Below are 144,179 nucleotides of genomic sequence, written 5' to 3'. Positions count from 1 at the left end.
ACTGCCTACTATGGGGCAGCCGGGTAGTCATGCCCCAGAAGGGCAGGGAGGCATTCATCAGGAAACTCCACAGCGAGCACCCAGGCATTGTGCTGATGAAGACCATTGCCTGGTCACACATTTGGTGGCCTGGAATTGATTCAGACCTGGAACACTGTGTTCGCAGGTGCACGACCTGTGCCCAGCTGGGTAATGCCCCCAGGGAGGCTCCACTCAGCCCATGGCCCTGGCCCACCAAGCCATGGTCACACATTCATGATGACTACGCGGGCCCGTTCATGGGGAAGATGTTCCTCATTGTAGTAGATGCGGTACTCAAAATGGATCGAGTGCATCATCCTGAATTCATGCACGTCATCCACCACCGTGGAAAGCCTACGTGCGATCTTTGCAACCCATGGCTTGCCGGACATCCTGGTTAATGACAATGGCCCATGTTTCACGAGCTATGAATTACGGGAGTTTATGTCGGGCAATGGCATCAACCACGTCAGGACTGCGCGTTCAAGCCGGCCTCCAATGGCCAGGCGGAACGGGCAGTCCAAATCATTAAGCAAGGTATGCTCAGGATTCAAGGACTCTCCCTACAATGCCGCCTATCGCGCCTCCTGCTGGCCTATAGATCCTTCCCACACTCGCTCACGGGGGCCCCACCCGCAGAGCTACTCATGAAACGGACACTTAAAACTCGGTTGTCCCTCATCCACCCAGTCCTGACGGACATAGTTGAGGGCAAGCGCAAGTCACAAAACGAGTACCATGGCCGTAATTCAAGGGGGAGATGGAAAGAAATAAATGATCCTGTATTCGTCCTCAATCATGCCATGGCTTGAGGGTACTGTAATTGGCAAAGAGGGGAATAGGGTCATCGTGGTAAAACTCAACAATGGCCAGATATGCCGTAAGCATCTGGACCAAATAAAAAAAAGGTTCAGCATGGACACGGAGGAACCTGAAGAAGACCATCAGATGGAGCTCACACTACCGCCGGTGAATGAGCAACAAGAGCAATCAGAAGAATGCACAGTCCCTGAGGTCAGCCCGGACAGGCCGGAATCACCACAGGTGACAGACACTCACATCAGTGTCCAACAATCAGAGCCCCAACTGCGGCGCTCCACGAGGGAGTGTAGACCACCTGAAAGACTAAACCTATGATCCCAGTTAGACTTTGGAGGGGGGGAAGGTGATGTAATGTTTGTAACTACAATGTAACACCACTGTATTACTGTACACACTCAACTTAGATGCACACCTTGACCACAAGGGGGAACTTGTGGGCGACACTCCTTACCTGATCACACAGGTATATAAAGGGAGTCCCACGCAGGGTCATCACTCCTGGAGTCCTGAAATTAAGGTCACAGAGTGGCCTTGTCCCTGGAATGTGCCTCATGTGGTTTCATGCTGTAGAATAAGGACTTTACATCATGCTTGACAAATCTAGAGTTTTTTGAGGATTTAACTAGTAGAGTGAATAAGGTAGAACCAGTGGATGTGGTGTATTTGGACTTTCAAAAGGCTTTTGACAAGGTCCCACACAAGAGATTAATGTGCAATATTAAGGCACATGTTATTGGGGGTAATGTATTGACGTGGATCGAGAACTGGTTCGATAAAGGAAACAAAGAGTGGGAATAAACGGCTCCTTTTCAGAATGGCAGGAAGTGACTAGTGGGGTACCGCAAGGTTCAGTGCTGGGACTCCAGCTCTTTACAATATACATGAATGATTTAGACGAAGGAATTGAAGGTAATATCTCCAAGTTTGCAGATGACACTAAGCTGGGTGGCAGTGTGAGCTGCGAGGAGGATGTTAAGAGGCTACAGGGTGATTTGGACAGGTTCGGTGAGTGGGCAAATGCATGGCAAATGCAGTATAATGTGGATAAATGTGAGGTGATCCACTTTGGTGGCAAAAACAGGAAGGCAGAATATTATCTGAATGGTGACAGATTAAGAAAAGGGGAGGTGCAAAGAGACCTGGGTGTCATGGTGCATCAGTCATTGAAGGTAGGCATGCAGGTAAAGCAGGCAGTAAAGAAAGCAAATGGCATGCTGGCCTTCATAGCGAGGGGATTTGAGTATAGGAGCAGGGAGGTTTTACTGCAGTTGTACAGGGCCTTGGTGAGACCACACCTGGAATATTGTGTTCAGTTTTGGTCTCCTAATCTGAGGAAGGACGTTCTTGCTATTGAGGGAGTGCAGCGAAGGTTCACCAGACTGATTCCCGGGATGGCAGGACTGACATATGAGGAAAGACTGGATCGGCTAGGCTTATATTCACTGGAATTTAGAAGAATGAGAGGGGATCTCGTAGAAACATATAAAATTCTGACGGGATTGGATAGGTTAGATGCTGGTAGAATGTTCCTGATGTTGGGGAAGTCCAGAACCAGGGGTCACAGTCTAAAGATAAGGGGTAAGCCATCTAGGACCGAGATGAGGAGAAACTTTTTCACCCAGAGAATTGTGAACCTATGGAATTCTCTGCCACACAAAGTTGTTGAGTCCAGTTCATTGGACATATTCAAAAAGGAGTTAGATGTGGTCCTTACGGCTAAAGGGATCAAGGGGTATGGAGATAAGGCAGGGGTGGGGTACTGAGGTTGCATGATCAGCCATGATCATATTGAATGGCGGTACAGGCTTGAAAGGCCAAATGGCCTACTCCTTCACCTATTTTCTATGTTTCTATGTTTCTTCTTGGGGCTGAGCTGCCTCTCTGGCCAAATCATCATACTCCTCGCTGGATTCAAAGTCATCTACTGACTCCTCTGCTAGACGGTGAGTCGTATTTCTTTTACACACACTGGAGGTGACCCTTCATGTTACAGGCTTTGCATACGTACTCAGCAATCCGACACTGGTGAGCCCTATGGTTTCCTCCGCAATGCCAGCATGGTGCTACTCGATTAGCACCTCTCGGCGGACTCTGAGTTCTGGAACCCTGAGGTCTGTGCTCTCTGCCACATTCTACAGTCTTACTTGTGAAAGGCACCATTCTGTGTACAGTACTTTGAGTCCACAGGGTGAATAATTTGCTTGGTGCTGCAGGTCGAGGTCATGAATGCCTGACTGATGCTGATGATCTTCTGCAGGCTGACTGTGGTGTCGGCAGATAATAGCTTGTGAAGGAGGCCCTCGAGGCCAATTCCCATAACGAAGATATCCCGCAATGCTTCGTTGAGGTGCGTGCCGAAATCATACGGTGCTGCAAGTCTCCTGAGGTCGGCAGCATATTTTGCAATCTCCTGACCCTCGGGTCTGCGGTGAGTGCAGGATCTGTGCCTGGACGTGAGGATGCTCTGTTTTGGTTTTAGTTGGTCGCGAATTAGTTCAGTCAGCTCATCGTGTGTCTTATCCTTGGCCTTCGTGGGTGCTAACAAGGTCCCTGACGAGACGGTGGACCTCGGGCCCACAACTGGTCAGCAATATAGCCTTGTGCTTCTCTGCCATGAAATATTGCTCGAGCCTTTCCGTGAAGGCATCCCAATCATTACCCTCTGCAAAGTCTTTTATTGTGCCAAAGGTAGCCATAATCGCATGAAAGTCTGTATTCTCATCGCCAGTTGTCATGTCAGTAATGTACTCATGAATGACTCCACGAGGAAATGTGTTGTGCTCAAACTGTAGTGACCGTGGTCCTTTATTCGTAACTCTAGAGTGAGTCACAAGCATGGTGGGCAGCTTTTTATACTGGGCCCTGCATACCTATGCAGGTGACCCTCAGGTCTGCCACTGCAGTGTCCTCTGGTGGACAACCTCTGCCACAGGGGCAGAAAACCCCGGACTCCACGAGTTGCACCCTCTAGTGGTGCTAGCTTAGTATATACACAGCGTAAACCTTATTGATAGTACATCAGGTAACAAATCTCCATCTTATGCAACTATACGGTGACTACACAGAGAGTATATCTAAAGTCTGCATATATAACACCCACCACCATGACTCTTTGTTCCTCCTCCTGCACCTCCTCCTGTGGAGGTTCCTCAGTAGAGCTGAGGTCGGTGTCCTCGACCATGACATCCGTCGAGCTGGGGGCTTCTGCTAGTGCATTGGATGACTCGCAATCCACATCTGCAAAATAGAAAACAACAGACGACTGGTTAGCAGCAGGGAAGGGGGCAGGGTGACATCAGTAGGCTCACATAGTTCAGGACCATCACTACTGCATTACATGACGATGACTGATAGTACATTGCATTAATTGAACCCTAGCCCGCAGATTAGTACTTCGCATAAACCGAAGCCTAGCCCACAGACAGTACATCACATAAACCGAAGCCTAGCCCATAGACAGTCCATCACATAAACCAAAGCCTAGCCCACAGACATTACATCACATAAACCGAAGCCTAGCCCACAGACAGTACATCACATAAACCGAAGCCTAGCCCACAGACATTACATCACATAAACCGAAGCCTAGCCCATAGACAGTACATCGCATAGACCGAAGCCTAGCCCAAAGACAGTACATCACATAAACCGAAGCCTAGCCCATAGACAGTACATTGCATAAACCGAAGCCTAGCCCATAGACAGTACATCATATAAACCGAAGCCTGGCCCACAGTCAGTACATTGCATAAACCGAAGCCTATTCCACAGTCAGTACATTGCATAAACCGAAGCCTAGCCCACAGTCAGTACATCATATAAACCGAAGCCTATTCCACAGTCAGTACACTGCACAAACCGAAGCCTAGCCCACAGACAGTACATCATATAAACCGAAGCATAACACACAGACAGTACATCAAATAAACCGAAGCCTAGCCCACAGACAGTACATAGCATCACCCAGACCGTGGATTTTGCAAGACTTACCCTCATTCTCCAATGTGGGGTCAGCACCCCCAAGGGTAATCGATCTCTGCGAGGCACCTATCAGACCTGCCACGTGTCTTTGAAGGTGGGTGAGTGGGACCAGTGTTGCCGGACCGCCACCTGTTTTCCGTTGCTCTCGGCGTTTGTGGGACAACTTTCCCTGCAAAGATGACAATACAAGTTTTTAACAGAGAGTCCTTCTGCTCTTGTGGCACACACAGATAGTCATCAAAGCACTTATACCATACTGTGTGCATTTAATACAGTGATCTATTTAATGGCCCTGGTAGTTACACGTGGTTCATGAGGAAAACATCGAAGTGCAGAAACATCTTTTAAGATGTCAAAAGCAGTCTTTCTAATGTGTGACGATCATTCATGGCAAATAAGGTGCAACACTAAGTCTACCCATACCAACATGTGTCACATTTACAATTTAAGTAGTGCATAAATAAAACTATTACTCTGATGACCCCGCAATGGTCATTCCACCTCTCCCTGCACTGGACATGGTCCCTCTCGATAGAGTCCACTGAGGAAACCTGCTCAGTCACACTTTTCCTCACACGTTTCCACAGATGGGTAGAGTTTTCCACCAATCTTCCACGAGATCTCCCAGCATCTGCTTTCTACAGCAGTGATCAGGGCCTCATTTGCATCTTGAGTGAATTTCCCGGCCCTCTTCCCAGCTGAATTATCCTGCATTTTTAATTTTTGAACTGTGATGAACTGTGTGATAAACTCTGCTGATGTTTAAATCCCCTTTCAAAGTGGCTGATTTAGCCCTGGGTGTACTGCGCATGCACGGTCACACCCTGCACATGATGTAGAAGGGGCCAGAAGGATCGGGAGAAAAGAACGGGTAAAAAATTGAGTTTCGGCGCACAAAAGTTTTTTAAAAGGCACACTTTTACCGCTATAACGATCGACAAAAAGCGTTTGGCCAATTTTGCACGTTTATTTTTTGACACCATTTCGGCGCTTAAAAAAGACGTTAGACGCGATTAGCGCCAAAAAAATCCGATAGCAGTATTTGGCCATTTTCTAGCCCAACGGGTGGTAGAAGTTTGGAACCCTCTTTTGCAAATGGCAATTGATGCTAGATCAATTGTTAATTTTAAATCGGAGATTGATAGCTTTTTATTACCAAAGATGTTAAGGGATATGGGCCAAAGTGCGTACATGGAGTTAGGTCACAGATCAGTCATGATCTCATTGAATGGTGGAACAGGCTCAAGGGGCTGAATGGCCCCCTCCTGCTCCTATGTTCCTATGTTCCCACCTCTGCAGGCACCAACCATGCATTCCACACCCCCTGCGCCACCCCCTCCTTCACATCCTGGCCCTGCACAGCCCAACCCTGCACACACTCTGCAAACTGCGACCCCTGCATGACCTGTTCCCTGCACACCATGGCCCCCTGCATGCACCCCTGAACATCCCGCCCTGCATGCCTGCCTCTGCACACAAAGCTCCTTGCACACATACCCACCCTCTGCATGCCCTGCCCCAGCACACACCCCAGCACGCCCTGCCCCCAGCACACACCCCCAGCACGCCCTGCCCCCAGCACACACCCCCAGCACGCCCTGCCCCCAGCACACACCCCCAGCACGCCCTGCCCCCAGCACACACCCCCAGCACGCCCTGCCCCCAGCACACACCCCCAGCACGCCCTGCCCCCAGCACACACCCCCAGCACGCCCTGCCCCCAGCGCACAACCCCAGCACGCCCTGCCCCCAGCACACACCCCCAGGACGCCCTGCCCCCAGCACACACCCCAGCACACCCTGCCCCCAGCACACACCCCCAGCACGCCCTGCCCCCAGCGCACACCCCCAGCACGCCCTGCCCCCAGCACACACCCCCAGCACGCCCTGCCCCCAGCACACACCCCAGCACACCCTGCCCCCAGCACACACCCCCAACCTTGCACGCCCCGCCCCCAGCACACACCCCAACCTCGCAGGCCCCGCCCCGCACTGCACATCCCCCAACCTCGCTCGCCCCGCTCCCAACACACACCCCCAGCATGCCCCACTCCCAGCACACCCCCAGCATGCCACCCTCCTGCACACACACCCCCACCATCTGCATGCTCTGCCCTGCTGCACATCCGCCCCCTCCCCTGCACGCCCGCATCTGCACACAATGCTCCCTGCACACATACCCTGCATGCCCCACCACATCCACACTCCCAGCACATCCCATCCCCTGCACACATACCCCCGCCCCCTACACACCCCCAGCACACCCCATCCCTGCCCACCCCTCCTGCACCCCTGGCCCCTTGAACACCTCCCTGGACACCCCCACTGCATGCCTCCCACCCCCTGTGCACCTCCTGAACACAGTCCCTGCGCGCCACACCCCCTGCGCACCTCACCCCCTGTGCACCCCCTGCACACACCCCTTCACAGCCCTCTGCAAAGTCCGCCCCTGCACGCCCTACCCCCTTTTGGCACGAGACTTGATTGTGTCATTACACTGCCAGTTACACTACTGCACGCTATTTGAAGAAACATTAATCAAAGCCGGGTAACGTTATTTATTACTTTATTGAAAGATCTGCAGCAAGGATCTGAGACCTAGTCGGACCTCTGGCCTCTCCCCTTCTCTGAGTTAGCTTTGAAAATCAATACTGAAATAAAATGACTTATGGTAAATTAAATTGGAGAAGTTGTGACCTAAAGCTGAGGACCGGTGGGAAATCAGGGTCTGAGGGTGTGAGTGCACTCTCACCTTCCACCTCATGTATCTGGGAAGACATTCCCACTTTGTCTCTGTCTCTCTCTCTCTCTCACACACACACATTTTCTTTCTCTCTTTCCTGGGACGATGGGTTGTGCAATCAGAGTTGAAGCTCTAACCTTTGACCGAGCGGGCCCAGGTTCCAAGCCAGGCCAGTTAGATTGAGAAGAATTAGGTAAGCATATCACATCTCCCATTGCATCGTCCGCTTTTGGGGGAACCGGACCAGTGTCCAGTTTAAATAGAAACATATAACGATTAGTGTGCAAAATTAAAGCATGTGGTATTGGGGGTAATGTACTGACGTGGATAGAGAACTGGTTGGCAGACAGGAAGTGTCATGTATGTAACCTCTATGTAACACCACTGCAATACTGTATATACTTAAGCAATGCACACCTTGACCACAGGGTGTGAACTTGTGGGAGACACTCCTTACCTGGTCATCCAGGTATATAAAGGGAGGTCCCACGCAGGGTCATCACTTCTTGATCCTGTGAATAAAGGTTCAGGTTATAGAGTGACCTTGTCCATAGAATGTGCCTCGTGTGGGTTTTGTGTCATTGAGTAAGGACTTTACATTGGCGACGAGAAACGGGAATCAATGACCCACGAGAATGGCCACCGGTAGCACAGAGGAATGGTACTGTGTTGGTGAGGACTGGGACGATTTCATTGAGAGGCTCCAGCAAAGCTTTGTCATGAAAGAATGGCTGGGCGATGCAGTGGCCGACAAGCGAAGGGCACATCTGCTGACCAGCTGCGGACCTAAGACTTACGTGCTCATGAAGGACCTACTAGCACCCGAAAAGCCGGCAGACAAAACCTTTGAAGAGCTTAGCAAACTAATCGGTGAGCACCTTAAACCGGCGAGCAGTTTACACATGGCCCGACACAGATTCTATACCCACTGACGTCGTGAAGGACAGAGCATACTGGACTTCATTGCGGACCTCCGGCGTTTGGCCAGCCTCTGTAAGTTCACAGACGCCTACAGAGGGGAGATGTTAAGGGATTTCTTTATTGAGGGCATCGGTCATGCGGGGATTTTCCGAAAGTTAATTGAAACCAAGGACTTGAGATTGGAAGCAGCGGCGTTGATGGCTCAGACTTTCATGGCAGTGGAGGAGGAAACCAAAATAATATACGCGCGTAATTCTGCCTCCAAAGCGGCGGGGGATCAGAGTGTCAATATCATAAATGCGACTCAGAGCCCCGCAGGAGGCATGGGTAGTTTGGCAGCGATAGACCCCAGAGCAGGTTTTCAACAGAGACAATGGCAGGCTGAACGGACAGTTATGCCATCACAGTGGACAATGCGGTCCGGGATGGGCCATTGACACTCACCAGACTGATTCCCGGGATGGCAGGATGGACATATGAGGAGAGACTGGATCAACTGGGCTTGTATCCACTGGAGTTTAGAAAAATGAGAGGGGATCTCAGAAACATATAAAATTCTGACAGGTTTGGACAGGTTAGAGGCAGGAAGAATATTCCCGTTGCTGGGGAGTTCCAGAACCAGGGGTCACAGTCTAAGAATAAGGGTTGAGCCATTTAGGACCGAGATAAGGAGAAACTTCTTCACTCAGAGAGTGGTTAACCTGTGGAATTCTCTACCGCAGAAAGTTGTTGAGGCCAGTTCATTCGATATATTCAAAAGTTAGATATGGCCCTTACGGCCAAAGGGATCATGGGGTTTAGAGTGAAAGCAGGAAAGGGGTACTGAAATTGAATGATCAGCCATGATCTTATCGAATGGCGGTGCAGGCTCCAAGGGCCGAATGGCCTGCTCCTGCACCTAATTTCTATGTTTCTATGATTGTCTACCCAACCTATCTAAGTGCTGCTCAATGGATACTCCAAGACTTAAATGCACTTCAAATTCACTTAAATAAATAGAGATAACTGGATTCTAATTGGCAGCGGTAACTTTGTGCGAGTGGCTACCCTTGCACCAACTAGTGGCAATGAAGGAGTAAAAGAAAGAAAAAAGAACTTGCATTCACGTAGCACCTTTCACAGCCTCAGGTTGTTACAAAACACTTTACAGCCAATGAAGCACTTTTGTGGTGTAGTCACAGTGGTAATGTATGAACCATTTAAACCATGGAGCATTCCTTCACCCATTTGAAGGGTTTTGATGGAGTAAATAAGGAGAAACAGTTTCCACTGGCAGGAGGGTCGGTGACCAGAGGACACAGATTTAAGGTAACTGGCAGAAGGGCCAGTGGGGAGATGAGGAGAATTATTTTACGCAATGAGTTGTTGTGATCTGGAATGCACTGCCTGAAAGGGCGGTGGAAGCAGATTCAATCGTAACTTTCCAAAGGGAATTGAATATATACTTGAAAAGGCAAGAGGATTTTCAGAAGGCATTCGATAAGGTGCCACACAAGAGGTTATTAAACAAAATTAGGGCTCATGGGATTGGTGATAATATACTAGCATGGATTGAGGATTGGTTCGCGGATAGACAACAGAGAGTAGGAATAAACGGGTCATTTTTGTGTTAACAGGTTGTAACGAGTGGGGAGTCTCAAGGATCGGTGCTTGGGCCCCAGCTATTCACAATCTATATCAATGATTTGGATGAGGGGACCAAATGTAATATATCCAAGTTTGCTGATGATACAAAGCTAGGTGGGAATGTAAGTTGGGAGGAGGATGCAAAGAGACTTCAAGAGGATATAGACAGGGCTAAGTGAGTGGGCAAGAACATGGCAAATGGAAGATATTGGACCTAAAATTCCACATGCTCCAAAAACCGGCTTTTCCGATCGAACGCATCCCTGGGAGAAGGACATCCACGCGGACGAGATTTGGGTTATTTGCTCATCTCTTGCCCAGTGAATGTCCTACAAACTCTTATGCCTGCTATAAGCAGACGCATAGCCTACTTTTACCAGCGTAAGCGTTTTAAAACACATAAAAATAAAATTTAAATACACATTTTATAGTAATAACCCTGCCACCAAGGCAAGTTTATTTTAAACCCTATCAAAACACATTAAAAAAAATCCCAAAAATGTTTTTTTTTTCTAAAACATTTAATTAACTTTAATTTCAATTAATTTTAAAAATGTGTGGTGTTTTTTAAATTTATTATGTTGTGTTTGGGTGTTTTAGGGGGTTATTCTCATTGATAGTAATGGGAACTTGTAAAATTGGAGTTCCCACTACTATCAATGAGAATACTGTACCATGATTGGTTCTCCAGGCCCACGTGACTCCAGCTTCTCCGTCCATATCGAGAAGACGTGGACGTGCTCCGATGCGCGTGGAAAGAAGGCCTCCGACCGGAATCCAAGGTGCCTCCGGGAGCACCAGGTACATTCATAGAGAAATTTCAGGTCGGAAGTCTCCGTCTGGAATTTCAGGGCTAATGTGGTGAAATGTGAAGTTATCCACTTTGATAGGAAAAATAGAAAAGCCGAGTATTTTTTAAATGATGAGAGATTGGGAAATGTTGGTGTTCAGAGGGGCCTGGGTGTCCTTCTACATGAATCACTGAAAGTTAACATGCAGCTACAGAAAAGAATTAAGAAAGCAAATGGTATGTTGGCCTTTATTACAAGAGGATTTGAGTATAAGAGTAAAGACATCTTATTGCAATTATATAGGGCCCTGGTGAGACCACACCTGGAGTATAGTGCACAGTTTTGGTCTCCTTACCTAAGGAAGGATATACTTGCCATAGAGGGAGTGCAACGAAGGTTCACCAGACGGATTCCTGGAATGGGGCAATTATCCAATGAGTAGAGATTGAGCAGCCCAGGCCTATATTCTCTAGAGTTTAGAAGAATGAGAGGTGATCTCATTTAAACATTTAAATTCTTACAGGGCTTGACAGGGTAGATGCAGGGAGGATGTTTCCTCTGGCTGGGGAGTTCAGAACCAGGGGGCACAGTCTCAGAATAAGGGGTCGGCCATTTAGGACTGAGATGAGGAGAAACGTCTTCACTCAGAGGGTGGTGAATCTTTGGAATTCTCTACCCCAGAGGGCTGTGGATGCTCAGTCATTGAGTATATTAAAGACAGAGATCACTAGATTTTTGAATATTAAGATAATCAAGGGGTAAGGAGATACTGCAGGAAAGTGGAGTTGAGGTAGAAGATCAGCCATGATCTTATTAAATGACGGAGCAGGCTTGAGGGGCCGAATGGCCGACTCCTGCTCCTAATTCTTATGTTCTTGTGTACAGGGCTATGGGGAAAGAGCAAGTGAGTGGGACTATTTGGATAGCTCTTTCAAAGAGCCGGCACAGGCACGATGACCTTTTTAATATTTCATCTGGTTATTTTAAAGTACTCTCTTTTTCTACACATGTATTTTATTCTATTTTAGAATATTAAAACGGTGTACATAAGGGAGCGTTTTGAAAGCTGAAAAGCTCTTCTGTACTCCAAGGGTTAACTGCTTTCTTGTTCAGTGCTGGTCATAGTTCCATTGGAATATTCCCACTTCCTTCTTCCATATTTTGAGGGAATTCCGCAGTCCTGGAGTGGGGAAAAAACCCGTGTCCACTCCCTTGCTTTGGGCTATAAAATTAGAGTTGAATTTGAGGGGCTGTCCGAGATTAATGGGAGTTTTGTACAGAGGGCTCTCCCTGAGCTGAGGGATTTCGAGGATTGTTTGTGTGTACATCCTTATTTCTGAACCAATGCTACGGTTTGCTGCTTACCTCTCATTACATAATATTTGATCTTCTTTGAACATCTTCTCTTCGAACTGACCGGTTGCATTTTAAGAGTTGCCATTCCTCAAAGATCAAATGCCGTAGAGCAGAGGTGAAAGGTCACATTGACACATATACAGTTTACTTTGGAGAAATAAAATGCATTCAGTAGCTCTTGTGTGGATTGGCATCTAATTGTTTCTGCAGTCAAAGCTGGATTTGAGGCCTTTGTTTGAGGTGACTAAGGGCAGCTCATAGACCCATTCTGTTGTTTTTACACTCATAAAGGTGAAAGATGCAGGACACTTTGATGAAGCTGTTAAAAAATATGGGAGCCTTGGCTTTGTAAATAGAGGCATACGCCCCGAAATTAACTCGGGGGCACAGTGGGGTGGGTGCTCCAAAATCCCATGGGAAATCCAGAAGTAAGTTAAGTGCGTCTGTCAGTGGCATTTTATCACAGCCAACTCATTCTCATTTTACTTCCGGGTTTGGTGTCGATTGCGTGGCAGCAGCTGTGATGAGGACGTACATGAAGCAATCTCAACTCCAGTATTCAAAGGCCCAAGCCAAAGATGGAATGTGGAGCAGATTGGAGTTGGAAGCAAGAGAAGTCAAGGTGAGGCAATGGATGCAGGCCGCTCAAAGGCTGCGCCCCGCTACAATGTCCGCCTCCTCTGATGTACTGCTGGGGGGCTGTGAAGAGCCGCAGAGTTGCTCTTCCCCAGCAATAGAAGAAAGAAACCAGCTGCTGCCATAAAGAAGGAATGGCGGGAGGTGGCCCCTAAGGTCAGAGGTGAGTGAAATATCATCATCTTCAGAATGATAAGTTCCAACATGCTTACCTTGCCAGTACTAATTCATATACTCTTTCTGCACCAGGGCCTTCACATGTGCAGCAGCAGTTGGTGGATCTCATGGACGACGACTCCTCAGAGGAGGTCACTCCTTCTGAGGGTGCACCATCGCAGAACTCGTGCTTACCATGCACCAGCTCAAGATAGTTGCTATTCGGTGGGACCAGTTAGAGAGATAGTTGGGAGTTCACATGGTGACTTACATTTATCAAGTGAGCAAGAGCAGATGGTGGTGATAGGGACAGCAGCGGAGAGTCCTTTCGGAGGGTGCAGCCGTCTCTGAGCTCGACTCAGCTGGACGCAGCTGCTGTACCCCGGGGGCCATCGATGTAAAGGAGAATCATTGAGAAGTAGCAGAGAATTTGTGACGCACTTACTGGCCTTCCAAGCTCACTGAGCACGAGAAATTATGGGAGGCTGCCTCAATCATAAGTCGGATGATGTCACAGGGCGTTGCGAGGATGTCCTCTTGCACGGATCGAGTGGCCAACTCCATGGTACATCAAACGCTGCAATCAATTGAGTCCATGCACACCTTGACCACGGCCATGCACACTCTGGATGCCAACATGTCTGCCACCTTAAATAGGTTGACAGATACCTTAGCCTTGGCCTTACAGCACTGCACTGATCTGCACCAAAGTGCTCTCCAGCAGAGAAGTGCGGCTGGCCCATGGGAGGGATGATGGTGAAAGGCGACATGGAAATGGGGACACCACCCAAAGTGCTTCCCCTTCTCCACTGTTGCCCCCCTCAGTCAGAGCCCCCCCCCCCCAGGCTGCCTCGTGTCCCGATGGCCGAGTCTGCCCCTGCACAGGGGCAGGTGGAGCAGTCCTCAGCCCCAGGGGCTTCAAAACCCAGGGGTCGTCGGCCAAGAGAATCTCAGCAGTCAGAGCAGGGACCTGAGCTCCTGCCTCTACCTCTGCTGAAGCCACAGGGGTAGCACCACGTAGGAGCAGTTGGAAAAGGCAGGTTAAGGGTTTGTAGTTGCACATGGGTGTATGAGACAATGTGGTGTTGTTAAGTTTCTGTTCTTTAGTTCAATCACATAAATGTTATTCTTTTGCACCACTTTCCCGACTTGCCCATTCTTGGTGGCTAGTCACCGTTTAACTTGCTTGATGAAGAATGAGAAGGCATGAATTGACGGGGACCAACGGGGGATGTGTGACCAATTGGTTGTTTGCAGGACTGCTTTGTGTCAGTGTCATTGCAGGGGGGAGGGGGAAGAGCGGCCATTGCATGTGCTTCTGGCATCGATCCACTGGTGTAACCTCAGTGAACCTTTAGTAATAAGGCCATCCCTGGGATCCCGGGCAGCAATGTGAACAACTGGTGGGGCACTTCCTCCTCCTCCTCTTCCTCCTTGGAACCATCCGAAGAGGCTCTGAGCTCTGTGTTTTGTTCCATCCTGCAAACCTCGCTGCTGTGCAATGTTGTGCAGAGCACAGCAAACTACAGCATTTCCGGAGACCATGGCTGGTGGGGACTGAAGGGCACCTCCAGATCTGTCTGGGCACCTGAAGCGCATCTTCAGCATGCCGATGGCTTGTTCGATCACACCTCTGGCGGTCACTGGTCATATGACATTTATTGTAGCGCTGTCTGACTTCATTGCTTGTGTTTTGACGACTGTCATCGACCAAGTTTGCAGTGGGTATCTCTTGTGTCTTAGCAGCCACCCTTTAATTCTGCTTCCAGGTCCAAAGACAGCAGGGAGCTCGGACTGCCGCAGGACGAAAGAATCATGGCAGCTCCCGGGGAAAGTTGCACAAACCAGCTGCACATTGATGGAGTGGAAGCTCTTGCGGTTCACAAGTACTCCTGGTGATGGGGGAGTACGTGTATTGCCACGTGTGTGCAGTCGATGCAGCACTACACCTGTGGGAAGCCAGCCAGAGCCGCAAACCCGAACTGACTGGCAACATTGTTCGCATCATTGCTGGCCCTGGCAAACAAGCCGTCAGTCACCTGCCTTCTGCATTTGTGTGCCGCCGACTGGGAAGTCCTGGAGATGTCTCAGCAGAGATCTGGAAGGATCCAGAGGCACAAAGTTGAGGGTGGTGGCGACTTTGAGTGTTACTGGTAACGCAAACCGCCAGGTCCAGCAGAGAGTAGGTCTTCTTCTCGAAGGATAAAACACTGCTGTTCCAACATGTCAGGGAACTCAGCCTCTGCATGTACATCCTGTGTCACTGGTCGTACCTCCTGCGAGCTGCAGCCTTCTGCTGACCCCACCGCTGCTGTCCAGCTGCAGATCTCTCAGTAGCCGGCTGATGGTTCTGGTCGTATTGCTCCGAGTCCAAGGTCCAACCTACGGCAGCCAAAGCCAAGCTGATTCAGAAAACCTCCAAAGTGTAGAAAGTAAACTCCCAACAAAAGTACTATGCACAAACCCATATGTTAATAGACCACCACCTTTCTCAATGGGATTATCCGCACCCAGCCTAACACGCTCAAGCTAAACGCAGAAGTCGGCGGGTTGGAGCGGGCTTCCTGTTGTGCGTGCACTTTTGCAGCACTTAACCCCCACCCATCCACCCACCCACACCCAAACCCACGCACTCCTCCAGGTTAAAATCCCCCCCATAGAGTACAAATGCAAAGAAGTTATGCTAAACCTTTATAAATCATTGGTTAGCCCTCAGTTGCCCTGAACTGTCCAATTCTGGGCACCAAACTGAAGGAATGATGTCAAGGCCTTGGAGAGGGTATAAAGGAAATTTACCAGAATAATACCAGGATATTCAGATATATGGTAGAGACTATAGCAGCTGAGATTGCTCTACTTAGAGCAAAAGAAGAATAAAGGGGAATTTAATGGAGGTGTTCAAAATTAAGAGGTGTTTTGATAGAATGGAAACTGTTTTCACTGACAGGACACAGATTTCAGATCATCGGCAAAAGAACCAGAGGGATGATGAGGAGAAATATTTTACGCAGTGAGTTGTTTTGATCTGGAATGCATTGCCTGAAAGGGCGTTGGAAGCTGATTCAAGTGTAACTTTCAAAAGGAAATACTTGAAGGGGAAACATTTTCAGAGCTGTGGGGAAAGAGTGGGAGGATGGGACTAATCGAATGGCTCTTACAAAGAGCCAGCAAACAGGTATGATGGGCCAAATAGACTCCTTTGCAGAAGAAGTGCTGAGTTACCAGGACATTGAAGGCAGGGACTACTCAAGCCGAGTCTGAGAGTATGCTGGGGAAAAAGTGGAAGAGTACCAGTCAAGGTACAGAGCCTAGCCTGCCAACATATACTGAAAGCTAAGGTCACTCACTTGATAAGCCAATCAATGGAGGCATGGCCAGGAACTGATGAAGATTCAGAAGTCAGCACCAAGCAAATCAAGGGCCGGTCTGTCAATTTTCCAACTGCTGTGACATATTACCTTAAAGTGTGTGATATTAAATAGTTGCTTAACCATAAGTTATCTTAGGAATTGATGACATCTTGTACAGTTGCACATATTTCCATCCAATTGTGTAATATTTAATAGTAGTTCATTCTGTGCACTGCATTGTACACATTGTGTAACAGTTGTCCTGTCACCATAAGTCAGTGTGTGTACACATTTTTTTTCTTTATTCATTCAAGGGATGTGGGCATTGCTGGCAAGGCCAGCATTTATTGCGCATCCATAATTGAGAAGGTGGCGGTGAGCTGCCTTCTTGAACTGCTGCAGTCCATGAGGTGAAGGTGCTCCCTCAGTGCTGTTAGGAAGGGAGTTCCAAGATTTTGACCCAGCGACAATGAAGGAACGACGATATATTTCCAAGTCAGGATGGTGTGTGACTTGGAGCGGAGTTTGGAGGTGGCGGTGTTCCCATGCACCTGTTGCCCTTGTCCTTCTCGGTGGTAGAGGTCACGGGTTTGGGAGGTGCTGTCAATGAAGCCTTGGCAAGTTTCTGCAGTGAATCTTGTAGATGTAAAAAAAACTACAGACACGGTGTGCCGATGGTGGAAGGAGTGAATGTTTAAGATGGTGGATGGAAGCCCATCAAGTGGGCTGCTTTGTCCTGGATGATGTTGAGTTTCTTGAGTGTTGTTGGAGCTACACTCATCCAGGCGAGAAGAAAGAAAGAAAGAAAGAAAGGAAGAGAGAAGAAAGAAAGAAAGAAAGAAAGAAAGAAAGAAAGAAAGAAAGGGAAAGAAGGAAAGAAAGAAAGAAAGAAAGAAAGAAAGAAAGAAAGAAAGAAACAAACAAACAAACAAACAAACTTTCATGACCTCAGTACATCCATGCTTAAGAATCATAAGTATTTCAGTGCTTTACAGCCAATGAAGTGTAGCCCCTGCCTCAGCTCATCCGCTGCTGAACCCTCATCCATGCCTTTGTTACCTCTAGACTTGACTATTCCAACACGTTCCTGGCTGAGCTTTACAGCCAATGAAGTACTTCGGAGTGTAGTCACTGTTGTAATGTGGGAAATGCAGCAGCCAACGTGTTGCACAGCAAGCTCCCACAAACAGAAATGTGATAATGACCAGATAATATGTTTTTGTTATGTTGATTGAGGGATAAATATTGGCCAGAACACTGGGGATAACTCCCTGCTCTTCTTCAAAAAAGCACCATGGGATCTTTTACATCCACCTGAGAGGGCAGACAGGGCCTCGGTTTAACATCTCATCTGAAAGATGGCACTTCTGACACTCCCTCAGTTCTGCACTGGGATGTTAACCTAGATTTTTGTGTTGAAGTCCCTGGAATGAGATTGGAACTCACAACATTCTGACTCAGAGGTGAGCATGCTACCAACTGAGCCACAGCTGACGCATGAAATACTTATGATTCTTAAGCATTTGTAAGGGGCCTTTAACTATGATTGTGAATGAAATGTGCTTAGCACAATGTTATATCCCACACCATGTTCATTGTATACCCGTTGCTCAGTTTAATGAAATGTTACCACACTGCCTCCCTTTACATCTCTCCGCTGCTTGCCCTGTGCCTCTGATGCTTTCCTTTTTGCTCCCACTGCTTGTCTCTCCATCAGTGAGGGTCCCACTGGCGGTCTGTGGACCCGACTGCACAGAATGAGAGACTGTAGTCAGAGTTGGGCGTTTTGCTTCCTATCCAGCTGTGATGTAGCAGTAATTAATATTGATCACCGAGCTGCTGAGAAAGGATTGGGATTTCCGCTCAGATATTTCTCTTTTGTAAAAGAAAAGGTCTGCTTTTTTACTTGAGGTGTACGAAGCTGCCTTGCCAAGTTATATTTATCACAGTCTTTTGTCATATATACTGTTCTGTGTAGCTTCTAACTCCCCGGTGCTGTGATGATATGGAACTCAATGGAGTTGGGTTTCCCAATGTTATGTTCATCTAAGATTTAGTTAAAGGAATATGAAAAAGGACCCCTGGAATTTCTAAATGCTATTATTTAGAAAATGGTTTAAAGTATAGGTAAGTCAAAACTATCCAATTGCAGTGAGCAGAAATAAAGTGTATGTTTAAATCATAACGTTCCTTACTGAGGTGAGTTAGGCTCTGCTGCCTACCGAGGTAAAGGATTGTGCTGAAGGTGAACATGGTTTGCTCCTCATTGAAGTACTCTTTATTGTTGTAAATAAAGCTATTCCCTCACTGTGGTGAAAACTGCAGAGGTAATAAAGGAGTAGATCATTGCAACTGAGATACTGAGCTAAGGGCAGAGGTGAGCAATATTGTGGAGGCAGAAATGCACAGTTTTGATGACTGACAGGATGTGGGATATGAAACCCAGATCTAAATTGAACAGGAAACTGAGGCTTTGCAAGGTCTTTATTTATTTATTTGTTTTATTTATACGTTCACTGGATGTGGGTGTCGCTGGCAAAGCCGGCATTTATTGCTCATCTCTAGTTGCCTTTCGGAAGGTGGTGGTGAAGTGGTGAGCCGCCTTCTTGAACCGCTGCAGTCCCTGTGATGAACGTACTCCCACAGTGCAGGATTTTGACTCAACGACAATAAAGGAACGGTGACATATGTCTCAGTCAGGATGGTATGTGATTTGGAGGGGAACGTGGTGTTACTGGTGTTCCCATGTCTTTCTAGGTGATAGATTTCACAGGTTTGGGAGGTGCTGTTGATGAAGTCGTGGTGAGTTGCTGAAGTGCATCTTGTAGATGGTACACATTGTCCATAGCATGCTGCTTCCACTCTTTAGTATACATGTAGTCCTGTGTTATGGCTTCACCAGGTTGGCGCCTAATTTTCAGATACGCCTGGTGCAGATCCTATCATGCTCTTCTACACTCCTCATTGAACCAGGATTTGTCACCTGGCCTGATGGTAATGGTGGAGTGAGGGATATGCCAGGTCATAGATTGTGGTGGATATGCCAGGTCATAGATTGTGGTGGAATACAATTCTGCTGCTGCTGATGGTCCACTGCACCGCATAGATTCTCAGTTTTTAGCTGCTAGATTTATTCTTAATCTATCCCAATTAACCACACAACACAATGGAGGGTTAGTGTGAAGACGGGACTTCGTCTCCACATGGACTGTGCGGTGGCCATTCCAACCAATGCTGTCAGGGACAGATGCATCTGCGATAGGTAGATTGGTGAGAATGAGATCAAGTACGTTTTTCCCTTGTGTTGGTTCTCTCACCACCTGCTGCACGCCCAGTCTGACAGCTATGTCCTTCAGGACTTGGCCAGCTCAGTCATGGGTGGTACAACCGAGCCACTCTTGGTGATGGTCATTGAAGTCCCCACCCAAAGTACATTTTGTACCCTTGCTACCCTCAGTGCTTCTTCCTGGTGGTGTTCAACATGGAGGAGTACTGATTCATCAGCTGAGGGAGGGCAGTAGGTGGTAATCAGCAGGAGGTTTCCTTGCCCATGTTTGATCTGAAGCCATGAAACTTCATGGGGTCTGGAGTCAATGTTGATGACTCCCAATATCACTCCCTTCCGACTGTATACTACTGTGCCACCACCTCTGGTGGGTCTGTCCTGCCGGTGGGACAGGACATACTCATGGATGGTGATGGAGGAGTCTGGGACATTGGCTGAAAGGTATGATTCTGTGAGTATGACTATGTCAGGCTATTGCTTGATTAGTCTGTGGGACAGCTCTCTGAACTTTGGCACAAGTCCCCAGATGTTAGTGAGGAGGAATTTGGAGGGTCAATTAGGCTGGGTGAGCCATTGTTGTATCCGAATTTGATGCCTATGTTGAAGCTATTTGGTCCGTCCGGTATTATTCTTATTGTACTTCTTTGTGGCGATTTGATACAACTGAGTGCCTTGCTAGGCCATTCCAACTGCGACTCCGGTGTTCCCGGTGTCCAATTGGAGAAAGATTTGAATTGTCCACGACTTTCTGTTGGATGGGCAGTTGACGGCACAAAGGTCATAGGGTCAGGGAGGTGATGGACAGTAGAGCTGGCTGTAATCAGAGTATGCAAGATAAATCTAGACTTGCAGATGATGACAGTATGTAGATAAGGTAGAGGAACGGACCATGTTACATGCTTGGAGGACAACAGAGATGAAGATGTCAAGAAGAGAAGCCATTGCTGGAAATGCGCTGGCTGCATTCAGACTGGACAAAGTGGAAGCATGGGAGGGTAGTCCCTCAGAGTCGCCTTAATAGATACACTGGATGGATTCAGATATTTTGTTAAAAATGGAGCTCAAGAGAACAGAGAGGTGAGTAGAAGTCGGTAGCGCCCCCTGCCCCCCCCAGGTGAAAACAGTATCGTGCCCCGTTAGCGTCCCCAGAGGCACTAACGCACATCGCTACACAGGGCAATTTTAACCCCTTTGTGTTCCTCCTCACAGCTTACTTTCCCACTTAGCTTTGTATCGTCAGCAAACTTGAATATATTATACTCAGTCCCTTTATCTAAGTCATTAACTTAGATTGTAAATAACTGCGGCCCCAGCACTGATCCTTGCGGCACTCCACAAGTAACAGCCTGCCAATCTGAAAATGACCCATTTATCCCTACTCTGTTTTCTGTCCTTTAACCAACAACAACAACAACTTGTATTTAGATAGCATTTTAACGTAGTGAAACGTCCCAAGGCGCTTCACAGGAGTATTATGAGGCAAAAAATTTGATAGCGATCCACATAAGGAGAAATTAGGGCAGATAACTAAAAGCTTGGTCAAAGAGGTAGGATTTAAGGAAAGTCTTAAAGGAGAAAAGCGAGGTAGAGAGATGGCAAGGTTTAGGTAGGGAATTCCAGAGCTTACGGCCTTGGCAACAGAAGGCACGGCCACCGATAGTTGAGCAATTATAATCAGGGATGCTCAAGAGGGCAGAATTAGAGGAGCGCAGATATCTTGGGAGGTTGTGGGGTTGAAGAAGATTACAGAGATAGGGAGAGGTGAGACCATGGAGAGATTTTAAAACAAGGATAAGAATTTTGAAATCAAGGCATTGCTTAACCGGGAGCTAGTGTAGGTCAGCGAGCACAGGGGTGATGGAAGAATGAGACTTGGTGTGAGTTAGGACACGGGCAGCTGAGTTTTGGATCACCTCAAGTTTACGTAGGGTGGAATACCTCAAGTCTTGAGGTAACAAAGGCATGGATGAGGGTTTCAGCAGTGGATGAGCTGGGGCAATGGCAGATGGGCGATGTTACGGAGGTGGAAATAGGCGGTTTTAGTTATGCTGCGGATATGTGGTCGAAACTCATTTCAGGGTCAACTATGACACCATGGTTGCAAACAGTTTGGTTCAGCCTCAGACAGTAGTTGAGAGGAGGGATTGAGTCAGTGGCTAGGGAACAGAGTTTGAGGTGGGGACTGAAAACAATGGCTTCGGTCTTCCCAATAATTAATTGGAGAAAATTTCTGCTCATCCAGAACTGGATCGGACAAGCAGTCTGACAATTTAGAGACCGTGGAGGGGTCGAGAGAAGTGGTATTGGTGTAGAGCTGGGTATCATCAGACTGACACCGTGTTTTCGGATGATGTTGCCCAGGGGCAACATGTAGATGAGAGATGGGAGGGGGCTAAGGATAGATCCTTGGGGGACACCAGAGATAACGATGCGGGGGCAGGAAGAGAAGCCGTTGCAGGTGATTCTCTGGCTACGATTAGATAGATAAGAATGGAATCAGGCGAGTGCAGTCCCACCCAGCTGGACGACGGTGGAGAGGCATTGGAGAAGGATGGAGTGGTCAACCATGTTAAAGAACATAAGAACATTAGAAATAGGAGCAGGAGTAGGCCATTTGACCCCTCGAGCCTGCTCCGCCATTCAATAAGATCATGGCTGATCTGATCATGGACTCGGCTCCACTTCCCCGCCCACTCCCCATAACCCTGACTCCCTTATAGGTTCCCAAGTATAGGTTCTATACAAGTTTAACATAACATCTCTGCTTTTGAAATGATCTCCAGTGCTTTATTTGCACTTTTATGGGTTTTTTAACCTGCGTTGCTACTTTTAATGATTTGTGAATCTATACCCCGAGATCCCTTTGTGCCTCCACCCCATTTAGATTCTTATTTCCAAGGAGTAAGTCGCCTCCTTGTCCCTCCTTCCAAAATGCACTGCCCCACAGTTATCTATTATTGAAATTCATTTGTCATTTACATGCCTATTCTGCAAGTTTGTTTATGGTAGAATTAATTAAAAGCCTTTAGTTTGTCATCTACAAACGCTATTTAAAAAAATACTTATCATAAATGACTGGGATATAAAAGAACTGCATAATAATGCATTAACACTTCAGAAACGTTAATCCGTTACATGGTTGTGCATCGACAAACAATTCAAAAGCTCAAGGTGAGCTGAAAGAGGCATATCTATTCGTGCAATTAGTATTAATTTTTAAGTTTTCAACGTATTAGCCCATCTCTCATGTCACTATAGCAATGGCAGCACAAGCTGCAGGGTCAGCGGCTTTCCTATAGCGCTGACCTGCTGTACATGCACATAAGTAATTACAATATTAATCACAATGCAACCAGGGGCCGTATGGCCTACTCCAGCTCTTATTTCTTATGTTCTTACAACCGACAAATAGTGCTGCAGTTCTTTAGTTCCCAGTACTAAAAAAAATTGGACTAAAACAGGTATCCATATTTTCAACTTCAAATCGCTTCCATTAATAAACGTTGTCTTCCTGAACCAGCACGTCATATGTAACATGTCAGAAATGCAGTACTTATTCACAGGTGCAGAAAAACACATAAATTTGCGAAGTGCGGCCACTGCTCAGTCCCCAGGAACACACTGCACACACCTCGCCCCCGCTCCCTATATCCCTCTTTTGTTCTCTCTCTCTCCCTCTCCCTCTCTTTGCCCCGCTCTATCCCTGTCTCCTTCTGCCCCTGTCTCTCTCTCCATCTCCATCTGCTCCAGTCTCAGTCTCTCTCTCTCTCTCTGTCCCAGTTTCTCTCTCTCTCCCTCTGTCCCAGTCTTCCTCTGTCTCCCTCTCTCTCCCTCTGTCCCAGTCTCTCTCTCTCCCTCTGTCCCAGTCTCTCTCTCTCTCTCTCCCTCTGTCCCAGTCTCTCTCTCTCTTTCTGTCCCAGTCTCACTCTCTCTCTCTGTCCCAGTCCCTCTCTCTCCCCAATCTCATTCTCTTTCTCTCTCTGTCCCAGTCTCTCTCTCCCCCCCCCCCCGCCCCCGCAGTCTCTCTCTCCCTCAGTCTCTCTCTCTCTCCCCCAGTTTATCTCTCTCTCCCCCCTCTCTCTCTCTCTCTCTCTCCCCCAGCCTCTCTCTCCCTCACTCTCTCGCTCTCTCTCCCCAGTCTCTCTCTCTCTCCCTCTCGCTCCTCAGTCTCTCTCTCTCCCCCCCCCCCCCAAGCCTCTCTCTCTCCCCCCAGCCTCTCCCTGCCCCCAGCCTCTCCCTCTCTCCCTCTCTCCCTCACTCTCTCTCTCTCTCTCTCTCTCCCCCTCCCCCCCTATCAATCCTCGCAATTCTCCCTACCACCTCAACATATCCAGTCATCTCGTTGCAAAGCGTGGTCTGTACTGCAAGAAGCAACGGTGGGGGCATGTGTGAAAAGGGATCGGATGCGCATGTGTGGCTCCACGATACGGGCCGCTCCCCGCTCCAGCTGCTGTCTGGCTTTGCACGGCAATTCAATTCAACTACGCAGGAGCTCGAGGATTAATGCGCGGGCGCGCAGCCATGCACCTTAAAGGGAACAGTAGTCAAGAGTTGTTTTTTTGAGGAGAGGAGTGATGACGGCTGATTTGAGGGAGAGGGGGCCAGTACCTGAGGATAGAGAACTGTTAACAATGTCGGCTAACATGGGAGCCAGAAAAGGGAGCAGGGTGGTCAGCAGTTTAGTGGGAATAGGGTCGAGGGAGCAGGAAGTGGGTCTCATGGACAAGATGAGCTCGGAGAGGTCATGAGGGGAGATCGGAGAGAAAGAGATGCAAGGGCTAGGGCAGAGGGGAACCTCGGAGGAAGTTTGGCCCGGTGGGCTAGGGAAAGGAAGGGTAGAGGCAGAGGCAGCTGAATGGATGGTCTCAATCTTAGAGACAAAAAAGTCCACGAGGAAGTGATCAGAGATGGGCTTATCTGAGATTGACACGATGGGAGTAGCGAGACCACGGGAGATGGCAAGGCTGTGAATATAGTTTGGGGAATTTACATGGAGGGAGAGATTAATGGAGGATAGGAGGCTATTGAACTCTGAGGAGAGAGAGCATGATGAATTGAGATGGAGTTTGAAATCACCGAGGATGAGAACTCGCTCGGCGCAGAGGCTGAGGGAGGAAAGAAGTGAAGATATCTGGGTAATAATATTTTTTATAGTATTTTGGTGGGCGGCAGAGAACGAGAATTTTAAATGAGAGGTGAGAGGGATGGAATGAAGTGAGATGCTCAAAGGAGGAGGAAGTGCCAGAGATGTAGGGAACAGACAAAGGTGTGATTTGGTGATGAGAACCACACTGCCACCATGGTGGTCTGAACAGGGCAAGTGGTGGACGGTATAGCCAGGTGGGGAGGCTTCATTTAAGGGTAAGGTCATCACCCCTCAACTAAGTTTCCATCAGGGCCATGATGTCAATGCAGTCATCCACGATAAGGTCATGGATGGCAAGGGCTTTGTAACCAATCCTCGATCCATATTAATATACTATCCCCAACCCATGAGCCCCAAGGTTCTTGTGTAACAATCTTTTGTGTGGTAACTTTATTGAAGGCCTTTTGGAAATTCAAATACTACATTCACTGGTTCCCCTTTATCTACCCTGCTAGTTACATCCTCAAAAAACTAACAGATTTGTCAAACACGATTTCCCTTTCATATAACCATGATGACTCTGCCTAATCATAATATGATTTTCTAAGTGCCCTGTCATCACTCCTTTAATAATGGATTCCAGCATTTTCCCGATGACTGATGTCAGAGTAATTGGCCAATAGTTCCGTTTTCTCTCTCCCTAATTTCTTGAATAGTAGTGTTACATTTGCTACCTTCCAATCCACTGGGATCGTTCCAGAATCTAGGGAATTTTGGAAGATCACAACCAATGCACCCACTATCCCTGCAGCCACCTCTTTTAGAACCCGAGGATGTCAGCCATCAGGTCCAGGGGATTTGTTGGCTTTTAATTCCATTCATTTCTCCAGTACTTTTTCTTTGCTAATATTAATTACTTTAAGTTTCTCACTCTTATTAGACCCTTGGTTCCCCACTATTTCTGTTTTTTTGTGTCTCCTACTGTGAAGATAGACACAAAATATTGGTTTAACGTCTCTGGCAATTCCTTATTCCCCATTATAATTTCTCCTATCTCAGACTCTAAAGGACCCACGTTTACTTTCACTACTCTCTTCCTCTTTACATACTTATAGAAGCTCTTACAATCTGTCTTTATATTTCTTGCTAGTTTACTCTTGTATTCTATTTTCTCTCTATCAATTTTTTGATCATCCTTTGCTGGTTTCTAAAACTGTCCCAATCATGAGGCTTACTGCTTTCCTTGGCAACCTTATAAGCCTCTTCTTATCATCAAATACTATCTTTAGCTTCTTAAGTTAGCCACAGATAGATCATTTTTCTCGTGGAGTTTTATTTCTGAATGGAATGCATATTTGTTGAGATTTAAGAAATAGTTCTTTAAATGTTTGCGTGAAGGTGAGTAGGACTGTGAACTTCTGAGTTGAGGTAAATCGGACTGTTTCTCATGAAGTGAAGGTGAGGCAGACTGTGTTCCTCAGTGAACAGAGGTGAGTGGGCCTGCGTTCCTCACAGATTTTAGTTCAGTAGGTTTGTGTTTCTTACTGAGATGACTATGCCTGTGTATGTGTCATTTTTCTTAACCTCTGTGAGGTGTAGCAATCATTCAACTTTAACCCTTTCATATTCTGGTTCAGCAACCTGAATCCATGTAGATACACATGATGAATTCATAGTCTTCAGAGGAATTATTGTGCAGTTCCTCAGGTTTATCAAAAGAGTAATGGAAGTGATTACAGTCCTTAACATGTTTTGTTAATGATGGGGCTTGAGGCAATAACTTAACAGTTGAGATCGAAATGCAATATGATATGTCCTGACTTACCAAACATCCCAATCACACTTTTTCCTCTGCCGTGTTGCAGCTTAATGAGCGCTATCTTAGCTGCAATCATAATTGAGAGCCTAGAGGCTGTGTAAATTAGCCTGTTCTTGTCCATAAAGTGAAGTGATTCTGCCTATAACTGTCCTGAACAGTTTCATTAAGAGGGCTTTTCTCTTCTCCCAGTTTATTTTGTTGTCCTGCAATGTACCAATATATCTATTGCACCCAAAAAGAGAGGACATCAAGTCTTTCTCAAGGAGATCAGCTGTAAAAATTGTCAATTGTCCAACTGTGCACATCAGAGGAGGCCTGACGAACTCCACTCAGTGGATGCAATGTGATCAGAAAGAAGATGGGGAAACTGGGAACCGTTTTGGGCATAACAATGATGTGTGTTAACCTTCCTTTATTATCTCCCAGTATAAAAAATAAAGCTTTTCCACAGAATAGCATCAAGAATGAGCGTATATCGAGATAATTGTGGACACTTTGTTTATTATGTGCTTGATTTTGAAGTGATGCGATGCTTGAAAATGATCTTATAATGGTACGATGGCACTAGATAAGAAATCACTTGCCTTTGTCCTTACCTTGGCGCCACTGAACCCCTCATTCGACTTGACTTTCATCAAAACCTTCCTCGCCTCCTCCTAAACTCCAACTAGTCCTAAATTTTGCCGCCCGCAACCCATTCTGTGCAAAATCCCACTCCCTATCACCGCTCATCCTCCCATGACTCCCCATTCCCAACCCAGTGCATTCAAGGTCCTCGTCCTCATTTACAATTACTTCCACAGCCTTATTCCTCTGGAACTCTGTCCTGTCCTATCTGCCAACCCACCATCATCACCACATCTTCTCCTACTACCAGCTCTGGATCCACCCTCACCTTCATCTCTCTGAAGCTCATTGGGGTAGTTCTGTTAGATTCTGATAGAGTCGATAAAGAGAAACTGTTTCCACTGGCTGGGGGGTCGGTAACCAGGAGACACAGATTTAATAGAAACATAGAGTACAAAAGCAAAGAAGTTGTGCTAAATACTTATAAAACACTGGTTAGGCCTCAGTGTCCAATTCTGGGCAGCACACTTCACGAGCGATGTCAAGGCCTTGGAGAGGGTACCAAAGAAGCTTCACTAGAATGGTACCAGGGATGAAAGGCTCCAGTTATGTGAAGAGACTAGAGAACAGAGGTGATTTAATAGAGGTGTTCAAAATTATGAAGGGTTTTGATGAGTCGCCAGAAAGAAATTGTTTCCACTGGCATGAAGGTCGATAACCAGAGGACACAGATTTAAGATCATCAGCAAAAGAACCAGAGAGAGGATGAGGAGAATTTTTTCACGCAGTGAGTTGTTAGGAACTGCAGTGCACTAGCTAAAAGGATGGTGGAAGCAGATTCAATAATATCTTTCAAAAGGGAATTGGATTGAAAAGGAAAATAAAACTGGAAAGCGCTGGAGAAAGAGCAGGAGAGTGGGACTAGTTAGGTAACTCTTTCAAAGAGTTGGCCCAGCAATGATGGCTGAATGGTCTCCTTCTATGCTGTAAGGTTCTATGTTTCTATGTTGTTGTTGACATCATAGTTGTCATCCAAAACTCACTACAAATATAATGTTGTCCTCCCACATTTTGTCACTGTACTTAAAAGTAATCCATTGTATGTGAATGGGATGTTGCAAAATACAAGTTCTTCTTTTCGTCTCACACTACAAAATATCCCTTCTGTAGAGCTGCCCTAGAATATTTTTCAGTTGAAATGAGTAGTGAGGTGAAACAATATTGCATGGTGCCATGGAATGGCAGGATATGGACATACCCTCAGTATCCTCCATACACCGAGCTCCAAAATCTCATCCGTGTCATTGAACTGAAGCACTGAGCTTAGGCCGGGTGCCTCAGCTGGAGTATTGTGTCCAATTCTGGGCACCGCCCTTTAGGAAAGATCTCAAGGCCTTGGATACGGTTAAGAGGAGATTTACCAGAATGGTACCAGAGGTGAGGGACTTCAGTTATGTGGAGGGAGTACAGAAGTTTGGATTGTACTCATAGAGCAGAGAAGGCTAAGGGAAGATTTAATAGAGGTGTTCAAAATTAGGAGTGGCTTTGATAGAGTAGATAGGGAGAAACTGTTTCCACTGGCAGAAGGGTCAGTAACCAAAGGTCACAGATTTAAAATAATTTGCAAACGAATCAAGAGATAGAGGAGGAGAAATATTTTTTACACAGCAAATTGTTATGATCTGGTATGCAGTGCCTGAAAGGGTGGTGGAAGTAGAGTCAGTAGTAACTTTCAAAATGGAATTGGATACATACTTGAAAAATAACATTTGCAAGGCCATGGGGAAACAATGGTGGAGTGGGACTAATTGGAGAGCTCTTTCAAAGAGCTGGCATATGCATGATGGGCCAAATGGCCTCCTTCTGTGCTGTAAGATTCTATGAAACTGCATAACATGTAAAGACCCAAGAAAGAGAAGGCAAAGTATCTTAAAAAGTGAGACACTCACTTTCAGGAAAATTTTTAAAAAGATAGTGTTAGAGGATGTTTGAGGGGTTAAATGTAATTTCTTCATCGTTGGCTGATCTTATGATGTTATGATATTGATTAACACGCATTAGGTAGCTGATTAATTACTGTTTTTTGCTTGATTGCCATGTAGAACTGGCAACATTTTGCAGAAATTAATTAAGCTGGGAGAGGCCTCAGCAGAGCAACTTGTACATATCTGTGGAAGAGATGATGTTCGCTGCCTCCTTGAGGATTTCTAGTGAGAATGTGGATAAACAATTCTCTCGATCATCCTGTCTTTGGAATCTCTAAGGCGGCAATAAAGCTTCAATTTTTGTAGAACCTCGGTGGTTTCCTTAAGCTCTGAATTGTGTGGCTAAATGCTGTTCTGGACTTGAGATTACTGCTGTTCTTACCCAATGTTTGTGCACTCACAGCAGCAAACAAAGGGCTCAATTTTCCCGGGTCATTTGCCGTTTTTTTTGGCGTAAGTATTTAAATCAAAGTTTCCTCCAGGAATCTGCGCCGGCGTAACTGAGTTACGATTTTTTCTACATTAGGTTTTTTTGACGTCATGCGCCAGTTTTGATGATTTTTCAGTTTGCCCCCAAAAGATTTCTGCTAGGTTGGCGTATCTGGCCACTCCCGAAAAACCTTCTGATGAGTTAACAGAAAGCAGCGCACCTTGAGAAATCGGCGCTGAGAGACGCCATTGTTTTTCATCAAAGTTTTGGAGAGAGTCAAGAACACTTTAAATATCCATAATAAAGATGACTTTTTTTTACCTTTCAACAGAGTACATGAAAGTTTCATGGAATTCTGAAGTTTTCATTGTTCTTTTACTCAAATGTCTTCAAACAGGGCTGGAGGGTCGCAGCGTTGGCTGGCAGAGTCGGCCCCGTGCCCAGACACAGGGGCTCGGCTGCAAAACAAGGGGGGAGGTGGCAATCAGAAGATTGAGCCCGGGGGAGGAGAAGTCACAAGCGGGGGGGCGGGGGGGAAACGGTGGGGGAGTGGGGGGAGAAGTCACAAGACTGCTGAGACCTGGGTGTGGACCATACAAACCCTGGGGAGAGACAACAAAGAACCTGTCCTTCCTGCCGTTTTGAGCTTCTTGTAAAATGTAACCATGGGGGCAATACTGACAATGCTATACCTTGTGCGAGCCTTCTGCATCATGGTGCTACAGAGGAGTCAAATGATTCAACATCATTGCATGAGGAACATCAGAGCCCGTAGGATGCTGGGCAGGAGGCCTTACCCACCTTGGGTATATCGAGACAGGCGTTCGTACCTGCACCTGAGTGATGCAGACTGTGTCAGAAGGCTGCGTTTCCACAAAGAAGTTGTAACTGAGATCCGTGAGTTGGTCAAACCAGACCTGCAACTTAGAAGTGTCAGGAGGACTGCTTTGTCAGTTGATGTGACGGTTACAGCTGCACTTTCATTCTATGCCTCCAGATTGTTTCAAGCTACAACTGGGGATGTGTGCACCATCTCTCAACATGCAACACATGTCTGCATTCGGCAGGTGACAGCTGCACTAAATGCCCGGAGGAATGACTACATAAAGTTCCCCATGAATGCCCAGGCAATGCGTGACAGGGTGGTGGGCTTCTCCAGGATTGCTGGCTTCTCAAAGGTACAGGGCTGCCTTGCGAGCACCTTTGGAGGATTCCAAGATGTACAGGAACAGAAAAGGCTTCCACTCCATTAATGTACAGCTCGTGTGTGATGACATGCATCGCATCATGTCAGTCGATGCAAGATACCCTGGGAGCACCCATGATGCATTCATCCTAAGCAAGAGCATTACTTCAGCCATGTTTCAGCAGCAGCCAGAAGGGCAGAGATGGCTACTGGGAGACAAAGGGTACAGCCTCGCTACCTGGTTCATGACGCCCCTACGCATAAGCCGAACAGAAGCTGACCGGGAATACAACATGTCGCACATTGCGACGCGCAGCTTCATAGAGAGGACCATTGGCATCTTGAAACAGCGTTTCCGATGCCTGGACCATTCCAGAGGCTAATTGCTATACTCCCCTGAGATTGTCGGTCAGTTCAATGTGGTGTGCTGCATGCTGCATATCATCATGGGGCAGCAGCAGCAAGTAGGAGAAGACCCACCTGCAGTGAGAGTGGCTGGTGATAATGATGAGGAAGATGCAGATGACGAGCAGGAGGACGAGGATGAGGAAGCCATGCAAAGTACCTGAACCCGGAGCACGTTGGCGGAGGAGGGTGGGCCATCATGCCCCTTTAACGATTGCTCGAGCCTTGCACCAGCAGCTCATCCATGAAAGCTTTGCTGCCTGAAGGCTCAGTGACATCTATACCGCATGGACCATGTTTACTGTTTTGACCTGTTCCATAATGTTGTGTTGTGTTAATGGGACAAATGATGGAAATGATTCTTGTTTACTTCAAAAATTGTGTTAATAATGGAACAAATAATGTAAATGATTCAGTTTTAATGTAAAATATATTTTATTCAAAAGTTTAACAAACTTAACTTTAATAAAATTATTCTTGTATCAAACTTTAAAGTTTTCAGTTATGATCACTTACAAACTTTAAAATCACTTACAAACTCTAAGATCACCTAAAAACTTTAAGATCACTTACTAACTTTTAAACTTGTAAATTTACATAACTTACAAAAAACTTTTAATTTGAGAACAACAGTTATAACAGTAACAATAATAATAATAATAATAATCACTAAATATATTCAAAAAGGAGTCAATTCACTAAATATATGCAAAAAGGAGTTAGATGTAGTCCTTACTACTAGGGGGATCAAGGGGTATGGCGAGAAAGCAGGAATGGGGTACTGAAGTTGCATGTTCAGCCATGAACTCATTTAATGGCGGTGCAGGCTTGAAGGGCCGAATGGCCTATTCCTGCACCTATTTTCTATGTTTCTATGTAATAACAACAACAACAGCAGCAGCAGTAGCAGCAAAGAAAGGCTGCACCTATCTCTCCTCCACCTTATTCTAAGACCACCCGCTGCGCTTGTTCTTGGTGACTCCACCACCCCTGCCCACAGGCGGTGATGCAGTGTTTCTAGGGTTGGTACCAAGCTTATTCTTTCTAAGATCTCGGGTCGTGTACACCTGTTGAGGGGGGGGGTTGGGCGTCAGGCGGCAATGTGGGGGGCCCGGCTTGTACCTCTTCAGAGGCTGGTGTGGGGTTTGGAGTGGAAGTGGCAGGTGATTCTGTCAATGGGCGCGGGGTCTGGGCGTGTTCCCTTATTGCAGCAGCTAACTCCAACATGCCGTCCCTCATGCGCCCTGAGTGTCTCAACGACCTGCAACATTCCCTCCTTCCTCATGTTCACTGATAGTGTTTGCACCATCTCTGACATTCCCTCCCTCAGGTCACTGCCATGGTTTCAGCTGACTGAGATATTCCCTCACTCATGGCCCCGGACATCGTTCCCATTTCTCGTGAGAGTGTTGTTACTTCTCCCGACAGTCCCGATATCTCATCACTCACCCCACAAGGTCAATGCTGTCCGCACTCATTGCCATCATCTGAATCACATCTGTTACATCTTGCACCTCAGGAGAGTGCGGTTGAGCTCACCTTCCCCTCCTCACCCTGGGTGTGGCTCGCTGCATCCCACTGGGACCCACAGCCTGGGACAGTGGGGCTCTGGGTGTGCCTCGATGCACCCCACTAGGACCCACAACCTTGGGCAGTAGGAAACCATGGAATGTCCCACCAACACTCAAACCACTAGTCTCGGAAGGGGCTGGCACCTCAATGGACGGCACTTGCAACTCCTCTAAAGTCAGTAAAACAGTGGGGGCTTCATCCATCGCCATCCCCTCCCCCTCCCCCTCACCCCCATGCTCTTGGTCTGGAGGTTGGGATTGGAAGATGATCTCCTCTTCAGGCTCGTCCTCATCTGAATATTCTTCTGCATCATCAGGATTGGCCTCAAGTTCTGCAAAATATAACCGAACAGACAAATGGTTAGCAGCAGAGGAGGGGGCAGAGTGGGTGGCATGAGTAGGCTCACACATCGCAGGCAGCGGGCTGATTTGAAGGACCACGATGAATGATGGCACATTGCATTAACCGAAGCGTAGCTGATGGAGACATCCCCATGAACCGAAGCTTGGCTAGCCTATGCAGAATTTAACATTTAGCAAAGCCAGACTGTGGAATTTGCAGGACTTACCCTCTCCCTCGAGTGTGGGCCCAGCTTGTGCAGTGATGGTTGCTTTTCTCCAGGCAGGACCCATCAAAGCAGCGACCCTCTCTTCCAAGGGTGTCAGTGGCTGCAGATTTGCCGGGCCTCCTCCTGTTGGAGTTCTTTCCCTTTTGTTGTGTGCCACTTTCCTCTGCAAAGATGAAAATGCGACTTTTTAGAGAGGGTGCCTTTCTGCTGGGTGGGACATAGAGTTGGTCACATTTACAATTGCAATTCCATTAAATAAATGAAAATATTACTTACACTAACTACTTGACCAAGGTCCTGCCACTTCTTTTTACACTGGCCTCCTGGTCTTGTGGTGGTCACCATTGCACAGTAATCTTCTCCAACTTGGTTCCAGCGCTTCTTCATTTCTTTGGGTGGAACTTTTATGTGATCTCTGCTGGTGTCCAGCTCCTGCCATCTGACCTCAACCACAGTAACTAGTGCCTCTATTTCATCCTGTAAGAAATTCTTGGTCCTTGCACCACGCTGCATCTTGTGTTGCAGCTCCGATTTTTCCACAGCACTCAATGCTCTCACACACACAAGTGACTCTTTAAAAATGGCCGATTGTAGACCTGGAGCTGTACTGCACATGCATGTCCATAGCTATCACGTCAAAAACGTCCTTTTTTTTCGCACGTGTGCAGAAGGTGCGGCATCGTTTGTCGGCGCAGACAACAGGCTCCACCCCCTGAGGTGACTGGACATACTGCGTGGCGCAAAATTTGAAAAATACAGCGGAGAAACTTTGGACAAATATTTTTGGCCTATAAAAATGGGCTTAACTCTGGCAATATGCTAAAAAACAGGCTTGGGCAAAACTGAGCCCAATGTTTCAGCAACCGGGAGTGGGTTTTCCTCAGCTTGGCTTGAGCAAATTGGGTCCAATTTGTAGCACCCTCACAGGCAAGCTCTCTAAGATCAGTAACTCAGCAGAGACCTGGGTTCAAACCCTGGACATTCTTGGACTGTGTGGTCCACTGTCCTACCACAGTTCATTAATGAAGAAAAAAAAGACTTGTATTTATACAGTACCTTTCAGGACATCACAAAGTGCTTTACAGCGGATGAAGTACTTTTCAAGTGTAGCCACTGTTGTAGTGTAAGAAATGCATCTGCCAATTTGTGCACAGCAAGCTCCGACAATATGATAATGACAAGATAATCTGTTTTAAAGATGTTGGTTGAGGGATAAATATTGGCTGGGACACTGGGGATAACTCACTTGTTCTTCATCATAATAGTGTCGTGGGATTTGTTGCATCCAACTGAGAGGGCAAACGGGACCTCGGTTTAACGTCTCATCCGAAAGATGACACCTCCGACAGTGCAGCACTCCCTCAGTTGATATTCAGCACTTTCTAAGCATTTACATTGGAAATCTACTTAAACCCTTGAACATCATTATGATAGATATCAACCCAAGTCATGTTTTAGCCTGAAGTCAAGAGGGTTTAAAAACCATCATTTTCAGAGTTATAATCAGCCCATTATATCTGTTAACAAGAGAAGCCAATTTGTCTTGCTGGCTCTCACTCTGCATCATTAGATCCAGAAAACACAAGTAGCACAGATTCTGGTCATACTCCACTCCTCGGGAACCTAGCACTCCCGACTAGAACATGTTCATCATTTATTGTTTTTGACGTGTGCTAGTAACTTGCTGTCGTCGCTATTAATTGTGCAACAGATTATGAACTGATCATTCTCAACTCAGAGAAAATTAGAGATTAGTGAGAGTGCCAATACATTAAATAAATCCCAGAAGTTTAGTACTTACCACTAAAGATGTATGTTAGTGTCAACATTTCCTCTCACTTTTACATCTTGTCCAGCTATACATTGAATTGTCTTGAATAGCTTCTCTCTTTAAATATCTCGAGCTGTCTGTGTCTTTCTCTAGCTTTTAATCCATCTCCCTATTTCCATCTCTGTGCTCCAGCTCTCTCTGCCTTTGCCTCTTTCTTTGTATCTCTGTCTTTCTCTTTATCCCATCTTTGTCTGTGTACCTTTCTCTTCATCCAACTTCTTTCTTTCTTTCTTACCCTCTATCTTTCTTCCCCTCTTTCTTTCTTCCCCTCTTCTCATTTCTGACTCCCTTATCCCAGCCATCATTTTGTTCCTATTTGTCTATCTCAGGTTCTCATTTTAATTTTAATGTTCTCTCTCACACTCACAGGCCCTAATATTACCGGGGAGACAGGAAGAGAGCGAAAAGGCAGTTTAGTGGCCGGTGAATCCAGAACGGGTTTCCTTCGAGCCCTGCCGAATTTAACGATTAGCATTTTTGGAATCCATTTCCCGGCAGTAGCCAGCCAGATTGAGAGGCTGGCTGACTGTCGGGCAGGTAGGCCTGTGGCAGTAAGCCGCAGCTGGAAAGCATATAGAAGGGAGAGAGAAATTGAAGGTTGGCGGGGGACATCGATGGAGGGGCTGGAAGAGATCTGGGAAGGAGGGAATAAGATCCCGCGGGGGACAGGGGAGCGAGCACCCAGAGCGATCGGCAGGGGAGGAGCAGATTGCAGGGGGGGGCCTGTGGAGGAGATCGTGGGCCATGGAGACATCGGAGGGCATTGGATAGTGGCAGGGGGCATGGTTCGATCGCTGAGGAGGTTAAGACGGTAGCTTGGTGGGCTGGAGGGAAGCACTCCTGCACCTCTTGGCCCACAAGCTGTACTGGTTCCATTCAACAGTCCTCGCCTCCCTTCAGCTGCCATGTTTCCAGAGGCCTGAGCTGGCCAGCGTTAAGGCTGGAACAGACAAAACAATATTAGGCACAAACAGCACTTCATCTTTCAGTTCAGCACTTTACAGCCTTCTGGACTCAACATCGAATTCAACAATTTCAGACCGTAACCTCTGCCCATATTTTGCTCCCTTTCCTCCTCCTCATTGACCTCAAAAGTTAACTCTATTTCTCGCACCACAGATGCTGCCTGACCCAGTGAGATTTCCAGCATTTTCTGTTTTTATTTCAGATTTCAGCATCCGCAGTATTTTGCTTTTTTTACTATTAATATTTTGTTAGTTAGGAACCAAGTTATGTTGAGTTAGATGTACAAATTATAAAAAAAAGACTTGGATTTATATAGCGCCTTTTATGACCATCGTATGTCTCAAAGCGCTTTACAGCCAATGAAGTACTTTTGGAGTGTAGTCACTGTTGTAATGTGGGAAACACTGCAGCCAATTTGCACACAAGCAAGCTCCCACAAACAGCAATGTGATAATGACCAGATAATCTGTCTTTTTGTTATGTTGATTGAGAGATAAATATTGGCCGGGACACCAGGGATAACTCCCCTGCTTTTCTTTGAAATAATGCCATGGGATCTTTTACATCCACCTGAGAGGGCAGACGTCTCATCTGAAAGACAGCACCTCCAACAATGCAGTGCTCCCTCAGCACTGTACTGGAGTGTCAGCCTAGATTTTTTTATGTTTAAATCCCTGGTGTGGGACTTGAACCCACAACTTTATGACTCAGAGGCAAGAGTGCTACCCACTGAGCCACGGCTGACACTATTATAACTATATAAATTATACTGCTAAAGAGGCTGAAAATTCTCTATGAAAAATTAAGTGCAAGCCAATCCAGTCAGAAATTGATTCTGCCCATGCATGGCCAACAATAAATTACATTTATATAGCGCATTTAATGGAGTAAATCATCCCAAGACGCTCAACATGAGTCCTATCAATAAAAAACATTTTGACACCGAGCTACAGAAAGAGATATAAGGACAGATGACCAAAAGCTTGGTCAAAGAGGTAGGTTGTAAGAGGAGAGAGAGGTAACGTGACGGAGAGGCTTATATATACACCATGAGTCGTACATATGCACAAGCCCACCAGCCGCCTCCACATGTACAACCAGGGAAGGACAGTGCATCTACAATCACATGACATGTACGTTTCCAAAACTCTGTTGTCCACTGAGGGAGATTGGCATCGAGTGTTGAGCTTCGAAGCTTATTAGATGCAGCCCCCAATTTTTGGTGGAATCTTGTGGCGCCCCATTTTTTTGCTTGCTGAAATAATTCAATTGTGACGTGTACCATGAGGAATGTGACTAGCTGGAGGGAATCAGTATCTGCTCAATATAAAGCTGTTAATAATTAAGCAAAGGTATCTTAAAGGTATTTATTTATAACTTTAAACAGGCTATTTTGACCCTCTAAATCTTAATGATTAGACTACAATCAGAATATCATCCTACTTTCAAAAAGACATTGATTCAGCAGAGATGGTTCAGAGAAGATAGCAAGGATGATTCTGGGATTTAAGATGAAAAAAAAGAAAGACTTGGATTTATATAGCTTTTTTATATATAATTTTCATTACCCCCGGACGTCTCAAAGCATTTTACAGCCAATGAAGTACTTTTTGAGTGTAGTCACTGTTGTAATGTGGCAGCCAACTTGCGCACAGCAAGCTCCCACAAACAGCAATGTGATAATGACCAAATAATCTGTTTTTGTTATGTTGATTGAGGGATAAATATTGGCTAGGACACCGGGGCTAACTCCCCTGCTCTTCTTTGAAATAGTGCCATGGGATCTTTTACGTCCACCTGAGAGGGCAGATGGTTTAACATCTCATCCAAAAGACAGCACCTCCAACAATGCAGCACTCCACAAGTGTCAGTCTAGATGTTTGTGCTCTGGTCTCTGGGATAGGACTTGAACCCACCACCTTCTGACCCAGAGGCAAGAGTGCAACCCACTGAGCCACAGCTGACACCTGAAATGTGAGAGTCATTGAGCAGGACATTGCTTCAGTGGAGAAATGAAAAATAAGGAGAGATATGATTGAGGTTTATAAAATGGTGATTGGTGCAGATAATATAGCTGTAATCTGAATTGTGAATTCAGGAATAAAGGACACAACTGAAGCATTAGTACATCCCAAGCAATACTGGAGGTTAGAGATTTTTCCCACAGTGAGTATGTGGAATAAACCTTCCCATGTATCATCCCTTTAAAAAGAGCTTGATAAGTAACTGGTTAAGAATGGGATTAAAGGTTAAAACAACAAAGATGCATACGCTCTTTGGAATGTGATAATTCATGTACTTCATGAATGGAGGGTATAGGCTGTGGGCTCAAGCATCATTTCTAAAAGAAAAAACTTGCATTTATATGTGACTTTCATGACCTCAAGATATCCTAAGTGGTTTACAACCAATGAAGTGCTTTTGAAATATAGTCACAGTTGTAATGTAGGAAATGCGACAGCCAATTTGTGCACAGCAAGCTCCCACACATAGCAATGAGATAAATGACCAGATAATCTGTTTTAGTGATGTTGGTTGAGGGATAAATATTGGCCAGGACATCAGGGAGAACTCCCCTGCTCATTGTCGTAATAGTGTTGTGGGATCTTTTACATCCACCTGAGAGGGCAAACAGGGGCTCATTTTAACATCTCATCTGAAAGATGACACCTCCGATAGTGCAGCACTCCCTGAGTACTGCATTGGAGTGTCAGCCTGGATGATGCGCTCAAGTCTCTGGAGTGGAAGGAGATATTAGGATAGGTGGTCAAGAGCTTAGTCAAAGAGGTAGGTTTTAAGGAAGGTCTTAATGGAGGAGAGGCAGGTAAGTTCAGGGAGGGAATTCCAGAGATTAGGGCCAAGATGGCTGATAGCATGGACTCCAATGGTGCAGTGAAGGAAGTGGGTGATGGACAAGGGGCCAAAGTTGGAGGAATGCATTGCTGGAGGGTTGTAGGGCTGGAGGAGGTTGCAGAGTTACAGAAAGGTGAAGTCATGGAGGGAGGTTAACACGGGCGATATTACAGAGGTGGATGTAGGGGATCTTGGTGATAAAGAAGGTATGGGGGTGGAAGCTCAGCTCAGCTCAGCGTCAAATCGAACAGCAAACTTGCGGAGTCTGGTTCAGCCTGAGACAGTGGCCGGGAGGGGGACAGGCTGGGTGGGGGGAATGGTTAGAATTGGTGGCTAAGGACTGGAGATTGAGGGGCGATCTCACCAAGGCTTCTTCAGCAGCACCTCCCAAACCTGCGACCTCTACCACCCAGAAGGACAAGGGCAGCAGGCGCATGGGAGCACCACCACCTCCAAGTTCCCCTCCAAGTCACACAATTTCCTGACTTGGAAATATATCGCCGTTCCTTCATCGTTTCTGGGTCAAAATCCCGTAGCTCCCTCCCTAACAGCACTGTGGGAGAACCTTCACCACACGAACTGCAGCGGTTCAAGTAGGCGGCTCACCGCCACCTTCTCAAGGGGCAATTTGGGATGGCCAATAAATGCCGGCCTTGCCAGCGACGCCCACATCCCAGGAACAAATTTTTTACAAGTCTGGAGATTCAATGGAGATGGATAGCAGTTTATTGCATTGTCATAAAGAGGCACTGTTTTCTTATATAAACTCGTATCTGGCAGACTTTTTTTGTTGTTGCTTATTTTGGGGGGGGGGGAGGAGCCGGGAGAATCATGTGTTACTTTTATCATGTACCAGTGACCTGATTGTGTGTTACGACACGTGGTGCGTTCCAAAACAAGATGAATTTGCCGAAACGTTCAAAGGCAGTGTCTGCGTTGTGTTTATAAAAAAAAGTGACGTTTGCAAACTTTGTGACTAATGAGCGAGCATTGAGCGGAGCAGCAAACGGCAACCACTGGATAGAACAGGTGGGGACCGGTTTGGGTATTTACTGCGTGTTGGGGGGACAGGGGAGGCCAGCACACGCGGAGGGCCAGGGGTGACTTTGAGTTGTACCAACAGTTCGAGCGCAAGAGATGCTCCCGTCAGCGATCGCACCGAGACTTTGTTTCTTGGTAGCGAACGTATTAATATTGCGAGCAATGGTGTACGTTGCCGATGGCTTTCCTATTGGCAAAACAGTACTTTGATTTGGACTTTTTGTTTTAAATCTCTCCGATAAGAGGACGCGTGTTACGTGTGCGTGATTTGCAGAATGTTGCATTCCAGCTCCCGGCCAAGTCACGTTCCCGGAAGCGGAGCATGACATGTTTTTTTTGTGTGTGTCGCGATTGCGATTAAATTCGTCCAAGACTCTGGAGCTCACGTCGCTTTCCCGGGGGGAGGGGGCGGGGGAGAAAGAATGTTCTCCAGATTGAACTGCGTGCTACGCCGCGTCTCAGCTGCTTGTAAACTTCGACACAAGGTACAGCTTTTCCACTCCACTCATGCACTTTCAGCTGATGGGTCCCCCTGCTCCCTCCCCGCCATAGCAAAAAACGCCAAACAAAGTCTTGGCGGTCTGTCTTAAAGCAACTCCCGTATTACTAGCTTCAGGTGGAGAGCAAGTTTATCGTGTTATTTTATTTGTGAATGCACAGCGTGTGGTATTTTAAATATCCCCATCTCCTCCAAACCAGAACGGTGCAAAAACACCACCGGCCGTGTCTTCCTCCCTAATCGGATAGAGGAAGCACGTTGAAAGCCGATTCTTAGAATCGATCGACGATTGCAAATAGGGAAGTGGTGGGGTGCCACTGATGTGCGATATGTTACTTGCTTTTTTTGCATTTTATTCCAGGAACGATGGGCGGGGGCTGATCTTTTAACGGACGGTTCTTTGGCCCTATCCACCTCGGCCGCATCCCCGCAAACACACTCACTGCTGCGGGGCGGGGGGCACTTTCTGTATTCACTCCCCTCTCTCTCTCCTCCCCTCACTGTCCCCGCCTCCTTCATTATTTATCCATTACCGTGGCCCATATGGCAACCGTTACTTTTACTTTTGTTATGCAAATTAAATTTTCTTTTGCACACGTAATATTACCCACCACCCAAAAGAAAAAAAACAACATGGCGCAGGGCAAGCTGGTCTGAAAAGTTGCTGCTTTATAAAAAAAATCTTATCTATCTATATATTTAAACCCCCCACATCTTGTGCATCCTGGTTGGTTGCAATGTGTGGCCGGCGAGCGCCAGCGCGAGGGCCCCAGGTAAGTGTCAGCCTGTCAGTCAGCGGGTGCCCGGGGATCCGGGCTCGGCTCGGGGCCATCACAGCGGAGGCACCGGGGGCCGAGAAAAGGTTAACCCCGGCGGAAGAATGCAGCCTCTCCGCCGCCGAGCGGATGCAATGCAGCGAGCCGGGTGGACGGCACCTAGCTCTGAAGAAGTTTGATGTTTGAATGAGGATGTAATGTTAAAAAAATAAATTAAATGGATGGAGGGGGGTGAGTGACGGGGCCGCGGCGCGCGCCGTGCTGCCAGCTGGTGGTTGGCGGGCGGCCCCGGGCTCGAGCTGTGGCGGACCCGCGAGGGAGCCCAGTGTTTACCTTACTCGCCCGCCCTCCGGCCGGCCGGAGCTGGTGCCGCAGGCTGGGCCCCCGGCACTGGCCCCCCCCGGGAGCTGCAGCCCGGTGAGGGAGGGAGGCCGTCCGTCATGACTGAAAACCAGGCCGGGGTGTGAAGGGGTGACAAACTCCAACACCCTTCATCACCCGGCCCGCCCTTAATACCGGGTGGGGTGCTGCCGGGAGCCGGGCCGGCTGAACCCTTCCCCCATCTTCTGCAGCCTGACCTGGGCTGGGGAGAAGGGGAAACTCGCGGAAGAGAAGGAGGAAGTGAGCCAGGCAAAAAAAAGAGAGGTAGCTGAGAAAGGACGAGGATATGAGCGGGAGAACGAAGGTGTGAGGCGCAGGAAGGGGATGGAAAGGGGAAGAAAAACTTACATTCATATAGTGCCTTTCACGACAACCCGACGTCTCCAAGCGCTTCACAGCCAATGAAGTCCTTTTGGAGTGCAGTCACTGTTGTAATGTGGGAAACGCAGCAGCCAATCGCACAGCAAGCTCCCACAAACAGCAATGTGCTAATGACCAAGTCGCCTGTTTTTGTGATGTTGATTGAAGGATAAATATTGGCCAGGACACTGGGGGTAACTCCCCTACTCTTAGAAATAGTGCCATAGGATCTTTTACGTCCACCTGAGAGAGCGGTCAGGGCCATTGGTTTTATGTCTCATCTGAAAGATGGCACCTTCGACAGTGCAGCACTCCTCAGCACAACACTGGAGTGTTTGCCTGGATTTATGTGCTCAAGTCTGCAGTGGAACTTGAACCCACAACCTTCTGACTCATGAGCCACAGCTGTGAAAGCTGAGAAAGAATGAGGATATGTGTGAGGAGCAGGAAGATGGTGTAAAGGGAGCGGGGATAGAGAAGCTGAGAGGAGGGGGAGGGGAAGAAGAAACCATGAAGAGGAACACCACGTGAGGAGAAAAAAAAACAGATGGAGAGGGGACGAGACAACGTGAGCGAGAGATATACATGAGAGGAGCGAATGGGGAAATGGAGAAGTGGAGTTAGAAACCAGAGGGAACAACAAGGGATCAAGGGAAAGCGGAGAGAAGAAAAGGGAAAAATGAGAAGGAAGGATAGAGATGGAGCTACAAAGGAAAAGAGAAGGGAAGCACAGATGAGAAAGTGGTGACAGTGAGCTGCTGGGGATGAGAGAAAGGGAAGGAAAGTGAGAAAGATGTCAGGGGAATAAAGGGCAGGTGAAGGGAGGGTGAGGAGTGATGGGAAGAGAAAGAGCAAGAAAGTGAGGGGAGAAAAAGGGAGATAAACAAAGGGAGATATTGGAGTAGAAGGTGAAAGGAGAGTGGACAGGGAAAGAATAAGGGAACAGAAAAAGAAAAAGGGAAAGCTGTGCATGTAAAGAAGATTGAGAGGAAAGTTGAGCGCATTATTCGGAAGAAGAAGCCAGAGTGAGGGGAGAAAGGAAGAAGGGGAGGGAGTGTGATGTAAAGGAGAGGGAAATGGAGAAAATAGGAGAGAAGGTGAAAGATGGGCGATGCAGAGGGAAGAGATAAAAGTTGGGAACAAAGGAAACTGAAAGAAAGGTAAAGGAGAGTGTGGGGAGCTTGAAAAAAGGTAGTGAAAAGAGGAAGATGAGTAAAGCAGGTTTCAGAAAGAGAAGCATACCACAGAAAAATAGATCATTAAAGGAAGCAAAGAGGGGATTTGGGAAGGAAAATTAATGGGGAGTCAAAGAGTGAGGAAGAGAAGATGGGCAGGTATAAGAGAGGGAACACAATGGAGACGTGTTGGTTCAGGCAAGAAAAGACGGAGGGGATAATTGGAAGAAAAAAGGGAGAGGGATGGGGAATAGGTAAGAGGGAAGAAAATGTGGAGAGTGAGCAGAAGAAAAAGGGGAGGGAGTTGAATTGAGGGAATCTTGAGTCAGAAAGATGAGTAAAAGTGTGGGGAAGGAATAAAGGGGAGGAGAGGTTGCCAAGTATGAGAGGAGGATGGGTGGTGGGTTGTAAAGATGGAGAGGGGATAGAAAGACTAGCAGCAAGAGAGAATAAGGAGGAAGTGAGGTAGAAAAAGGTGGGAGGCATGAGCAAGGTAAAGATAGCGTAGAGGGAGGGGAAATAAAGTCTGTGGAGGAGGAATGAAAGGGAGAGCAGAAGAAAGTGAAAAGGGATGGCTGGCAAAGGAGGTGCGGAGATGAGTAGGGGAAGAGTGGAGACTAAAATGAGAAAGAAATGGGCAAATGTGAAGGAGATGGATAGAAAGGCAGCGGAATGTGATGTGAGAAGGAAGAGCAGGTGGCGTGGGAAGCAAGGGGGAACGAAGGGAGGGAGAGAGGAATGGGTAAAAGAATGATGGAGGAGGTGAATAAGGCAGGGAGAGTACAAGAGAAAGAGGAAAATATTAGAAATTTATGAGATAATAGAAAGAGAAGGGGAAGGAGAGTGAGAGCAAGCAGGAGTATTGAGAGGAGAGAGCAGAAGTTAGAGGGGTCACAAGATGGAGAGGAGGAAATGAAGGATCGGCAGGGAGAGAGACGGTGTGGAGGGAAGACGTGGGAGAGGAAAGAGTTTGAGGAAGATAGGGGAGGAAGGGAGCGCAGAGGAGAAGGGAGGAATAGGAAATTGGGAGAAAGATGAAGCATAGTGGGAAAGAAGAGAAAAAGATGGGAAAATATGAAGGGGAAAGAAATGGGAGGAAAGGGAACGGTGAGAACTAAAGAGCGAGAATAGGTAGCAAGAAGGGGGAAGGGAGAAAATTAAAGTGAGGGAGAAGGGTAGGATTAGAGGGAGCAGAGGAAAGCTAGAAAGAGGATTGTGAAAGATTTGAGTCACAAGGAGAGAAAAAGGGGAGTGGGAGGAGAAAGGGAGAGGAGAGAAAAAGGGGAGTGGGAGGAGAAAGGGAGAGGAGAGAAAAAGGGATAACGTAAAAGGGCAAAAGGAGAGTGGAGCAAAGATGGAGAGAACGATGGAGTGAGACATTCAGCGGGAAGAGCGCTGAAGGAAGTGCACAGAAGAGCTACAAGGCTGACTGATGTCAAAGGTCCGAGTTATGAGGAAAGGCTGCACAATCTTGGGTTTTTCAGCTTGGAAAAGAGTCTGAGAGATGGTCTTACAAAGGTTTGATGATGAATTGTATGGAGTAGGAAAATTGGGAAAATTACTTTCAATACTGGATAAAAAGGGGGCGAGGATAGAACAGGAAAAACAAGGGTGCCAGTCGGTGCAAGGGAAAGGAAGGGGCAGGGGGGCAAGAGCAACGTCGTGAGAAGATATGGGAATGAGTGAGTCAGAGATTAGGAGGGGAGTGTGTGAAGGGGGAAAGTGATGGGAGAATGGGGATGAAGGAGTGTGATCGATGGGGGAAGGAGTGAGTCATGTTGACCAAGACTGTAGGAGGGCAGAGTAATGTGGGGAAAGGAGCATGCAACAGATTGAGGGTAGGGTGTATAATGTGGGAAGAAAGCGTACAATGGACTTGGAGCACATTGTTTTAGTTTTGTAGACAATAAATCTGCAATATGCTTTTACTTTGTATAATTAGGTAAGGATGGAAGGTTTGGTGGGAACAGAGGGGAAGGGATAAGAGGAATTAGTGTTTTTTCTTCCTCCAGCATGTTCCTGGAATAACACAAATGTGCAGCAAAGAGCAATAATACTGTTTGAGGTGGTGAAGCCAGGTTTGGTGATGGCCAAGCAAACTGATCACATGCTGGATGCGCTCAAGCCTATGGTTCTGGTACCAGCAGCAATGTATAAGTAGGAGATGGGGGCGAGGACATTGAAAGCAGAAGCTGGATAGTTGACTGAAGTGGCTGATTTGTGGGCCAAAGCAAGAGTGAATTAGTGAAGGTTCTGGTGGAGCACGAATGTGATGGGTTGGAGACAGGCAGAGAGACCAATTGCTCAGAGGTAGCCTTTTGGATGATGAGGACAGCAGAAGTGCTGTAGCCTTGGGTGGTGGTGAGGTGAAAGACATGACCATATAGAGATTCGGAAGACTGTGGGTGAAAGTTTGAGAGAGACTGGGAATGTAGGGTGAAGTCAATGAGGATGAATCACAGCTCTGTGCAGAGGTTAAATGAGGATAATATTTCAGCAAGAAAGTCACGAGTACTTGGGAGGTTGCACCCAAGTGAGGACTTTAAAAATCTGGTAGGAGGGAACAGTGGAGTTTGAAGTCCTCCAATGAGAAGATGGCAGAGATGTAAGGGTGAAGCTAAGATGGTACCTGAAGAGGAGAGTCATGACACGACCATATCATTTAAGTGGGGAATATGTAGATGGGCCGAACAGCTGTGTTCAAAGTCTTGAGTGGTTTACAAGAGCGAGGGTTGGAGGATGGGGTTTAAAAAAAAAGCTACAAAAGCACCGTTGATGAGTTTTAGGCAGGGATTTGAAGTGAGGGGGAGGTAGCAAGGTCAAGTGTTTCTTAGAGGGTGTCAAAGATCAGCCTTCAGTCAAGGAGAGTGATGTGTAGTAAACTGGGGATTGCGGGGGGGGGATGGGAGTGGAATTTGCAAGGTTGTGAAAGATTGTTGAGATAAAATGGAATGAAAAGATGGAGAAATTTTGAAGTCCAGAGCATTGAGAGCAATGCGTTGGAAGACGGACCACCAGTGGAGTTTAGTAAGGACATTGGAGAGGTTGTGGGTAGCAGAAAGAAAAGAAAGTGTGATAGAAATGGGGATGGAGACACATAGGAAGCAACATTGGAACATAAAAACAGGAGTGTGCCATTTTAGCCTATGGAGTTTATTCAATTAGACATGGCCGATATGTATCCTAACTCCCATCCAACCGTTTTGGTTCCATAACCCTTAATACCCTTGCCTAACGAAAATCTAAATTTCTGTTTTGAAATTTTCAATTGTCACAAGAGTCAGTGGAAGAGAGAGAAGAGAAAGACAGGGGAGTGAAGTCATGGAGTAGGGATGCATTCCATCTACTTTGGCCCAGATGGTCCAGTTTTGAAGTGTGCTGTTTGCTAGTTTGTGAAGTGTGAAAGGAACATTAAAACCGGAGGCATTTTTCCTCCTCCCTGACTTTTATTTTACGTGACTCTTCATATGGAAGTGTTTTGTGTGTGAAGTTTAATCGGTATTCTGATTTTACCCTCTCTCCTGCTCCAACTCTCCCCTGTTCATTTTTGATTTCAGTAAAAGGTGGCATTTGGGGAGAGAATGAAAAGTGAAGGTTTGATCAAGAATGGGGAAAAGTGAGATGTGATCTTTCCCACTTTCTCTCCCACCTCACATTCTGTCCCTGGAGCTGGACAGAGCTGATGACTCAGTGAGATGAAGAAAGTGATTGCACTGGGGGGGGATATTGTATGTGTAACAGGATAGGTAGAGCAGAGTAAATGAGAGGGAGAGGAAACAGGTGGACGGGCAGAATGTGTGAGGGTGGAAGCAGGAATGGTGTACACAAGGGACTATGTGATGTTTAAAGGGGTTCAAGGTGGACTGTGTGAGAAACAGATTTAGATATATTAAAGAGTTCCACGCCAGTTTTTCTGTGGGCCTCATGGGATGAAAGTAAATTTGCCTTTGAGAGGAATGCAGCTGAAAGTTGTGTGTAAAGTAACTGAACAGAATTAAAAGTTTGTAAAAAAAGGAAGAAAGACTACACATTACTGGCTTCTTGTAAAGTGCCGACTCCTTTGGGAGTCCGTTGTCCACCCGGACCTCCTGGATCTAGCATTGGTACGTATGTGCTTGCTATTTATGTTGTTGACATGCAATTCAGGTGTAACAAACAGGATGTTGGTGGGAAAATGTGTTGTTTTGGAGCAGGGTTGACCTATCTTCTGAGTAAAAGTTGCCTTGTGTGCATTGGGTGGAGCTGGGGCTGGTTACTTGAAATCCAGGCTAATTGGCACCGATGGTGTGCAGTGGGTAAGGGATGTGTTTCGGCCAGTGACTTTAGAAAAGCCTGTTTGCAAGATACATACTTGCTCTCGGACCAAAAGAGAAAAGAGCTGCTGTGGAACATGTCCAATTTGCCTAAAGTGGCTTCCTGCTTTTCAGTGCTTCTGGCAGGATGTAGGCTTTGGGCAGGATTTAAAAAGTGGTGCCACCCTGGCTCGGGACAATCACAGCCTTGGGTACACCCCGTAAGTGTAGGGGGATTTGTATATCAGATTCTGGGTGGGTTGGACTTTTGCCAGTGTGTGTTCTATTGATGAAATACAGGTTTGAAAAATTAAAAGTGGGCAGGGGAGCAAAGTTGTTTCAAAAGGCTAAGTGTAGTGCAGAAGTGATAACATTCTAGCCTCCCAAGAACAATGAAACCCAAAGTTCACAACTTTGAGTTATTAGAGGAGGGAATACATGTCGTATAATCACCTTGAACTGCATTTCTGTTTTAACTTTGTAAGAGCTTTGTAACTTTTTTGTCACGTTAGATTTTCTGCCCCTATCTTTAGGTGTTGATCCGTGGTTGGGGTTTCCTAGCATCAGTTGCCACCACTGCTTTAGTCAGGTGCTGTCAGGCTGTTTGACCCTGGTAGGGGAGGGAATGTCACAGCTCAGCCTGATCCTGCCTTCACCAGACAGACAGACAGACAGACAGCCACATGCGTGCGCTTCTAGGAGGAGGGGCAGTACACTCGATTGCGATCAAGAACAGGAATGCCGGATAATTTTCCTCTTCTCTTTAACCCCTCCCAACCCAGTGGCACTGAGGCTAGTTGTAGTGCTTCAAATGCCTCCCCTGCCAGAACTGAGATATCAGCACAGATTATGGGAGGGCAGAGGGAGAGCTACACACTGCTGATAAAAGGTACTGATTTCATTAGGATACAGCCCTTGCATAAACTAGAGACCAATTGTGATCAGGCCAAGCAAGATAAGAATTGATGAGGGTGGGGGTGGGCGTTTAAAGGTCAGTAATCACTGATCACAATTGAAGTCGCGAGGAGGCTGATAAAGGGAGGGGGTATAAATTTCGAGATGACTAATTTTTGCGCTTAGTTCTGCTTTGCTTATTCAGCTCCATACGACACCCGATTGATACAGTTTATACAAGCGCCGAAGTGTGGGAGACTCTTAATTTAGCTGATTCTTTTTGAATCTTGAATAACTGAATGTGTAGTACACCAACTTCATTTATCTAATTTGTGATGTGTGGTGGGTGGGTGGGAAAATGATGCTGTGTGTTCCTGTATATATCATATACTTTGTGCATTTCTGAGTATAACAGTCCTGTGGACGTACAATAGGGATTGTAGTGGGTGCCTCACTCCTATATGTTCCATGCTCTTTCAGTGTCAATTTATGGAACAGGGTTGGACTTTGCTAATGTATTGTATCTGTTGTCTGGAATTTAAACTTTGGATTGTGATGGGATTGCAGCTTTGCAATATGCCCTTATAGAGAACGCACAGGGGGAAGTTTGCAGTATAGACTACTAGGTGGCTGATTTCCCTTAGCAAAAATTCTCAATATTAGAGAGTGCATGATCAGTTAAAATCACTCTTGTGGGAGACCTGCAAATCAGAATGTTCCAAAAACAATTTAGCAAGAGATTGCCTCAGGGCAAGTGGTTAACATTGCCTGTAATTTGCTCTGTGTTAATCAGTGCTGTTTTATAGTGAATAAATGCATTTTTGCATGCTACTGTGCTGCAGGAGAGATGATCAAAAGTAGTACTTGGTTTTGAAGACGTAGCCTGAGTCTTGAAGGTGTGACCGGATAAAATATGGGATTCATTAGGAAGAGTGAACTATGTGTTGGGGAAAAGCGTGGAAGGTACATCAATTAACAATCTGTTGCTATAATCCCTTATTGCATCAAAATTACAACATGGAACCAGTCTGTATTGGTGTTCAGGCTCCACACAAACAATGGTCCTAATCCTGTGTCCACCCTGTTCTTGTATTCAATTATTCCCCCTTTCCTTCAAACCACCTATCTAATTTTTAAATGTTGGCATGGTTCAATCTGCTTCAGTCACTAATTCTGTTTGTGTACTTCACAGTTTCACAATCCTCTAAGAAGTTTCTCCTGCTCTCTGTTCTAAATCTCTGGCGAGTCTGGAGAAGCTGGGGTTCTTCTTGAAGCAGACAAGGTTGGGGAGATTGATTGAAGGGTTTTGATAAGTAGATAGGGAGAAGCTGTTTCCACTGGTGGGAGCGTTGGCTGTGGTTCTCTTTAAAAGTCATACAGGGCTATGCTAGAATTGAGATGCAAATATCTCAATGTCAGTGCTTCAGTTTTGATTTTTATTTCCCAGGTACTGTCAGATAAGATGATAAACATGTTCCGGTGAACATAAAATGGCACAGTTTGAGGAAGAGCAGGGAGTACTCTATGTCCTGACAAACGTTCTTCTCTTGGCTAATGTCACTAAAAATAATTAATTGGCCATCATCGCATTTGCTGTTTGTGGGATCTTGCTGTGTGCACATTGGCTGCTCTGCCTACGTAACAGTGAGTGCACTTCAAAAGCAATTCATTGGCTGTGAAATGCTTTGGGACATCCTGAGGGTGTGATGAGCTATGTAAATACAAGTTTAAGTTTTTTTTTGCTTAACTTTGGTGGACAAATGCGTCATGCATTGCATCTGATGCAGTACTGAGGCAAATAGATGAGGCAGGTTCTAGATTTTATTCGTGCTCTCCCCCTTCCTCACCCTCCCTCCCTCCCTTTCTCTCCCTCCTGTTCCAGTTAACTGATTTTCAACCGGCCTGAGGGTACTTTTGGCTTGCATGCCATTGAGTTAGAGATGGTGGGTGAATAAAATGAGCCAGGCTTTTGACTGCTGGTCGCTGTCCAGTGATCCTCTGCTGGAATAAACTTGTTGAAGGGCACAGGGCAAGGATAGGGTTGGCCTTCAATGCGATGAACTCTGTAGTTGAATAGTCTGCTGATAGTGTATTTCTTTTTATGGAAGTAAACTACTACAGCACAGAAGACGGCCATTCGGCCTATCGAGTCTTTGAAGAGCAATCCAATTAGTCTCACTCCTCTGCTCTTTCCCCATATCCCTGCAGTTTTTCTCCTACCCTTTTGAAGGCTATTTTTGTCCAAAAAAATTACATTATCCATTGAGGTGAATTTGAATGAAACAGCATGAGGTTTTTTTTGCTGAATTAAAATAAAACAGTTATGAATTGAGAGGAGTATACGGTATTACCCAGACTCTTGGGAAGAAAGACTGTTTGAACAAAAATGTTGAAGATCTGCTGGTACCTGTGGAAATATATTCCAGTGTGGTTAACACCTTCAGGAGAGAAGAGAGAGCAAAACCTGTTAACCTGAATACAGGGACTTCAGTTTATTCTCATACCATAGCTGATGTAATATTTACAATTAAAAAAAAATCATTTAAAGATCTACGGTGTGTTGGTATATTGTGTTCTTGCTGAGCATGCATGGCACATCCTCTTCTGATTTAATCAGCAGTGACACGGCCACTCCCTGTGGTTCTACCATGCCTGACCTCTTGTTTATGGGCAGATGGTGACATTCCTGTATTCCCATACCGAGAAAGTGTTGGGTCCTCCCTCGATGGCAGCTCAAAGTGGGTTTTAAATTGGATGATTTCAGTGCCTGGTTAATTCTGTGTGGATTGGATTGTCAGGTGGGCTGAAGAGATTTGCAAACTTGGCGAGTTGAGTTCCTTCAGAAGTGGTTTTTTGTCTCGAGTTTCACTGTTCGTGCGACACCACATTACTGAGTCTGCAGAAATGCTTCATGAGAACCTCGAGCTCTGTGCTGAAGTGATGGTGTGTGTGTGCATAGTAAAAATTGAGCTAGGCTCTTGAAGCTCTTCTGATATGTTGGCTCAGTGTCCACCTCTGGTTACAAAGATTAATGCTGAGGCCTAGTTGAAGATAATAAGCCTTTGGTGGCACGTGTTGCTTTGAAATGCTTGGATTCACTCAGTCTTGTTGCAACGTTACAATGACTAGCGATTGTTAGCTTCTAACTTTGTAGCGGAAGCCCAGGAGACCTCCCCTCATGCCACCTGGGGCTTATTTGGAGCGTGCTTACTCTGCTGAAGCAAACTCACTGCAGATTATCTAATGGATTGAGTTGAATAAACACCTGATCAGTGTGTTGACTAACCTTCAAGAAAGATGAGGCTTCCATCTTGATTGACCTTCTACCGGCTAGTACAGAAAGAACACGCATTTGTATAGCACTTTTCACAACTTCCGGCACGTCCCAAGGTGCCTTACAGCCAAATGAAATATTTTTGAAGTATAATGAAGGAAACGCCTGTGAACTCATCTGCTTTCGGCATGGAAGCAAGTCATCCTCGTTTCGAGGGACTGCCTATGATGATGTAGGAAACACGGCAACCCACTTGAACCCACAACCTTTTGACTCGGGCGAGAGTGCAACCAACTGAGCCACAGCTACCTCTGGACTTCATGAAAGGGCAGGGGTCAACCCCAAAACAAGTGAGTGACATAACCCAGCCAGGAGATTCTACTCGCTTCCAGAAGTCAAGAGTCCTACTGGTTTTGTGTGAGATTTAATTAAAACTGGCAATTTTTCTTCAAAAATCTCTTTCCTAAAACAAAACATGTAGAGAAATGTATGGAGTCATGGCTTGCAAGCTGAGCTGTATAGGGACTCTGCTGGAATTCCTGTGTGACCAAGGTTTGGCAGAGCTGGACCACAAAGTTTGTGTACGAGCCCTTTATCTCTGCCTGACCCCTCAAATTCTCAAACTGGAGCCTGGGTAAGTGCGTCAATTTGTGTGCAGAATTTAAAAACATTTGTTCCTGGGATGTGGGTGTCGCTGGCAATGCCAGCATTTTTATTGCCCTTGAGAAGGTGGTGCTGAGCTGCAGCTTGAAGCGCTGCACTCTCCGTGTGGTGAAGGTACTCGCAGTGCTGTTGAGGGAGTTCCAGGATTTTGCCCCAGTGATGATTAAGCAATGGTGATATATTTCCATGTCAGGATGCTGTGCGAGTTGGAGCGGAACTTGGAGGTGAATGTGTTCCCATGCACCTGGTGCCCTTGTCCTTCTGATGGTAGAGGTCGTGGTCGTGGCTTTAGGAGATGCTGTCGAAGAAGCTTTGTAAACTGCTGCAGTGCATCTTATAGATGGTACACACCGCAGCCATGGTGTGCTGGCGGTGGAGGGAGTGAATGTTGAAGGTGGAACAGGTGCCAATCAAATGGGCTGCTTTGTCCTGGATGGTATCAAGCTTCTTTAGTATTGTTGGAGCTGCACTCATCCAGGCAAGTTCAGAGTATTCCATCACACTCCTGACGTGTGCCTTGTAGATGGTGGAAAGGCTTTCAGAAGTCAGGTGGTGTATCATTCGTTGCAGAATACCTAGCCTCTAACCTGTTCTTATTGCCACAGTATTTGTGGTTGGTCCAGTTACGTTTCTGGTCAATCGTGACCTCAAGGATGTTGATGGGGGATTCGGTGATGGTAATGCTGTTGAATAAGGGTTGGTTAGACTCACTTGTTGGAGATAGTTCTTGCCTGGCACTTTTGCTCTTTCTTTATCTCTAACTCTCTCTCTCTCTCACTCTCACTCTCACTCTCACTCTCTCTCTCTCTCTCTCTCTCTCTCTCTCTCAGAAACTCTCAGAAAATAGGTGCAGGAGTAGGCCATGCGGCCCTTCGAGTCTGCACCACCATTCAGTAAGATCATGGCTGATCATCTACCTCAGTACCTCTTTCCAGCTTTCCCTCCATACCCCTAGACTCCTTTAGCTGTAAGGGCCACATCTAACTCCCTCTTGAATATATGCAATGAACTGGCATCAACAACTCTCTGCGGCAGGGAATTACACAGGTGACCAACTCTCTGAGTGAAGAAGTTTCTCCTCATCTCAGTCCTAAATGGCTTACCCCTTATCCTTAGACTATGTCCCCTAATTCTGGACTTCCCCAACATCGGAAACATTCTTCCTGCATCTAACCTGTCCAGTCCCGTCAGAATTTTCTATGTTTCTATGAGAACCCCTCTCATCCTTCTAAACTCCAGTGAATACAAGCCCAGTCGATCCAGACTCTCCTCATATGTCAGTCCTACCATCCCGGGAATCAGTCCGGTGAACCTTCGCTGCACTCCCTCAATAGCAAGAATGTCCTTCCTCAGATTAGGAGACCAAAACTGAACACAATATCCCAGGTGAGGCCTCACTAAGGCCCTGTACAACTGCAGTAAGACCTCCCTGCTCCTATACTCAAATCCCCTAGCTATGAAGGCCAACATACCATTTGCCTTCTTCACTGCCTGCTGTACCTGCATGCCAATTTTCAATGACTGATGTACCATGACACCCAGGTCTCGTTGCACCTCCCCTTTTCCTAATCTGCCACCATTCAGATAATCTGCCTTTGTGATTTTGCACCAAAGTGGATAACAGATTTATCCACATTATACTGGATCTGCCATGCGTTTGCCCACTTACCTAACCTGTTCAAGTCCCCTTGCGGCCTCTTGGCGTCCTCCTCACAGCTCACACCGCCACCCAGCTTAGTGTCATCTGCAAACTTGGAGATATTACACTCAACTCCTTCATTTAAATCATTGATGTATATTGTAAATAGCTGGGGTCCCAGCACTGAGCCCTGCGGCACCTGCCATTCTGAAAAGGACCCATTTATCCCGACTCTCTACTTCCTGTCTGCCAACCAGTTCTCTATCCACGTCAGTACATTACCCCCAATACCATGTGCTTTAATTTTGCTCCCCCCTTCACCCCCCCCCTCTCCTTTTGTGTTTCCTTCTGAGTTTTTGTCACGCTGAGTGCACTTGTGGTCTGTTGTAAAGGCAATTACACAGGTAGACTTAGCAAGAGCCTCTGCTTGTGGAATTGCGCACCACTGAACAAGTTCTGTTCTAGGTGTGAATTAATTTGGGAATACTGAAACTTTGTCAAATACTTTGGAGAGGTGAGTCTGCGAATGTTAATTTTTAAATCCTGATAGGAGATAATCGGTAACACGGATTCAGTGTGTGGTGTTGGTTTGTCATTCAAACATCTGGTGCAAAATTAATAGACTGTACAGAATCTATTTTCTAAAACATGTTTATTTTTAGTTGTGAAAGTTGTCTGGATTCTGAATGGCCGGGTGTTTTCTAGTTTCTGTGTGGTCTGCATATCCTGATGTAAGGTGGTCTGTTCCTGGAGGATGTGGGCTAGGTAAGCTAAAGCCACATTTGATTGGAGACTCCGAGGATGAGGTCATGTGAGTGCAGATCTGCTCTGTGAATGATAAGTTTGTGTGAGTTACTGCCTTGTATGTTCCTTGCTCATGTGTCCCAGTGTAAGACCCCCCCTCTACAGACAGACCCTGACCCTTGTATCCCAGTGTGAGAGCCCCCCAAAGCACAGACCTTGACCCGTGTGTCCCAGTGTCGGAGACCATTCACACAGACGTTCACCCGTGTGTCCCAGTGTGAGAGACCTCTCTACACAGACCCTGACCCGTGTGTCCCAGTGTAAGAAACCCCTCTACGCAGACCCTGACCAGTGTGAGGGAGACCATTCACACAGACCCTGACCTGTATGTCCCAGTGAGTGACACCCCTTTATACAGACCCTGACCAGTGTGTCTCAGTGTGAGAGACCATTCATACAGACCCTGACCCATGTGTCCCAGTGTGAGACAGACTCTGACCTGTGTGTCCCAGTGAGAGAGACCCCCCTACGCAGACCCTGACCCATGTGTCCCAATGTGAGAGACCATTCATACAGACCCTGACCCATGTGTCCTAGCTTGTAAGATGTGTATAGTGCGATAATGCTGTCGCTAGAATTTCAGCAAATTGCAATGCTGGGTATAAAACCTTTGCTGTGTGTGTGAAGTGAGGACCATGAAGTTGTGCAGTTGTATAGATTGTCTGCAGAGAGACCTTTGACCAATATAACCCTCGGCTGATATATTGCTGGGTGCGAATCTGTGGGTATTTAAAGTGATGAATTAACGGTATTGCAAAGTAGCATATTGCTCAATATTTCTAAAGCATATCTGTGTCAATATACTAAATGAGCCAAATGACGAGGGGTCAAGAGGGATTGGGGGGAATAGCCAGCTTTCTGTCTGTTCCGGCTACTGTGCAGTGTTTGGTTAAATGATCCATCGCATGGTTATCCAAGCTGCGCACACTCTGGGCTCAGCATCTTCTCTGCAATAGATTTTAAATGCAGCATAACAAAATATGAACTAAAACCTTTACATGGTGCATGGAGGTGGTTTTGTGGGCCACTGTGGGATGTGATCAATATGTGTTGGGCTGAGTGGGTCACTTGGTGTTGAGACCAGCTGTCTCGTGGCGATATTTATTACCATCACAATGCTGCCCGGGATGTGCAGTTTGCCCTGATTTGGAAAGCATTTCCTACATTGATGAATGGATTTGGGTGACTAACTGAACAGCACAAAGCATGCAGCTAAAGCTGTAAGGCAGCTTGGCGGCATGTTATAAAATGCTGTTCTGGTTTACATGCTTTTTATAGTGTAGGAGATGCTCTCATATAAAAATCTTAATGGTTTATACCAGAGGAAAAGGGCTTTTTCAAGAAAGCGCTTCCATTTATACAGCGCCTTTCAAAACCTCCGGATGTCCCAAAGCACGTTACAACCAATTAAGTACTTTTAAATTGTAGTCACTGCTGTAATATAGGAAACATGTAATATAGGAATATAGCCAATATGTGCATAGCAAAGTTCCACAAACAGCAATGTAATAACGAACAGACCACCTGTTTAATTATGTTGGTTGAGGGATAAATATTGGACAGGGCACCTGGGAGAACTCGCCTGATCATCTTCGAAATATTGCCGTGGGATCTTTTCCCACTGAGAGGGCAGACAGGACCTCAGTTTAATTTCTCATCCGAAAGACAGCAACTCTTGAGAGTGCAGCACTCCCTCAGCACTGCTTGGATTATGTGCTCCAGTCTCTGGAGTGGGACTCAAACCCACAGTGAGGTGAGTGCTGCTACTGAAACAAAACTGAGAAGCCCAAGAGAGTAGATTTGAAGCTGTTTGGCCAGGGCGTGCAGAGGGGTCAATGCAGTTGCCTAAACATGATTTCCCCTTGAACAACAGTCAGTGGTCTGGAAGTGGAGGGTGTATTTTAGCTGTACAGTATTTTAGCTCCAGTCACAATTTTGTTATTTGAGCAAAACTGAAAGTAAGTGAAGCATTCAATTCTCAGTTCTGACCTGGAGTCTTAACATTTTCAAGTTCCTGACCTCTAAGTTACAGTTACTGGGATTCCACAGGGAGTGCTTTGAGCAGTGATCTTAAAGGGACAGGCCAGGTTAGAAGCTAAATGTCACAACCATACTCCAGACCCAGGCTCTCTGTGAGAAATACCAAGGGAGATTCCATAGTTAGCTAGAAAGAAACTGCAATTGAAAGCCCAGCAGAGACTTGGGATGCAGAGAATGGTTAAGGTCTATTAAGTAATTGAGCAGACAAACAACCAAACAAGTTTAACAATGAGAAATGTAAAATGTTAGCCGTGGCTCAGTGCATAGCACTCTCACGTGAGTCAAAAGACCAAGGCTGACCTGCTAGTGCAGCACTCAGTACTGCATTGGAGTGTCAGCCTTGATATTTTGACATGCGTGAGTGCTGAGGGAATGCTGCACTGTTCGAGATGCCGTCTTTCAGATGAGACATGAACCGAAGGTTCCATATGCCCCCTCTGGTGGATCTAAAAGATCCCATGGCACTATTCGAAGAAGAGCAGCGGCGTACTTCCCAGTGTCCTGGCTACTATATCCCTCTACCAGCAACTAAGTCAGATTATCTGGTCATTGATGTTTGTGGGACCTTGCTGTGCGCAAATTGGCTGCTGCATTTCTTGCATTACAACAGTAACTACACTTCAGAAGTACTTAAGCAAAATACTGCAGATGCTGGAAATGGGAAATAAAAGCAGAAAATGCTGGAACTACTAGGCAGTCAGGCAACATCTGTGGAGTGAGAAACAACATTTTAGGTCGATGAAGGGTATCGACTGGAATGTTAACTTTGTTTCTCTTGCCACAGATGCTGCCTGACCTGCTGAGTATTTCCAACAACTTGGTTTTTACTTCAAAAGTAAGATTGTATAAGGGCCTCTTGTATAAATGCAAGTTCATTTTTAAATAGTATATGTTATGAGGAGGAGGAGGAGGAGTAGTAGTGATGTTTTGGGGGAGGGGGCAGGGGTAGGAGGAGTGATGTTGGTTCGGGAGGGTGGGGCGAGAAGGAGGGAAGAGGAGTGATGGTTCTTAAGTATACAATAAATAGAATATAATTAGCACAGGGACATTAGAGGATCTGGGAAAATTGCTTTTAATTGTCTAGGCAATTAAGTAATTAAGGAAGGTAATAGAATGCTGTGCTGTATCACCACAGTACATTTGTGTAGAGGTTATACACTTAGGCTTTACAATGCATGGGGCAGACCTTGTGTGGAATACAACGTTGAGTTCTGGTCACCATGTGAGGTCACAGAGAAGCAACTGAAGTGATAAGTGTATGAAGAAAGATGAGATCTCTCTCAAATCTGTAATGAAGGTAGTTTATAAAGTGACTATTATAAAATATATATGACCAATTTAAAACTGGTTTTAGAATCTAAAGTTTTGTAAATTCCAGGCTCGATGAATGTTTGGAATAATCTGCAGGCAGTTACGGGAAAAAACAGGTTATTTTAAACTGCGATGGCGAGATGTGGTGTTGGCGGAGTGACCTTTGGTGGGCTCAGTGACCTCCTCTTGTCCATGACTTTTCTGGAGAGTATTGTCAGCTGCCTGCACTGTTTCACAGAGCAGTGCCGGTCTTCAGCTACTGCTGTGTGAGGTGGATCATAGGAAAGGGGATGATTATGAAAAGCTGAGTGATGATTAACTGCCTCACCCATGGATTAGTTAATGTGTGCTGCCTGTTTGAAATGGTATGTTGGTTGGTGTTGGCATGGATCACTTGGTAGCACTCTCTCCCCTGAGTGAGAAGGTTGAGAAATTCAAGCCCCACTCCAGACTTTAAGCAAAAGTTCAATGCAGTACTGAGGGAGTGTTGCTACCCTTCACCTGATGTTAAGCCGAGGCCCCATCTGCTTGTTCAGTTGGAGGCAAAAGATATTGTGTTAAACAAAGACTTGCGTCTTTCACAATTTCAGGACATCCCAAAGCACTCTACAGAGCTTTACTTTTGAAGTGTAGTCACTGTTGTCATGTAGGAAATGCGGCAGCCTATTTCTGCACGGTAAAGTCCCATGAACAGCAATCTGATAACGACTAGATAATCTGTTTTTACTGATGCTGGTTGACAGATAAATATTGGACAGGACACCAGGGAGAAAGCCACTGGTCATCTTCGAATATTGCCATGAGATCTCTTGCTTCCACCTGAGGGGGCAGATGGGCCCTCGGTTTAACATCTCATCCGAAAGATGGCACCTCCGACTGTGCAGCGCTCCCTCAGTACTGCACTTAGTGTCAGCCTAGATTTTGTGCTCAAGTGTCTGGAATGGGACTTGAGCCCATGACCTTCTGATTCAACTGTCATCAAATAAGACCAGAGACTGGAACAAATTTCCTCTTCTACCTCCCACATACTGTACAGAACATGACGGTCCAGTATTGGGACAACTGAACTTGTGTAGCAGATTACAACACAGAAATGTGCTGCTGCCATCAAGTCTGCACTGGAACTAATTTGAATCCACGTTTCCTACTTGTTCCTGATACCCTTTTAATAATATGCTTTTTCAAACAATTGCCTAATTTCCTTTTTAAGAACATGGACTCTGCTTCAATAACGGTTTGGTGCCGAGAATTCCACATTCTAACTACTCGGTATAAAAGATTTTCTTCCTGATGACAATACCCTCCCCTCACCCCCTCCCGAATTCTTTGAGATTGTCTTCAGTTTGTGCCCTCTTGTTATCATGACGCCGGCCAATGGAAACAATCTATCCACTTACCTGGGAAATCATGTGTTCGAGTCCTACTGCAGGGACTTGAGCACATAATCCAGACTGACACTCCAGTGTACTGCTGAGGGAGTGCTGCACTGTTGGATGTGTCGTCTTTCGGATGATATTTTAAACGGAGGCCGCATCTGCCCTCTTGGGTGGATGTAAATGATCCAATGGCACTATTTTGAAGAAGAGCAGCGAGTTCTCCCTATTTTTATCCTTCAACTGGCATCACGAAAACAGATTATTTGGTCCTTGCCTCATTGCTGTTTGTGGGATCTTGCTTTGTGCAATTTGGCTGCCGTGTTTCCTACATTACAACAGAGGCTATTCTCCAAAATGATTTAATTGGCTGTAACGCGCTTTGGGTCGTCTCGAGGTTGTGAAAGGCAAATTCTTCCTTTCCTGCTCGTAATCCTTCATAAACTTGAAGATTTTCTGTTGGGTTAACCGTCTGAGCTCTTTTGAAAATCCCCAACTTCTCAAGTCACTCCTAATAACTAATTCCTCATCCTTGGTTACATCATCAGTGACAAGATTTGAATAAAGAAGGCTTAAGGATAGATATTCTGAATTTCCCTCAGTGTCGCTTGTGGGCTCTGAGAAATTCTTGACCTTCCCCCTAGATTTGAAACTAGTTGAGTAAAGTCCACAGTGGTAGATTGTTCCTGTGTGTGGAAAGAAGAGGCCTGATGAGATGAATGGCCTTTCGTTATGCCCTTGCTGCGCTGGGGCTTGTACTAAAGGAGCGTGTTAGTATTTGGCCTAAAGGGCTGTGTTTGTTAGGTGGGATTGTGGTATGTTGGCTGTGAATGGATGCTCTCCAGCCACTTTTGACTCTGCAATCTCTGAAGTTTAGAGCATGAAACAGAGCCAAGGATGTCTTGAGCTGGGGGAAGAATGGAGGGCTGCGTTGAAAATGTCATGGGTCCTGCATGGAGTAAATATTCTAAAAGGGTCAAGTATACAGGGAGTCCAGGAGGAAAATAAATCCCTCGTGGCTTTGCCCCTCCCTATCTCTGTAACCTCCTCCAGCCTACAACCTGCCGAGATCTCTGCGCTCTTCCAATTCTGGCCTCTTATTGCACTGCCGGAGGAGCAGTTTTTTGGATGAGGCCCCATCTGCCCTCTGATTGTCCTAAAAGATCCCATGGCACTATTCAAAGAAGGGCAGGGAGAATGTCCTGCCCAATATATATGCCTCAACCAGCAACATGATGAGCAGATAATCTGGTCATTATCATTTTGCTGTTTGTGGGGCCTTGCTGTGTGCAAATTGGCTGCTGCCTTTCCTACATTACAACAGTGACAACACTTCAAAAAGCACTTAATTGGCTATAGAGTGCTTTGGGTCATGATGGGCATGATATAAATGCTGGACTTTCTTAAAATTATTGAGTAGTTCAAGTTTCTGAAATCTTTTATCACATGATCAACAGGTTTCTTGAGGCTGGAAGGGAGAAGGTAAGTTTAGCGGAGGGGAAACATTTAATTTCAGGAACCTGTGTTAGTGTAATTATAGAAGATCCCTCAACTAGATACTGGGTTTGAGGAAGGGGAATTCGAGAGAGATCTTCCCACATTTGGAGAGCCCCTTGAATGCAGTAATTGTTTCAATGGAAATGAAAGCCTAGGGGGTGGGAGTATATTTTCCGACCAAAGTTCACACCCACCATCTCTTGAAAGCTTGCAATTAACTATATTTTGCCATTACTAAAATAACAATGGCACAGGAGATTGATTAGTCAATAGGTAGTTGGCAACAGAGGAGTTGTGTATAAATTACATGCATAAGCTGATGTAGTCACTTCAGTCCTTGTCGAGGCCTTGCAGTGGTCTAGTGAGAGCTTTGCTTATCCATCAGGGCAGGAGTTGATTGGTGGTGTGGTCTTTGACCTGGTCACGCCGAGGGTGGACCAGCTCTGGTGCTGCTACTTGTTGAGTACTTTTGTGCTTTTTACATGGGGTGAATGTGAGGTAGGGGGAGACTTTACTGTGACTTCTTTGCCCTCCCAATGCTGTCCTGGCCAATATTTATCCCTCAATCAACATGTATTTGGTCATTAGCACTTTACTGTTTGTGGGAGCTTGCTGTGTGCAAATTGGCTGTCGTGTTTCCTTCCAAAAAATGCATCATTGGCTGTAAAGTGTTTTGAGACGTCCGGTGGTTGTGAAAGGCGCTATATAAATTCATATCTATATTTCTTTCTCCCCTTTCTCAGTTTTTATTGGCAACTCTTATCTCACACTGTGCTCTCGCCTTGTATTCTGTTTCTCTTTGCTCTCTTTTCGAGTCTTTGTGTCTCCCTCTCCCTCTCCCTCTCCCTCTCCCTCTCCCTCTCCCTCTCCCTCTCCCTCTCCCTCTCCCTCTCCCTCTCCCTCTCCCTCTCCCTCTCCCTCTCACACACACACATGCGTGTGCGCTCTCGCTTTTTCACTACTCGATGTTTTCTCTGTTGTCCCTTGAATCAATTTTCTTCAGTGATTTCCTACTCTCGTGGGCAAAAATGACCACCCCTGTTCAATGCAGAATACTGTTTTACATGTTTTTGGGTGCATTTATATAGCGCCTTTCACCACTTTAGGATGTCCCAAAGTGCATTACAGCCAATGAAGTACTTTTGAAGTGTAGTTACTGTTTTAATGTCGGAAACTCAGCACCCTATTTGCGCACAGCAAGCTCCTATCAACAGCAATGTGATGATGACCAGACAATCAGTTTTAGTGATATTTGAGGGATCAATATTGGCCAGGACACCGGGGAGAACTCCCTTGCTGTTCAAAATAGTACCATAGGTACCTGAGAGGGCAGACGTGGCTCTGTTTAATCCCTCGCCCAAAAGACGGCACCTCCAGACACTGCTGCACTCCCTTGGTAGAGAGGCGAGAGTGCTACCAACTCAGCTAAGGTTTAAACCATGATTGATGGGATCTGCACTCTGTTTATAGTCTAAGTGAGATGAAGCAGCAGTGCTGAAGTCATCAGTGCGGTACTGATTCACCATCCCAGGGTTATTCACCTCTGTAGTATATTGTTCACTGCCAATTTTGGTCAACAAATGCAGAAATATGAAGACAGTTGGCTAGAAATCTGGCATAGAAACATAGAAAATAGATGCGGGAGTAGGCCATTCGGCCCTTCGAGCCTTGTTGGATAGAAACTCTGCTGCCCGTATCCTAACTTGCACCAAGTCCCTTTCACCCATCACTGCTGTGCTCACTGGCCTACATTGGCTCCTGGCCTGACGATGCCCAAAAAGGTTCTCATCTTTGTATTCAAATTCCTCCATGGGCCTTCCCCTCCCGATCTCTGTAAACCCCACCCCTTACAACACTCCTAAGATCTCTGTGCTCCTATAATTCTGGCCTCTTCTGCATCCATGATTTCCTTCAATCCACCATTGGTGGCTAAAATTAATTTCCTTCCTAAACTGCTCCGTCTCTCTATCGCTCTCTCCTCTTTTAAGACCTTTCTTAAAACCTACCTCTGACCCAAGCTTTTGGTCACTTGACCTATTTTATGTGGCTCAATGTCATGTTATTTGAGAACACTTCTGTGAAGCGCCTGGCGACGCTTTCCTACATTAAAGCCATTATATAAAAGCAAGCCGCTGACGATTTTGACTCTGATCTTTAAAGGATAGGGATGGAAGTTGTAGTTCTCTTGATAACCTCATTAGGTCTGGGTCTGGGCACTCCAGTTTGAACTACAGTGATGCAAATACACAGCAGAGGTTTACAGTAATGTGCTCCATGCCTGTCTTCACTGACGCTTAAATTGAGAGCATGGGTCTCTAGAGAGCCCCCTGGCAAATGTGTAGTCCTACTGGATTTGCAGAGCTAGATTTTAATTTAGTTATTGTCGAATTCTGAATTCGGCTAATTGGTTGTCTCAGTTTTGGATAAATAATGAACAGCTGGGTTTGTCTACCATAGAACTGTGGAGTTGCTGTTCAACTGTCAGTTTCCGATTTAGTGTAAGAGTTACTCAACTGTATAGAGTTAACTAATCAGCTAGTTACTATGTAACAGTACAGCATTATCCATTTAATCAACAAGGTAAGAGTTAATTGTTGTGGAACTCTGCAGTTGCTATTTACTACTTTTCTATATCATTGCCATAAGGTGTTGACTATTATGATGAGTTGACAAGTTATAAATATAAAATTACAAAGTATTTACAGCACAGAGATAGGCCATTCGGTCCAACAGGTCCATGCAGTGTTTATGCTCCATACCAGCCTCCTACTCCATTTCATCTAACCCCATCAACATATGCTTCCGTTCCTTTCATCCCCCATCTGCTTACCTTTAAATGCATCTATGCTATTTGCCTCAACTACTCCCTGTGGTAGCTTGTTCCACATTCTAAACACTCTGGGTAAAGAAGTTTCTCCTGAATTCCCTATTGGATTTATTTATGCCCCTAGTCTGGTCTCGCTCGCAAGTGGAAACATCTTCTCTACATCCTATCAAATCCTTTCATAATATTGAAGACCTCGCCCCTCAGTCTTCTCTTTTTCTAGAATAAAGAACCCCAGCTTGCTCAATGTTTCCTGATAGGTGTAACCTCTCAGGTGTAGTATCATTCTTGTAAATCTATCTTGACCACCTCCAGTATTCTATATCCTTTTTATAATATGGAGACCAGAACTGTTCTTCATACTCCCAAGTGTTGTCTAACCAACATTCTATACAAGTTTTAACATAACTTCTCTGCTTTTCAATTCTATCCCTCTAGAAATGAACCCCAGTGCCTTGTTAGCTTTTTTTATGGCCTTATTAATCTGCGTCGCTACTTTTAGTAATTTGTGTATCTGAACCCCCAGATCCCTCTGATCCTTTACTCCATTGAGACACTTATTTTCCAAGGAGTATGTGGCCTCCTATTTACTAAAATGTACTACCTTGCAATTATCCATATTAAAGTTCATTTGCCAATTACATGCCCTTTCTGGCAAGTGTATTAATGTCTTCCTGTGCTTTGTTGCAGCGCTTCTCTGTATTAACTACACGCGCCCCCCCCCCCCCCCCCACAATTGGTGTCAGCTGCAAATTTTGGAATTGTGCTTCTGATTCCTGAGTCCAAATCGTTTATGTAAATGATAAATAACAGTGGTCCCAGCACTGATCCTTGTGGAGCACCATTCCCACTATTTCCCAATCTGAATAACTACTGTTATTTTTTCTGTTTTGTAGCCAGCTTGCTGTCCATTCTGCTACTTGTTCCCTGACTCCACATGCTCTGACTTTGGTCATCAATAAATACAATCGGAACTTCATGAGAAACTTCGTTACCTGGAGAGAATGTGGAACTTGCTACCACATAGTGGTTGAGGCGAAGAGCACAGATGCATTTAAGGGGAAGCTCGATAAATACATGCCGGTGAAAGGAATAGAAGGATATGTTGATGCGGTGCGGTGAGGTGAAGTAGGGTGGGAGGGGGCTCGTGTGGAGCATAAACACAGATCTAGACCAGTTGGGCCGAATGGCCTGTTTCTGTGATGAGAATTCTATGCAAGTTGGTTAGTTTTCAGTTGGTTTGCTTTACAAAATGTTGTACAGGAGCCAAGGATACTCGGTGCGTTTAGTGGGTTGGAACAGTGTTCTCTCACCTCTGGGCCTTTGAATCTATGCCAAACCAATTGCTGACGACATTCGACTGTAGTTAACAAGCTTGGACTGTGGGCACAGACAGCGTGCCAGAATTTTACTTTAATTGACATTAATTTGGCAATTTAAAGGATTGTTAGAATTTGTAGTGCATTAATAGGGAGAGCATGCCGAGAGATATTTAACCCCCCCCCCCCCCCCATCCACCCCCTTTGCTCCAGGTGGGAGTCGCTCAATTTGAGCGGAGCGCTAGTCAGAGGGCTACATTATTGCAGCGCTGATTCTCCGAGCTTTGTGCATGAGAGTGGTGAATTTACACTGTAGACGGGGGAAATGATTGTTCAAGTATCAAAACTTTGCACTGGTCTTTGGGAGCCTGAGGCATATAATTCAGGGACTCTGAAGAGCAATTTAATGCATTTAATTCTGACTTAATTCATTTAAAGGAAAGCTAGTAAGTACATGAGGGAGAAAGTAATAGAAGGATATGCTGACTGGGTTCGATGACGGGAGGTGGCTTATGTGGGGCATATAAGCACTGGGACACACCTGTTGGACTGAGTGTCCTGTTTCTGTGTGGTAAAATTCTATGTAATTTACATGGTGCTCATTTTAAAAGCCCATAGGAGCTTAAACAGCAAAATTACTCTCCTTGCAAATGGTTAGCAGAGCCCTTGAATATTGCTGCTTTATCTGGAATGCACTGCCTGAGGATTGTGGAAGCAGATTCAGTAGTAACTTTCAAAAGCGAATTGGATTAATATTTAAAGGGGAAAAATTTGCAGGGCTATGGGAAAAGCAGGATGGTAGGATTATTTGGATAACTCTTAAGCTGGCACAGGTATGATGGGCCGAATGGCCTCTTTCTGTGCTGCAAGAATATAAGTTTTTTTTATTTTCTATCGGAAAAAGCTTCTGGGCCCCAGTACCCAGAAGAGCAGCAACAACAGCAGCCCCAGGACATTGTGTGTGATGGGAAGTGGGTGCAGGGGCATTTCTGGGGATCCTACCAAAGGAAAGACAGACACGTATTTATGTAGTGCCTTTTACGACATTGTCACAAAGTGCTTTACTGTTGTAATGTGGGAAACGTGGCAGCCAACTTGCGTATGGACAACTGAGTGATAATGACCAAATAACCTGATTTTAGTGATGTTGGTCAGGACACCAGGAAGAACTCCCCTGCTCCTCTTCGCAATAGGATCTTTTCTATCTATCTGCGAGAGCAGATGGGGCCTCGGTTTAAAGCCTCATCTGAAAGATGGCACCTCTGACAGTGCAGCACTCCATCAGTATGGTACTGAGTGTCAATCTGGATTATGTGGCTCAAGTTTCTCGAGTGGGATTTGAGCATTCTGACTCGGGCGAGCGTATTGATTACTTCATCGTCCTATAGAGAAATGTTACACTTCCGGGATTATTTTACCAACCTTATTAGTCAGACTGGAGAGTACTAGTGTTTTTTTTAAACAATTCTGTGTGCTGAAATTCCCACAGTAAATTTCCTAAGATCTGCAACTGCGTATATCATCAAAATCAGGTTGTTGTCATGCCAGGATTTGAATTGGTCTCCGTGCAGTTCTCAGTGAAGCTAAGATTGGATACATCTTTACAAAACACTGGTTCGGCCTCAGCTGGAGTATTGTGTTCACTTCTGGGCTCCCCACTTTAGGAAGCAGGTCAAGGCCTTGGAAAGTGAGCCGAGTAAATTAACCAGAGTGATAGCATCAAGGATGAAGGACTTCAGTTACGTGGAAATATAAGAGAAGCTGGGATTGTTCTCCTTGGAGCAGAGAAAGTGAAGGGAAAATTTAATCGATGTGTTCAAAATCACAAAGGGCTTTTGATAGAGTAAATACAGAGAAACTTTCCACTGGCAGGAGAGTTGGAACCAGACGGCAGTGTCTGGGTTACTGTGCCTGTTTGAGTGGCATTGCTCGACATCTGTTCCGCCTTTCTCTTCTAACCACCCCCCCCCCAACCAACAAATCAAAATAAATGTCTCAAGTATTGCATGCCTCTGCCAGTGACATCTTGCAGTCTGGCCTCAGCGGGAACCTTAAGTGGTTGCTGATGCGATGTGCATTCATCATGAAGCGGGCATGACTTTCAATTTCTACATAGGAACGGGAGTAGGCCATTCAGCCTTTCGAGCCTGTTCTACCATTCAGTCAGATCATGGTGATGTGCGTTTTAACTCCATCTACCTGCCTTGTTTGTGTAACCCTTAATATCCTTGCCTAGAAAAAATATCAATCCCTGTTTTGAAACTTTCAATTGAGTCCCAGCCGCCGCAGTTTATTTTGGGGGTGGGGAGGGAGAGTTCCAGATTTCCGTTACCCTTTGTGTGAGGAAGTGCTTCCTGACATCACCCCTGAACAGCCCAGCTCTAATTTTAAGGTTATGTCCCCTTATTCTAGACTCTCCCACCAGAGGAAGTAGTTTCTCTACACCCTATTGAGTCTTTTAATCCTCTTAAATAACTCAATTAGATCACCTCTTCCCATGGTGCAGAGCTCGCAAAGTCCTAGGTCACTTTAATCTTGACATGTTGGGAAACCGAAAATTAAAGCCCTCAGCTGGAGAATGTGCCGAGAGTTGGTCGGTTGCTGTTTCTGTGAAACTGTTCCCCAGCAATCGACACCAAGCCAGTTGTGGGAAATTATCACGGTCTCATAGCACCACTGCAGCTTACTTCCTCTCTGCAAGGAATGTCCAAAGTTTTGCTGCATTTTATCAGAACTTTCCATCGCTAAATGTTTCTGTTGGTTTATAATGACTCCAGGTGATATGTAATCATCTGTTACTTCCATGTGTTTCCCCGAGAGTTCACTTCGAGCCCCAGGCAAGCACCATCTAGATCACAGATTCTGTGGGGATTGATGGCGATCACTTTAGCTCGCTTCATGATTTTTAAATAAATTCTGAGAGTCTGTGGTTGAGCTCCATAACGACCTTTGCTGGAGAGAGGGGATGTTGCAGTCTGTCCCCGGTGCCAGTAAGTTTGAACTTTTAGCAGGAGCTGTCCATTCACTACTACACTTGCACTCCCGCCCCCCCTTCTTCCTCCGCCCCCCCTTTCTTCCTCCGCTGCCCCTTTCTTCCTCCGCCCCCCCTTTCTTCCTCCGCCCCCCCTTTCTTCCTCCGCCCCCCCTTTCTTCCTCCGCCCCCCCTTTCTTCCTCCGCCCCCCCTTTCTTCCTCCGCCCCCCCTTTCTTCCTCCGCCCCCCCTTTCTTCCTCCGCCCCCCCTTTCTTCCTCCGCCCCCCCTTTCTTCCTCCGCCCCCCCTTTCTTCCTCCGCCCCCCCTTTCTTCCTCCGCCCCCCCTTTCTTCCTCCGCCCCCCCTTTCTTCCTCCGCCCCCCCTTTCTTCCTCCGCCCCCCCTTTCTTCCTCCGCCCCCCCTTTCTTCCTCCGCCCCCCCTTTCTTCCTCCGCCCCCCCTTTCTTCCTCCGCCCCCCCTTTCTTCCTCCGCCCCCCCTTTCTTCCTCCGCCCCCCCTTTCTTCCTCCGCCCCCCCTTTCTTCCTCCGCCCCCCCTTTCTTCCTCCGCCCCCCCTTTCTTCCTCCGCCCCCCCTTTCTTCCTCCGCCCCCCCTTTCTTCCTCCGCCCCCCCTTTCTTCCTCCGCCCCCCCTTTCTTCCTCCGCCCCCCCTTTCTTCCTCCGCCCCCCCTTTCTTCCTCCGCCCCCCCTTTCTTCCTCCGCCCCCCCTTTCTTCCTCCGCCCCCCCTTTCTTCCTCCGCCCCCCCTTTCTTCCTCCGCCCCCCCTTTCTTCCTCCGCCCCCCCTTTCTTCCTCCGCCCCCCCTTTCTTCCTCCGCCCCCCCTTTCTTCCTCCGCCCCCCCTTTCTTCCTCCGCCCCCCCTTTCTTCCTCCGCCCCCCCTTTCTTCCTCCGCCCCCCCTTTCTTCCTCCGCCCCCCCTTTCTTCCTCCGCCCCCCCTTTCTTCCTCCGCCCCCCCTTTCTTCCTCCGCCCCCCCTTTCTTCCTCCGCCCCCCCTTTCTTCCTCCGCCCCCCCTTTCTTCCTCCGCCCCCCCTTTCTTCCTCCGCCCCCCCTTTCTTCCTCCGCCCCCCCTTTCTTCCTCCGCCCCCCCTTTCTTCCTCCGCCCCCCCTTTCTTCCTCCGCCCCCCCTTTCTTCCTCCGCCCCCCCTTTCTTCCTCCGCCCCCCCTTTCTTCCTCCGCCCCCCCTTTCTTCCTCCGCCCCCCCTTTCTTCCTCCGCCCCCCCTTTCTTCCTCCGCCCCCCCTTTCTTCCTCCGCCCCCCCTTTCTTCCTCCGCCCCCCCTTTCTTCCTCCGCCCCCCCTTTCTTCCTCCGCCCCCCCTTTCTTCCTCCGCCCCCCCTTTCTTCCTCCGCCCCCCCTTTCTTCCTCCGCCCCCCCTTTCTTCCTCCGCCCCCCCTTTCTTCCTCCGCCCCCCCTTTCTTCCTCCGCCCCCCCTTTCTTCCTCCGCCCCCCCTTTCTTCCTCCGCCCCCCCTTTCTTCCTCCGCCCCCCCTTTCTTCCTCCGCCCCCCCTTTCTTCCTCCGCCCCCCCTTTCTTCCTCCGCCCCCCCTTTCTTCCTCCGCCCCCCCTTTCTTCCTCCGCCCCCCCTTTCTTCCTCCGCCCCCCCTTTCTTCCTCCGCCCCCCCTTTCTTCCTCCGCCCCCCCTTTCTTCCTCCGCCCCCCCTTTCTTCCTCCGCCCCCCCTTTCTTCCTCCGCCCCCCCTTTCTTCCTCCGCCCCCCCTTTCTTCCTCCGCCCCCCCTTTCTTCCTCCGCCCCCCCTTTCTTCCTCCGCCCCCCCTTTCTTCCTCCGCCCCCCCTTTCTTCCTCCGCCCCCCCTTTCTTCCTCCGCCCCCCCTTTCTTCCTCCGCCCCCCCTTTCTTCCTCCGCCCCCCCTTTCTTCCTCCGCCCCCCCTTTCTTCCTCCGCCCCCCCTTTCTTCCTCCGCCCCCCCTTTCTTCCTCCGCCCCCCCTTTCTTCCTCCGCCCCCCCTTTCTTCCTCCGCCCCCCCTTTCTTCCTCCGCCCCCCCTTTCTTCCTCCGCCCCCCCTTTCTTCCTCCGCCCCCCCTTTCTTCCTCCGCCCCCCCTTTCTTCCTCCGCCCCCCCTTTCTTCCTCCGCCCCCCCTTTCTTCCTCCGCCCCCCCTTTCTTCCTCCGCCCCCCCTTTCTTCCTCCGCCCCCCCCTTTCTTCCTCCGCCCCCCCTTTCTTCCTCCGCCCCCCCTTTCTTCCTCCGCCCCCCCTTTCTTCCTCCGCCCCCCCTTTCTTCCTCCGCCCCCCCTTTCTTCCTCCGCCCCCCCTTTCTTCCTCCGCCCCCCCTTTCTTCCTCCGCCCCCCCTTTCTTCCTCCGCCCCCCCTTTCTTCCTCCGCCCCCCCTTTCTTCCTCCGCCCCCCCTTTCTTCCTCCGCCCCCCCCCTTTCTTCCTCCGCCCCCCCTTTCTTCCTCCGCCCCCCCCTTTCTTCCTCCGCCCCCCCCTTTCTTCCTCCGCCCCCCCCTTTCTTCCTCCGCCCCCCCCTTTCTTCCTCCGCCCCCCCCTTTCTTCCTCCGCCCCCCCCTTTCTTCCCCCGCCCCCCCCTTAAATGTGGGACTTGTTGAAGTGTCTCAGATCCATTACAAGCTTAACTGCTTGATAGTATAGTGACTATGTTACTGGATTTGTCATCCAGAGGCCTGGTTAGCAGAGAGCGCATGTTCATATTACACCAGGGCAGTTGATTTTGTTTTAAAAATCTGGCAACAAAGTGCTGATGTCAGTAAAAGTGACCATGAAGTTGACGGACTGCCATTTAAAAACCCAACTGTTTTTTAGGGAAGTGAGCCTACCGCCCTTTCCCCAGTCTGACCTATATGTGACTCCAGTCCCGCATCAGTTGACTCTTGACTGCCCTCTGTAGTGGACTAGCAAGCCACTCAGCTATATTTGTTTATATCAACCAGGGATGGGCAATAAATGCAGGCTTTGCTAGTAAAGGCCACGTTCCAAGCATGAATTAACAAAAATACTAGCTAACCCTGTTTTGCTTTGAGTTGGGGGTTTGAGGAGTGTTGAAATATTTCCAGTCAAGCACCAGTTCTTTCTTGCTCACATTCCCACATTCCCAAGTTCCACTAGCATGCGTCAGCACTGTCAGACAAGCAGGGGTACTCCTCTCGCAGTCAGCTGCTCCTGACAGCGTCAATCAGCTGTGAGTTTAATTGTGTCTGTCTCTCCGAGCGTCATCCATTCTGGCAATGGCGAGGGTGAACTCAGCCCTTCAGTCAAGGCTGTGGAGACGATCATGATTGTCTCGTCTTCTCATGATCCAAGGCAATATGATCATGCAGGGAAACTAGTTTGTTTAAGGGCTGTGCTTGGCTCCAGCTGGGCTTGGTGTGTGCCAGTGCTATGTTTTACAAAGAATGATGGGCACTAATGTGAAGTGGTTGCTTTGAATTGCTGGTCTCTGCAAGTGACTTTCGCTGTATGTATTAAACATATCCTTCAAAAAACAAACTGTTTACATAGTATCTCTCCCAGGTCTTGCCCAGTGGCATCGCTGAGGGAGCCATACAGGCGTATCCAGGAACTCTTGAGGGGTGATTCCCTCTTTACTTGGAATGCCTGGCCTCACTTCAGCATCCCTTCACGAAGGCTTACCTGAGAGTGGGAGCGCACGGATTGGGAAAGGGGAAACGCAAGCTCATGGGATTGGAGGGGAGGAAGCCCATAGGACTGGGGAAGGAGGAGAGCAATGATTCAAACCTGTGCTCTATTTTGCCTTGATGGTATTGTGGGGGGGATTTACACTTGACGAATGCGAGTCTGTCAAATGATTAAAGCTTCTGTTTGGCTCTTGTGTTTACAGGTGCAATTATGAAATGTCCTGCCTCTTGATGTCGTATGACATGAACTGCACTGATTGTAACGTGACCAGGTTAAGCAGCACAACCATGGGGAAGATGATGCTGGGGCAGAACGAGGTCGGAGGCAGCAGGGACTATGAAGGGAGGGTGGCTGATGCTGAGAGCAAACAGGAGTATCTTCCCAAGCACCGCAAGACCTACCCACTCCGGAAACGCATTCACGGGCAGCCGGGTGACTTCTCTTCCTCGGGGGTTGCCAAGGAGCTGGAAGGGACTTCAGTCGATGGAGCGAGTCCCGCGCAGGCTGCCGCGGAACAATGGGGTTACCAGGGGAACCAGGACCGGCTTCGAGCGGAGGCACCCGAGGCAGAGCGAAGCGAAGACACTGGCAAAGAGAACGCCAAGATGGCGGTCGTGGCGCGGCACGTGGCTGAGCCTCGCCCGCGAAGGCTGGCCAGCCTGAACGCGGAGGCAGTCAACAATCTGCTGCTGGAGCGCGAGGACTGCCCGCCATCCAGCCGGCGGTGCCGGAGAGGACCCGGCTGCAGTATGGAGTGCACCGAGAGACGGCCCGAGGGAAAGACCGGGCACCCGGCCAAAAGGCGGACGGGCAGCTCAGGCGGCTCATCAGATGGCGACGTCTTCGTCCACACCGAGAGCGACCCGGCTCCGGCCGGGCGTGGCTGGGAGAGCAGGACAGCCGAGCTGCCGGCCAAGAAGCGCATGGCCAGCCTCAACGCTGCCGCCTTCCTCAAGCTGAGCAACGCTAGGGATGGCTCGACCAGGCGGCGCAGCCGGGCGGACGGCGAGGCCAAACCCAACAAGGTGCCCGGAGGGACGCAGCTGCCCTACCCACACCCGCTAACTGGGCGGCGCTGCCCGCGGGCCAAGAGGAGGGACCCCAGGAGCGACATCGCGGCCAAGCTCCGCCCGGACTCCGGCTCGGGGGGTGGCGAAGGGCGGCGGAAGGAGATATCTGCTGACTCAGGGCAGTGCTCAAACAGGCTGCCCATTACCGAGGACCTTCCCTACCCGTATGCTGACAATGCCAATGGTTATCTCCATCGGCTGTCGATGCTCATGGAAGGCCAAGCCATGATTCAGCCCAAGTACCAGGCGGTGGAGGACAGCACCCCTTCCGGTGCTGAGTTTACCCAACCTACGGCTCCGTTCCAGTCGCACTCGACGTTGACTTTGTTGGACAAATTAGTGTCTGGTCCGGACCACTACGAGCTTCTGTCTCCTGAAGTCTGCCTCGCTTCCCCGGTGGACGATCTCTACCTACACTACGATCGAAGCGAGTTGCTGCCCATTGGATGCAATTCTCCTCAAGGCTGTCCCATGTGCTCGGCCACTTTCTCCTGCTGCACCCCACCCGACGACGAAGGGAGCCTCCTCATTTCGCAGAGCGCCGTGCCCTCAGGTATCCCCTTCTCACACGCTCCGTGTGGGGGCTCCCTTTGCTACGTGGGCGATACAGCAACCGTGCAGTGCATGGGCATGACTGGCTATGACCTTTGCAGAATGCTCCATCCATCGCTCAACAGGGACGTGGTTGGGAGGACTTTACCCTCCAGCCGGATAAACTGTCTCCACGAGCTGGAGATGAAAACAGGTAAGGAAGTGACGACCGAGGCAAGATAAGCATTTAGTAGACATTTAGGCATTTGCATGTCATGGTCGGAGCCATAAATATAAGATAGTCACTAATAACTCCAATGGGGAATTAAGAGAAACTTGCTTACCCAGAGAGTGGTCAGAATGTGGAACTGGCTACCACAAGGAGTAATTAAGATGAATAACAGATCCATTCAAGAGGAGGCTAGGGAAACACAAGGGAGAAAGGAATAGCATATGCTGGTAGGGTTTGACAAAGTAGGGTGGGAGGAGGCTTGTGGAGAGCATCAACAGCGACATAGAGCAATTGGGCCGAATGGCTAGGTTCTATGCTGTAGTTTCTGTTTAATCTTTCAGTGCCTACTTGCGGCGGTAAGAGTAACTGGAGGGCTGTGTCGGAACACGCTCCGATTCTTCCATGTGCAACAGCCTGGTACCAGTTGTGTAATGGCCACCCGAGGGTCAGGGGTACAAGGAAACCCCTAAAGGTGTGACCGTGGGGGTAGAGTATCACTCCTGTGTGCTCAGTGCCCTGCACCTTACTGACTGCGGCTCATTCCGACTGGCTATTCTCCAGAGAACAGAGGATAACTTAACTCCACGTACAAAAGCAAATTTCTTGATACTACAGAAGTGGTTCATTATAGTCACGGTGAAGAGATGATTGAGGGTTGTTGCTTGCTGTTAGAGAGGTAAGACTTAGATTTATATAGCGGCTTTCACAATCTCAGGATGTCCCATAATGCTTTATAGCCAATGAAATAATTTTGAGGCGTAGTTACTGATGTAGTGTAGGAAATGCGGCAGCCAACAATGTTGGTTGAGGGCTATATGTTGGCCAGGACACCAGGGATAATTCCCCTGCTCTTCCTTGAATAGTGCCGTGGGATCTTTTGCGTCCCGCTGAGCGGGTAGACAAGGCCTCTGTTTAATGTTTCATCCAAAAAACAGCACCTCTGACAGTGCAGCACTCCCTCAGTACTGCACTGGAGTGTCAGCCTAGATTTTGTGCTCCAGTCTCTGGAGTGGGACTTGACCCCTCTGACTCAAAGTGAGAGAGTGCTGCCACTGAACCATTGCTGATGCTGACCATCAGTATTTGATTGCATCTTGGATTTTCTGTAAAACTAGGGCAATACCGGATCTTGAATATAACCGCTGTTCTGTTCTGTCTGTGCTGCTGCATTTTATCTATTTTGTGCGACCTTTATAAATTGTCTTATACCTTTTCTGAAGGGGTGGATTTGTGCTGGAATGAGCTGGAGGTAGGGGGGGAATCTTTCTTAAGTAGCCATACTTCATGTGTGAGCCTAGACTGCAAGTTAGATGGGTTGTTTAATCATAGAAGGAATCGCAGCTGAACTCTTAAATTTGAGGCATTGCTGGACAGAGAACCAATGTAGGTCAGTGAGTACAGGGGGGAATGGGTGAATGGGACTGGGTGCAAGGTTGCATTGACGTTCAGCCTGAGACAGTGCCAGGAAGCTGATGGATTCGGTAGGTTGGGAATGCTGTTTGTGGTCACCTCTCATGATCCCTCTGCAATGTCGGACTGCCCAACATCCAGTCCTGGATGAGCTGCAATTTCCTCCAATTAATCTTTGGGAAGATCAAAGACATCTGTCCTCACTCGATACACACGCTCACTCCAGCAGCAATGTGACCAGGAGCAGTTTCCCAGCTGACATCAGGATAGTCCATGAATGTAGCCCGAGACTCACCTGGTCTGTATGATACATTTACTGCCAAGCCATGGGGAAGGTGTGATGGTTTGCCTTGTAGTAGAATGTAGAGGCTTAATCATTGGGAAGATCACAGATGTTGTCTCCACCACAAACAACGTTCCCTGCTCACCGATTCCGTCCGCCTTCCTGGCACTGTCTCAGGCTGAATGTGAATGCAGCCTTGCACCCAGTCCCATTCACCCATCACCCCATGTACTTGCTGACCTATATTGGCTCCCTATCTAGCAGTACCTCAAATTTAAAATTCTCATCCTTGTTTTCAAATCCCTTCATGACTTCTTCCTATCTCTAACCACCTCCTGCCTTACAACCGTCAAACGAAATACGCATTAGCTCACTAGACCCCAATCTCTGGAATTCCCTCCTTAAACTTCCCTGTCTGTCCACCTCTCCTCCTTTTAAGGTCCTTCTTAAAACCTCTTTGCTCAAGCTTTTAGTCACCTATCCTTTAGCTCGGTGTCTTTTTTTTTTCCGACCGCACATCTGTGAAGCGCCTCGGGACGTTTTCTTACATAAAAGTGCTATATAAATGCTAGTTGTTGTGTTGTCAGCCTCGGAGTTTGTGAAATGCTGAGCAGAATAATTTTGAATTCTTCAGATTCTATACTTTGATGTTTGGTTCGATGCCCAAGTCCTGAATACAATGTGGTAGTAACTGTAGATTTATTGGGCAAAAGGGCTACAGGAGCTCTTGAGTGCACTGTGTTCATATGTGTTGTATACAGCTGCACACATTACTGTTGCCAACTTGATCTAGTTTAGGAGTTGCTGAAACATTATCAGTGTGTTTATGGGCAGTAAATAATCAGGTCATCCTTGTAGCAGTAGCTGGTTTTAGCCACATTGCTGAAGAATGAGAAGCAACTACCACAACTTTCTGTTGTGACTCCAGGACACTCCTGAAAATAAAGCTACCCTCAGTGTGTACAATTAGCAGAGGGGCTTCTCGCTTGGGTCAGACCTTCCACAGTTGAGACAACCCATTGTGGGGTGTTCGGTCTGTTTCCACGTCCATTGCCCAACCTTTGACTAATTTGGTTTAGGGGGGATTGAACAAAAGATATTAACTGTTGGTGAAAAGTTTTATTTTAGTCAAAGGTATGATGGGGAGAGGAAAGTAGATATGGGGAGAGTCATGACTAGAGCCTTTGGTTGAGCAGGCAGTCATGGTGGGGTATAATGAAGTTGGGAGAGGTTCGGAATCCGACTACAGAAGATGGAGCGCTGGAAGTCGGGATTTACCTGGAAGTTATAGCTGGCTTTGCTATCTCTACTGACACACCATCCTACATACCCTGCCTGCCATTGCCATTGGAATTCCTTCTTTGTCCTCCTCTTGAACGAGGTGGTGTGTTACCTAGCTGCAGCAAACCTGCTAATAAACCAGCTGTGAGACACTTGCCAATCTAGGCACATTTTTAAAAAAAAAAAGCATTTTTATCGCACTTTTCACGACCTAAGGGTGTCCCAAAGTGCTTTATAGCCAAGTAAATACTTTTTGTTTTGAAGTGCAGTCATCGTTGTAATGTAAGCAATGTGACGGCCAATTTGCGCACAGCAAGGTCACTCAAACAGCAGTGCGATAATGACCACATAATGTTTCAGTGATGTTCATTGAGGGATAAATATTGGCCAGGGCACTGCTCTTCAAATAATGCCATGGGATCTTTTACGTCCACCTCGGAGGGCAGATGGCCTCGGTTTAATGGCACCTCTGACAGTGTAGCACTCCCTCCAGTAGTGCTGTGCTGCTATGGCTGACACTGCTGGAGCTGTAAGCAATTGTAATGCCCCACCTCTGCCCAGCTGCGATCAGCTATCTCTGCTGTCCTGGCTCTGCCTGTCGTGGAGTATGTAACCTGGAACAGACTTATCCTGCAGAGGGAGACTGGCCATCTGTGTTGTGAATGTGCGATAGCGGGGCTTGGAAATTATATGGGGAGGCTGCTATAGATCCAATTGTCACAGTATCCACAGCCTTTTGGGGGAGAGAGTTCAATATTTCTACGACCCTTTGTGTGGAAAATAGTTTCTGGATTTCCATCCTGAATGGCCTAGCTCTAATTTTTAGATCATATCCCTTCGTTCTTGATTCCAGCACTAAAGGAGATCATTTCTCTATCTACCATAGAATCGTACAGCACAGAAGGAGGCCATTTAACCCATTGTGCCCGTGCCTGCTCCTTGAAGGAGCGATTCCTTACTCTCCTCTTTCCCTATAGCCCAACAAATTTTTCCTTTTCAAGTATTTATCCAATTCCCTACTGAAAGTAACTATTGAATCTTCATTACTCTTTACATTTAAAAATATATATAATTACTTCTCTGGTTCTTTTGCCAATTACTTTAAATCTGTGTTCTCTGGTTACCGACAGTGGAAACAGTTTCTCCCTATTTTCCCTATCTTTTTAACATTTTAAACATCTCTGATCAGATCACCCCTCAATCTCCTATACTCAAGGGAATACAAGTCAAGTTTATGCAAACTGTCCCCCAAAATTTAACCCTTTAACCTCTGGTATCATTCTGGTACCAGCTTCCAGTTTTCAAACTCCACACTGGCTGAGTAAAAGATATCGATCCCTCCAATTTCAGCAAAGGGCAGCCAAATACTGCTTGGCTTGTAATGTTAAATCTCCATGGATTGGGGGAGATGGGATGGTGTCTGGAAAGAAGAAAGGGGTCAGAGTGTGCATGTGTTTAATGGAGCTAGCATTGGCCCTTGACCCGGGGTAGCATTATGTGGCCAGAGATTCTGACGATGTTCTCATGAGATAAAGGTAAGTGACCATGAGATGAACGCAACAGGTTTCAAAAGGAGACTCTGTACCTGGGAGAGTAAAATGAGTGTTTAAATAAGGACTGGGCTGGCAGTACATTAAGTTTGTACTATTTAAAAATACCACATCACAACTCCGGCCAAGTAGGAAATTAAATGTTCACCAGTTAAACAAACGCATTTCAAGGGAATCTTAGGATTTGGACCCTATTCAAATTTTTTGTTTAATAAGTGACTACTAACATCAGTAGAGATAGTCAGTAACACAGGGTGCTGGGGGAGGGGTTACTGAGTGACAGTGAGGGAGCTGGATTAATATCAGTAGAGATACAATCAGTAACACAGGGTGCTGGGGGTGGAGAGTTACTGAGTGACTGCATACTTGAGCACACTAATACGGCCAGGTGTTTAATAATCGAGCAGAGCTGACCAGAGCATTCAGTGGATGTGTTGCCTTTCTTTCTGAACTTGTGTGTGATCATGGTGCTGTGTTTTGCACCAATTGTATTGAGTTGCTCAGGTTGAAATTTGACTTCATTCCCTGGGATTGAGAGGTAACATGAAGCTGTGTTTGTGCGGCTACTTGTTTACACCAGACATTGGAAAACTTGCGGACACGAATATGATATAATTGGGATTACGGAGACATGGCTCCAGGGTGACCAAGGCTGGGAACTCAACATCCAGGGGTATTCAACATTGAGGAAGGATAGACAGAAAGGAAAGGGAGGTGGGGTTGTGTTGCTGTGTAAAGAGGAAATTGACGCAATAGTAAGGAGGGACTTTAGCCTGGATGATGTGGAATCTGTATGGGTAGAGTTGCGGAATACCAAAGGGCAGAAATCGCTAATGGGAGTTGTGTACAGACCACCAAACAGTAATAGTGAGGTTGGGGACAGCATCAAACAAGAAATTAGGGATGCATGCAATACAAGTACAGCAGTTATCATGGGCGATTTTAATCTACATATAGATTGGGCTAACCAAACTGGTAGCAATATGGTGGAGGAGGATTTCCTGGAGTGTATTAGGGATGGTTTTCTAGACCAATTATGTCGAGGAATCAACTAGAGGGCTGGCCATCCTCGACTGGGTGATGTGTAATGAGAAAGAACTAATTAGCAATCTTGTTGTGCGAGGCCCCTTGGGGAAGAGTGACCATAATATGATAGAATTCTTTCTTAAGATGGAGAGTGACACAGTTAATTCAGAGACTAGGGACCTGAACTTAAGGAAAGGTAACTTCGATGGTATGAGATGTGAATTGGCTAAAATAGACTGGCGAATGATACTTAAAGGGTTGATGGTGGATAGGCAATGGCAGACATTTAAAGATCACATGGATGAACTTCAATAATTGTACATCCCTGTCTGGAGCTAAAAAATAAAACGGGGAAGGTGGTTCAACCATGGCTAATAAGGGAAATTAAGGATAGTGTTAAATCCAAGGAAGAGGCATATAAATTGGCCAGAAAAAGCAGCAAACCTGAGGACTGGGAGAATTTTATAATTCAGCAGCAGAGGACAAAGGGTTTAATTAGGAGGAGGAAAATAGAGTATGAGAGGAAGCTTGCTGGGAACATAAAAGCTGACTGCAAAAGCTACTATAGATATGTGAAGAGAAAAAGATTAATGAAGACAAACTTAGGTCATGCAGTCAGAATCAGGTGAATTTATAATGGGGAACAAAGAAATGGCAGACCAGTTGAACAAATACTTTGGATCTGTCTTCACGAAGTAAAACACACAGAACTTTCCGGAAATACTAGGGGACCGAGGGTCTCGCGAGAAGGATGAACTGAAGGAAATCCTTATTAGTCAGGAAATGGTGTTAGGGAAACTGATGGGATTGAAGGCCGATAAATCCCTGGGGCCTGATTGTCTGCATCCCAGAGTACTTAAGGAAGTGGCCCTAGAAATAGTGGATGCATTTGTGATCATTTTCCAAGAGTCTATCGACTTTGGATCAGTTCCTATGAACTGGAGGGTAGCTAATGTAACACCACTTTTTAAAAAAGGAGGGAGAGAGAAAACGTGTAATTATAGACCGGTTAGCCTCACATCAGTAGTGGGGAAAATGTTGGAATCAATTATTAAAGATGAAATAGTGCATTTGGAAAGCAGTGACAGGATCGATCCAAGTCAGCATGGATTTATGAAAGGGAAATCATGCTTGACAAATCTAGAATTTTTTGAGGATGTAACTAGTAGAGTGGACAAGGGAAAAACAGCGGATGTGGTGTATTTGGACTTTTAAAAGGCTTTTGACAAGGTCCCACACAAGAGATTGGTGTGCAGAATTAAACCACATGGTATTGGGGGTAGTGTATTGACGTGGATAGAGAACTGGTTGGCAGACAGGAAGCAGAGAGTCGGGATAAACGGGTCCTTTTCCGAATGGCAGGCAGTGACCAGTGGGGTGCCGCAGGGTTCAGTGCTGGGACCCCAGCTATTTACAATATATATCAATGATTTAGATGAAGGAATTGAGTGTAATATCTCCACGTTTGCAGATGACACTAAGCTGGGTGGCGGTGTGAGCTGCGAGGAGGATGCTAAGAGGCTGCAGGGTGACTTGGACAGGTTCGGTGAGTGGGCAAATGCATGGCAGATGCAGTATAATGTGGATAAATGTGAGGTTATCCACTTTGGTGGCAAAAACAGGAAGGCAGAATATTATCTAAATGGTGACAGATTAAGAAAAGGGGAGGTGCAACGAGACCTGGATGTCATGGTACATCAGTCATTGAAAGTTGGCATGCAGGTACAGTAGGCGGTTAAGAAGGCAAATGGTATGTTGGCCTTCATAGCTAGGGGTTTTGAGTATAGGAGCAGGGAGGTCTTACTGCAGTTGTACAGGACCTTGGTGAGGCCCCATCTGGAATATTGTGTTCAGTTTTGAGGAATCTGAGGAAAGATGTTTTTGCTATTGAGGGAGTGCAGCAAAGGTTCACCAGACTGATTCCCGAGATGGCAGGACTGACATATGAGGAGAGACTGGATCGACTGGGCCTATATTCACTGGAGTTTAGAAGAATGAGAGGGGACCTCATAGAAACATAACATTTTGACTGGATTGGACAGGTTAGAGGCAGGAAGAATGTTCCCGATATTCAGGAAGTCCTGAACCAGGGGTCACAGTCTTAAGGATAAGGGGTAAGCCATTTAGGACTGAGATGAGGAGAAACTTCTTCACTCAGAATTGTTAGCGTGTGGAATTCTCTACCGCAGAGAGTTGTTGATGCCAGTTCATTAGATATATTCAAGAGAGAGTTCGATATGGCCCTTACAGCTAAAGGGATCAAGGGGTATGGAGAGAAAGCAGGATAGGGGTACTGAGGAGAGTGATCAGCCATGATCTTATTGAATGGTGGTGCAGACTCGAAGGGCCGAATGGCCTACTCCTGCACCTATTTTCTATGTTTCTATGTCCAGGTATTTATACTGAAACCTATTTTCCTACAATGGTGCACAATTGTAGTCACCGTATTTGGTGGATTAGCGAGCCGGACTGATTTGTTAAACGCCGGGAATTGGATTGTGTCCACTGGCTCAGTTGGTAGCACTCTTGCTGCTGAGTCACAGGTCATGGGTTCAAGAGACTTGAGCACAAAACCCAGGCTGACTCCAGTGCCATACTAAGGGAGTGTTGCACTGTTGATGTTGTCTTTCGGACAAGACGTTGAACCGAGGACTCGTCTGCCCTCTCTGGGTGGGGTGGGGGGAGGAATCAAAGATGAGCAGGGGAGTTCTCCAGTGTCCTGGCCACTACTTATTCCTCAACCTGCATCACCAGAACAGATTATTTGATCATTATCTATGCTGTTTGTGGGACCTTACTGTGTGCAAATTGGCTGCCATGTTTCCTACATTACATAGGACATTCGGCCCAATTAGTCTACTTGAGCCTTCCCCCGTCTTTCCTCATCTAAATCTATCAGCAAAACCCTCTATTCCCTTCTCCCCGCTGTGCTTGTCTAGCATCCCTTTAAATGCATCTATACTATTCGCTTCAACCACTGTGGTAGCGAGTTCCACATTCACAACTGGATAAAGAAGCTTCTTCTGAATTCTCTATTTGATTTCTTGGTGACTATCTTATATTGATGGCCTCTAGTTGTGCTCTTCCCCACAAGTGGAAACACTCTGTATCTACTCTTATCAAAGCCTTTCATTATTTTAAAGACCTCTATTTATTAGGTCACCCCTCAGCCTTCCGAGGAAAATAAAAGACCCAGCCTCCTGTTCATTCTTTCCTGATGGGTATACCGTCGCATTTCTGGTATCATCCTTGTAAATCTTCTCTGCACCCACTCCAATGCCTCTATATCCTTTTTTAGAATATGGCAACCAAAATTCTACTCAGCACTCCAAGTGTGGTCTAACCAAGGGTCGATACAGGTTTAGTATAACTTCACTAATTTTCAATTCTGTCCCTCTAGAAATAAACCCCAGTGCTTGGTTTGCTTTTTCTATGGCCTTGTTAACCTGTGACAACATTTCAAAAGTGCATTATTGGCTGTAAAGTGCTTTTAATGTCCTGAGGTCATGAAAGGCGCAAAATAAATGCAAGTCTGTCTGTGTTCAAATGTCGAGGCATTTGGGATCCCGGCCCCGCCTCCTGGTGCTCATGTTGTTGAACCCATTCTGGTGGCAAGCTTGACTACCCACCTTGGGTCTGCTGCTGGGCTCAGGAAAAACGCATGTGAAGAAAGTTCATTCTAGCACCGTTCATATCCTGATGACATACCAAGTGGCTTCACCGTCACTGAATCACTTTAGAAGTGTTGCTGTTTTTGCATGCTGTGCCGAAAGCAGTTTACTGATGCTGCTCTGCAGGTGTGAATTAAAGGAACCAAGATAGTTGCAGCTTAACTGTTTTGGGAGACTGGGAGACTAGCAGGAAATCAATAACAACGGCATTTGTATAGTGCCTTTAATGTAGGATATCACTGGGTACAGGACATTCTGGAAGGGGAACAGGCAAAAGTCATGGTTTATGTGGGAGCCAATGACAAATGTAGGAGAAGGGTTGAGGTCCTTCAGGCAGAGTTTCAGCAACTAGGAAAAAGTTTGAAGCACAGGGCTTCAAAATGTCAAGATTGCTCCCAGTGCCACGTGCAGGTGAATGCGTGACTGGAGAAATAGTGTGCAAGAAGGGAGGGCTTCAGATTCCTGTGGCATTGGGATAAGTTCTGGGACAGGAGAAAGAAAGACTTACATTTATATAGCGCCTTTCACGACCACCGGATGTCTCAAAGCGCTTTACAGCAAATTAAGTATTTTTGGGGTGCAGTCACTGTTGTAATGTGAGAAATGCAGCTTATTGATAACTCCCCTGCTCTTCAAAATAGTGTCATTGGATCTTTTACATCCATCTGAGAGAGCACATGGGGCCTCGGTTTAACGTCTCATCCGAAAGACCGGAGGGACCTGTATAAGCCGGACGGGTTGCACCTGAACAGGGCTAGAATCAGTGTCTTTGTGGGGAGGTTAACTAGCACTGGACGGGAGAGTTTAAAATAATTTGCCAGGGGTAGGGGCATCAAGACACAGCAGCAGAGAGGAGGGACGCGCTGCATAGAAAACTAGGAGGGACAAATAGCAACAGAATAAAGAATAGTGTGGAAAGAGCAGGCATATTGGGGTGAAAAACAAAGCAAGCAAACAATGTTTATGGGAATGCACGTGTGTTAATGCGAGGAGTGTTACAAATAAGGTTGATGAGCTGCAGGAACAAGTTGTCATATGGTGTTATGGTATAGTGGCTACAACAGAGACCTGGCATAAACAAGCTCCCTGGATGACCAAGGAAATAGAGGTTAAATTAAACAGAAAAAGGAGGTTGATGACAAATAGTCAGCTACAGAAGAGTGCAGGGGGAAATTGAGAGAGGATACAAGAAGGGCAAAGGGAGAACATGAGAAAGGGGAACCCAAAAATATTGTGTTAACTTATACAAAGTAAAAGGATAGTTAAAGGAATGTTGTAGTCAATTCGGGACAAAGAAGGAAATCTTCATATGGAGACAGAGGCCACAACTGAGGCACTGAATGAATACTATGCATCTGACTTCACAAAAGGGGATGAAGTTAATGTCGCAGTAGAGGAGGAGAGAGTAGAGCTATTGGATAGGATAGAAATAGATGGAAAGGCGGTACTATGTAGGTTGCTATCACTCAAAGTAACCAGTCACCTGGTCAAGATGTGATGCATCCGAGGTTGCTGAGAGAAGCAAGGATGGAGATAGCAGCTGCTTGACCACAATATTTCAATCCTCCTTGGATATTGGAGTGGTCCCAGCGGACTGGAGGATTGCAAATGTTACACCCAAATTCTCCTTGGAGCATAGATGGTTAAGGGGAGACCTAATCAAGGTATTCAAAATAATGAGATGTTTTGATAGAGTAGATAGAAGAAAAACTGTTTCCTCTGGCAAGTGGGTCAGTAGCCAGAGGTCGTAGATTTAAAATAATTGGTAAAACTAGAGGGGAAGTGATAATGTTGTCACATAGAGAATGCACCACCTGAAAGAGTGATTGAAGCAGATTCCATAGAAACTTTCAAAATGCAATTAGACATGTACTTGGAGGACAAATTTGCAGGGTTATGGGGTAAAAGCTGGGGTGTGGGACTAAATTTGACAGCTCTTTCAAAAGAACCTGCATAGGGATGATGAACCAAATGGCCTCCTTCTGTGCTGTAAGATTCTATATTAAATGTCCCAAGACACAGGAGCCATACAAGGAGATATTGGGACAGGTGACCAAAAGCTTGGTCAAAGAGGTAGGTTTTAAAGAGAGTCTTAAAGGAGGAGAAAGGGGTAGCGAGGCGGAGAGATTCAGGGAGGGAATTCCAGAGCTTCAGGCCAAGGCAGCTGAAGGCCTGATCACCAGTGAAGGGGCTTCTGAAGGCCCGGCCACCAATGGAGGGGCGAATTGGGGTCTGTTGGCCCGGCCATCAGTGGCGGGGCGAAGGAAATCTGGATGCACAGGGTCAAAATTGGACGAACTCAGAGTTTTTGGAGAGTTGTAGGGCTGAAGGAGATTAGAGATAGGGAGTCATTAGACCATGAGGGCAAGGGTGTGAACGTGGGAGTTGAAGGAGTTGAAAGCTTATTGGAACAGAGAAAATAGGTGCAGGAGTAGGCCCTTCGAGCCTGCACCACCATTCAATAAGATCATGGCTAGCACTGGCATCAACAACTCTGCAGTAGGGAATTCCACAGGTTAACAACTCTGAGTGAAGAAGTTTGTCCTCGTCTCAGTCCTAAATGGCTTACCCCTTATCCTTAGACTGCGTCCCCTGGTTCTAGACTTCCCCCAACATCGGGAACATTCTTCCTGAATCTAACCTATCCAGTCCTGTCAGAATTTTATATGTTTCTATGAGATCCCCTCTCATCCTTCTAAACTCCAGTGAATACAGGCCCAGTCGATCCAGTCTCTCCTCATATGTCAGCCCTGTCAACCCGGGAATCAGTCTGGTGAACCTTCGTTGGTGGAGTTCGTTGGTGAGGCGTGAGTCCGGGGTCGGAGGCCTATAAAAAGCCGTGAGAGGCGTCGGGAGTTCGTTGGTGAGGCGTGAGTCCAGGGTCGGAGGCCTATAAAAGGCCGCGAGAGGCGTCGGGAGTTCGTTGGTGAGGCGTGAGTCCGGGGTCGGAGGCCTATAAAAGGCCGCGAGAGGCGTCGGGAGTTCGTTGGTGAGGCGTGAGTCCGGGGATCAGCAGAGGCCTATAAAAGGCCGCGAGAGGCGTCGGGAGTTCGTTGGTGAGGCGTACTTGTGCAGCTACAGGGAGAAGGCAAAAAATAAGTAGAAAGAAACAGAAAGGTGACGTCACAGCCTAGGGGGTAAGTGATTGGCTGGTGATTGGTGGGTAGTTTTTCTTTTTCTTTTTATATTAGTCAGTAACTTTTGACATTGTTGTTGCCAATTTAAGTGTATCTAAGGGTTAAGTCATGGCAGGAGAGCTCGGTCGGGTGTTATGCTCCTCCTGTACCATGTGGGAACTCGGGGACACTTCCGGTGTCCCTGACGACTACGTGTGCGGGAAATGTATCCGCCTCGAGCTCCTGACGGTCCGCGTTGCGGAGTTGGAGCTGAGGGTGGATTCACTCTGGAGCATCCACGATGCTGAGAATGACGTGAGTAGCACGTATAGCGAGTTGGTCTTACCGAAAGAGAAGGGTACACAGCCAGATAGGGAATGGAAGACCAGCAGGAAGAGTAGTGCAAGGAAGGTAGTGCAGGGGTCCCCTGTGGTCATCCCCCTGCAAAACAGATACACCGCTTTGAGTACTGTTGGGGGGGATGACTCATCAGGGGAGGGCAGCAGCAGCCGCCAAGTTCAATGCACCGTGGCTGGCTCTGTTGCACAGAAGGGCAGGAAAAAGAGTGGGAGAGCGATAGTGATAGGGGATTCAATGGTGAAGGGAAAAGATAGGCGTTTCTGCGGCCGCAACCGAGACTCCAGGATGGTATGTTGCCTCCCTGGTGCAAGGGTCAAGGATGTCTCGGAGCGGGTGCAGGACATTCTGAAAAGGGAGGGAGAACAGCCAGTTGTCGTGGTGCACATTGGTACTAACGACATAGGTAGAAAAAAGGGATGAGGTCCTACGAAACGAATTTAAGGAGCTAGGAGCTAAATTTAAAAAGTAGGACCTCAAAAGTAGTAATCTCGGGATCGCTACCAGTGCCACATGCTAGTCAGAGTAGGAATCGCAGGATAGCGCAGATGAATACGTGGCTTGAGCAGTGGTGCAGCAGGGAGGGATTCAAATTCCTGGGGCATTGGAACCGGTTCTGGGGGAGGTGGGACCAGTACAAACCGGACGGTCTGCACCTGGGCAGGACCGGAACCAATGTCCGAGGGGGAGTGTTTGCTTGTGCTGTTGGGGAGGAGTTAAACGAATATGGCAGGGGGATGGGAACCAATGCAGGGAGACAGAGGGAGACAAAAAGGAGACAAAAGCAAAAGACAGAAAGGAGATGAGGAAAAGTGGAGGGCAGAGAAACCCAAGGCAAAGAATAAAAAGGGCCACTGCACAGCAAAATTCTAAAAGGACAAAGGGTGTTAAAAAAACAAGCCTGAAGGCTTTGTGTCTTAATGCAAGGAGTATCCGCAATAAGTTGGATGAATTAACTGCAAATAGATGTTAACAAATATGATGTGATTGGGATTACAGAGACGTGGCTCCAGGATTCAGGGCTGGGAACTCAGCATCCAGGGGTATTCAACATTCAGGAAGGATAGAATAAAAGGAAAAGGAGGTGGGGTAGCATTGCTGGTTAAAGAGGAGATTAATGCAATAGTTAGGAAGGACATTAGCTTGGATGATGTGGAATCTATATGGGTAGAGCTGCAGAACACCAAAGGGCAAAAAACGTTAGTGGGAGTTGTGTACAGACCTCCAAACAGTAGTAGTGATGTTGGGGAGGGTATCAAACAGGAAATTAGGGGTGCATGCTATAAAGGTGCAGCAGTTATAATGGGTGACTTTAATATGCACATAGATTGGGCGAGCCAAACTGGAAGCAATACGGTGGAGGAGGATTTCCTGGAGTGCATAAGGGATGGTTTTCTAGACCAATATGTCGAGGAACCAACTAGGGGGGAGGCCATCTTAGACTGGGTGTTGTGTAATGAGAGAGGATTAATTAGCAATCTCATTGTGCGAGGCCCCTTGGGGAAGAGTGACCATAATATGGTGGAATTCTGCATGAGGATGGAGAATGAAACAGTTAATTCAGAGACCATGGTCCAGAACTTAAAGAAGGGTAACTTTGAAGGTATGAGGCGTGAATTGGCTAGGATAGATTGGCGAATGATACTTAAGGGGTTGACTGTGGATGGGCAATGGCAGACATTTAGAGACCACATGGATAAACTACAACAATTGTACATTCCTGTCTGGCGTAAAAATAAAAAAGGGAAGGTGGCTCAACCATGGCTATCAAGGGAAATCAGGGATAGTATTAAAGCCAAGGAAGTGGCATACAAATTGGCCAGAAATAGCAGCGAACCCGGGGACTGGGAGAAATTTAGAACTCAGCAGAGGAGGACAAAGGGTTTGATTAGGGCAGGGAAAATGGAGTACGAGAAGAAGCTTGCAGGGAACATTAAGGCGGATTGCAAAAGTTTCTATCGGTATGTAAAGAGAAAAAGGTTAGTAAAGACAAATGTAGGTCCCCTGCAGTCAGAATCAGGGGAAGTCATAACTGGGAACAAAGAAATGGCAGACCAATTGAACAAGTACTTTGGTTCGGTATTCACTAAGGAGGACACAAACAACCTTCCGGATATAAAAGGGGTCAGAGGGTCTAGTAAGGAGGAGGAACTGAGGGAAATCTTTATTAGTCGGGAAATTGTGTTGGGGAAATTGATGGGATTGAAGGCCGATAAATCCCCAGGGCCTGATGGACTGCATCCCAGAGTACTTAAGGAGGTGGCCTTGGAAATAGTGGATGCATTGACAGTCATTTTCCAACATTCCATTGACTCTGGATCAGTTCCTATCGAGTGGAGGGTAGCCAATGTAACTTCACTTTTTAACAAAGGAGGGAGAGAGAAAACAGGGAATTATAGACCGGTCAGCCTGACCTCAGTAGTGGGTAAAATGATGGAATCAATTATTAAGGATGTCATAGCAGTGCATTTGGAAAATGGTGACATGATAGGTCCAAGTCAGCATGGATTTGTGAAAGGGAAATCATGCTTGACAAACCTTCTGGAATTTTTTGAGGATGTTTCCAGTAAAGTGGACAAGGGAGAACCAGTTGATGTGGTATATTTGGACTTTCAGAAGGCTTTCGACAAGGTCCCACACAAGAGATTAATGTGCAAAGTTAAAGCACATGGGATTGGGGCTAGTGTGCTGACATGGATTGAGAACTGGTTGTCAGACAGGAAGCAAAGAGTAGGAGTAAATGGGGACTTTTCAGAATGGCAGGCAGTGACTAGTGGGGTACCGCAAGGTTCTGTGCTGGGGCCCCAGCTGTTTACATTGTACATTAATGATTTAGACGAGGGGATTAAATGTAGTATCTCCAAATTTGCGGATGACACTAAGTTGGGTGGCAGTGTGAGCTGCGAGGAGGATGCTATGAGGCTGCAGAGTGACTTGGATAGGTTAGTTGAGTGGGCAAATGCATGGCAGATGAAGTATAATGTGGATAAATGTGAGGTTATCCACTTTGGTGGTAAAAACAGAGAGACAAACTATTATCTGAATGGTGACAGATTAGGAAAAGGGGAGGTGCAACGAGACCTGGGTGTCATGGTACATCAGTCATTGAAGGTTGGCATGCAGGTACAGCAGGCGGTTAAGAAAGCAAATGGCATGTTGGCCTTCATAGCGAGGGGATTTGAGTACAGGGGCAGGGAGGTGTTGCTACAGTTGTACAGGGCCTTGGTGAGGCCACACCTGGAGTATTGTGTACAGTTTTGGTCTCCTAACTTGAGAAAGGACATTCTTGCTATTGAGGGAGTGCAGCGAAGATTCACCAGACTGATTCCCGGGATGGTGGGACTGACCTATCAAGAAAGACTGGATCAACTGGGCTTGTATTCACTGGAGTTCAGAAGAATGAGAGGGGACCTCATAGAAACGTTTAAAATTCTGACGGGTTTAGACAGGTTAGATGCAGGAAGAATGTTCCCAATGTTGGGTAAGTCCAGAACCAGGGGTCACAGTCTAAGGATAAGGGGTAAGCCATTTAGGACCGAGATGAGGAGAAACTTCTTCACCCAGAGAGTGGTGAACCTGTGGAATTCTCTGCCACAGAAAGTAGTTGAGGCCAATTCACTAAATATATTCAAAAGGGAGTTAGATGAAGTCCTTACTACTCGGGGGATCAAGGGGTATGGCGAGAAAGCAGGAAGGGGGTACTGAAGTGCATGTTCAGCCCTGAACTCATTGAATGGCGGTGCAGGCTAGAGGGGCTGAATGGCCTACTCCTGCACCTATTTTCTATGTTTCTATGTTTCACTGCACTCCCTCAATAGCAAGAATGTCCTTCCTCAGATTAGAAGACCAAAACTGAACACAATGTTCCAGGTGAAGCCTCACCAAGGCCCTGTACAACTGCAGTAAGACCTCCCTGCTCCTATACTCAAATCCCCTAGCTATGAAGGCCAATGTACCATTTGCTGCCTTCACCGCCTGCTGTACCTGTATGCCAACTTTCAATGACTGATGAACCATGACACCCAGGTCTCGTTGCACCTCCCCTTTTCCTAATCTGCCATTCAGATAATATTCTGCCTTTGTGTTTTTGCCACCAAAGTGGATAACCTCACATTTATCCACATTATACTGCATCTGCCATGCGTTTGCCCGCTCACCTAACCTGTCCAAATCACCCTGCAGCCTCTTAGCGTCCTCCTCACAGCTCACACCGCCACCCAGCTTAGTGTCAACTGCAAACTTGGAGATATTACACTCAATTCCTTCATCTAAATCATTAATGTATATTGTAAATAGCTGGGGTCCCAGCACTGAACCCTGCGGCACCCCGCTAGTCACTGCCTGCCATTCTGAAAAGGACTTGTTTATCCTAACTCTCTGCTTCCTGTCTGCCAACCAGTTCTCGATCCATGTTAGTACATTGCCGCCAACACCACGTGCTTTAATTTTGCACACCAATCTCTTGTGTGGGAACTTGACAGTGCTCTTGAGCACCAAGCAGAACAGTAGCAATGTCCTTTTAAAGTGCAATGTGAGCAAGGAATTTGACTTGCACTGTTCTGTCTCATTGCTGGAGGGGCTGGGATGGGTGTTGGGGATAGTGAGAGAATCATGTGCATACCAGAATTCCAGAGCTTCAGGCCAAGGCACACTTGAGCACATTAATAGTGCTGCCCAGGTTTTTAATAATTGAGGAGAGCTGACCAATCAGTGGATGCATTGCCATTGTCTGTCTGATTTTGAACAATTTTACGATATATTGCTGCCTTGCACCAGCTGTGATTAAAGTGCGATTTGTATGCATCGTTGGATGGGGCACCGCCTTTCTGATGATTATCTGTATGAAGCTCTGCTCTCTGCATTCAGCCACTTTGTTCTAAACTCTTGAAGGCTAATGGGATGTTGGCCTTTATATCTAGAGGACTAGAATACAAGGGGACATAGTCGACGTATTTACTGGGGCATAAGAAAGCATAGGCCTTACACTAAACATCCATAAGACAAAGGTCCTCCACCTGCCTGTCCTCGCCACACAGCACTGCCCACCCCCCCCCCCCCCCCAACCGGTCATCAAGATCCACGGCATGGCCCTGGACAACGTGGACCATTTCCCATACCTCGGGAGCCTCTTATCAACAAGAGCAGACATTGGTGACGAGATTCAACACTGCCTCCAGTGTGCCTGTGCAGCCTTCGGCCGCCTGAGGAAAAGAGTGTTTGAAGACCAGGCCCTCACATCTACCAACAAGCTCATGGTCTACAGGGCTGTAGTAATACTCGCCCTCCTGTATGGCTCAGAGACATGGACCATGTACAGTAGACACCTCAAGGAGAAATACCACCAACTATGTCTGCACAAGATCCTACAAATCCCCTAGGAGGACAGACACATCAACATTAGCATCCTCGACCAAGCTAACATCCCCAGCATTGAAGCACTGACCACACTTGATCAGCTCCGCTGGACACAGGCCACATTGTCTGCATACCAGACACAAGAGTCCCAAAGCAAGCATTCTACTCTGAACTTCTTCTTGGCAAACGAGCCAAAGGTGGGCAGAGGAAACATTATCAGGATAACCTCAAAGCCTCCCTGATAAAGTGCAAAATCCCCACTGACACTGGCCAGGAACTCTTAAGTGGAAGAAGTGCATCGCCGAGAGTATGCAGAAATCAAGTGCAGGCAGCGGAAAGAGCGTGCGGCAAATCTGTCCCACCCTCCCTTACCCTCAACGACTATCTGTCCCACCTGTGACTGGGACTGTGGCTCTCGTATTGGACTGTTCAGCCATCTAAGGACTCATTCTGAGAGTGGAAGCAAGTCTTCCTCGATTCTGAGGGACTGCCTCTGATGATGACAAGGGGGTAGAAGTTATGCTGCAGCTGTACAAAACCCAGGTTAGACCACTCCTGGAGCACCGTGAGCAGTTCTGGGCACCACACCATAGGAAGGATATATTGGCCTTGGAATGGGTGCAGCATAGGTTTACCAGAATGATACCCAGACTCCAAAGATTAAGTTACGAGGAGAGATTACACAAATTAGGGGTGTATTCCCTAGAATTTAGAAGGTTGAGGGGTGATCTGATCAACATTTTTAGAATATTAGGATGAACATATAAGTAAGATAGAGAGAAACTATTTCCGCTGGTTGGGGATTCTAGGACTAAAAATTAGAGCCAGACCTTTCAGGAGTGAAATTAGGAAACACTTCTACACACAAAGGGTGGTAGAAATTTTGAGCACTTTTCTGCAAACTGCAATTGATGCTAGATCAATTGTTAATTTTAAAGGTGAGAGTGCTGGCTTTTTGTTAACCAAAGGTATTACTGGATATGGGCCTAAGACAGGTATATGGAGATAGATCACAGATCAGCCATAATATCATTAAATGGCAGAGCAGGCTAGAGGGGCTGAATGCCTCCCCTGTTCTGATGTTCCGAAGTTGATTTGGCACTCGAGATGATGTGGAACTGATTGGAAACTCTCAGAAGAAGTGATTCCTGAGTAATTGTTAGGATTTAGGGTGGTGTCCTGGGCTTTTTACCTGCGCTTGACCAGGTCCCTCAAGATTTGGGCCATAGATGTCTCTAGTCATTGAATGACTGGAGAATTGTCTCACCAGTAAAACTGAGTATTGATGAATGGTAATCCCTGAAAGTTGAGTAACTGGCTAGAAAGCCCATTTGAGGATCATTATTTATAGTTGCTGACAGCCTTGATTGAATCAGAAAGCTCCTTTACATTGTTGATTCAGCACTGGTCAATCTACAAGTGTTGTTCTATTCTAGTTTGTAATGGGCACAAAATGGACAATTTAAAATTCTCATCCTTGATTTCTAATCCTTCCATCGCCTCGCCCCTCCCTATCTCTCTAACCTTCTCCAGCCCTACAACCCTCCGAGTTCTCTGCGCTCCTCCATCTCTCGTCCATCATAGATTTCCTTCGCCCTACCATTGGTGGCCTCACCATCAGCTGCCTAAGCCCTAAACGCTATAATTGGTTCCTAAACCTTTCTTCCTCTACCCCTCTTTTCTAAAACCTAGCTCTTAGACCAAGCTTTTGGTCACTGACCTAATATGTGGCTTGGTTTCAAACTTTGTCCAATTAGGCTCCAGTGAAGCGCCTTGGGACGTTTTACTGTTAAAGGCGCTGTATAAATGCAAGTTATCATCGCTTGGAATGGATGGCCATTGTGGGAAATGGTCTTGAGAGGCTGAGCTTCAGATACATTGTTGGAGCAGAGTTGAGGGAGCTTCGCATCCAGCCATTCTCTCGCCTTATAAAAGAAAGGAAAGCATTTAAAGGGCAGCAAAAGATCTATTTTAAAGAAGAGATGGTGTATGAAGAATAGATGTGCAAGAGTGTTACAATAATATTACATTGGGCGTGTAACAGTGTTATAAAGGGCGTGCCAAAGGATTGCAATAGCTTTCTAATAAGTGCGCAACAAAGTTACCTCTGCCTTTTAAAACTAGAATGAGATGTGTATAACACGTGTTATTACTAGGTATTAGCATGACAGCTGAGCCTTATAACGAAGATGAATGTAGAACAGCCTGTATGCTCACAGGTTTGTAGAGTGTTGCATTGAGAGTGGCTTAGCCAGTCACGTGATGTTCACAAGACTCAATAAAACCCCAGTCAGTTGGGTCTAGGTCATCCACGATGAGGTATGCAGTTGTGAGCCTGGTGGATGAACTGGTAATGTGTAGTGTGACTATTAAACCGTTGTTAATAAACCAACTAATTCTTAATAGCAATGTGTTGCTATGAATTCTTAAGCAAAGAACCCATGAAGCTAATACATTACACAGACCAAGTTATAATGAGGGTGAGGTTTTATAATGGCAGTGTGTGACAATGTAAGGATGAGGGTAGATATGTAACCATGTTATAACTGAGTTGTACTTCAAGATTAGGATATAATGAATAGTATAAGGGTTGGAGTATAACATTCCTTTAGGTGAAAGTCCTAGAATGAGGGTGGAGCACACTGTTTGACCTCCTATTCCTATGTTGCTAATCAGTCGCACCAGTTTGCTGCTGTTTGCTTTTGCATAGGTGAAGTGAAGCTGGTTAGCAGAGTGTTGATGGTTAATCCTTTTTTCTTTTTCTTTCTAGACGGGTACAAGTCCTTGGAGCCACTCAGTGTAACCATCCCAGTCACAGGTCATCCAGTATCGCCAGCAAACCCTCTCTCAGGCTGTCCTGTCCCCCAAGCCCCATCTGCCGCCGAGCCCGTCCCCCACCTGCAACTTCCCGGTTTGGACACAGCAGCAGCCTCTCGGCCCCGCACCTTATCCATGCTGAAGTTGAGCCGGGAGTGCCCTCAGAGCTCCAAACCTCCCAGCAGCTCCAAGTCCAACCTCCGCAATCCGGCCTGTCCGCCCACCCAGCAGAGTAAAGCGGGCACAGGGCATGCAGAGAGCAAGCAACAGCGAATCAGCAGGAGACGAGCCACCAATGGCTGGCTCCCTGTAGGAGAGCCCTATGAGAAGCCTGTCTACGTTGTGGTAAGTAGATATTGAAGAGGCTTGAGAATTGCTCTTTAGAAATGGAACATCATAGAGGCTAGAAAGTCAAATTCATCTCCTTACAATATCCGTTCGTAATATTTAGAAGAAAGAAAGACTTGCATTTATGTAGTGCCTTTCGCAACCTCTGGACTTCCCAAAGTGCTTTATAATTAATGAGGTACTTTTGAAGTATGGAAAACTATTGTAATGTAGAAAAAGCAACAGCCAATTTGCACACAGCAAGGTATTGTACAACAATATGTTAATAACCAGTTAATTGTTTTCTTGGGTATTAGCTGAGGGATAAGTATTGGTCAAGGCACCGGGGAGAACTCCCCTGCTTCTTTTCAAAATCCATGCTGACACTCCAGTGCAGTGCTGAAGGACCGCTGTCTTTCAGATAACATGTTAAACCGAGGCCCCGTCTGCACCCTCAAGTGGATGTAAAAGATTCCATGGCACTATTTCGAAGAAGAGCAGGAGAATTCTCCCTGGTGTCCTGGTCAATATTTATCCCTCAATCAACATAATTTAAAAAAAAACAGATTAGAGCTAGGCCATTCAGAGGTGATGTGAGGAAGCATTTCTTCATACAAAGTCTAGTGGAAATCTGGAACTCTCGTCTTGTCTTTCTCTTTTTCCCTCCTCTCTCTTTCCCCCCCCCCCCCCAAAAAAAAAGTTGTTGAGGAAGGGTTAATCGAAAATTTCAGAACAGCTTGCTAAATTTTTGTTCGGCAAGGGTATTAAAGGCAGGTAGTTGGATTTGCGATACAGATCGGCCATGATCTAATTCAGTGGAGGAACCAGCTTGAGGGGCTGATTAGTCTACACCTGTTCCCACGTTCCTGAAACTTATTTTGATTGCAGCACAGACCAGAAATGAGGAGCATGCGGGAAAATTTGCGCCCTGTTATTGGCCCGTCCAGCAGAGAGTGGGACCCAGTGCCCAGAATAGTGCCAGCTGAGGCCAGATGCGAGGTGCAGCACTCGTCTTTACCTTCTACAGGCAGTTGGGTTCTGCTCGTCGCCAGTTTTCTGTGGCTCACCACACAGTGCACCAAACGTGATGCTTTGTGGCCATCTTGCCAGTCAGTCGACCTATTAGCGTGCAGTTTGACCACATGAAAGGATGTGCACTGATACAGAACATGTTAAAACTGATAGTGGACTTTGTCAAATTAAAATTCGGTGCAGGCAGAGGACTGAGGTAGAAGCCCACAGAATTGAGAGCAAATTATTGACCTGGTTAGGGAATTGGCTGAGTGGCAGGAGACAGAGTAGGGATAATGGGCAGGTACTCAAATTGGCAGGATGTGACTAGTGGTATCCTGCATGGAACTGTGTTGGGGCCTCAACTAATCACTATTTGTTAACGACGTAGATGATGGCATAGAAAGTCATGTATCCAAATTTGATGATGACACAAAGATAGGCGGCATTATAGGCAGTGCAGATGAAAGCATAAAATTACAAAAGGATATTGACAGATTAAGTGAATGGACAAAACTGTGGCAAATGGATTTCAATGTAAGCAAATGTGAGGTCATCCACTTTGGACCTAAAAAGGATAGAACAGGGTACTTTCTAAATGGTGAAAAGCTTAAAAACAGTGGATGACCAAAGAGACTTGGGGATTCGGGTACATAGATCATTCAAATATCATGAACAGCTACAGAAAATAACCAAAAAGGCTCATGGAATGCTGGCCTTTATATCTAGAGGTCCAGCATACAAAGGGGTGGAAATTATGCTGCAGCTATACAAAACCCTGGTTAGACCACATCTGGAGTACTGTGAGCTGTTCTGGCCACTTTTAGAAAGGGTATATTGGCCTTGGAGGGGGTGCAGCGTAGGTTTATCAGAATGATGCCCGATCTACAAGAGTTAAGTTACGAGGAGAGATTACGCAAATGAGGGTCGTATTCCCTAGAATTTAGAAGGTTAAGGGGTGATCTGATCAAAGTTTTCTGGATATGAAGGGGAACAGTTAGGGTAGATAGAGAGAAACTATTTCCACTGTTGGGGATTCTAGGACTAGGGACATAGTCTAAAAATTAGAGCCAGACCTTTCAGGAGTGAAATTAGGAAACACTTCTACACAAAGGGTGATAGAAGTTTGGAACTCGCATCTGCAATTGATGCAAGATCAATTGTTAATTTTAAATTGGAGATTGATAGCTTTTTGATAACCAAAGATATTGCAGATCAGCCATGATCTCATTGAATGGCAGAACAGGCTCGAAGGGCTGAATGGCCTCCTCCTGTTCCTATGTTCCCATGCTTCATCATCATCATAGGCAGTCCCTCGAAGCGAGGATGACTTGCTCCCACGCCAAAAAAGGATGAGTTCACAGGTGTTTCAATGAAGGACCTAAAATTCCAGACCCCGAACTATATCCTGAAGGGTGGAAGATGTCTGTGCGTGGATTTTTTTTTAACGTGTGGTGGCCGTTGCACACCAGCCACCACACAGGCTTGCCAGAGCTAGGTCTTGGTCCAGTGGCAAGTATTACCCAAGACGACTGGAGATCTGCTCTGCTGCATGGACCTAGTGTGCACACATCGCAGTGTGTGCTGGCCAGTGCTGCCCCTAGGCCCTCGTCTCTTCTGGCCCCGAACTCTCGCCTCTCCTGGGCCCCGATCACATCCCTCTACATTCTCTCACCGCTCCTTCGCCCCGAATGCTTACTGGTCTGCTATCTCCACGCAATTGAATACTCTTCATTCAAATTATTACGGCAGCACTCGTGTTCCATGAGCAAATCATTTGACTAACTGTAGAATGAGTCACTGAGTGATACTGTCAGTTCAGTTCAGTGTAATACAGAATGTTCGTTCAGTTAATCACTTATCAGATCACCCAGAGAAAAAAGCCCCAGCCTTTTCTAACCTCTCCATTCTACTATCATCCTTGTAAATCTACATTGAGATAATCTTTGGCTACCTTGAGTATATATAGTATTGCGAAGTGTCCCACCTTTCTGCCATGCGCCCTCCCGCCTACCTTTTGACATTTACAGCAAATGCTTTATCCCTTTAAATTGTAGTTGGTGTACACAAAGAAAATTGATTTGAGCTTTGCAGGTTATAATGAGTATACCCACAGGTTAATGTATTTTGCAGGACTCTGTCTAGTACTGAGTATAAAGTTAGACAGTTGTCCGATATTGCTAAATGCTGTTGTCGCTTCTAGTTCGACCCGTTCTATTGCATTAGTGACGTATAGCCTGCTACTTGGGAGGGCTTTATAAAAATCACTAAAATCTCCTACAACCCATCAAGATCTCTGTGCTCCTCTAATTCTGCCCTGGTGCATCCCCGATTTACATCGTCCCTACCATTGACACGCGTGCCTTCATCTCCCTTGGCCGCCAGCTCTGGAATTCCCTCCCTAAACCTCGCCGTCTTTCTACCCCACTCTCCTCTTTTTGAGACCCTCCTTAAAACCTACCTGTCCCAATATCATCTGTGGCTGTGAAAAATGTTTTAATGCTCCTGTGAAGCATCTTGAAGGGACAAAAACTTGAACGTTTATAGAAACATAGAAACATAGAAAATAGGTGCAGGAGTAGGCCATTCGGCACTTCTAGCCTGCACCGCCATTCAATGAGTTCATGGCTGAACATTCAACTTCAGTACCCCATTCCTGCTTTCTCGCCATACCCCTTGATCCCCCTAGTAGTAAGGACCTCATCTAACTCCTTTTTGAATATATTTAGTGAATTGGCCTCAACAACTTTCTGTGGTAGAGAATTCCACAGGTTCACCACTCTCTGGGTGAAGAAGTTCCTCCGCATCTCGGTCCTAAATGGCTTACCCCTTATCCTTAGACTGTGACCTCTGGTTCTGGACTTCCCCAACATTGGGAACATTCTTCCTGCATCTAACCTGTCTAACCCTGTCAGAATTTTAAATGTTTCTATGAGGTCCCCTCTCATTCTTCTGAACTCCAGTGAATACAAGCCCAGTTGATCCAGTCTTTCTTGATGGGTCAGTCCCGCCATCCCGGGAATCAGTCTGGTGAACCTTCGCTGCACTCCCTCAATAGCAAGAATGTCCTTCCTCAGGTTAGGAGACCAAAACTGTACACAATACTCCAGGTGTGGCCTCACCAATGCCCTGTACAACTGTAGCAACACCTCCCTGCCCCTGTACTCAAATCCCCTTGCTATGAAGGCCAACATGCCATTTGCTTTCTTAACCGCCTGCTGCACCTGCATGCCAACTTTCAATGACTGATGTACCATGACACCCAGGTCTCGTTGCACCTCCCCTTTTCCTAATCTGTCACCATTCAGATAATTGTCTGTCTCTCTGTTTTTACCACCAAAGTGGATAACCTCACATTTATCCACATTATACTTCATCTGCCATGCATTTGCCCACTCACCTAACCTATCCAAGTCGCTCTGCAGCCTCACAGCATCCTCCTCGCAGCTCACACTGCCACCCAACTTAGTGTCATCCGCAAATTTGGAGATACTACATTTAATCCCCTCATCTAAATCATTAATGTACAGTGTAAACAGCTGGGGCCCCAGCACAGAACCTTGCGGTACCCCACTAGTCACTGCCTGCCATTCTGAAAAGTACCCATTTACTCCTACTCTTTGCTCCCTGTCTGACAACCAGTTCTCAATCCATGTCAGTACACTACCCCCAATCCCATGTGCTCTAACTTTGCACATCAATCTCTTGTGTGGGACCTTGTCGAACGCCTTCTGAAAGTCCAAATATACCACATCAACTGGTTCTCCCTTATCCACTCTACTGGAAACATCCTCAAAAAATTCCAGAAGATTTGTCAAGCATGATTTCCCTTTCACAAATCCATGCTGACTTGGACCTATCATGTCACCTCTTTCCAAATGCACTGCTATGACATCCTTAATAATTGATTCCATCATTTTACCCACTACCGATGTCAGGCTGACCGGTCTATAATTCCCTGTTTTCTCTCTCCCTCCTTTGTTAAAAAGTGGGGTTACATTGGCTACCCTCCACTCGATAGGAACTGATCCAGAGTCAATGGAATGTTGGAAAATGACTGTCAATGCATCCACTATTTCCAAGGCCACCTCCTTAAGTACTCTGGGATGCAGTCCATCAGGCCCTGGGGATTTATCGGCCTTCAATCCCATCAATTTCCCCAACACAATTTCCCGGCTAATAAGGATTTCCCTCAGTTCCTCCTCCTTACTAGACCCCCCGACCCCTTTTATAACCGGAAGGTTGTTCGTGTCCTCCTTCGTGAATACCGAACCAAAGTACTTGTTCAATTGGTCCGCCATTTCTTTGTTCCCCGTTATGACTTCCCCTGATTCTGACTGCAGGGGACCTACGTTTGTCTTTACTAACCTTTTTCTCTTTACATATCTATAGAAACTTTTGCAATCCGTCTTAATGTTCCCTGCAAGCTTCTTCTCATACTCCATTTTCCCTGCCCTAATCAAACCCTTTGTCCTCCTCTGCTGAGTTCTAAATTTCTCCCAGTCCCCAGGTTCGCTGCTATTTCTGGCCAATTTGTATGCCACTTCCTTGGCTTTAATACTATCCCTGATTTCCCTTGATAGCCACGGTTGAGCCACCTTCCCTTTTTTATTTTTATGCCAGTCAGGAATGTACAATTGTTGTAGTTCATCCATGCGGTCTCTAAATGTCTGCCATTGCCCATCCACAGTCAACCCCTTAAGTATCATTCGCCAATCCATCCCAGCCAATTCACGCCTCATACCTTCAAAGTTAGCCTTCTTTAAGTTCTGGACCATGGTCTCTGAATTAACTGTTTCATTCTCCATCCCAATGCAGAATTCCACCATATTATGGTCACTCTTCCCCAAGGGGCCTCGCACAACGAGATTGCTAATTAATCCTCTCTCATTACACAACACCCAGTCTAAGATGGCCTCCCCCCTAGTTGGTTCCTCAACATATTGGTCTCAAAAACCATCCCTTATGCACTCCAGGAAATCCTCCTCCACCGTATTGCTTCCAGTTTGGTTAGCCCAATCTATGTGCATATTAAAGTCACCCATTATAACTGCTGCACCTTTATTGCACGCACCCCTAATTTCATGTTTGATGCCCTCCCCAACATCACTACTACTGTTTGGAGGTCTGTACACAACTCCCACTAACGTTTTTTGCCCTTTGGTGTTCTGCAGCTCTACCCATATAGATTCCACATCATCCAAGCTAATGTCCTTCCTAACTATTGCCTTAATCTCCTCCTTAACCAGCAATGCTACCCCACCTCCTTTTCCTTTTATTCTATCCTTCCTGAATGTTGAATACCCCTGGATGTTGAGTTCCCAGCCCTGATCATCCTGGAGCCATGTCTCCGTAATCCCAATCACATCATATTTGTTAACATCTATTTGCACAGTTAATTCATCCACCTTATTGCGGATACTCCTTGCATTAAGACACAAAGCCTTTAGGCTTGTTTTTTTAACACCCTCTGTCCTTTTAGAATTTTGCTGTACAATGGCCCTTTTTGTTCTTTGCCTTGGGTTTCTCTGCCCTCCACTTTTCCTCATCTCCTTTCTGTCTTGTTTTTGCCTCCTTTTTGTTTCCCTCTATCTCCCTGCATTGGTTCCCATCCCCCTGCCATATTAGTTTAACTCCTCCCCAACAGCACTAGCAAACACTCCCCTGAGGACATTGGTTCCGATTCTGCCCAGGTGCAGACCGTCCGGATTGTACTGGTCCCACCTCCCCCAGAACCGGTTCCAATGCCCCAGGAATTTGAATCCCTCCCTGCTGCACCATTGCTCAAGCCACGTATTCATCTGAGCTATCCTGCGATTCCTACTCTGACTAGCACGTGGCACTGGTAGCAATCCCAAGATTACTACTTTTGAGGTCCTACTTTTTAATTTAGCTCCTAGCTCCTTAAATTCATTTTGTAGGACCTCATCCCTTTTTTTTTTACCTATGTCATTGGTACCAACGTGCACCACGACAACTGGCTGTTCTCCCTCCCTTTTTAGAATGTCCTGCAGTCAGCTGGTTTAGCCATTCATCGTCCGATTTAGTTGAACCACGTAAAGCACTATCGGGTCCTGCTCTCCTCGGCCAAAACTGCTCACTATACCAAGATCATCCTGGAATGCAAAGATAACCCCTGGCTTCTCTTCGCTACAAGCCATCTTCTTGCACCCCTCTCCCCTGCTCCCTTCGCACTCACTTCCTACAAATGCGAGGAACTCATGGACTTCTTTTGTCACTAAGATTGAGACCATCCGTTCAGCTGCCTCTGCCACTTCTCTCCCTTTCTCTAGCCCACCAAACCAAACTTCATCTGTGGTTTCTCCCCCCTGCCCTAGCACTGAATTCTCATCTTTCTCTAGTTTTTCTTCTATTGCCCCTCATGCCCTCTCCACACTCCTCTTGTCCATGAGACCCACCTCCTGTGCTCTCAAATCTATTCCCACCAAACTGCTGACAACGCAGCTTCCTTTCCTGACCCCCACGTTAGCTGGCATGTTAACGTTTCCCTCTCCTCGTACTGTCCCCCTTCCTTTTAAATCTGTCGTTGTCACCCCCGCTCTGCATAAATCATTCCCCTGACTCTCTGTCCTTGCAAACTGCCCATCTCCACCCTCCCTTTCCTCTCCAAGTATGTGTTGTCACCTCCCTAATCCATACCCATCTTTCTCACAACTCTACTTTTGAACCTCTCCAATCAAGTTCTGCCTGCCACAGCACTGAAACGGCCCTTATCAAAATCACAAAGTGGTAAACTATTCCTTCTCAACCTGTCTGCAACCTTTGAAACAGTTGACCACTCCATCCTTCTCCAACGCCTCTCCTGTCATCCAGCTGGGTGGGACTGCACTTGCTGGTTCCATTCTTCTCTATCCAGTCGTATCCAGGGAATTGTCTGCAATGGCTTATCTTCCCACTCCCACGTCCCTTTGTTACCTCTAGTGTCCCCCAAGGATCGATCCATGCCCCCCCCCCCCCCATTTCTTATTTACATGCTGCCCCCTGACGATATCATCCGAAAATACAAAGTCATGTTCCACATGTACGGTGACGACACCCAGATCTACCTCACCACCACCTCTCTCGATTCTTCCACTGTCTCTGATTTGTCACGTTGCTTGTCCGACACCCAGTTCTGGATGAGCAGAAATTTCCTCCAACTAAATATTGGGAAGACCGAAACTATTGTCTTCAGTCCCAGCCACAAACTCCATTAGCCACAGACTCCATCCCTCTCCCAGGCAACTGTCATGAGGCTGAACCAGACTGTTTGAAACCTCGGTGTCATATTTGATTTCCAAGGTGAGCTTCCGACTAAATATCCACACCAAAAACTAAAGTCCACCTCTAACATCACCCGATTCCACCCCTGCCTCTGCTCATCTGCAACTGAAACCCTCATCCTTGTCTTGCCTCTGCTCTCCTGGCCGGCCTCCATATAATTGAACTCATCCAAAACTCTGCTGCCCGTATCCTAATTGGCACCAAGTCCCATTCATCCGTCACCTCTGTCCTCGCTGATCTATGTTGGTTCCCAGTCCGGCAACATCTCATTTTAAAATTCTCATCTCTTTTTTTCAAATTCCTCCATGGCATCACCCTATCCCATCTCTGTAAACCACCTCCAGCCCTTCTGCCCTCCTCCAATTCTGGCCTCTTGAACATTCCCAATTTTTAATCGCTCCATCATTATCAGCCGTTCCTTCAGCTGTCTCGGCTCTAAGCTCTGGAATTCACTCTCTCAATCTCTCCGCCTCTCTACCTTTCTCCCCTTATTTAAGATGCTGCTTATCACCTACCTCTTTTACCAAGTCCCTGGCCTAATATCTCTGTGGCTTGGTGTCAACGCTCCTGTAAAGAGCTTGGGACGAAAAGTGCTATATAAATGCAAGTTGTTGAATTCAGCACATACTGCTGACCAAACTCTCAGATTTTATAAGCACCAGCAATATCTTTAGTTTTTAAAAAAGGATCAAACTTGCATTTATTTAGCACCTTTCATGACTTCAGGACATCCCAAAGCGCTTCACAGCTAATGAAGTGTTTTTGTAGTGTAGTCACTTGAAGGCATGTGTAGGCATGTGAATAAAAGCTTGGTCAACGGGGTAGGTTTTAAGGAAACTCTTGGAGAGACTCAAAAGACGATGGAGAGACTTGGGGAGGAAATTCCGCCAGTAGTGGTGCAACGGGAGTAACCGAGTGTCCAGAATTTGAGGAACGCGGAGAACTTGGAGCGTTGTAGGGCAGGAAGAGGTTACAGAAACGGGGATGGGAGATGCGAGTCCATGGAGGAATTTGAGCACGAGGGTGATAATTTTAAAACTGAGGCATTGGTGGACTGGGTGCCAATGTAGGTCAGTGACCACATAGGTGCTGGATGAATGGGACTGAGTGTAGGATAAGATACAGGCAGCAGAGTTTTGGACGAGCTGAAGTTTATGGAGGGTGCACGGTGGAAGGCTCGCAGGTTATTAACATATTGAATTCGGCACCGGCTATGCGACTTTGAAATATAAGGCAGTTATTATTGTTTCAAGTTTCCACGTTGAGTTAAATCCCTGTGATAGGTTTTGTACCCAGTTGGTGACACGTGTTCACCAAGAAAGACAAGAGCAACAACATGGTAGGAACACTATTACCTCCAAGTCGCACACCATCCTGACTTGGATGATTATTGCCGTTCCTCTATCGTGATTGGGTCAAAATTCTGGAACTCCCAATTTGACTTACCATCATGGGAGCTCCATTACTGCAAGGGGCTGCACCGGTTGAAGAAGGCCCATCGCCACCTTCTCATAGAAACATAGAAAATAGGTGCACACAATATTCTAGCCTGAACTGCCATTCAATGAGTTCATGGCTGAACATGCAACTTCAGTACCCCATTCCTGCTTTCTCGCCATACCCCTTGATCCCCCTAGTAGTAAGGACTTCATCTAACTCCTTTTTGAATATATTTAGTGAATTGGCCTCAACAACTTTCTGTGGTAGAGAATTCCACAGGTTCACCACTCTCTGGGTGAAGAAGTTTCTCCTCATTTCGGTGCTAAATGGCTTACCCCTTATCCTTGGACTGTGACCCCTGGTTCTGGACTTACCCAACATTGGGAACATTCTTCCTGCATCTAACCTGTCTAAGCCCATCAGAATTTTAAATGTTTCTATGAGGTCCCCTCTCATTCTTCTGAACTCCAGTGAATACAAGCCCAGTTGATCCAGTCTTTCTTGATAGGTCAGTCCCGCCATCCCGGGAATCAGTCTGGTGAACCTTCGCTGCGCTCCCTCAATAGCAAGAATGTCCTTCCTCAGGTTAGGAGACCAAAACTGTACACAATACTCCAGGTGTGGCCTCACCAAGGCCCTGTAGCAACACCTCCCTGCCCCTGTACTCAAATCCCCTCATTATGAAGGCCAACATGCCATTTGCTTTCTTAACCGCCTGCTGTACCTGCATGCCAACCTTCAATGACTGATGTACCATGACACCCAGGTCTCGTTGCACCTCCCTTTTCCTAATCTGTCACCATTCAGATAATAGTCTGTCTCTCTGTTTTTACCACCAAAGTGGATAACCTCACATTTATCCACATTATACTTCATCTGCCATGCATTTGCCCACTCACCTAACCTATCCAAGTCGTTCTGCAGTCTCATAGCATCCTCCTCGCAGCTCACACTGCCACCCAACTTAGTGTCATCCGCAAATTTGGAGATACTTCATTTAATCCCCTCGTTTAAATCATTAATGTACAATGTAAACAGCTGGGGCCCCAGCACAGAACCTTGCGGTACCCCACTAGTCACTGCCTGCCATTCTGAAAAGTCCCCATTTACTCCTACTCTTTGCTTCCTGTCTGACAACCAGTTCTCAATCCATGTCAGCACACTACCCCCAATCCCATGTGCTTTAACTTTGCACATTAATCTCTTGTGTGGGACCTTGTCGAAAGCCTTCTGAAAATCCAAATATACCACATCAACTGGTTCTCCCTTGTCCACTCTACTGGAAACATCCTCAAAAAATTCCAGAAGATTTGTCAAGCATGATTTCCCTTTCACAAATCAATGCTGACTTGGACCTATCATGTCACCTCTTTCCAAATGCACTGCTATGACATCCTTAATAATTGATTCCATCATTTTACCCACTACCGATGTCAGGCTGTCCGGTCTATAATTCCCTGTTTTCTCTCTCTCTCCTTTTTTAAAAAGTGGGGTTACATTGGCTACCCTCCACTCGATAGGAACTGATCCAGAGTCAATGGAATGTTGGAAAATGACTGTCAATGCATCTGCTATTTCCAAGGCCACCTCCTTAAGTACTCTGGGATGCAGTCCATCAGGCCCTGGGGATTTAAATCGGCCTTCAATCCCATCAATTTCCCCAACACAATTTCCCGACTAATCAGGATTTCCCTCAGTTCCTTCTCCTTCTCGGGATATCTAGTGTTGGCTAATAAATGTAGCCTTGCCAGCGACACCTATATTCTGTGGTTTATTTGTTTTGGCATATTTGAATGACTAGATGCAAAACCAGTAGGTAGGGATTTATATTTCCACTGGGGGAGGGAGCAGGGAAGAGAAATTGCAGTGACACACAGCTATGAATATATCCCAATTAAGGAGGCAGTGTCCAGTTTAATTTTGTATTAAGAGCCTCCCTGGACATTTTGACGATGAGGACCACTTTTGCGTGTCTCCCCAAGTGGCTCATAGACTTCTTTTCCTAAGGTTTGATGGAAACTGCTTTACGATCCAGTAGTCATTTAGTGCAGTGCCATAATTACTCTTCACTGCCTTGTGGAATTGTAATCCGTAAAGATGCTGGCAAATGTGTGGGTTGGGCATTCCAGCGATGCCCTTGGGTTAAAGTTAAAACCAAAAAAAGAAGCCACTCCTTTTTAAACTATAAATTAAAATGTTAATGCGAAATATGTGCCTATTAGATACTCCGTGTATCACTGTCTTGTTCTAACTGGTATGTTGCATGTGCTATATATAGACTATAATTATCATCACAGTAGTTCCATATCTTTCCACTGGTACAAAATTAGTGCCTGTTGGCCAAACTTGGGAAATCCTGCCTCTTCATTAGGAGCTGACCAGGAATTTGTCTCTGCACCATTCCTCGGGGATCTGATCTTTTTATTAAAAAAAATTAATTCTCTGCATGTGGTTGTCGCTGGCAAAGCCAGCATTTATTGCCCATTATTAGTTGCCCTGAGAATGTAGTGGTGGGCTGCCTTCTCCAACCGCTGCAATGTAGAGATTTGATACAACCACGTGGCCTGATGGGGCATTTCACAGGGCAGTTAAAAGTCAATCCCGTTGGTGTGGAACTGGAGTCACCTTTAGGCCAGACTGGGTAAGGACGGCAGGTTTCTTTCTCTAAATTACATAAGTGTCAGCTGTAGCTTAGTGGGTAACACACATGCACTCAGTCAAAAGATTGTGGGTTCAGGTCCCACTCCAGGAACTTGAGCACATAAATCCAGGCTGACACTCCAGTGCAGCGCTGAGAGAGTGCTGCACTGTTGGTGGTGCCATTTGTCGGATGAGACGTTAAACCAAGGTCCCGTCTGCCCTCTCAGGTGGATGTAAAAGATCCCATGGCACTATTTCGAAGAAGTGCAGGGAAATTATCCCCGGTGTCCTGGGGTCAATATTTATTCCTGAATCAACATAACAAAAGCAGACTATCTGGTCATTAGCACATTGCTGTTTGTGGGAGCTTACTGTGTGCAGATTGGCTGCTGCGTTTCCCACATTACAACAGTGACTACACTCCAAAGGTACTTCATTGGCTGTACAGGGCTCTGAGATGTCAGGTGGTCGTGAAAGACGCTATATAAATCCAAGTCTTTTAGTGAACCAGTTGAATTTCTCGACAATCCAACAACTTCGTGGTCACTTTTACTGATATCAGATTTTTGGTTCCAAATTTCTTTTTCTATGAATTCAAATTCTCAAAGTATCATGATGGGATTTGAACTCGTGTTCTCTGGATTATTATACAAGGCATAAGTAAGACATTTCTGGAAAAAGGCGGTCAGGTGGCATCTGTGGAGAGAGAAAAAGACAGAGTTATGGTTTCAGGTCAACGACCATTCAGATTTCCAGCATCCGCAGTATTTTGTTTTTGTATTATTATACCATGCCTCTGGATTACTGTCCAGTAACATAGGGCCCAAGTTTCCACAAGAAAAAAAGCGGGCGCCCCTCCGAGCTGGGCGCCCATTTTTCGCGCCTAAAACGGCGCCTAAAAAAATCTTCGGTATTCTCCACCGACTTACAGGTCCTGTGGCACTCAGCGCAGCCAGCACGAGCTGTGGGGGGGGCGGAGCCAGGTCCCGGCGCTGAAAACAGTGCCGGGACCTCTGCACATGCGCGCTACAGTCGGCACGCAAGTGCAGTAGCTCCAGGCGCCGAACTATGTGGGAGAGGCCCTAAGCACCCCTAGCCCTGGCTGAATGGCCTCACTGGGGCTGCGTGAATGAGGCTCCTCCCACGGCCAGCTCCTGCTCTCTGCCCGACCAGACCCGACACTCACTCCCCCGCCCCCCCCCCCCCCGCCGACCAGACCCGACCCGACACCCGCTCCCCCCCCCCGACCCGACACCCGCTCCCCCCCCCCCGACCGACACCCGCTCCCCCCCCCCCCCCCGACCCGACACCCGCTCCCCCCCCCCCCCCCGACCCGACACCCGCTCCCCCCCCCCCGACCCGACCCCCTCTCTTCCCCCCGCCCCCTCTCTCCCTCCCTCCCTCTTTCTCCCCCCCCCCCCCCCTCTCTCCCTCCCTCTCCCCTTCTCTCTCCCTCCCTCTCTCGCTCAGCGGCACGAACAGCTGCAGAATTCTCCCTGGCTGAAGCACTTTCACACAGATAGGAAGATGGTTTATTTAATCTTTTCTTGGCTTATAAATGTTTGTTCAGGTTGGATTTATTTGTATAATATTTGTAGAAGTATAAGTAAGGATCTATTGTCGAATTTAATGAGTTCCCTTCCCCCCCACCTCGTTCTGGGCGCCTAATTTGTAACCTGTGCCTGATTTTTTAATGTGTAGAACAGGTTTTTTCAGTTCTACAAAAATCTTCACTGGCTCCATTCTACTTTAGTTTGGAGTACATTTTCACTGGAAACTTTCAAATCAGGCGTCAGTGGCCGGACACGCCCCCTTTTGAAGAAAAAATTCTGTTCTAAACTAGAACTGTTCTACCTGACTAGAACTGCAGAAAAAAAAATTTGGAGAATTGCGATTTCTAAAATAGTCCGTTCTCCACCAGTTGCTCCTAAAAATCAGGTGCGAATCATGTGGAAACTTGGGCCCATAGTCACTTCACTGCCATATCCTCCTTGTGTCAAGGTTCCCAATTATCATTGCAAAATGAACAGCAAGTGAAAGAAAGCCAATTAAATATTTTTGAAGTGTAGTCACTGTTGTAATGTAGGAAATGCGGCAGCCAATTTTCACACATCTAGGTCCCTCAAACAGTAATGAGATGACTGGGCATTTGATCTGTTTTGGTTGCGTTTGTTGATGACAGAATACTGACCTGGACACCCGGAGAACTCCATACTCTGAGTAGAAGTGTTGCAAGGCCTTTGACAGTCGCAGCAGGGAGACAAGACTTTGCTTTGGAATCTCAGCAAAGGAATGCTTGACTATGATGATCCTCCAGTACTGCTTGGGTTGGGTTATGTGGTCAAGTTCCTGGAATGGAGCTACTCATTGAATCAAACGGGAATCGAGCCACTTAGACATGAATTGACGGACTGATCTCCGTGGGGATATGGTACCCCTCAGTGTGGGAGGCAGATATCAAGTATCCTGGTCCTCATCCTAGTGGATCATCAATATGAGAGAGTCACTAATAAATCCAATAAGGAATTAAGGAGTAAGTTCTTTACCCAGAGAGTGTTTAGAATGTGTAACTTGCTACCACACGGAATAGTTGAGGTGAATAGCATAGGTGCATTTAAGGGGAAGCTAGGTAAGTACATGAGGGAGAAAGGAATAGAAGGATATGCCGATAGAGATAGATGATCGGAAGGTGGGAAGAGACTAGTGTGGAGCATAAACACCAGCATGAATCTGTTGGGTCGAATGGCCTGTTTCTGTGCTGTGAATTCTATATATGTGGATGCTGGTTGAGAAAAATATTGCACTCTGCTGTCATGTTCTTGATGAGATGGTCACACGATACGCTAGCCGTCTCAATTCACTACACGAAGAACAGCCACTTTGCCTGGAGAGGAGTAGCAGTATCTGAGGATCTGTATCCGAAAGGCAGTCCAGTGTCTTCAGGACTGGGGTCAAGTGCAAGAAGATAAAATTGTGGAAGGCATTACTTGATTGTCCTGCATATCCAAGGGCCCTCAGAACTGAACTGTTGAATATTGCAGGAACAGTACTGGGATCAACAATTACAGTGGGTGTAGCTCTGAAAGTAGAAGATTGCTGCTAGTATGTGTGTGCAAATCCATAACGCTCAGTGTTCAAAGTTAGGAAGAAATAAATCTTGGAGCCGGGTTACTACATGGATATTTGCTGAGAATTGGGGAACGATTCACAATCCGAGCAATTCCTGCGATCGCTGCCAGTTTTTTTTTGCTTTCACTAGCGTATATAATTCCATTCAGAATTTCAGACTAATCCCTTGTAGCACTCTCTCTCTCGTAAATCCTGTTCAACTGTGACTCGTCAGTTTCTCAATCCAACTACTTTCAACCCTTCTCCCCTTGGTTTCTCTTTGTAGTCAGTCCAAACAGAACATTCTAATCCCGTATGGTATAGGTAATATTGAGGCTGTAGTTTAATCTAGGTTTTTTGGCTCGTGTTTCCATTACACTTCCATGGTTTATAGATGTCTGAACCCCAAAGCTAACTCTAAATTTTATTTGCGTTTATAAATCAATGATTGCAATGCTATCTGAAGGTAAAGTTACAGCCTTTTACTGCATCCCATCTGTAAGTCTATATGTAGTAGGGCTCTCTCGGTGGCTGCTGGTGAATGGCTCTGCCCAGTGTGGTGCTGAGCCGTACAGACCTACATAAGGAATAGTAGGAGTCGGCCATTTGTCCCCTCGAGCCTGCTCTGCCATTCAATAAGATCATGGCTGATCTGATCCTGGCCTCGACTCCACTTCCCTGCTTGCTCCCCATAACCCTTGACTCCCTTATTGTTCAAAAATCTGTATCTCCACCTTAAATATATTCAATGACCCAGCCTCCACAGCCCTCTCGGGTAGAGAATTCCAAAGATTCACGACCCTCGGAGAAGAAATTCCTCCTCATTTCTGTTTTAAATGGGCGACCCCTTATTCTGAAACTATGCCCCCTCGTTCTAGATTCCCCCATGAGGGGAAACACCCTCTCTGCATCTACCCTATCAAGCCTTCTCAGAATCTTATGTTTCAATAAGATCACCTCTCATTCTTCTAGACTCCAATGAATATAGTCCCAACCTGCACAACTTTTCTTCATATGACAATCCCTTCATCTCAGGAATCAACCTCATGGACCTTCTCTGAACTGCCTCCAATGCAAGTGTATCCTTCCTTAAATAAGGAGACCAAAATTTTACACACTACTCCAGGTATGGACCTGCAAGTCCAAGTTGAATTTTGAGTCTGTTGCGTTAGCTAATCTTGGCTAGACTGGCGAGAAGGGTACTACAATTGGCTTTAGCTAAAATTGCTTAGGATCTCTGCTTTCGATTTAGGCTGTGAGGACTTTGCTGCCCGTGTCCGAACTTATATCAAGTCTCGTCTGCCCATTACACCTGTGCTCGCTGACCTACATTGCTTCCGGTCCACCAACACCTCAAATTTAAAATTCACATCCACGTGTTCAAAGCCCTCCAGGGCCTAGCCCTCTCTCTATAGGGAGTATGATTAAGAAGTTTGCAGCCGACACTAAAATTGGCTGTGTGGTTATTAATGAAGAGGAAAGTCATGGGCTGCAGGAGGATATCAATCTACTGGTCAAGTGGGCAGAGCAGTGGCAAATGGAATTTAATTGAGAAGTGTGAGGTGATGCACTTTGGGAAAGCTAATAAGGAAAGGATCTACACATTAAGCGGTAGGCCACTTAATAGTGTAGATGAACAAAGGGATCTTGGAGTGCTTGTCCACAGATCCCTGAAAGTAGCAGGCCAGGTGGTTAAGAAGGCATACGGAATGCTTGCCTTTATTGGCCGAGGCATAGAATATAAGAGCAGGGAGGTTATGCTTAAATTGTATAATACTTTGGTTAGGCCAAAGCTGGAGTATTGCATGCAGTTCTGGTCACAGTATTATAGGAAGGACGTGATTGCACTAGAGAGGGTGCAGAGGAGATTTACTAGGATGCTGCCTGGAATGGAGAATCTTAGTTATGAGGACAGATTGGATAGGCAGTGTTTGTTCTCATTGGAACAGAGGACGTTGAGAGGAGACCTCATTGAGGTGTACAAAATATTGAGGGGCCTGGACATAGTTGATAGTAAGGGTCTATTTCCATTGGTGGAGGGGTCTATTACGAGGGGGCATAGTTTTAAGGTGGTTGGTGGAAGGTTTAGAGAGGATTTTACGGGGGGCTTCTTTACGCAGAGGGTTGTGAGGATCTGAAACTCAGTGTCTGGAAGAGTAGTGGATGCAGAAACCCTCACCACTTTTAAGAGATGGTTGGATGGGCACTTTAAGTGCCGTAACCTGCAGAGTTACGGATCTAGAGCTGGTATTAGACTGGATGACCTTTTGTTGGACGGAGCAGATATAATGGTAAGTACTGTAGGGAATAGAATACGGCCAGGGTGGTGATCTGGACTAGTTTCAATCGCCTGGATGGGTCGGAGAGGAATTTTCCCAGATTTTTTTCTCCCTAAATTGGCCTGGGTTTTTATCTGGTTTTTGAGCCTCTCGGGAGATTACATGGCTGCGGTTGGGGTGGAGTGTAGAATGCTTAAGTATCAGGGGTGTCGCAGTTGTGTGAGGTTGACTGGTTGGGCCGGGTGCTCTTTGCCTTTCCGTCATTGTTCATCGGTTTATATGTAACCTTGAGGTACTGACCAAGGGCCATGTGGCTCTTTGTAGGCCGGCGCGAACACAATGGGCCGGAATAGCCTCCTTCTGCACTGTAAATTTCTGTATTTCTATCTCTGTAACCTGCCCCAACCCTACAACTATTCTGGGTTCTTGTGCATCCCCAACTTTTCTCATCCCACTATTGGCGGCCGTGCGTTCAGCCATCTGGGTCCCACGGTCAGGAATTGCCTCCCAAACATCTTTGCCTCTCTTTCTCACCCCCTTTTTAAGTCGCTTCTTTAAAACCTACCTCTTTGACCAAGCTGTTCTAATATCTCCTTGAGTGACTTGGTATTTAACTTTGTTTGATCGCTCTTGTGAAGCGCCTTGGAACATTTTATTCCGTTAAAGGCGCAAGTTGTTGTTGGAGACTAGGTTGGATTTGGCGGCGATGTCCCTTCACGATCATGCACTGTTACAACACTGTAGGACCGTACATTGCATAAATCATTGCTTACTGGGGGGGTATTATGAAAGCCATAATACAGTGATGCTGGTAGTATGCTATCCTCGATTAATCTATTGTGGCATTTAAGGCTGTTTGGCCCTATCAGCAAGCTTTGTACAGTTTGTGCTCTCGTGTTCATGTAATCTCCTGAGGCAGCTGCATAGCCTGAGGGAAAACGTTCAAGGAGAGAACATTTTCTTGAAATGGCTCCCTGACCCCAAAGGTTATTGTGAAACTCGAGATATCAGCATTGTAATACGTTCTGCATCTTTCAACCTTGACAGATTGCGTTCCATCAGAAGAGGAACCATTCTTTCATGCCATATTGAGTTGATATTAGTTGAGATTCAAATGACCTTTTGGGGTGGATATGGATGGAAAACACTTGCAAAACAACAGCAACAACATGCATTTCCCTAGCGCCCTTCACAACTTCGGAGTCCCAAAGTACTTCACAGCCAAAGAAGTAAGTTTTGAAGTGTAGTCACTTTTGTAATATAGCAAATGCGGCACAGCAACATCCCACAAACAGCAATGTGATCATGACCAGAAAATCTCTTTCGTGATGTTGGTTGAGGGATAAATATTGGCCTGCTCTTCTTTGAAATAATGCCATGGGATCTTTTATGTCCACGAGATCACAGACTGGCCCTCAGTTTAACGTCTCATCCGAAAGACTGCACCTCTGACGATGCAGCACTCCCTCAGTATTAAACTGGGAGGATCAGCCAAGATTTTGTGCTTGTGTCTATGGAGTGGGAATTGAACCCATGACCTTCTGAGGTGGGAGGCTTGATGGGCTCAGTGGCTTTTTCTTGTTCATGCTTCCTTACTATTGTTTCATGCTTTCTCTGCTCTCCAGGACGAAGTGGAGCTCCTGATTCGGAAGTGCTATCCAGCTGTTCAAAGGGATGGAGAAGTGATCAAGGTTCGGGACACTGTTTTATTGAAGTCGGGACCCAGGAAGAAGTCCATTCCTTACGTTGCCAAGGTTTCTGCACTCTGGGAGGACCCTACATCAGGTCAGCCAGTTGATTCAATGCAACACAAAGCGGGGCCTACAAGGAGACATCGTACTGCTTTTAGGACTTTGGAATCCATGCAGCATATAACTATTCCAGATGTTGGCTAAATAGATGTGTGTGAATATCCTGTCTAGTCTGGTAATCTGGGGAGGGAGGGAGACAGAGAGCTAGTTTATTAAATTGGGGGGAGGCAGAAGAGAGATAGACCCAACCTATAAAATGGGGGGGTGGGGTGGGGAAGAAGAGGGGAGAGAGACACAGTCCAGATGTTGTCACTGGGGATAAGAACATTATATTTTTAAGCAAAAGAATTGCTATAAAAACCTCTGTTTGCATATATTGTGTGTATATGTTCTCGCTATAAAAAGATGAGGGGGGTACTTTGAACATCATGTGCTCTCCCCTCGGCGTACCTTCCCCTATCTACATAAACTCCTCTAATCGCTGCTGAGGGCTGTGGAGTAGAAATGGATCCCTGATTATCCAGAGAGATTTGTTTTTAAAAAGTGCCGTCCGTCCGATTGGTTCTTAAAGGGGCCAGGCCTGTAGGGATCCACTGTCGCGCGGCCTGCTGTGTAGGGGAGAGGTGGTTCTCTCCTACTGGGGGAATTTGGAGGCTCTTTACCCCTTCCCCCCAACCTCCCGATGAGGAAATCCCCATCAGTGTAAAATCAGCAAAGCGCGTGAGGAGGGGGGTGTGGGGGTGTTGTGTTTCTCGGGGTGCCTTTGGCCAGTTAGGGTTGTCATCTCGTGTCTGTCCTGGAGGGGGGGAGGGGGGGGCGTCAATCACATATGATCTTAGAATAAGGGGCCGCCCATTTAAAACAGATGAGGAGGAATTTCTTCTCTCAGGGTTGTAAATCTGTGGAATTAGCTGCCTCAGAGAGCTGTGAAAGCTGGGACATTGACTAAATTTAAGACAGAAATAGACAGTTTCTTAAACGATAAGGGGATAAAGGGTTATGGGGAGCGAGCGGGGAAGTGAGCCATGATCAGCTCAGCCATGATCTTATTGAATGGCGGAGCAGGCTCGACGGACCGTATGGTCTACTCCTGTTCTTATTTCTTATGTTCTTATCACCTCTGCCTATGCAGGACAGCAGAATTAGCACAAGATCTAAAAACAGATAGTAAGAGTTTCTACAACTACATAAAAAGGAAAAGAGTGGCTAAAGTAAATGTTAGTCCCCTGGAGGATGAGACTGGGGAATTAATAATGGAGAACAGGAAACTGACAGAAACATTGAACACATATTTTGTATCGATCTTCACGGTAGACGACACTAAAAACATCCTAATAGTGGATAATCAAGGGGCTATAGGGAGAGAGGAACTTGATACTACTTCATTAGTGATAGTGATTGTATTAGGTAAAATAATGGGACTAAAGGTGGACAAATCCCCTGGACCTGATGGCTTGCACCCTAGTGTCTGAAGAGAAGTAGCAGCAGAGATGGTGAATGCATTGGTATAATCTACCAAAATTCCCTGGATTCTTGGACGGTCCCAGCAGATTGGAAAACCGTAAATGTAACACCCCTATTTTAAAAGAAGGAGGCAGACAAAAAGCAGGAAACTATAGACTAGTTAGCCTAACATCTGTCATTGGGAAAATGCTGGAGTCCATTATTAAGGAAGCGGTAGTGGGACATTTGGAAAAGCATAATTCAGTCAAGCAGAGTCAGCATGATTTTATGAAAGGGAAATCATGTTTGACAAATTTGCTGGAGTTCTTTGAGGTTGTAACAAGCAGGGTGGACAAGGGGGAACAGTGGATGTGGTGTATTTGGATTTCCAGAACGCATTCGATAAAGTGTCACATAAAAGGTTACTGCACAAGATAAAAGCTCAAGGGGTTGGGGATAATATATTAGCATGGATAGAGGATTGGCTAACTAACAGGAAACAGAAAGTCGGGATAAATGGGTAATTTTCTGGTTGGCAAACAGTAACTAGTGGGGTGCCGCAGGGATCGGCGCTGGGTCCTCAACTATTTACAATCTATATTAATGATTTGGATGAAGGGACCAAGTGTAATGTAGCCAAGTTTGCTGCTGATACAAAGATGGGTGGGAAAGAAAATTGTGAGGTGGACTCAAAGGGAAATGACAGGCTAAGTGAGTGGCCAAAAATTTGGCAGATGGAATATAATGTGGGGAAAATGTGAGGTTATCCACTTTGGCAGAAATAATCGAAAAGCAAATTATAATTTAAATAGAGAAAAATTGCAAAGTGCTGCAGTACAGAGAGACCTGGGGGTCCTTGTGCATGAAACACAAAAAGTGAGTATGCAGGTACAGCAAGTAATCAGGAATGCAAATGGAATGTTGGCCTTTATTGCAAGGGGGATAGAGTATAAAAGCAAAGAAGTCCTGCAACAACTGTACAGGGTATTGGTGAAGCCACACCTGGAGTACTGCGTACAGTTTTTGTTACGTTAGAATAACTTCACAAGACTGTATATCTTAAGCTAAGAGGCTGCAGGGTGACTTGGACAGGTTAGGTGAGTGGGCAAATGCATGGTAGATGCAGTATAATGTGGATAAATGTGAGGTTATCCACTTTGGTGGCAATAACACAAAGGCAGAATATTACCTGAATGGTGGCAGATTAGGAAAAGGAGAGGTGCAACGAGACCTGGATGTCATGGTACATCAGTCATTGAAAGTTGGCATGCAGGTAAAGCAGACGGTGAAGAAGGCAAATGGTATGTTGGCCTTCATAGCTAGGGGATTTGAGTATAGGAGCAGGGAGGTCTTACTGCAGTTGTACAGGGCTCACCTGGAATATTGTGTTCAGTTTTGGTCTCCTAATCTGAGGAAGGACGTTCTTGCTATTGAGGGAGTGCAGCGAAGGTTCACCAGACTGATTCCCGGGATGGCAGGACTGACATATGAGGAGAGACTGGATCAACTGGGCCTGTATTCACTGGAGTTTAGAAAGATAAGAGGGGATCTCAGAAACCTATAAAATTCTGACTGGACAGGTTAGATGCAGGAAGAATGTTCCCGATGTTGGGGAAGTCCAGAACCAGGGGACGCAGTCGAAGGATAAGGGGTAAGCCATTTAGCACTGAGATGAGGAGAAACTTCTTCACTTAGAGAGTTGTTAACCTGTGGAATTCTCTACCGCAGAGAGTTGTTGATGCCAGTTCATTGGATATATTCAAGAGGGAGTTAGATATGGCCCTTACAGCAAAAGGGATCAAGGGGTATGGAGAGAAAGCAGGAAAGGGGTACTGAGGTGAATGGTCAGCCATGATCTTATTGAATGGTGGTGCAGGCGCGAGGGGCCGAATGGCCTACTCCTGCACCTATTTTCTATGTAAGCTCAAACTGTTGTGACCTTGGTCTCTTTATTATAACTCCAGACTGAGGAAGCAGCATGGTGGACTGCCTTTTATACCTGCTTGCCCAGGGTGTGCAGGTGACCCTTGGGTCTCCCACAGGTGCGCCCCCTGGTGGCAAGTCCGACACATTGATGTTTACATACATAACATCATTTCCGCCCCCCCCCCCCCCCCTCCAAAGTCTTGTGTACAAGTTATTTACAAGTTGAGGCGATCCAGGGCTCTGCGTTCCTGGGTTGATCGCCTGAGTTGAAGCCTTAGCACGGTTGAGTCGGTCGGATCACTGCTGCACTGCGGTGTGTGGCTGGTCTGATCGGACTATTAGGCATGGTGGGTTCATCCTTGTGGTTGACTGCGAGGTCGATTGCTGGTTGGGTGTGTGTGGGTGGATCAATGATGGTAATGTCCTCTTCAAACTGTTCTTAGCTGTCAGTGAATCCCAGTTTGGTCTGATCCAAGTGCTTTCTACACGTTTATCCATTCAAAAGTTTGACAACAAACACTCTCTTACCCTCCTTGGCTAACACAGTGCCAGCAACCCATTTGGGACCATGACCATAATTAAGAACAAACACAGGGTCATTAACCTCAATGTCACGTGATACAACCACGCGATCGTGGTACATGTTATGCCGGTGACGCCGGGTTTCTGCATGATCATTGAGATCCGGGTGGACTAAGGAGAGCCTGGTTTTGAATGCTCTCTTCATTATCAATTCTGCAGGGGGAACCTCCTGTAAGTGACTGGGGTCGCGTGCGGTAGCTGAGCAGAATCCGAGATAACCGGGTCTGCAAGGAACCGTCTGTCACGCGTTTCAAACTCTGCTTGATGGTTTGGACTGCCCGTTCCGCTTGTCCATTGGATGCCGGCTTAAACGCCGCAGACCTGACATGCTTGATGCCATTGCGGGTCATGAACTCATTAAATTCCAAGCTGGTGAAGCATGGTCCATGTCACTAACAAGGACGTCGGGCAAACTATGGCTGGCGAACATGGCCCGGAAGCTTTCAATGGTGGCAGTGGACGTACATGACAACATTATTATACATTCAATCCATTTAGAGTAAGAGTCCACTGCTACTAGGAACATCTTTCCTAGAAAGGGGCCGGCGAAACCTACGTGGACCCTTGACCACGGTTTGGAGGGCCACAACTGCAGATTCAGTGGGGCCTTCCTTGGTGCATTGCTCAACTGTGAGCAAGTGTTACATTGGTGTACGCGTGACTCCAACTCCAAGTCAATGCCGGGCCACCAAACGTGCGACCTGGCAATAGCCTTCATCATGACTATGCCTGGGTGGGTACTGTGAAGATCGTGTATAAATGTTTCCCTGCCCTTTTTTTGGCAAAATTACACAATTCCCCCATAGGAGACAGTCCGAATGGCTGGACATTTCATCCTTGCGTCAGTGGAACGGCATAATTTCGTCTTGCATTTCCCCTGGGACCACCGACCAGCTCCCATTGAGGACGCAGCTTTTTACTAGTAATAGCACCTGGTCCTGGCTAGTCCAGGTCCTGATCTGGCGAGCCATGACTGGTGACCCCTCGCTCTCAAAAACATCCATTACAAGAAGCAAGATTGCAGGTTGCACCATTTCCACCCCGGTGGTGGGCAATGGTAGCCGACTGAGGGCATCCACACAGTTCTCAGTGCCTGGTCTGTGGCGGATTACGTAAACATACGGAGATAACATTGGTGCCCATTTTGGATGCGGGACGAAGCATTGGTGTTGATACCTTTGCTTTCTGAGAGCAACGAAATGAGCGGCTTGTAGTCGGTTTCGAGCTCGAACCGGAGCCCAAACATTTTGCTTAACAACGTATATGCATGCTAATGCTTCTTTCTCAACTATACTGTAGGCTCTTTCAGCCTTAGATAAGCTTCTGGACGCATATGCAATCGGTTGCATTTTGCCCGACCCATTGGTTTGCTATAACACACAACCGACCCCATAACGAAGATCCATCACAAGCTAGTACTAAACGTTTACATGGGTCATACAATACAAGTAACTTGTTAGAACATAGCAGGTTTCTGGCCTTGTTAAAGGCTGTCTCTTGAGATTTACCCCAAACCCAGCCATCACCCTTGCATAGTAATAAATGCAATGGTTCCAGCAAAGTGCTCAACCCCAGTAGAAAGTTACCAAAATAGTTAAGGAGTCCCAGGAACGAACGCAGCTCCGTCACATTCTGTGGTCTGGGTGCATTCTTGATGGTCTCTATCTTGGAGTTCGTGGGTCTGATGCCATCCGCCGCAATCTTTCTACCCAGAAATTCGACCTTTGGCGCCAGGAAAACACACTTAAAGCGTCTCAGCCTGAGTCCCACTCTGTCCAGTCGCTTGAGAACCTCTTCCAGGTTGTGCAAGTGTTTGGTGGTGTTGCGGCCAATGATCAAGATGTCGTCTTGAAACACCACGGTGCGCAGAACCGATTTCAGCAGACTCTCCATGTTCCTCTGGAAGATGGCCGCCAAGGGCATCTGTGGTATATGAACACTCCCCTGTGCGTGTTGATGCATGTCAATTTTTTCGAAGGTTCAGCCAGCTCCTGTGTCATGTAAGCAGGGGTTAGATCCAGCTTGGTGAATGACTTCCCCCTGCTAGCATTGCAAACAGGTCATCCACTTTGGGGTAGTGGGTACTGGTCCTGTAACGAGACTCGGTTGATCGTTACCTTGTAGTCCCCGCAGATTCTGACCGTTCCATCGCGTTTCAACACCGGCACAATTGGACTGGCTCAATCGTTGAACTCGACTGGCGATATGATCCCCTCTCGTTGAAGTCTGTCCAGCTCGATCTTGACGTTCTCTCGCATCATGTATGGAACTGCTCAGGACTTGTGATGAATGGGTCATGCATCAGGGACTAGATGGATCTGCACTTTGGCACCTGTGAAGTTGCAGACGCCTGGCTCGAATAATGACAGGAATTTGTTTAGCATTTGGACGCACAAGGCATCATCCACCGAAGACAGTGCTTTGATGTCATCCCAGTTCCATCAGATTTTTCCTAGCCAGTTTCTGCCGAACAGTGTTGGGCCATCGCCTGGTACAATCCATAGTAATAAATCATGCACAGCTCCATTGTATGTTAGCTTCACTGCCGCACTGCCAATGACTGGTATGAGCTCTTTGGTGTAAGTGCGCAGTTTGATGTGGATCGGGGTTAGTTTTGGCCTTTGTGCCTTGTTGCCCCACAGTTTCTCAAAAGCCTTCTGGCTCATAATTGACTGACTCACCCCCGTGTCCAACTCCATGGAAACTGGAATGCCGTTTAATTTGACTCTTAACATTATTGGAGGGCTTTTGTTGAAGGTTGTACCCCATACACTTCCCCTCTTCAACCTCGGATTGAGTTGCCTCGTTCAGCGTGATCCGCGCCGGATTGGTCATCTTCTGCCGACACTGCCACATGGTGAGTCACAGCATGTCTGCACATTCGCTGGAGGTGCCCCATTGTTCCACAGCCCTTGCTCACTTAGTGCTTGAATCGACATTGATGGGCTCGATGATTACCCCCGCAGCGCCAACATGGTGCTAATGGATTCGCATTCACGCCCCACGGTGGGCTTTGAGTCATCCTAGGTCTGGCGTCTGCGGGCGTGTAAGCCCTGCCATGTACAGTTCTGCCTGCTGAAGGCGTTATTTTATGCACAGTATTTGTCGATGAGTTTCGATGCTGCAATGATATCTATTTAGTGTTATCATTCGTGCACATAAAAGGCTGCGCTGTCGTGATGGCCTTGCTCAGATCTAGGGATTCGGCAGACAGCAGTTTGCGAAGAATGACCTCGTGGCTGATTCCAAGCATGATAAAGTCCCGCAACACTTCCCCCAAAAATCCAGCAAATACTCACGGTCCCGCAAGGCATCTTAGGTCAGCGACATAGCTCGCCACGTCCTGGTCCTCGGAGCGGTGGTGCGTATAAAAGCAATACCTGACCATCAAGTTGCTCTCCTTCGGCTTGAGGTGTTTCCGAACCAGCATGCACAACTCTTCATGTATCTTGTCTGTTGGTTTCGTCAGTGCTAGCAGATTTTTGATGAGGCCATATATCGTGGATCTGCAAACGATGAGGAGAATCGTCCTGTGCTTGACCACAGTTTCTTCCTTTTCCAGCTCGTGGGCCACGAAGTACTGGTCAAGATGCTCAACGAAGGCTTCCCAATCATTACCCTCAACAAATCTCTCAAGAATACCAACAGCAGCCATAACTGCGTGAAAGTTTGTGATCTGTTACTCGTCGCCAATTGTTAGGTTTAGAATAATTCCACAAGACTGTATATCTTAAGCTCAAACTGTTGTGACCTTGGTCTTTATTGTAACTCCAGAGTGAGGTAGCAGCGAGGTGGACTGCCTTTTATACCTGCTTGCCTAGGGTGTGCAGGTGACCCTTGGGTCTCACAGGTGCACCCCCTGGTGGCAAGTCTTACACATTGGTGATGTTTACATACATAACAGTTTTGGTCTCTGTATTCAAGGAAGGATATACTTGCATTGGAGGCTGTTCAGAGAAAGTTCACTAGGTTAATTCTGGAGATGAGGGAGTTGACTTATGAGGATAGGTTGGGCCTATACACATTGTAGTTCAGAAGAATGACAGGTGATCTTCTTGAAACATATAAGATAATGAGGGGGCTCGACAAGGTGGATGCAGAGAGGATATTTCCACTCATAGGGGAAACTAAAACTAGGGAGCATAGACTCAGAATAAGGGGCCACCAATTTAAAATGGAGATGAAGAGGAATTTCTTAGGGTTGTAAATCTATGGAATTCTCTGTCCCAGAGAGCAGTGGAGGCTGGGTCATTGAATATATGTAAGGCGGAGATAGACAGATTTTTGAATGATAAGGGAATAAAGGGTTATGGGGAGCAGGCAGGGAAGTGGAGCTGAGTCTATGATCAGATCAGCCATGATCTTAGTAAATGGTGGAGCAGGCTCGAGGGGCCAAATGGCCTACTCCTGCTCCTATTTCTTATGTTCTTATGACAGCATTGCACTATTTGGGGGGCGGGGAGGAGAATCTATCCGGTTCATGTACGTATCTCCCTTTCTTGAGTGCCGCTTTGGATTATTGCGATCCTATGAAACGGCCGTCTGTTTTGCTAATGTGAGAGGAGAGACATGAGCTCTCCGTAATTTACATGATTTCTCCAATACTTCAGTCGTTGAGTGGTAGCTGGGAGACTTTAAGTGACTTTTATTGCTTAGGAGGGTTATTGTACTTGTAATAAGATGTCTGGGGAGTTGTGCGAAGCAGATGGCCTGTGAAATATCACTGTAATTGATGACAATCGGTGACGGGCCAGCAGAGAGGAGACCGCACCTCCCCCCCCCCCTTTTCATCATGTTAGTGCCTTAACACAGCGTGTTGTGGAGATTTGGGCACTGCCAGACTGGACCGCCTTATTCAGCAGAATCATCGCCCGTCTGTTCCCCCCCGGCCCCCGTCCGATTTTTCATTTGGATCACCAGCAGCACCTGCTGTCGAAAGCTGGAGACGTGCTAGCCGCTTTAGCTCTTGTTTGGGTCAGATTCCAAGGGCCTGGCACCCTGAGCCCAATCCCAGCATTGACATGACTTGAGTCCAGTTCCTCCCGGGTAGACGATCTTGATGCTGTGACCATGTTCAATAATGTAAGATGGCAGGAGCAGATTCGGGAGGTCCAGTCTCCTGCGCTAGTGTAAAGGCAATGTGCTGCACTGTTATAGAATCGTACAGCACAGAAAGTGGCCATTCTGCCCATCGAGCCTGCCTATCCTATCAAACCCCTTCATCATTTTAAAGACCTCTATCAGCCTCAGCCTTCTCTTCTCGAGAGAAAAGAGCTGGTCAACAGTCCCACACCCCCCGCTCTTTCCCTGTAGCCCTGTGAATTTCTCTTTTTTTAAAAAAAAATATATATAATTCCCTTTTGTAAGTTACTTTTGAATCTGCTTCCATGGTCTTTTCAGGCAGTGCATTTCAGATCATAACCGCTCGCTATGTTTAAAAAATAAATGTCCTCATCTACCCACTGCCCCACCAGATTGCTAAACCTGGGTTTGGCTTCCCCTGAGCTACACTCATAGCCAGCAAATCTGCAATTGCTTCAATAATTTGAAGCTTAGTCATAAATATTTCACGCATCTGGCACTTGTGATGTTAAGTGGTACTCGCTGCTGTTCAATTGGTAACATTAAGCACTTGTTACGAAGGGCCTTGTAAATCACCCAAGTCTTCTCTCGGGATCCAGCCAGTCAATGGGGAAGCTGCTGGACCCAGCCTTTACATAGAAATATATAGAATTTACAGCACAGAAACAGGCCATTCAGCCCAACTGGTTTATGTGCCACACGCTCCTCCTCACACCCTACTTCATCTCACCCTGTCAGTGTACCCTTCTATTCCTTTCTCCCTCATGTGTTTATCTAGCTTCCCCTTAAATGCATCTATACTATTCGCCTCAGCCACTCCTTGTGGTAGCGTGTTACACATTCTAACCACTCTCTGGGTAAAGAAGTTTCTCCTGAATTCTGTATTGGATTTATGGGTGACTTATATTTAAGACCCCTAGTTTTGAACTCCCACACAAGTGGAAACAACTTCTCTACGCCTACCCTATCAAACACCTTCATCATTTTAATGACCTCTATCAGCCTCAGCCTTCTCTTTTCTGGAGAAAAGAGCACATGGCTTGTTCAGTCTTTCCTGCAGCACCAGACACCTTTACTCCCACTCTGTGAACTGCTTGAAGAAGTCTCTTGACAGGCTATTGCACGAAGAGAGGGCATTTAGTGGTGAACTCCTCCTTGTCCGTCCATCGGCTTGCATTTGTAAATCTAAACGAGACAATCTTCTTTGTGTGGCTGCCGTGAACACCCCTTTTTTAGTGCATCGTCCGCTGAACTCATTGCCTCCTGTTCTGACTCTGCTGACCGGTGGAGCTGGTTTAGTGTGCTCCGTGACAAAGTCGGGGAAGTGAGATCCCTTCTTCCTAATTGACTCAGTACGGCAGCGAGTGAGCTTTAACCTCCGCTGTCACCAAGCTTTTCAACCATGGGATGGGGGGGTGGGCTTCACATTCAAGTCTGATCTCATCCTTACCTCACTACCTAACATGGGATATGCTGTTACTGGCCAGAAGCAGGGAACAATGGCTGACCTTTCCCCCTATCTTCTCTCTCCTCCCTACCCCACTACTTGCTATCCAAGATCAAGTGGCTCTATCTATGTGGATTTCTCAGTAACTTGTTTCCAAAAATTCTTAAACATTCAAAAGGGAATTGGAAGTGAAAAGGAAATAATTTGCATGGTTATGGTGAAGAAAGAGTAAATGGAGTGGAACTAATTGGGTAGCTCTTTCAGGCATGGTGGGCCAAATGGCCTCCTACGCTGTAGGATGCTATGGTTATTTCAGTGTGTGTCAGACATGTGGCTGACAAATTTAAAGCCCTTGGGGGTACCCAGACCAAATGCAGATAGACCCAGATTGAAATCTTCTCCAAGCCCGACCCTGTATCTTGCTGATGTAGAGAGCTCAGTACCCTACCCACATAGTGCATATTCAGACTGAACCAACATGGAGAGATTTTCCATTATAAAATTAATCATTTGCTTTCCATGTTTTTTTTTTCTTTTACCAGACTTTCTATCAATCTTAACAGCAGTCATTTGAGACGGGATTTTGCTTCTGGCTGGCTGTATCAATTATAAATACGTCAATAGAGGCCTTTCTGCTGCTTTGCTATCTGGAGCCAGTGTAACCTGTGTCTGAAGAGGGAGCAGGTGATTAATGCACCCTAGTGCCTCGGTATACGAATCAGGCACCAAGTGCTAATTACACCTGTCTGATTTAGTCGGACGTTAATGTTGTTAGCTCCCACCGTGAAGGTCTCGTTCAGCCGAGTGAACTTGCTGCTGGGTAGAAGCAATTCCCTGCAGTGTCAGCTGTGGCTCAGTGTGGTAGCAATCTCGCCTCTGAGTAAGAAGGTCGTGGGTTCAAGTTCCCCTCCAGAGACTTGAACACACAATCCAGGCTGACACTCCAGGTGCAGTGCTGAGGGAGTGTTGTACTGTCAGGGGTGACTTCTTTCTGATGAGACGTTAAACCTAGGCCCCGTCTGCCCTCTCTGGTGGATGCAAAAGATCCCATGGCAATATTTCTAAGACGGGCAAGGGAGTTCTAACCAATGTCCTGGCCAATATTTATACTTTAATCAACATCATTAAAACAGATTATCTTGAGTATTATATCGGGACCTTGCTGTACTCAAATTGGCTGCTGCATTTTCTACATTACAACAGTGACTACACTTCAAAAGACCTTCATTGGCTATAAAGTGTTTTGGGTTGTCCTGAGGTCATGAAAGGCGCTACAGAAATGCAAGTCTTTTTTAGTGAATCTCGCCTGTCGACTCGAGTTGCTGCTGGCTGAGAGAAGCCCAAATGTCTGGAGCCAGTGTGGTCCCGGTCCCACTAAAAGAAAAAATATAACATCTATCACAACTTTAAGGACGTCCCAAAGCACCTTACAGCCAATGAAGCACTTCGGAGGCACAGTCACTGTTGTAATATAGGAAACGAGGCAACCAATTTGCGCACAGCAAGGTCCTACAAACAGTAATGTGATAATGACCAGATAATCTGTTTCGGTGATGCTGGTTGACTGGTTAAAAATTGGCCTGGACACTGGGGAGAACTTCCATGCATTTCTTAGGAATAGTGCCATTGGATCATTTACGTCCACCTGAGAGAGCAGGTTTAAAGTCGCGTCTGAAAGACGGCAGCTCCGACAGAGCAGCACTCCCTCCACACTGCACTGGAGTGTTGGCCTAGATTATGGGATCGGAGTGAGAGTGCCACCTACTGAGCCACAGTTCTTATTGGAAGCGAGAGCACCCCGAGAAGCTCCAGATTTTTGTTCCTACTCTATATGGATCTGTGTTTGGCCTTGCACCAAATGGCTCATTAACTCCCAGGAGACCAGGCGATCTTTCAGTCTATCTTTCAGACATGTCTGGTTTGCTGGTCTGATTGGTCTCTTTGAATGAAGGGCAAGGGATGTATTTCTGTTCAACGGTGTCACAACATATTGTGTACACACAGTTCTTTCTATCATCTTAGTTGGCCATTTGTTCCCACTTGCACCCCCTCCCTGAATAGGTCAGTAAGGAAGCGCATGGCATCAATCACGAGTGCATCTTTAGTTAATTGGATGTGTTTATGACAAAACCTGAGCTGGATCTAAAGCTGAAGGATATGTTCGCCGTGCTGCATTAACCGTTTATGCATGCGTCTGCCGCAGGTTATGGAACAGACATGAAGCAAATATAATTAGTGTAACTGTCATAATCCATAGAGTAGATTACAAATAAGAGAGGCATCTGTCACAAAACATGGAATGGATTACAAGTATGGGAGTGGATGTCTACCACAAGCTATGTAATGAATGTGTATGGCAAAACATGGAATGGATTTGCAAGTAGTAGAGTGGATCTCTACCACAACCGATTTAAATTAATTTGTATCGCAAAACAGTGAATTATGCCTACACAGCAATGCTATGACAACCTTGCTTGGAGAGGCATGTCTTGTACAAAGCTGGATATTTGGTTTCATTTGTTGTCTTCGAAGATTTACGTTTTATCTTATTGCAAAGGCTGTGGCCAATCGTCAAAGTGTGTTTACTATTGTGTGAAGCTTCGAGGTCGGAGCCTGGAGGTGGAGCAGCTTGGACAAGACCAAGGGAAGGCGCAGCACTGGCCAATAGCGAGGCTTTGTGATCGTGAGGCTCTCATTGCGTACAATGAATTCCACGTAGAGAGAGGTCCTGTGGGAGGGAGGAAGGAGGACAGTAGGAGTATGTTTGAGTTTGTGTGTATGTATTGGTACATGCAGCGGAGCCTGGTCTACAGTCATCTTGAATCCCCTTGTCACTGGACCAAGGCCTTGTTCCGTCAAGCCAGTGTGGTGGCTGGTGTGCAACGGCCACCCTACGTTAAAAGAATTCATGCACAGCCATCTTCCACCGTTTAAAATTAGTTCATCAGTCATCTGAGTACTCATTATTAGTGTGGAAGCAAGTTATCCTCAACCCTGAGGGACAGCCTATGATGATGATGATTGTGTGAATCAGTACACTTTTTGTTTTAACAGGTTTTATTGACTACCTAATGCTGGTTATTCGGCGAGTGAGTAAGTGACTGTATCCTCTTCCGACTAACCATAGGCTAAATGGTCCAGACTTGATTAGATGGACTCCTGCTCACCAGGTTTATAAAATGGCTTTTCACTCGACAACACTTGTGGTCCCATGTTATGTATTGATGCTTGGGGTCATCAGACACCAGAAGGCGCCACTGTCAGAGGTCATCGGGCTGTATGTGCGTGTGCGCGCGCACTGGTATATAAATGTGGGTACTATGTCACGCGAGTACTTTTGGGCACGAATAAAGTTGGATTAGGTTTGCACCTGAGGCCGTTTACAGCAACAAGACTCTTGAGTCATTACATTTGGCGACGAGGTAACTTAAGAACCTTCGCATGTACAATGCACTATTGGAATTCTGAAGAGATTCGTGGAAGGCGACGATTGGGCGGATTTTATCGACCGCCTGGATCAATATTTTGTGGCCAACAAAATGGAGGGAGAGGCTGACGCAGTTTTGTGCAGGGCGGTTTTCCTCACCATTTGTGGTCCGAAAATTTACGGCCTCGTGAAAAACCTTCTCTCGCCTTTATGTCCAACGGACAAAGAATACGAGGATTTGTGTGCTTTAGTGCGTGACCATCTTAAGCCAAAAGAGGGGATCATCTTCTCACGCTATCGCTTCTACACGCATGTTCGTGCTGAGGGCCAGGATGTGTCGGGAGTCGTTGCCGACCCACGACGTCTTGCTGAGCCGTGTAAGTTCGGGAACGTGTTGGAAGGCATGTTGCGAGATTTCTTCGTGATAAGCATCAACCATGATGTGATTCTTCGGAAGTTATTGACCGAAGCGAAGCTGGACTTGAGAGAGGCCATCACGACCGCCCAGGCATGCATGACGACTGATGATAATTTGAGGCAGATATCATCGAAGAGTCGGAGCTCCACGGTAGGTACTGTAAACAAGATTGTGTCGTCTTCTGGCAGAGCTTCTTATGGCAGGGCCTACTCGACTGTTTACGTGAACCATGTAGCTGCTCAGAGTCCGCCAACTGGTACAAATCTGATTTTATCCTGTTGGCGTTGTGGGGGCAATTGTCGGCCTCATCAGTGTCTGTTTAAACAATACGCCTGTAATGGCTGTTCGAAAGTGGGGCATCTTCAGAGAATGTGCCCACAACTGAGCAAGCGTGCTGCCGCTCATCACATTGTTGATGATGACTAGTCCAGTGCTGGCCCGGATACACAACCCGAGGAGGAAGTGTATGGTCCGTATTCGTTCTTGGGAAAGAACCAGTCGATAATCGTTAATGTGAAGCTGAATGGCGTGCCTGTATCAATGGAGCTGGACATGGGTGCGAGTCAGTCGATAATGAGCCAAAGGACATTCGACAAGCTGTGGGACACTGAGGCTGTGAAGCCAAAGCTGAGTCCAGTCAATGCCAAGTTGCGCACTAAGGAACTCCTACCGGTGATTGGCAGTGCAGTAGTCAAGGTGTCATATGATGCTGTGGTTCATGATCTACCATTATGGATCGTCCCAGGTAATGGTCCAATGCTGTTCGGCAGGAATTGGCTCGAGAAAATCAAGTGGAACTGGAATGAAATCAAAGCGTTGTCCTTGGTGGATGACACTTCGTGTGCTCAAGTGTTGAAGAAGTTTTCTTCTTTGTTTGAAACGGGCATTGGTAATTTTACTCGAGCCAAGGTGCAGATTCACCTGGATTCTGAAGCAAGGCCTGTCTATCATAAAGCTCGGTCTGTCCCCTACATGATGAGGGAGAAGGTTGAAATTGAGCTTGACAGACTCCGTGAAGGGGTCATGTCACCGGTCGAGTTTAACAAATGGGCTAGTCCCATTGTTCCTGTGTTGAAGAGTGATGGCACTGTCAGGATTTGTGGAGACTACAAGAGTACAATTATCCGATTTTCAAAACAGGATCAGTATCCGTTACCAAAGGCTGATGACCTGTTCGCCATGCTAACTGGTGGAAAGTCGTTCACTAAACTAGATCTGACGTCTGCCTGTATGATACAGGAGCTTGTCGGCACTTCGAAGAAACTCACCTGCATCAACACCCATAAAGGACTGTTTGTCTACAACAGGTGTTCTTTTGGAATTAGTTTTGGCTGCAGCCATATTTCAGAGAAATATGGAGAGTCTACTGAAGTCCATTCCTAGAATTGTCGTGTTTCAAGATGACATTCTGGTCACTGGTCGCGACACTGTTGAACATCTGAACAATCTTTAAGTACTACATCGTCTGGACAAAGTGGGACTCAGGCTGAAACGTTCATGTGTCTTCATGGCACCTGAAGTTGAATTCCTGGGGAGGAAGATTGCTGCTGATGGCATCAAGCCTACTGATTCAAAAACCAAGGCCATCAAAAATGCACCCAGGCCTCAGAATATGACGGAGCTATGTTCATTCCTTGGGCTACTCAACTACTTCAGTAATTTCTCATCCAGATTGAGCACTTTATTAGAGCTACTGCACATGCTACTCAGAAAAGGTGATAACTGGATCTGGGGTGTGTCTCAAGATAGAGCCTATGAGAAAGCTAAGAATCTACTGTTCAAACAAGTTTCTTCATTATAGAAATTAGGTGCAGGAGCAGGCTATTCGGCCCTTTGAGCCTGCACCGCCATTCGATAAGATCATGGCTGATCATTCAACCTCTGTACCCCTTTCCTGCTTTCTCTCCATACCCCTTAATCCCTTTGGCCTTAAGGGCCATATCTAACTCCCTTTTGAATATATCCAACTAACTGGCCTCAACAACTTTCTGCGGTAGAGAATTCCACAGGTTAACCACTCTCAATGAAGAAGTTTGTCCTCATCTCGGTCCTAAATGGCTTGCCCCTTATCCTTAGACTGTGACCCCTGGTTCTGGAACTCCCCAGCAATGGGAACATTCTTCCTGCCTCTAACCTGTCCAATCCCGTCAGAATTTTATATGTTTCTATGAGATCCCCCCTCATTCTTCTAAACTCCAGTGGATACAAACCTAGTTGATCCAGTCTCTCCTCATGTCAGTCCTGCCATCCCAGCAAGCTCCAGGCCAATATCCTATTTCTGTACTTTAACACACTATGAATTTATTCAACTTATTCCACTATTTTTCACTGTCCGCTTGAATTGGTGATGGGTAGCACTCTCATCAGTCAAAGTTGTGAGTTCCAGTTCCGCTCCAAATCTAGATTTAACACTCCAGCGCAGTACTGAGGGAGTGCTGCACTGGCGGAGGTATTGTCTTTTCAACCTCCCTGGTGGGTCCCATGACACTATTCCAAGAGCAGTGAAAGTTCCTAGTATCCTGACCAACATTTATCACCCAACCCTACAAAACTGGAGTGACAGCCCGCCAAAGTAACCAATCAATTGACTGTGAAGTACTTTAGGCACGAAATAACTGCAAGTTGTTTCTGACACAAAATGAAAACCGATACAAGTTTAGCCCAGCACAACACTGCCCGCAGGACATTTCTTAACGCATCCCCTCGGATGACAGTCTTTCCTCCCTCTCCAAACAAAACCTGACTGAGACCTGCCCCAAGTACGAGACCTTCGATCCTGGCCAAGTCCCCAATGTAAGGGGAACCCTCGCGTCATATCAGACCGGCCGGCCAGTCAGCCCTCCCCTCCCCTCCCCTTGTGCTGTGTCTGTGCCCAGGGGTCGGGGGGGGTGGGATCTCTCACCCAACCCAACCTCCGGCTCCGTGTCCCCTCTCGGGACATCTCTCGGCCCGCTCTGTTTGTAAGTGTGGGACTGTCCCTGTGCATTTACCTGGCTCTTGGGGCCCCTCTCTGTCTCAGTCTGTGTAAGCGTCTTGTATTGGCCTATGATGCTTCATCATATGGGGTTGGCTGTGTACTCCAACAAGCAAATGAGTTGGGTAAGCTACAACCTGTTGCGTATGCTTCGAGAAGTTTGTCAAAGGCAGAAAGAACTTACAGCATGGTAGAAAAATAAGCTCTGACCTGTGTGTATGGGGTCAAAAAGATGCATCAGTACCTGTTTGGTCTTTGTTTTTAACTCTAAGCTAATCACAAGCCACTCATTTTATTGTTTTCGGAAAACAAAGGTATTAATACCAATGCATCGTCCTGTATTCAGAGGTGGGCGTTGACATTTTCTGCCTATGATTGTTATTCGTCATCGACCGGGCACTGAGTCGTCTGCCTTTGCCCACACCTGATATGGAGTCTCCTCAACCTGCAGATCTACTGTTAGTAATGGATGCTTTTGAGAATGAAGGAACTCCTGTCACTGCTCAACAAGTTAGGATGTGGACCAGTCAAGACCCTATTTTATCGGTTGTGAAATGTTGTGTCCTCAGTGGTGATTGGTCTGCAATACCTATGGAGATGTGTGATGAGACAAACCATACAACCGTCGCAAAGATGAGCTGTCCATTCAGTCAGATTGTTTACTGTGGGGTAATCGTGTCATCATGTCTAAGAAAGGTAGAGAAAAATTTGTATGTGAATACACAGCACTCATCCCGGTATTGTCATGATGAAAGCCATTGCTATGTCTCATTTTTGGTGGCCTGGAATTGACTCTGATCTGGAATCATGCGTGCATCAGTGCAATACTTGTATGCAGCTCAGTAAAGTACCAGTGGAATCTCCGCTGAGTCTTTGGTCGTGGCCATCTAAACTATGGTCGAAGATCCACATCGATTTTGCAGGCCCTTTCATGGGAAAGATGTTTTTTGTTGTGGTGGATGCATATTCAAAGTGGATAGAGTATTATGTCATCCAGTACGTCTACAGCTACTATTGAGAGACTTCGTCATGTTTGCTACTCCATGGTTTGCCTGACATTGTTGTGAGCGCCAAAGGATCTTGCTTCACAAGTCTTGAGTTTCAGGAGTTCATGAAACTCAATGGTATTAGACATGTGAGGTCAGCCCCATTCAAACCTGCTTCTAATGGTCAAGCAGAGTATGAAATGTGTAACTCAGGGTTCACTGCAGACTCGTTTGTCATGTATATTGCTTAGTTACAGGACAAGACCTCATACACTTACTGGGGTTTCCCCTGCTGAACCACTGATGAAGAGAAATCTCAAGACCAGGCTTTCTCTTCATCCTGATTTGAAAACAGACATCATAGTCAGCAATGGCATCATGATCGTGCTGCTGTGTCACGTGACATCTCTGTCAATGATCCGGTTTATGTACTGAACTATGGTCAAGGTCCAAAGTGGATCGCCGGTACTGTTACAGCCAAGGAGGGTAACAGAGTGTATATTGTCGTGCTCAAGAATGGACAAACATGTAGGAAACGTGTTGATCAGGTCAAACTGTGGCACACTGATGAACTGGAACCGCTTGAGAAAGATGCAGTCAGTGACCAAACAACCAATGTTCATTCATCAGAGGACTCTGCTGTCATTACTGAACCTGGACCTTCAGTTTCTGATGTGGTCATTACCACTCCCATCAGATCGCTTACTCAGCCTTCACTCACAAGTGACTCAGAACACTCACCCAGAACTAAAGTTGAACTGAGACGATCAACTCGTGAGCGGAAAGTCCCAGACCGTCTTAATTTGTAAAGAGACTGATCAGATCTTTTAAGGGGGATGTTATGTATTGATGCTTGGGGTCACCAGACACCAGAGGGCGCCACTGTCTGAGCTCATCGGGCTGTATGTACGTGTGCGCGGGCACTGGTATATAAGCGCGGGTACTATGTCACGCGGGTACTTTTGGGCGTGAATAAAGTTGGATCAGGTTTTCACCTGAGGCAGTTTACAGTAACAGGACTCTTGAGTCATCACATGCCATCAGTGTACAGAGGTGCTCTCTCCCAACAATGGTATCTATTACTCATTTTTCTATTTTCAAAAATGCAATTAGTCACATCTGGATTCCCAATAGCCACTGCCCTAAGGGATTTCCCCCCCACCCTTCCAAAAAAAAGAAATTTCCGGGCTCTGAGGCCAGTTTAGGGATTGAACCTGGGATGTTCCTGTGCAGTTTAGATACTCCACCGATACATTTGTGCACAGTAGGGCTATGAGTTGATCAGATACGGACAGCAGAGTTTTCTAACTTGCGCTAAGTCCTGTTCACCCATCACCCCTGTGCTCGCTGACCTATATTGGCTCCCGGTCCGGCAATGTCTCCGATTGAAAATTTTCATCCTTGTGTTCTGATCCCTCCACAGCCTCGCCTCTCCCTATCTCTCTAACCTCCTCCAATCCTCCGAGATCTCTGCATTCCTCCAATTCTGGCCCTTTGCGCATCTCTGATTTCCTTTACCCACCATTAGTGGTCGTGCCTTCTGCTGTCTCGGCCCAGCTCTATGAAATTCCCTCCATAAACCTCTCCGCCTGTCTACCTATGCCTCATACTTGAAGATGCTCCTTAAACCAAGCTTTTGGTCACGTCCTGATATTTCTAATTGGCTTGGTGTTAAATTTTGTTTAAGCTCCTTTTATAGCCTTGGGGCCCCAGCTGTTTCTAAAATGTCAACTGTTCCACTCAGTTAAGATCGACACAATGCCATGAATTGTAGATACAGTTATGATGTATTAATTCATGAACTATAGCAACCTGTGCAGTGATTTAGAAACTGCCATGTATTTGAGAAGACGTTGAAACAGCTGTTGCAGTATATCGACATGGAGACTGATTCCTGAGAGTTGCTCCCTATCCAGTTGTAGAAAAACAATCTTTTAAAATGGCTTCTATTTCCACCCCCACTCTTGTTACCTCGAACCCACCTGACCATCTGCTATTTCTTATCTACACGCTGCCCCTCGCGACATCATCGAAGGACATGACATTAGTTTCCACATGTATGCTGACGACACCCAGCTCTACCTCACCACCACCTCTTTGGACCCTCCGCTGACTGTTGTCAAATTGCTTGTATCAGACATCTAGTCCTGGATGAGCTGCAATTTCCTCCAATTAAATATAGAGAAGCTATTCTCTTTGGTCCTCGCCACAAACTCTGTTCCCCTCCTTGGCCACTGTCTCGGGCTGAACCATACTATTTGACCTTGAGCTGAGCTTCCGACTTCTTACCCTCTCCATCACGAAGACCACCTACTTTCGCATCCATAATATCAACTGTCGCCGCTCCTGCCTCAGTCCATCTGCTACCAAAAGTTTCACCCATGCTTTTGTTACCTCCAGATTTGACTATTCTAATGGTCTCCTGTGTCAGCTGTGGCTCAGTGGGTAGCACTCTCACCTCAGAAGGTTGTCTGTTCAAGTCCCACTCTAGGGACATCAGCCCAAAAATCTAGACTGACACTCCAGTGCAGTGCTGAGAGAGAGTTGCACTATCAGAGGTGCTGTCTTTCGGATGAGACGTCTGCTCTCTCAAATGAACATAAAAGATCTCGGGGCACTATTTCGAAAGAAGAGCAGGGATGTTATCCCTGGTGTCCTGGCTAATATTTATCCCTCAATCAACATAACAAAGACGGATTATCCGGTCATTATCACATTGCTGTTTGTGGGAGCTTGCTTGTGTGCAAATTGGCTGCCTCGTTTCCTACATTACAACAGTGACTACACTCAAAGTACTTCATTGGCTGTAAAGCGCTTTGAGACATCCAGTGGTCATGAAAGGCACTATATAAATGCAAATTTTTCGTTCTCTCCTGGCTGATCTTTCTTCATCCACCCTCCATAAACATAAACTCATCCAAGACTGTATCCTAACTTGCACCAAATCCTGTTCATCCATCACTCCTGTGCTCGCTGATCTACATTGGCTCGCAGTCCAGAAATGTCTCTATTTTAAAATGATCATCCTTGTGTTCAAATCCCTCCATAGCCTCGCCGTTGCCTATCTCTGTAACCCCTTGGAGAACTCTGCTCTCCTTCAGATCTGACCTCTTGTGCATCCTCTTCTCCCTTCCCTTCGTCTTCCCATTAGAGGGTGGCCCTTTCTCGGCTCTGAGCTTGTGGCCTTCTCTCCCTAAAACTTGCCACCTCTCTACCTCCCTCTCCTTTAAGACCTGCCTTAAAAAATCTGCTACTTGGACCAAACTTTTGATCACATGTTGTAATGTCACCTCCTTTGACTCTGTCAATTTATGTTTACTTACGCTCCTGGGAAGCGCCTTGGGGCATTTTACTACATTAATGCCTTTCATCCATGCCTCATTACCTCTAGATTTGACTACTCCAGTGCAGCCTAGGCAGGCCTCCCACATTCTACCCTGCGTAAACTAGATGTGATCCAAAACTCGGCAGCCCATGTCCTAACTCGCACCAAGTCCCGTTCACCCATCACCCCTGTGCTCGCTGACCTACATTGGCTCCTGGTTAAGCAACGCCTCGATTTCAAAATTTTCATCCTTGTTTGCACATCCCTCATGGCCTCGCCCCTATCTCTGTAATCTACTTCAGCCTCACAACCCCATGAGATGTCTGCACTCCTCTAATTCTGAGTATCCCTGATTATAACTGCTCAACCATTGGTGGCCATGCCTTCAGCTGCCTGGACCCTAAGCTTTGGAATTCCTTCCCTAAACCCCTCTGCTTCTCTACCTCTCTTTCCTCCTTTGATATGCTCCATAAAACCTACCTCGGTCATCTGTAATTTCTTCTTGTGTGGCTCGGTGTCAGATTTGTTTGTTTTGTCTTATAACCCTCCTGTGAAGCACCTTGGGGCGTTTTGCTACATTGAAGATGCTATATAAATACAAGTTGTTGTATTAGAGGCACTGTATAAATGCAAGTTGTTGCAGGAGATTGACATAAGGACTGATTCTCAGGAGCAGAAGATGCAAAAGATGTGTTTTAAAAAAAAAAAAAAAATAGTAGTGCAAGAACAGAGCGGTGAACAAAATTACAGCACTGTAAACCTTCATATGCACCGTCTAAATGTGATAGCGGGCTATCTGCGTGGCTGGGTGTCTGCTGTTTCCTCCAGCCCCATGGCTGTGAGCTGGATCTCCTTGATCTTCGCACTCCTTCGCAGCCCTCGATAGCCGGTTCTTTAGCCTTGTCTGTGCAGAGGGATGGATTTGAATAAATCTAACTGGGGGATCTCGGGTGATTGCTGCACCCAGCACTGCAGTGAGAACCCTGAAAAGGGTGTCAAATAATAGTATTTCAGGACTTCCTGCCATTTTTTCTTCAATATCTTTCCCTTTTCCCCCATGGCTCATAGAAGGATAACTTATCTCTGTGCTAGGTCAGGGAGTGATGTTAGGAGTGCTGAAACAACCCCGGACTACTTCTGTAGGTAGCCCTGCCACTGCAACTGTTTTCCACATGTCTGTTCTTAAGATTGATTTTTTTTGGAGTGTTTTCTGTCTGTTAGAGTTCTACTAACAGACTCCTCCACGTGTTGCTGTTTTACTGTTTACCTAAACGAGTAATTCCCATCAGCGCACTGAATGGAACGCTGAGCACGCTGTCCTCCATATCCTGAGCCAATGTTCCCTCTATTTTTGGGGGGGCCGCACAGTCCATTCAGAAATCCGTGCATACGCAGCTTTTGCATTTAAAAGCTTGTGAGCCAGCTACACGAGCTTCAGAGGCACGCAGCTTCAAGGGAACATCGTCCCCTGAGCCCAATATTGCCATGACTGTAACTGAGAAGAGATCTGAGCTTATAAAAACAATGTACTTTTTAAATGAATGAAGGGCAGTAATTCAGGCTAACCTCCCGAGTTAAAGCAGAGGGAATGGGCAGTAATTCAGGCTAACCTCCCGAGTTAAAGCAGAGGGAATGGGCAGTAATTCAGGCTAACCTCCCGAGTTAAAGCAGAGGGAATGGGCAGTAATTCAGGCTAACCTCCCGAGTTAAAGCAGAGGGAATGGGCAGTAATTCAGGCTAACCTCCTGAGTTAAACACCTTGCAGGTTTTAAGTGTTACGGTTTTGACTAAATGCTGTTCGACTGCATGATCTTTGTGAAACTGAAGATGGCTGTTGACAGTTGCTTCAGCACTCCAGCTAGTCTTTCCCTCCCCAAAGGTGGTCGTGAGCTCTAGCAACCTCTGGGTGCCCCCCGCCCCCACTCTCTATGAATACCTGGGTGACCACCCTCTCTATAATCAACATCTGGGTGACATTCCAGTCCCTGCTGTGTAGACTTCACATTGTGCTATTTTATTGCTAGTCTCTTCTGCAAAGGTTTCTGGTGTATAAGTGCTATATGGGATAGCTAAAAAGATTACAGCATGCACAAAATATCTAGGTTTTAAATATTCTTCTGCCATTGTCATTGTGTGTGGATGCTTTTTGCCTTGATTAGTGTGGCTTCTAATTGGGATGGATTAAATTTGTTTTCCTTTTTCTTTTTTTATATTCGCCCCTCAGATGTGGCCGTCTCATCTCTAGTTGTCCTAAAAAGGTCGTAGTGGGCCACTGCCTTGAGCCACTGCAATGTAGAGGTTTAATACCAGTGAATGGCTTGCTGGGCCATTTCAGAGTCAACCACGTTGCTGTGGAACTGGAGTCACATACAAGAACATAAGAAATCGAAGCAGGAGTAGGCCATTTGGCCCCTCGAGCCTGCTCCGCCATTTAATAAGATCATGGCTGATCTGATCCTGGCTACAACTCCACTTCCCTGCCCGCTCCCTGTAACTCTTGACTCACTTATTGTTCAAAGATTTGTCTATCTCCACCTTAAATTTATTCAATGACCCAGCCTCCACAGCTCTCTGGGGCAGAGAATTCCAAAGATTCACAACCCTCAGAAGAAATTTCTTCTCATCTCAATTTTAAATGGGTGACCCTTATTCTGAGACTATACCCCCTCGTTCTAGATTCCCCCACAAGGGGAAACATCCTCTGCATCTATCCTGTCAAGCCCCCTCAGTTTGTTACAGGCCAGACTTGGGTAATGACAGCAGGTTTCCTTCCCTAAAGAACATTAGTGAACCAGTTGGTTTTTTTTGTGACAAACCAACAACTCCATGGTCACTTTTACTGATGCCAGCTTTTTATTATAAACTGAACTCAAATTCTCAAACTGCCATGGTGGTATTTGAACTCCTGTTTTGTGGATCACTAGTCCACTACCGCTACCATGCCCAGCCAGACCAGTCCAGCCGATTGCAGAGATGCCTAGCGATTCTCTGAGGGCAGCTGAAGTTGCTAAAAGTTGGAGTGGTTATTGGGAGGGCCTTTGTCTGAGCCTGATCACTAAAGTGTTGCTTTCTTCCTGTAGGGGAACTCATGATGAGCCTTTACTGGTACTACAGGCCTGAGCACATCCAGGGAGGCAGAAACCCCAACATTCACTGTGAGGTGAGCATCAGCAACCTTCCCTACACAGTCTCTAGGTGTTCACTTCTAAATCTTCTGTCTCTGCCTCTTGCTCTGTGCCTTTACTGCCCTATACTGGCCTCTGCTCCTGCTCCTATATCTTCCTGCCCTCTGCCTCTTGCTGTATTAGCCTCTCACCAGCACCTGTCTCTCTCGCGTGCGCGCGCGCGTGTGTGTGTGTGTGTGTGTGTGTGTGTGTGTGTGTGTGTGTGTTTGTATCTCCATTCAGCATTGTCGTGGCTTTTAATGGCCTTTGGTGCTTTTTTTCCATTCTATTACAGTTGTAATCGATGTATAACAGGTAGAAGGCAAAAGGTTGTATGTTGAACCTGAATTGGTTGATGCGAAAGGAAGACTTGCACTTACAAAGTGCCCTCTATCACATCTTGAAGTGGTTCATATCTAATTAATTATTGAAGTGTTTTCTTGAGGGAGGGAAAGATGTCATTTTCATTCATGGGCACTAGTCATTCCACAGCAGCTTGTTTCGATCCAGGTGATTGTGCACCAGGGTTGAGCATGCTGACAGGCACCTTGGAGTCATGGTGATATGCTGCAGGAACGGACTGGAGTGCTGAAGAGGCTAGTGCTTTTTGTTCTGCAGAGTTTTATAAGTTGTGTCCTTCTTCTCCCGCAGAATGAGATCTTTGCTTCACGGCACCAGGATGAGAACAGTGTGGCCTGCATTGAGGAGAAATGCTACGTACTGACCTTCTCAGAGTACTGCAGGTGAGTGACTCCAGGCTTTCCAGCTTTATGGTAAGGACAAAGAGTAGGGAAATGAGACTCTCTCTTTCATAAAGATGTTTCCGCTTGATTGGGGAATCCAAAACTAGAAGTCATTAATACAAGGGGTCACTAATAAATCCAATGAGAAATTCAGGAGAAACCAGAGAATGACTAGAAAGTGGAACTCGCTGCCACATTGGGGTTGTTGATGCGAATAGGATAGATACATTGGAAGGAAAGTTAGATACATGCATGAGGGATGCATGCATCCCCATAACCCTTGGCTTCCCTATCGTTCCTGGAAAGTTAGATAACTGCAGTAATCAAAGATAGAGAGATGAGCAGATAGGATCCAAACCATAATGGAGGTCTGATGGGTAGTCAGGTGGGCAGTTTCTTGTCATTTTTCTTTTCAATCTGTTCCCAGTTACGCTTTTACGGGAACAGGAGTAGGCCTTTCAGCCCCTCGAGCCTGTTCCACCATTCAATTATGGCTGATCTGTGTCTCAACGTAATATCCCTTGAGACCTTTACCCAACAAAAATCTCGATCTTGAAAGCTCCAATTGCCCCAGCCTCCACAGCCTTTTGGGGGGAGAGAGAGTTACAGATTTCACACTATCCTTTGGGTGGAAATGGTGCTTGCTGGTTTTGCTCCTGAGCAGTCTGGTTCTAATTTTAAGATTCTTTCTCCTTGTTCCTGATTCCTTCACCAGAGGAAATAGTTTCTCCTATCGAATCTTTTTAAAATTAAACAGCTGGATCAGATCACCCCTCGAGCTTCTAAAATCAAGTCACTACAACCAATGTTCCCGTAAACCGCGAGCGCTCTGGAGGTTCTGCGCAGGCCGGTCATTGGCTTTTGAATGGAACAGTGACACAGGCGCAGAAATTTGAATGTGCTGCCCATCCGGAAAAAAAAATTAGAGGGAACATTGTATGCAACCTGTCCTCAAGTGTCAGCTGTGGCTCAGTGGATAGCACACTCGCCTGAGTCAGAGGTCTTGGATTCAAGCCCCACTTCAGAGACTTCAGCACAAAAATCTAGGCTGAACTTCAGTACAATACTGAGGGAGTGCTGCACTGTCGGAGGTGTCATATTTCGGATGGGGCGTTAAACCGAGGCCTGTCTGCTCCCTCAGGTGGACGTAAAAGATTCCATGGGACAATTTTGAAGAAGAGCGGGGGAGTTGTCCGTTGTGCTCTGGCCACTATTTATCCCTCAAGCAACATCACTTTTTATTAAAAAAATTATTTGGTCATTATCACTTTGCTGTTTGTGGGAGCTTGCTGTGTGCAAATCGGCTGCTGTGTTTCCTGCACTCCAAAAATTACTTTATTGGGTGTAAAGCGCTTTTGGTTGTGAAAGACTCTACAAATGCAAGTCTGTCTTTTTAGAATATAACCCTCTAAGTCTTGATATTCTGGTAAATCTGTGCTGTACCTGCTCCAAGGCCAATATATCCTTCCTGACTTTCGGTATCCAAAGACTGACGGCAGTACTTCCAGATGGGGTCTGACCAAGGCTCCGTACAGCTGAAGCATCACTTCCTCCCCTTTGAGATAGTTTTTATCTCTGACATCACTGCAAAGTATCACTAGCAGTTTGAGACCCCTGTTAAACCTAGGTGGGCTCTAGTTGAAGGATGTGGGTGGGTGCTGGTGTAAATAACTGGGTGGGTGTTGGTGTAAATAACTGTATCTGCCTCTATACCTCTGCCTCCATTCTCATTCTTCCCTTCCGTGCTCTTCTGCAGATTCTGTGCCTTGGCGAAGTGGCGAGAGGAGGGGGCCCCTGATCACAGGCCGGTGGTCCCGCCCTCCGAAGAATACTCCACTCCTTCCCACCGCAAGGTCTCGGAAAACACGGACCCGAATCTGGTCTTCATTTGCAGACACGTGTATGACTTTCGTCACGGACGAACACTGAAAAACCCGCAATAGTTTATAGCACTTCCCGGATTCCAAGGGAACTCAGGCTTAGAAAATAAACACAAACACGACAAAAAGAAACAGGATTGATGGATTTTGACTGGAGGTATAATTCCACACAAGCTTCCTGGTGGACAGCAGACACTCTTGCCTTTGCCTTATGTACATAGATTAGAGGAATTTTTAAGACCTGCTCAATCACGCTGACTGGATACCAAAGGACAGTGACCGATCCGAAAACTGGCTCCTGGGAAACAGCGCTGTTTTCTGCACTAACCAATTCAACGACGTCATCACAACACTCGAGTCACTTTTCCCATCCTCATTCTCCATCACCACTAACGACGGGTCCCATCTTCCAAGTGATCGCCGACACATTTCCCAATTTTTTTAAATTATAAACAGTGACAAAAAAAATTGCACTTATATTACAAACCGATTTATTTCTCAAATGACCCTTGCCCAATTTCCACGTTGGCAGACAGTGAATGCCAACGATTAAATGTTTACGTCTGAATTGGGATGACATTCCAAATTCTCTCTCTCTCTCTCTCTCTCTCTCTCTCTCTCTCTCTCTCTTTTTAATTATTATTTCAAAGAAAATTACTTGTTGGAATTAAATTTCAGAAAAAATGTATTGACTTTTGAGGAAGAAAAATTAATATATGATTTAAGTTTGATAGCTATGTTTGAAGAGACCGTGTTTTTAAAAAAAAAAAGTTCATTCTCTACTGAGGTCCTGATGTTTTCACTTGAAAGGTTTAATAATGTTTGAAGTGTTAGGCCTGGCGGCCACTTAGAATTAAAAATGTTTCTCGGGGGAACCATAAGTTTCTCGGTTTTGGTTTTTAAACAAGGAAGCGTACAAGGTTGATCTCTGCCGTCACCATTGGGATTCACCTTGACTGCCATTTTTCCTATCGTTCACCACCACCGTTCCAGATTGAGACTGGGTCGGAAAAGTCAAGCCTTGGTCATTCTTGGATCTAAAATGGACGTCTGCCGCTGTGAACAGATTCTGACAACCAAAACATCAGCTTGGCATCACTATTGGGCAGACATGTTGGAGAAGCGAGAGGGGCCTGCATTTATATAGCGCCTTTCACGACATCCCGAAGCACTTTGCAGCCAATGAAGTACTTTTGAAGTCTCGTCACTGCTGTAATGTAGGAAACGCAGCAGCCAATTTTTGCACAGCAAGGTGCCACAAACAGCAATGTGATGAAGACTGGATAATTTGCTTTTAATGTTAGTTGAGGGATAAACACTGACCAGGAAACCCCCCTGCTCTGCTTCGACTAGCGTGTGGGGTCTTTCATATCCACCTTGGTTTAATGTTTCATCTGAAAGACGGCACCTCAGGCAGTGCAGCACTCCCTCAGTGCTGCATTGGGTGTCGGCATAGATTATTTGCTCAAGTATCTGGAGTGGGGCTTGAACCCATGGCCTGATGACCCGAGAGTAACTACTCCTGAGTCACAGCTGACCTATTTGGAAATTCAAATAACATGGAAAATGCTGGAAATACACAAACTAGAGCAAAGGTGAGCTAATGTTTGTTGTAGACCCTTTGTTAGAACTGGAAGATAAGTTAATCCATTTGTCGAACACAGCAAAACAAAGGGCAGGGGGTTAAACAGTGTGTGTATCTCCTATGTAGCATCCGTCACTTTGGATGGTTGAAAGGTTTCAAACAAAGGCAGTAAAGTGGAAATTTGCAGATATCTATCAAACTGCAAAATGTCCTTGTCCAACAGAGGTTAAACAAAGAAACACAATGAATGGAACGAAAAAGGGCAAATAAACAGTCCCAGAATGGAAAGGAATGAAGTTGGAAGGTTCCACAGGAATCCAACTCTGTCCTTCACTAAGATAGTCTTGGTGATTCCCAGCAGTCTTCCATCGACTATCACGCCTCCATTTAGTTCAACTCTCTCCAACAACTTTCCTCAGATAAATGGTGAAGTTCCCAGCAATGCCTGTCTTTTTGTGGGATTATGTAGAACACACTTTATTCCCTCTTCATGACCTTTCTCCTCTGTTGCATTAATTATTATGCTGCTTCCTGCTCACACTCCAATCTGGACAATTTTGTTGACTGATCCTCATTTCTGCCTATCCTTCACCATTTAGTCTCCTGTCTCTGACTCTTCCTTCCCCTTTCTGGACCTCTCTGTCACCACCTTCCATGGATCGGTATAGCAAACTCAGAGTCCCACAACTACTTGGATTAGGTTTCTTCCGGCACTACTTGCTCCTGAGACACACACTCTCCCAGTTTTTCTGTCTTTATATCTGTCCAATAACTCCACTTCCCACCTCAGTATTCGAAATGTCCTTTTACCTCTGTTGAATTTGCCCCTGATCTGTGGTTGACTGTGAGGCCTTTGACTTAATGCGCTCCATTTGCCATACCTCTGTTCTCCTTCTGTTTCCTCTCAAAAACAGGGTTCCCCTTGTCTTTCTCTTCTATC

The 144,179-nt window shown here is 46.6% G+C and overlaps 1 protein-coding gene across 4 annotated transcripts; it reads left to right on the top strand.

Annotated features, from left to right (window-relative positions):
• The first annotated feature begins 39,818 nt into the window (after positions 1-39,818).
• Positions 39,819-142,625, top strand: LOC139255871 (bromo adjacent homology domain-containing 1 protein-like). 4 transcript variants are annotated; one of them, XM_070874043.1, is made up of 8 exons: positions 39,819-39,986; positions 40,859-41,270; positions 71,921-73,533; positions 94,371-94,762; positions 114,132-114,291; positions 138,948-139,027; positions 139,683-139,774; positions 141,531-142,625. In XM_070874043.1, the coding sequence occupies exons 3-8, from the start codon at positions 71,934-71,936 to the stop codon at positions 141,715-141,717; spliced, it is 2,511 nt and encodes an 836-aa protein (XP_070730144.1). In that variant the 5' UTR covers positions 39,819-39,986; positions 40,859-41,270; positions 71,921-71,933; the 3' UTR covers positions 141,718-142,625. The 4 variants fall into 4 exon arrangements, with proteins under 4 accessions (XP_070730144.1, XP_070730142.1, XP_070730143.1 ...); XM_070874041.1 differs by lacking the exon at positions 40,859-41,270 and having other exon boundaries at positions 141,531-142,624; XM_070874042.1 differs by lacking the exons at positions 39,819-39,986; positions 40,859-41,270 and adding an exon at positions 40,388-40,483.
• Positions 142,626-144,179: the final 1,554 nt, after the last annotated feature.

Source organism: Pristiophorus japonicus, unplaced genomic scaffold (assembly GCF_044704955.1).
Source record: "Pristiophorus japonicus isolate sPriJap1 unplaced genomic scaffold, sPriJap1.hap1 HAP1_SCAFFOLD_654, whole genome shotgun sequence".
In the NCBI taxonomy this organism is placed as follows: domain Eukaryota; kingdom Metazoa; phylum Chordata; class Chondrichthyes; family Pristiophoridae; genus Pristiophorus; species Pristiophorus japonicus.
This window is presented reverse-complemented; position numbering and strand designations above follow the sequence as displayed.

What these genes read in the sequence shown, in the direction of transcription:
- LOC139255871 (XM_070874043.1), top strand. Translation starts at nt 71,934, where the DNA reads ATGTCCTGCCTCTTGATGTCGTATGACATGAACTGCACTGATTGTAAC. An exon ending in CTGGGAGGACCCTACATCAG is followed by an intron (nt 114,292 to 138,947) that starts GTCAGCCAGTTG and finishes TTCTTCCTGTAG; the next exon opens with GGGAACTCATGATGAGCCTT. An exon ending in ACCTTCTCAGAGTACTGCAG is followed by an intron (nt 139,775 to 141,530) that starts GTGAGTGACTCC and finishes GCTCTTCTGCAG; the next exon opens with ATTCTGTGCCTTGGCGAAGT.